The 120,966-nt window shown below is 39.3% G+C and overlaps 1 protein-coding gene across 1 annotated transcript; it reads left to right on the top strand.

Moving 5' to 3' along the window:
- The first annotated feature begins 19,890 nt into the window (after positions 1-19,890).
- Positions 19,891-111,619, top strand: LOC134538522 (ATP-binding cassette sub-family C member 4-like). The gene is made up of 25 exons (XM_063379917.1): positions 19,891-20,092; positions 47,203-47,294; positions 48,456-48,566; positions 49,145-49,279; positions 55,858-56,062; positions 59,054-59,279; positions 70,143-70,299; positions 71,774-71,912; positions 73,253-73,363; positions 73,846-74,058; positions 74,483-74,769; positions 77,850-78,033; positions 78,638-78,823; positions 79,883-80,076; positions 81,056-81,410; positions 84,757-84,907; positions 85,903-86,009; positions 88,879-89,002; positions 89,501-89,671; positions 100,210-100,337; positions 102,702-102,947; positions 104,136-104,296; positions 104,913-105,042; positions 108,987-109,097; positions 111,442-111,619. Exons 2-25 carry the CDS (start codon positions 47,221-47,223, stop codon positions 111,502-111,504), a joined length of 3,969 nt encoding a protein of 1,322 aa, XP_063235987.1. The 5' UTR covers positions 19,891-20,092; positions 47,203-47,220; the 3' UTR covers positions 111,505-111,619.
- The last annotated feature ends 9,347 nt before the right edge of the window (positions 111,620-120,966 follow it).

Genomic DNA, 120,966 nt, shown 5'->3' with positions numbered 1-120,966 from the left:
AGTTATGTTTGTTTTGTTTTTTTCGTTTTCCAACCCTTGTTTTTTGAACACCTTGCAGTTATGGTTGGTCGTCAAAATTATTTTAGACAAAAGAATTTATATTACTCCTACGAGTTACAATACGTTTAAACGGACGTGATATTTGTAATATTATTGTAGATTCAGCGATATTTATGTTTTTAAATATACTTCTCCTTTTCTACCCCTTCGGGTCGGATATTGCCCATTAACGAACTCGACTGAGATTTTCCACTATTAGATTTTATGTATCATTTTGGAAGTTATTTGCGATAAATTGTGTCAGTTTTCGTGACCTCAAGATTGTAATTATATATAAACTTTGGAGTTGACGATGGTTTTGGGGTCTATGGACCGTGGAACGAAAAAATATATAAATATTTTCCTGAAGTCGCACCATGGTAACGGCTACTATACATATTAATTATTTGAAATCTACCTAAACAAAAAAAACATCGAATTTAATTTTAGTACAAGCAACATCACAGAGCATTTTGACTGGGCTATATACGTTTCAATGTACTGTACTTGAGCAAAAGATTGTGCACCATAAATATACGACGTTAAAATGATTATTTACTTTTCGGTAGTTTCCTAGAGTAAGGCTCTTTTGAAATAAGAGGAATGATAAATTAAGTGATAAGTTATGAGTGAGAAATAAAAAAATATATATATATATATATCAATAATGTAGCAGAATTAACCTAAACAAACCACCCTTTCACTTTACTTAATATTCGCTTTATTTCCCAGAAGCCCCTAATCTGGAAATATACTTTTTTTTTTTTTTTGTAGTTATAGCGAACTCCAAATGCGCACAGTTCTCACACACTGAGATTTTCCCGTCGTGGAAGTGATTCCGGCGAGCGGTGAGTAACGGAACAGGAAGTTAGTGTGGCGAGAGATAGTGCGAGTCATGCAGGGAGCTAGCCAGCGCCTGGATGCGGTCACGGGATTACCAGCGTCACGTTGTCCTTGGAAAGGACTCTCCGGGACGGAGGCCTTCTTCCCGCCAGTGACTGCGGCCTGGGAGCGCCTGCAGGAGGGAAAGTGCGGCTCGTATTGCACCCGACAGCACAGGAAGCTTGTGTGTTTGCGACAACCACTCCGTAAGGGATATTGTGGAACTTTACACGAAATATGTGTGGCAGCGGAGTCCCTACCTACACCTACAAGTGTTGTGTATGTTTACTCTTTTGCTCGAGTCAAATGCAGTGAAATGTCTACATATCTCGCGATAACTCGTAAACCAGGCATTGCATCATTAAAAATGTACAAGCAAATATCTTCCAATTTTGATTATTTATTTTGAGGATTTGAAAATTTTACCTTTTCAAATAAAATATGTTTCTACTTACTACTCCTAGTGAACAGATTTTAATAAAATTTGGCAATTAAGAATTTCGAATGTGTTCTCAGAAAAATTAATGAAATTGGTTTAAAAACACCTTTTACTTAAAGCCCATATAACATTATCTAAAAATAAATACAAAAATGTTTATCACATAAAAACTTGGATACGATCAAAACGTGAGGTATTAAGTTCTTCTTGAAATAACTTAAATTAATGTTGTGAATTAAATCCCCAATAGACTGATTTTTAAGGAATTTTTAATTTAAGCATATACCTACTCTCTTTCCACAGGAAAGGAGAATAGTGATTACAGAACGCGAAGAAATTAATTTATTTTGAGAAAAAAAGTCACGACTTTTTAATTTATTTGAGTTAAAAGTCACAGTGACAAAAAAAGCATTAGATACGTGCACACTCAGCATCACAGCTCAAGGAAACGGAGGGAAGGCAACGCCCACGGCCTACAGTAAGGAATAATCCCAGCACTTGCTTGGAGTGATATTTGCAAACAAAATATTACATATATTAGGATGGCTACAAAGGGCTTCGAATCATGGACCTCTGGAATGTGCTTCCAGTGTGTTTTCAATGCACCTTTTTTTAAATCCCTCTTTACTGATTTGTTATTGACAGTTGGTTTTTTTTTTACAGTTTCATTGAATTTGGACTTTTTTGACCAATTTAGAAGAAACAAATTCACACCCATTCCGTACCCGAGGATCAAATCCAGAAACCCCCACCCGACTGCCCACTGCAACACTTATCCCTCCATAAGTCTGAAAAAAACTTACGTAGTCACAGTTCAAAATGCAAGCACGCGAGTTATGAGGCCGTAGCATCAAGTACACGACCAAGTGTAGAGGCGCAATGGTCAGACGCCGGACTCGCAATCGGGAGGATACGGGTCTCGATTCCCAGCATAGCCTTCGTGATATTGGTTCTCCGGGATTTCCCGCCATCAACCGCTGACAACAGGACGAAAGGCCCGAGTGGAAGAGACTTTCCTCGTGAGCTAACTCCATATTAGAGGTGACCTCTAAATAAACCGTCCGTCAACCGACCGTCCGCCTTACGTCAGTCCGTCGGCAAGCTGAGAAATTCACAACTATTCGCACATCCGTCAAAACCTAATCCATTTTGATGCTGCCAACATAATAGATGGCTCAAATAGTAGTGAAATATTATCTCGTATAGGTGGATTTGTTTGACGACCTTGAAAGTTAAACTCTTATAAATTATTAAACTTAATTTTCTTTCCATTCTTACGTATATATTATCGATATTCAATTTTACCATACGTAATTAATTACAATTAAAATCTCGGTCAGTTTTTGTATCAAACGTCAAACTTAAAACCGTGTTAAAACGTAATTTTAAAACATTTAATTAAAGCAGCTAAATAAATAAACAAAATGTTACCGGCAGCACCTTGCTAACATTTTGGAGGTCATAATTTCATCGTTCGACAGTTCTTGAAAAGTTTGTGATGGACGGATGGAATTTTTTGGCCATTCTGATTGGCTTGAGGTCACGTAATTGACGGATGGATGGGAAACGGACGGACGCGACGGATCATCTAGCGGATTCCAGCTCCACCCTCTGCCATCTTCCTGCCAGCGCTGAAGGCTGGCTCTATTCATGTGCACAACTTCTTAGGGGTAATGCCACACACGTTTATTTTAACCGCAAGTAGGGTCCACGGTAAACTCCTGGCTGAAATTTCCTTTATCACTGGGGTGTAATTATTCAAGCGTAGTTGAAGCTGGACAAGTCAGCTTGTCACGTTGCAGCGTCACCGTAGACCTGTATAGTTCAATCTTTTTGATTTCGCGACCCCTTTACAAGTTGAAAAATTCCGGCGACCCCCTTGTGTCACAGAAAGACAAAGAAATTATTTAATTAAAAGGCTACGTTAATGGTATTTTCTATTTTGGTACAATTATCTATTATTCGGATCTACACTCTGCAGGAAGCCGCGAGAGTTTTGAAAGTAAGTACGAGGTAAGTTGTTAAGGCTACGTGCGACTTAACTTGGACGCCAACTCGCGCGGGCCAAACTGCGTCGGCGACGGCCACGTTGCCACGCCGCATTGTCGTTGCGGCGTCAGGAAGCGACCCGCGCGCGCCACCCGCCGCCGCCCGCAATGTTATATGTTTCAACTCTCATCTCACCCAGTTAAGCGTAGTCACCGATGAGTACGGACGTCATTCTTTTGTTTTTCACTTGCTCAGGCATCCAGTGTTAACGAGTCAGCATTATTAGCTAGCTTCAATGTCGCATAACGTGTTGCTAAAGCAGGGAAACCACATACAATTGCCGAAAATCTTATTTTGCCAGCAGCTCTTCATATGGTTGAAATTATGGTCAGTAAGCAGGAGGCAAACAAGTTAAAAAACATACCGCTTTCTGATAATACTATTTCACGCAGAATAAACGACATGGCCAATGATATTCAAGAACAAGTAGTCGAAAAACTTTCAGCCGGCGACCCCCCGAGTAAGGCTTCGCGCCCCCCCTCGGGGTCGCGACCCACAGATTGAAAAACACTGCCGTAGACGATTCATCCATCACAGACATGGCCCACTGCCTATCAGTATCAACCCGGTGTTTGGTCTGATGAGTTTAACCCACACGTAACTCCGAATGAATTTAAAAAATAGTAATCAATAAAATTGTACATTTTTCTAGCTCTGTAAGTCCTATATAGGTTCTATAAGACAATAACATATATTTTCCTAAATAATTTATATATTTTTATATGGTGTCATTTTTACATCATTTACGCAATTACTCGATATTTTAATATTTAATATTCACAAAAGAAAACTTGTGTGTAAGCGATAACAGTCCTTTTATGCTACGTCTGGTATTTTAATTATATTAATCATATTTTAAAACATTTTAAATAAAAATTATTACTTATTAACTGTTTTCAATTCTAAATACTTTACAGTTTTTTGCTGCATGAAAACAAAGTTTGATTGACCTTCTCCAAAATGTAGCGTCCAGTGATGTTAGGCGTTGCAGTTGTTGTCTAGAGTAATTTTAGGCATTGCAGTTTGTGTTGAGTGATTTTAGGCGTTGCAAAAGTTGTCTTCAGTGATGTTAGGGGTTGTCGTTTTTGTCTTAAGTTACGTTAGGCGTTACAGTTTTTTCTTCAGTGATTTCTGGGGTTGCAGTTGTCTTGAGTTATGTAATGTGTTACAGTTGTCTTGAGTGATGTTAGGCGTTACAGTTGTCTTGAGTAATGTTAGGCGTTGCAGTTGTCTTCACTGATGTTAGGCGTTGCAGAAGTGGTCTTGGCCAAGTAAGTGACCGCCACCACGGTACAAGCTACAAGGGTAAACAAATCGCACGGTGTTCGCAGACTTCCTGTTTCCACAGCGACGCACGGCTCATTAATGTCTCGACCTTGCCGGCGGTTGTGCTCAAAACCAAAACCGGTTTCACTTATTCACCCCGGAGCCTTGTAATATGACGTTTAGTAAAAAAATATATATAATTTTGAGTGAACACATTTAAAGATTTCACAGGAAACTTTATGACGCAAAAACTTCTAAAATATACGAATAAAGACCAAATTCTGACATGCATTTCAGTAACGTTCCGCCCACAAATTTTGTCACAGTTATGTCAGACGTGATTGGATGTGCATTTATCTATTCGCTGCTCGTCCGTTGCGCTATTAGACAAAAAAAGCATAATACGTCACTTATCCGTATGCACAGACATATTCTAAGGTAAATGTGTTTTTTGTTTAGGAGATAGTGTATAGCATATGTCCTTTTCTTGAATGTGGTATATCAAACTTACAATAAAATTAACTCTGCCATTTGAGATGACAGTTAAAATGTTAACAAGAACATTGGGACCCCATAAGCTAACAAAGTGATAGAGCTTCTGAGTTAGTCATTCTGCCTACCTGACATGTTAACAGTTCTGCAGTATTATTTTATTACGGGTTTCTGTACCTTAAAATATTTAACAAGCAATTCGTTCATGTATTGACGTTCTCGAAAAACCGCGCATATGTTTTAGTTTGAATTTGCTAAATAGCTATTTTTGTGTACGGTGATAAATATTTAAGCTAGAACCTCACATAAGGTGAATTAAACGTATATTTTAATACGCAAAATTCGATAAAACGATAGAAATATGTGTAACACATCTTAACTTAATGCCGATCTGTGAGTATACAATCTGTATTTATTAATGTATTGTTTCAAATGTATTTTTATTGTTGTCTAGTGGAGTGGTGATTGAGATAGTTGCTTATTTTGGTTTCAATAATCAATACTGTTCGAGTGTTTAGAAAACATGAAACTCTCAATACAGTCACGAACCAACTATCCTTGGAAAAAAATTCTTTTAGAGTAAGATAATTTTCTGTAAACAATATTTTAATTTAGCAATCTAGTGCTAGTTTCAAGTGCTTCTACACATATATTTAAGCACACCGTAATATTCTTCCGAACAAAGATCGGTCATTTTGTTATTTACTGTTCGATACTCTACAACCTAAAATGAAAAACTATTTCATTTAAAATAGTTTTAAGTAACTTTCGAAATATTTCGCTCATCACAAACACTATTTAGAAGCGCTTGAACAAAGACAAAAATAAGCATATTTCAGGCTGCTATATTTGGAAAAGTTTGTGCTGAAAAAACACAAAACTTATTTTACTGACTTTGATTGAACCTGCCACAGACTTCCGGTGACTGCACCAGCCATCGTCATTCAAGACGCTGTGGTTCTTAGCATGAGTGAAGTTCCCTTGAAAAACACCAGCAGGATTCAACGGTACTTAGATCGTATGTTAAGACGACCGCCTTTGATTTGCCATGAAAAGAGGAAGTAATAGATTTGAATCCGTTAAGTTAAATAGCCGTAAGGGGAATTCAGACAGTGAGTTTCAAACTTTCTCTAAATTAATTTACTTTTAAACATTTTATCATCGAAACCATAGAATAAGTCAGTGTTTTAAGATATAAAAATAATGTGCATCTGTTTGTCTTTGGTCTGTATAAATGTATATTTACTTACAACTTGAGAACGAAATACAGATATTTATTCACAAAATGTTTAACTTTCTTTTTAGCTTAAACCTGCCCAAATAAGTAGGAACCATAAAGTACAAATTATTACCTTATATAGTATAATAGCTGCCAGGCTTGTTGGTTCTGTGTTTTGAAAGTTACTTAAAACTATTACAAAATGAAATATGTTTCGTTTCAGATTGTAAACTATGGCATAGTTAACAAATTGATTATTGATCTTGGCTCCGAAGAATATTACTGTGTCCATAAATATATTTATAGCTGCATTTAAAATCAAATTTATATTGTAAATTAAATATGAGCATTGTTTAAAAAAGTTATCTTGAATTATATAATTAAAAGGCACTGACTCCAAAAGTAATTTTTAGTAAGGAACGTTTGTTCTTGGTTGTATGACGATCTTCATGGGATGAACCAAAAGCTCTGAGTTCGATAATACAGACATAATGATTTAGAGTAATAAAACTGTAATCTTATCAAATGCCAAGAAACAAATACATAAAAGTTAAGTTGGAGTTAAATGGAATTGTTTGAGCATTTAAACGCCACCACGCTGCGATTGAGATCCATTTCAGCCACTGGAGTGATGCCAAGATGCGCGCGAAATACAAATTGGTGCACTACTGCTCGTGCCTGTAACTTTTCAGGGTTGCTTTACCGGGCATGTTTTCATCAACAAAAAAAAATAATAAAAAAACTTGTTTTGGTATTCCTTCCCACCCAGTAAATTTATCCTCCGTTGTTCGAGAACATTCTGTATGTAAATAGGGTAAAGATTCGGGCATGCTCATTATAAATAGTTTTGTGGAGGTTTACAGGTCACTACGAGTAATAAAATAGTTTTCCCGAATGTTCTATTCCGGGTGACTCACATAGTTTGTTAGGAAATATTGGATACACGTGGTAACCAATTAAAATCCAAGAAAATTCATTTTGAGCAAAAATAGAGAAATTCTTAAACCACGATTGAGTTTATATGAAGTTACACTTCTTTAAGCGCGTTATGAAAAAAGGATGAGAGTGCATTTTTTTAACGATTCACGCACACCATGCAACGAAATTTTCACAGTATAAAATAAGTCTGCAAACAAAAATCTACATACAAAAAAAATTTTGTATGCATTATTAAATCTTATACTTTAGTGATTGGTATTGCATATTGGTCCATAAATTTAAAAACATTTATTTATTGTGAATATCAGTGAACAAATTGTGTTTATTAAATTTTTTTAACTGTATTTATAAAAGTTAGGTTAAGTTAACATGTTTAGGCGCGTTATGAAAAAATAATGGCAAAGAATTTTTCACGATATGCGCTTATATTTCAACAAAAATTGGCAGAATGAAAAAAGGCTACATACAAATAAAAATTGCATATGTGCTTTTAATAATATAGCTATTTTAGTGATTTTAATTGAGTATTCTACCAAATCATTTAAAAAAATTAATTTATTGTGAATATTAGTGATAGAAATATTTTTCATTGACATTTTAATTTGTAATTTTAAGTTTATTTATATATGTGATGTAATATTCCGTATGTATAGTTCATTTTCATTATAAATTATTACGATATTATTTGAAAAATTATAACAATAATTAATAAATTATAATAACATCCAGTATATTTACTGATTTTCATTGTTAATTAAAATTTATCTGTATTATATTTTTCAATGAAATAATTTATATTATGCTCGCATTTAAATTAAAATTAAACAATGAGTAAATATTTAAATGTTTAATTTATACTTTACAAGCCAAATTTATAATATCATTCCAGTCCTTTTATGATTATATTTCTATCATTTATTTGCATGCTCTACTAGGAGAGGAAGAAAGCCAAAATGACTTACGTCACTCGGACTAGAACGAATGCAGGCATCACTGATAGTAATCACCGAGACTGTAACCAAAACAACTTTGATATTGAAATTACAAACAGCTAATTGGATCTTCATGACGTATTCACGTTAAAAGCTTGCTTCCGTGTCCCGACAGAGAGAGAGAGAGAGAGAGAGAGAGAGAGAGAGAGACTGATGTAAACAACTCCGCGTGGCTGCGCGCAACTAAACGAATCGTTACGAAACGGTACGTCATCCATTAGCGTCGGGAGAGAGAGCTCGTCCAAGCAGCTGCCTGGCTGGGTGCAAGAGGCGTGTGGGCTGTAAGGGCGAAACTAACTCGCGCGTCTGATACTTTCACGCCTCTACGTTCAGGGCGTTTAATTGTGGGCAGTTTTTTTTGCCAACAACGCGCCTGCCTCTGTGGGAAAGTCAGTATGGCGCTACTTTAAAGTGGCGTAATAATAAGCGTAGGTGGAATAATTTGCATGGGAAGTTCCATGCTTTAAGTGATTGTGATAGTTATTTTATACTATTGCCGTTCTAAAAATAAATACATACAAGAAAATTAATTACAAATATATAAAAATTATGTGCGTGAATATCCTGAAATTATGTGCAAATAAACTTCCCATATATTTCAATAACATTAAGCAGCTTAAGACATGAAGTTTTTCCAAGTAAAATGATCATGAGTTTCACAATGTAGGCAGGCGACCAACTTAGGAAAACTGAGTGGTATGCACATGAATAGCTAGAGACCGGAAAAAGTTGCCGATTAATTTCACAATGGTTTAAAATTCAAATTCATACATTTAAGCTGCTTTTGCTATTGGAACTGGGCCAGTGAAAAACACACAACCAAAAGAAGTATCGAATCACAGGAATACCAGTTGAGAAGACTCTCATAAGTCAGCAGCCAATGAACTGGCGTTATTTGCTCGAGTATGCTGAGTACTCTGTAGTCAATCCTGAAGATCATCGAAACAGCGAATTTTTCAATTATTTAAGGATAGATAGCTAATTTAGCAACTAACTTTTACACTCACTTTACAAAATAATTGATTGGAACTTGAAACAGGTTTTGGATGTAATCCCATTTTTTCACTTTGTATATGATAGTGTGTTGTTATTTAAATAGTTTTGTAAATCATTAAAAAGTATTTAACCTATAATTTAATCAAGAATAGTGTTTAGTATCTAATGTAACTAGTTTTTAGTTTACATAATAATTATTGTTTATAAAATATAGTTTTTTGTATTTTTATTAGCGTATAACTTTTTTTTCCCTTTGAAATCAGACTCCATACATTCAATAAAAAATAAGTTTTATAATAATGAATAAACCATTATTTTGTTCAGTAACTTGAATTTAAACTGTTAACTTAGTTTAGTATTTTTTAGACTGTTCACCAATATTATTAGCAGAGGCCTATGTCCAAAATAATGATTTAAATCAAAATAACCCATTGCAAGAACAATTTTAAAAAAAACTCATTACTTCTATATTTGAGCTCATCATATTATTAAAATTAGTTAATTGTATTTTCGTGTGGTTGAGTATAAGACAAGGCGGTCAGTATGGCCGTAGTTCCCGGGAGAAGGACCACCGGGAATAAGGAAGCCTCTCCCTGTGGATGCCCGCTTGCGCTTGCTAAATCGTGACTGTGAAACGAGATTAATAAACGTAAACATCAAAACTATGTTTAATGGAAAACCATATGAGTAGCATATAAAAGTATTTTCGGCGCCTTGTGCTGGTGCGTGGCGTAGGTGGCGGTGTCTGCTGCCTTGGAATCTACATAGTTGATGACGTCATGCCAACTATCTTGGAATACCTAGAGCTTAACCTTCAAAATTTGCATAAAAGACTCAAAGTTGGTCAATATTTGCCGAAAATTCGCCGAAATTCGCCAAAATTCCCAATTTTTAAGGGGAAAACCCCCACCAAAACATCTAAAAAGAATTAGAAAATTCAAAAATTCTTCATAGTGACTTAATTTCCCCGGCGTCTGGCCGCCCTAAGCCGCTAAGGTCATATCCGCCATCTTGTCGTCTGCTGGAAACCACCATTTTTAATTGTGAAGACATTGTTGCAATTTTCGTTACGGCCACAATCATGAATATCTGCAATTATTATCCAAAAAATTGGAAAAAATATTTAATTTAATAATAAAATTATTTTAATACAATTTTAGTAAAATTGTAATTTTAAAACGCACTTAAGGAGTCCTCGTTTGAAATCGGTGACTAAAAAAAAATTACGACGAAACCTTCCTCCACGGAAGCCACCGACAGACTGAACCACCACCACTAATATGAAGGTAAATAAATATATTGCCATATATAGTATGACGCCATGTTCACAATCTTTCTTTCGTTTGCTGAAGGCAGCCATCTTTAATTGCAGAGCTTGCTACCAGGAGCGCTAGTGTTACGCCGTCTGCCATAGTGCACTGCCACAATATTGGTTAAATTTTCACCCACTAGAGTGTATTAATATTTATTGCCAAGGCGCTCCCCATCTTGTCGATGGTTTTGGTCATCATATTGGAAATTCGTAATTACTTAGCTAGAAATTCAGGAAAAATTCCAAAAATTTATCCAAAAAAATCACTTATTAATTTACTGATTGAGTTGATCGATTCCTGTCCGTGGTTCAATCCTTGTTCGATACAAATAATATAATTTTAGATTAAAACACACTTTCTAATAACATACGGTGAAAAATCCTAAAAGCAGTTTAAATACCTCATCCACCAGCCCTTCCCCCCTCCCGGGGGGGGGGGGGGAGGATGGTTTCAACATATTTGCGCCCCTGGAGGTTAGCACCTTAACTTTTCCGCATGTAGATACAGGACGAATAAATAAAGTTGACAGAAAGAGTCAACAACAGAAAGTTGCGTTGTTCTCCTTACGTTGTTTACAATGCTTAAAAAATGTTATCCTTCCCAGCATTAAAATCACCCTTATTCAGACCTTAATTATGCCTAATTTATATTACTGCGATGTTTTGTTTCCAAAGCTGCTGTATAAGATTTGTTTTTAACTTTAAATTTCGAGACCATTTTAATCTGTTCTAACAGCAGTTTAAATGGTTGAAACTCACCCAAAGACGAAATATGCACACACTGATTCGTAATTCACTGCAGCCGGGATCCTTTCGCTATTTGTCGGCCAATATAAATTACCTACACAGCTACCATAGCCACGAAAAACAATCCACAAGCAACTCTATCTTAACAATCCCCGTACATTCCTCAAAATTTTTATCAGGATGTTTTGCAGCTACAAGTAGCAGGATCTGGAACGAACTGAATAAGGAAACAAGGTAATCTAAAAACCTATAAACCTTCAAACAAAGGTTGAAGAAACCTCTCTGGAACACCTAATCAGCATGAACACTTCACGGCTTACCTACTGTAAAAATGCATGTATAAATGTGTGGAATAATGGTTTCAAAGTAATACTATAGTGCATTGGCAACTAACGACTCTTAACCTTTGATATTTTAGCATGTGCTTACGCCAATTCTGAGTTACATTTTAATCGGTCTTCTGTTTATCTTTCATATTTGTAAATCAAGTTAATTTTCAAGTTGTTTTTGTGTTATAATTATTATTTTGTTATGCTTTAATATATTATATGAAATATGCAATGTTAATGTAGAGAAATGTAAATGTTTAATGTGGTTAAGAGTAAGAAAAGGCGTATAGCCTTAACCTCGTCACCAATACAGTCGTCAAATAGATAAATAAATAAATAAACGACCGGCCTGGACATCCCTGCGCCTCCCACAGTCTCCGTGAGCATCAGAACGGAGACTTGGATGCTTGGGAATGCGGAAAAACTAGTTGGTGGGAGCGCGTGGCGAGGAACAGTAGGTGTGGGAAGGAGGGATAACCTACACGCGCCTCGCTTGGGCACGTCTACTAGGAACGAGTACCTGCTGCAGGGGAACACCCGCGCGTCCCGCTCTATTGGTGGAGGGGGTCGCTGACGTCACACGAGATTCCCCGCGGTGCGCCCAGGTGCGGGCATTCTCCACGAAACAATGCGAAGACTCATTCGAGGGGCAGTGTACTTGTTAACGAAAAGATTTCGAGGCCAGCTGTGTGATGAAACACTGTAGCCTCGTCTGTACCCACTGTAGCATATATATATAAGCTTATATTTATATATATACTTACATATAGTTAGAACCTTGATTAATCGTGGAAAATGGGGGGAGGGAAGGGGAAGTCGGCATGTATAAGCGAAAATCACTGATAATCGAATTCAAATGTTTATAAAAAAGGTACAAAATTTCGTAATTTATACAAAACAAATATATAAGCATTACCGACTCTGACTATTATTTTTTAAAAACATGTATGAATTAAATTATTTTTAATAACCTAAATGATAATATTTCATTGAAAAATATAAATTATATTTACAATTTGAAGTGCATAGGTAAGTGTAGTTTTTAATTTTACTCCTTTTCGCGGGCTTTGTTTCATCCTCCCTCCCCCCCCCCCCCCAAAAAAAAAATATTCCTTTTTAATTTAATTCCCGTTTCACCAAATGTCCGGTTAATCAGGTCACGGCTAATCAAGTTTATACAGTGTGGTTGTGTGTATATATATATCCATCCCATATCGCTCTCTCTAATCTATACACTTATAGCTCATTATATGTCTCTATATATGTCTATTACTATATATAGCTTTATCTAACTCTTTATCTCATTCTATATACTCCGCTATATCTCCCTCTATCTCTTTCTATATCTCTTTTTTATTTAACTCAATTTTAGTTTAGTTCAGTTTTTTTAATTGGTCTAATTTCTCTCAGACAGGCCAACATGTCTATTAACGGTCCGCAAATAACAGCAAGGGCCTAAATGGTCCGGCTAAAGAAGGCCATGGCTTCTCTCGCAGACGGCCGCCAATCACAAGAAAGGAACAGCTGGCGCGGACATGCATTCATTCGCGGAAAACACCTGGCCCTACTCATTAGACTGCAATAAGGAATGCCTGCACCTGCGGTTTCTTTCTTGTGATAGGCGGCCGAAGGCAGGATAAACCATTGCCTTGTTTGGCCGGGCCACTCAGGTCGCGTTTGTTTCCGCACTGAAGTGGTCGCGATTCGTGTGCCTGAAGTAGACGTGTACCTGAGATAAACTCAACTGATCACTGAACACAGACGATGCTGCAGTGTTTTAACACACAGCTGGTCTCGAAATATTGTGAAATATATGCACCTATAACTAAGCGTGTCTCGGTAGCAAGTGGTTCGGGATCATCAGGAGCGTCTGTTGCGTGAATGCGTCATGTGATACCATCAAACTAACTGTTGGTGAACTACACTACTTAATCATAGTCTGCAATACACCGGTTCCATAACATTATTATGACAAGCTGGTTTTTAATGTGTAATTTTTTTTACGTGTGGAGATTGCTGACCATCTATACTCGCTGCAAAATCAGTGGCGGTTACGAAAAATATAAGAATTGAAGAAATATTTGTTTATTTGCTTATTTGAGGAGGTCATAAGCCAAGGGGTATGTGTGAAAATAAGACAGTTTGAGAAAACATAACTCCAAATTAAAATTTTATTTATAATTCTGATGAACTTTTATTGTCAATGAAGGCATAGTTGTATTTTTGCTATATTGAGATCTGTCCAATATATTTGTAGAAACCTGCGCTCGCAACAATGATCTCTCGTGAGCAGCAAGCTCAACTAGACGCCATCTTGACAGATCCTAGCAGGAGCTCTTAAGTGGTGAGGTGGACAGTAAGGCTTGGTTCACAATTACAAAACATAAGCGAGTGCAGAGCAGGCCATGCACCCGACTGAGCACACAACGTGTGCGTAATCGGTTCAAAATTGAAATCTTCCTGTTGATTTCAGCCAATGAAATTACAAGATGCAACCGACATATGTTGGCAGTGTTAATAAGTAACTATATAAACTACAAAATTATTATCGCGTGACATATGACCAGCAATATGTGAGCACAGTTTTGTAACTTATAAATAAATAAGGGTTATATAAATTTTTCAGGTACTCATTCTAACCACGACACATTATTTTTTTTTATTTACAATTTTTTGGTAGTTAATTATAAGTAATAGCATCAACTTTTTTTAAAAATCAGGAATTACAGATGAGCATTGTAATATCTCGACAATTACTTGCAACAATATGATTGATAAATATAAATAGTTTTATAATCCCACCAAAAACGGCTTCCTACTCTACTCTCACTAGTTGTTGCCCCATTGTCTGTAAGAGAAATAAAATGTATTCATTTCCCTCCTATGAGAGCTAGACCGTCCTATGCGTTTATGTGAATCAGTAGGTTGGAAAACATTGCTGTCGAGTCTTGTGTGCACGACCTACTGTTCACTGTTCACTGTTCAACTGTGCACCCAGCTTATCGCAGAACACGCTCGCGAGCTCAAGGCGACATGCAGTGCGCCGCGGGGAAGCGAGAGTGGAGGAAAATGCCAGCGCGTGTGATGACGTCAGTGGGAGGTGGCGAACAACCTGCCTCGCGTGTCGCAACCAAACTTCCCAGCAAGTGCTCCGATTGGTCAACCCGTTACCTAGACAGATTTTTTTAAAATTTTTTTTAATTGGTGGGTTTGTGTTCGGATGCAATGGTCACACAAACAAAATTGATGATCGTGACAGTTTTTCTTAAGTGATTTTATTATGTCCAGAATGACTCTTTGACTCCCTGCCTAATTCGTTGGGTCCATGTATTTATCGCGAAAAAGATGTCCAGACCAGCTTTTTTTTTATTAAACTTTGTAATAAGTACATGTCCAGTGTCAGCACGCCAATCACAGCCATCCAATCCAAACGCGTCCTGAATGGTCCGGCCAATAAGGGCAATGGCTTCTCTTGCAGACAACCATAAAACACAAGGAAAAGATCACTAGCACGTGCGTACATTATTGCGGTCTAATGAACGATCAGATTATTTGGCGAAATATTCATCTTTCTACTTATTCGAAATTACATAGCCTAATCTGTTAGCAGAAATTTAAATATATATAATTTGTTTTTAAATTTAAATATGTTCCGTCATGTGCTATTCTGAACACCAATCAAAGATATCACAACAAAGATTGAATAACGAACCTGCAAGACAGGTTGCATATCCGTAAGGGTTCATCTGAGGTGTATGACCGACTCAGCATGGTCGTAGTGTTGTATGCAACTTGTCGTACAACCACATGCTGTACTATTTTGTAATTGCTTTTGAACACCGGCAAGTGATCGTTCGGGGCATAGTTAGTGTTTCCTTCTGGCTACACAGGCGGTTCAACAGGGCCTCGTCTCTAAAGCAGAGCTGTTGAGGCTCTGGACTATTGTTGGCGGCTTCAGGCTCGCTTGACTGGCGATCGGGGGGGAAAAAACCGGGAAACTAGGGTCCCCCCCCTTCCTGGAAACTACCTGCTCCTCCACACACCTCTCACTTTTTTCCAAAGCCAAGGTCACTCGACCAGAGCATGCACCCTACTAGGTCCACGTTTACACGATAATACGCACTCGCCGAGTTTCCCATTCACGTACGGCAATTTAATGTGTCGCTGCCACCCTCAAAATAACCATCTATCTGGGAAAATTTGAGTGATGATTCTTTTTCTGAGGTTATATATCTTGACGTATTTAAGATATTTTCTGTGCAAATTTGTTTGAATGCACTACACTACGCTACCATGTACACGAAATAGGTTAGAGATTTAATGCTATGTGCGTACAAACAATATTTAAATTATACATTCCATGCCTTTATTGCATTAATTTTTAATCAGCATATGTCTAATAGTTGTGAAATTCGAATCTATGAATTATAACCAAACATGTATTTACCTCAAAATTTATAATGTAACATTTAAAAAATATGTTTTAATAGTTAATAATATTTCACGGAGTTAATTACATAAATTATTTTCTGTATTAAACATGCATGGTCTTTTTAAAGAATATCACAGCAGAACAAATGCATTTAAGATTAGAAAAACAATCCTTTTCAACAAAATAATTAATATAAATTAAGAAAAAACAGTAAAAAGTAATGTTTTAAGCCTCCTAAATATGCTTCAATAGGATTAATATTTACGTTGCATCCTTAAAATTTTAAACATTTATTGTTGATTTGTGTTTGTATGTATTTGTGTACGTATATATACATACTAGCGGCCCGTCCCGACTTCGCGCGGGTGGACATGATTTTTTTAAATATTTTTTTTTCCTTTTATTTATATTTTTTTGTTGTTTCATTTCTATATTTTTTTAACACAGTATCACATTATCTATGTATACTTACAAATCCGAATTTGTTCATCTTTTTTTATTAAAGTAACTTTTTTAATTTTAAGGGAGACATATTACTTAGTTTTTTTTATTTACATTTTTTCAACATTTTACATTGCCCCCAAGTATTGTTGGACAATGGATTAGCTGAAACTGTTAACAGTCTAGAAATCCTGATAGACACAATCTATCCCGACATCGAAAATCTCACAGAAAGAAATTTCAATTGGCTCTGTTCGAGGGCGATAGTGTCACCGAGAAACGACTCAGTAAATGAGATGAATAGAATTATTATGGAAAAAGTACCGGGTGATTTTAAATGTTACAAATCTATTAACACCGTGTGCAACATCGAATATACAGAGCACCACCCACAATAATTTTTAAATTCCCTTAATCCTGCCAGTTTGCCACCCCACGAACTAAAATTAAAAGGAGGTACTCCAATTATGCTATTGAGAAATTTAAGCCCTCCCAGTATGTGTAATGGCACAAGACTTTTGATAAAGGAATTACGAGACAATGTGATTGTAGCAACAATCATCACTGGACCCGCGGCCGTACAGCTCGCTCACATTCCGCGAATCCCGATGATTCCGACAGATTTGCCTATATCCTTTAAAAGGTTACAGTTTCCTGTGAAGATAACGTTTGCCCTTACGATAAATAAATCACAGGGACAAACATTTCGATTGTTGGCATCGACCTAAGAAAAGAGTGCTTCTCTCATGGGCAATTATATGTTGTCCTTTCTCGAGTAGGATCTCCTGAAAATCAATATGTTTTATCACCTACAAATACCACTGTCAACATTGTGTACAGTGAAGCTTTAAGGTAAAAGTTTTGTAAAATAAAAGTAAGAACCAATATAATTAAATAAGGCTTTAAAATAAAAATGTAAATTCAGAAATGTAAAAATTACAATGACTTAGACAAACTCTTTAAAAATAAATAGGCCTACACACACCTAAAACAACAAAAATAAATTAAAAAACCAACAAAAAATATTAATAAAAAAACTTAGGAAATTTAATTAGGTAGGATCAGATAAAAATGTAAAATGTTGTAAAAATGTAAATAAAAGAATACTAAGTAATATGTCTCCCTTAAGATTAAATAAGTTACTTTAATTAAAAAAAGATGAACAAATAATTCGGATTGTAAGTAAACATAGATAATGTGATAATGTGTTTTAAAAAATATAGAAATGAAACAAAAAAAAATTGGTTGTCTGTAAAGTCGGTTTACGGACGATAGTTTAACGTGATAACTTCATAACAAAACATTGATGAAATGATTGCATACTTTTATGAATAAAATTGAATCATTTTTATTGAATTATCACTATTTTGTATGGATACAAAGAAGGAGTGAAATGAAATCTACAATTTATTTGATAAATTTACTTTTATTTGAACTCATTAATTCAAATGTTTATTACTTTAAAGAAAAGAGATTATTTTAACTATAACTTTTATACATGTTTGCTATTTAATTTCTTTCAATCTGTGTTATTCTGTTAAGGATAGGATGATGATAGGAAAAGTAGGAAACGAATGGGAGTGTTTCAAGGATGATGTGAAGGAAAATGACTTACCCAACACCAAGATGCAGTCAAAAATAATATATTTGCGCCACGGACTCTGCAGCAATGCTAGGAGGAACGGGTTAGCAAAAAGCAATGAAAATGTTACATTGAAATGCATGAAAACAGAATTACGCCACGGACTCGGTCGCAATGCTAGGAGGTTCAGGTTAGCAAAGAGCAATATCAAACGACCATAACGGGACACAGCGAAACGGGACACTTTTTCGTGCGTGCAGCCGGCGTTCATCGATTTATTAGACGTTGTCACGTCAAAAAAATCATGTCCACCCGTGCGAAGCCGGGACGGGCCGCTAGTAGTGTAGATAATAAAGAGGAAAGAGCCTCGTGCCAAGTCAAACATAAACAAACTTAGATAACCATAGCGCGCGTCGCGAGCATGGCTGTGCCAGGCGACATTCCGACCTCCATGGCAAAACAATGAAAGCATTTTAAACAGAAGTATAAGTAACATGGTTATCAACTTTTAAAATGTAAAAGAGGTTATTGTGACATAACGATAATAGTTAGACATATAGTATCGCAAAGGTTTTTGTAGTTATTGCTATGCTCTTTAATATTGTAGGACATACTTTTGTTCTATCATCAATAATTTCCGCAGCGCATGCGATGTAAGATGTTTTGTGGCATTATTTTTACACCTTGGGTTACGTTACTAAAGGTTTAGTAAAGATTCCTTATCTTTTATAGCAATAAATAAATATAGCATATGTTACTCAGGATGAATGTAGCTTTGTAATGGTGGAAAAAAATTTGAAATCGGCACAGTAGTTTTTGAGTTTATTCCTTACAAACATACACACAAAAATACAAATCTTTCCTCTTTATAATATTAGTGAAGATTAAGGCAACTTTTCGATAATCATCTTCCAAAAGTTGCATTCAAATATTTAGGACGTACAAATAAGAAATTTAAAGTAGGATATAGAACTGATTTTTTTTAAACTTTAAATGCATATACAGTGCTGGATAATTCAAGAAAGGGTTATCATTTTTTTTTCAAAAACTATTTTTAATTTTGCTTAGACTTTAAATATTCTCACAATTGTGGTAATGTTGATAGTTGAGTAAAATAAACAAAGAGACAAACCCAAACTAAATCATGTACTATCCAGCAGCATTGCCAATAAAACTAAGAGCCCCTTCGGGTCCCGCCAACATCTTCATTTTTTTTTTTTTGCTCGGCATTGTCATGCCCACGTTATCACGTTACAAAGGAAACTGTTCCTCGCCGATCTGCGCTTAAATAATTCACAGATTAAACTGGAACAGTACATACAATTTTTTTTTTCAAAGTAATTTTTAAGTTACGAAGCTGCTTTCCGCGGCAAAGCAACTTGCCTCACAAAGCAGCACCAGTTGTGCTTGTTACCGAGGCGTCGCTCGCGAAGCGACGAGTGGCGAGTGTTCACCAACTGGACGCCACATGGCAGTTGTCGACAGAGAACAACAGCGGCGGAATGATATCGTCACTTAAAAAAATAAACACCAACCATATGACAATTTTTCTTTTATTTTCAGGAGAGCTTAAATAACTTTATGCGTCACGCTGGAACTGAACCAGAGCAGCGCATTCTGTAGGAAATTTCTGCTAATTCACTCTGCGAAGAAGACGCGGAACGCTTGACGTTTCCACGAAGGAACAAAAAAACTAAATTTAAATAAAAAGTCATTCGGGAAGTGTTGTTCGCTAAGCGACGATGTGTTTCGGAGGAGAAGTGTGACGCCCGCGCCCCGCCACGCGTGAATCAGCGGGCGGGGACCGTACGTGACGTGTTGGCGCGCGGCGGGGCGGGAGGCAGTCTGCCGGCTGGAGCGGAGCGCGCAACTGCTGCCGCGGAGGACGAAGCAGCCCGGACCTCGGCAACCAGCAGCGCAGCGGGCCCTCGCCCAGGTAAGGCGCGCCGAGTCATTCTCCTTTAGGCGCCTTACGGATAAACAACATCATTACAGTGAATGTTTACGATGCGCGCGAGTCATGCCGCAAAATTTTCACAGGAAGAAAAAAAAAAGGTCAATTAGAAAAAATATATATATATATATTTGTGCTTTTAAACCATATACTTAAGTGATTGATACTAAATAATGGTCCATAAAATAAAATAAAAAATATTTATTTATTGTGAATTTTAGTGATATAAATTTAATGTGTTTGTAAACATTTTTTAAGTGATTTTCAATTGTATTTATATCAGTGAGGGAATGTTCCCGTATGTATAATTTATTTAAATGATAAATTATACATAATGAAATCATTATTTAATGATACATTTATAAATTAGAATGAAGCTTCAGCACGTTTATTGATTCTCATTATTAATTAAAATTTAGCTCGAATATTTTACAAGTATAATTAATTTTGTCGCGTGTTTATATCAGTATGGAATACTTAGTATTTATTTATTTTATTTCATTGACTTTATACTTTACCAACTGTATTTATATTATCACCCCAGTCATTTAAATATTTTATTCCTATTTATTATTTGCATGCAAAAAAAAAGTAAGTTTTTTATTACGCCAATCAAGTATAAAATCTAACGCGCGTACATAAGTACACGCAACTATATTTTTTGTACTTTTACAAAAAGATTCCTTTGGAAACCAGGTGCCAAAAAAAATTTGTAATACTACAAGAAAGATAATGTAACTTTGTACAACACATGGCTATGGTTATTTTTGCTTATATGAAATATGTTTTTCAAGATAATACTTAGTATTTTGTTTCAAAAATTGGTGCTTAATTTTATGTTTTAATTAATGTTTCATTCAAGCATTTTTTTCAAACAAAGAATAGATAATCCAATATTACAATTCAATAATTTTATTTTATTTTGTTATATTATGCTTATTAATATGCGCAATTAATACTGGAAAGTTATTCAGAAAACGGTTTACATACAACTTTAACTATTGGAGGTACTGGAACAACACAAAACCCGGGTAAGAATCCGAATCCAGTATTACGGCGGACAAAATATTTGTAGTGATACAATTTTTTTTTTCATGCAAATCTACACACTTACATTAATCTGTAATTTTACATGAATATTGTGTTACATTTACAAAAAGAAGTATTTACCACGGAGTTATGCATAAGTTACCAGCCCTTCACAAACGCCCCAAATAATTCATTACTTTTTTTCTGTTTGGCGGTTTGATATTTCTTTCGACAGTTCCACTGACTTTGACAATTTAGACGCTATAAACGCACGCCCATGCCTCACCCGCTACTCGAAGCCAGACGTCACTTCGAAGGTCGGCTCTATCTGGTTGTAAAAGGTTTTACTTTCATCAACAAACGTTTATATCAAAGTTTTTGGCTAGCACAGGTTTACCTTGCAACCCATACTTAAAACTATTGCATTTTATTTATCTTGCCGGAAGGTCATTTACCCCGACAGTAGTTTTGCGTAGAAGTCGTTACGAAAAATTTTGTAGTGCCTAAAATTTAATCTCCCTAAAACGCTATAATTTTACTTCACTTTCCAGGTCCGTCTTTTTCATAACGTCGTTTTGCCGGACATTGGTTTGCCCAAAAGCTTTTTCTCTTCTAATTCTTGTAACTCATTTAACATCTAAGACTTTCGTTTAACCTAGTAGTAGTTATGCTTAGTAGTCGTTTAGCCTAAAAGTAAATTAGCTTAATATTGCAGCTTAAAAAATAAACATTCGTTTAGCCTAAAAGTCATTATGCATATTGTTATTGTGCCTGAAGTCATTTAGCTAAACAAGCGTGTAACTGAAGTGTCGCTTATTCTAACAGCATTCTGCGTAGTGTAATATAGACTAAAATCGTTTAGTCTAACACTTGTTTAGCTTAATAGTCGTTTATCCTAATAGTTTTAAATCATATTGTTACTGTTCCTAAAGTATTTCAGCCCAATAGTCATTATGCATAATGTTATTATACCTAACAGCTGTTTAGCTTAAACTAACAATCATTATGCACAATGTTATTGTGCCTAAGTCGTTTAGCCTAAAAATATTGTGCCTTAACTCTAGGTAAAATAATCATTGTTGATATGTCCAATCTATTGTTGATATGTACCATCATGATAAGTACATCAAATTTAGTTTAATTAAGATTTATTTCCTTTAACACCGACCTAAGATTGAATACTTGTTTTCTTCTCAGGAACGGTATTGGATGGCACCATCTAATTATATATATATATATATATATATATATATATATATATATATATATATATATATATATATTAATGCGAACAGTTTTATGGGCAGCCCACAAACCACCAGCTTTTTGACTTCCTGAGTACAACTGTGACAGGCTATGCGCGAAGTGCAATGATGCTTCATGTATGGATGGCAATGATATATCAAGATATCGGAAATATTGATGTCTCATGTCAAATTATCGATAGTTTTGTTTCGATATTTATAGACTATTTTATTTTTAGTATCGGTATTTTGTCCCTACAGTATCTAACTGGCATAAAATAACATTTTACACATTTATACGTTCATAATTTGAGGGGAAAAAATATATTATAACAAGTCACTTCTACATCCTTACAGTGTAAATACTGAATAGCAGGCAACATATTGATATGTAGAAATTCATTGAGTAAATATTATTTAAAACACTTTCATTTTACTATTAATATTTTGTAAATTTGGCAAATAAGGTTTTTTATATTAATACCTAAACTTGTGGGTTTTAGGTAATTTCTTTATAAAAGATCAGACATATCAAGAACTTAATGTTACATATTGTTACATAGCAAACACTTCTGCCTGACATTTTAAAAAAATTGCCTTTTTTTGTTTCAACGCATTTTAGCGGACGTTTCTCATCCGCCGATTCTATTTTTTTCTGTAAAATTCCTAGAGATAGCAGTACCATACATAAAAATGGATCCGCCTAAATACACAAAGAAGACACTGCAGTAGGCTCTTGTTTGCTGTGTGGCTTCAAGCGGAGTTAAAGAAAGGGTGTAGCTTGTTTCCTTTGCTTTATAAATTAATAAAAAAGTATTCCTAATGTTATTATAAACTAAATATAACATTAAATTAAATACACACTATACTTACTTGAAAATAAGCAGTATTTTTTACTCTCCTGTAAAGTTACTGGAATGTTAATCATGGGGTATTGTTAGTTAAGCGACGCAATGCTTAAATATTAATTGCATGATAATTAAAAAAAAAAGGGTAAAGTTTCGTCATTTTGATAACACGATGAATCGATATTACCAAACAAGTATTTAATTTTCACTGATACAATTCCAACGATGTATCGATGTGTGCTGCGAACAGCCTCGAAGCCGCGAGGTACCGGTCTGTCGGCAAACAAGCGAGCGCCTCGTCGTTGGGACACCCGGCGCTTTCCCCGACCCGCGTCCATCCCAGCCTCAGCCTTGAGCTAATCGCAATGTCAGCCGACTTGCACAAGCCGCGGAGCACGCTACAGCGGCGGCCGGACTTGCGCCACGCGCTAGGCACGAGGAAAACCTCGAGGGGCGGTGGCTCCGAGACTGCAGCTGTGGTGGATGTAGACATCGGGCGTACGGGCCGGTGGGGGGGGGGGGGGGGGGGGAGAGGACTTGAACGTGCACTTCTTACGGACGCGCGTTAGAAGTTATACTAGGCGTAATAAAAAACTAACTTTAATTATGCATGCAAATAATTTATATAAATAAAATAATAAAAGGACCAGAAGGATATTATAAATTTTGTTTTTAAAGTATGAATTCAATCAAAAAAATTCTAATAAATACCCAGTACTCAAAATTAATATAAACTCACGTATAAAATTAATTATTTCATTTATAAAAAAATTGAGATAAATTTTAATTAGCAATAAAATTCAATAAATATTTTGAATTTATATTCTTATTTATTAATTTTAATTATTTATTAAATCATATTGGAATAATTCATAATGAAAATAAGTTACACGTACAGGAACATATATATATATATATATATGTCTATATATATATATATACACATACACACACACACACACAAAATTACACTTCTTGAAATGGTTTATAAACACATATTAAAACACTAATATCCAGAATAAATAAATGTTTTGAAATATATGGACCAGTATTCGATATCAATCACTAAAGTGTATTATTTAAAGCACTTATGTAATTTTTATTTGTATGCAGCTTTTTTTCATCCTGTTAATATTTCGTTGCGTAGTACGCACATTATTCCAAAAAAAAAAAAACAATTGGTTGTCTGTAAAGTCGGTTTACGGACGATAGTTTAACGTGACAACGTCATAACAAAACATTGATGAAATGATTGATCCAGAAGAAAAGGAAATATCATATTCGGCCTGAGACTGAGCCGTAATAGGTTTTTGCAACCAAACCATTTAGGCATTAAAAATATTATATTCTTTGAGGAAGAATTTTTTTTTTAATTTTTCAATTTTTTTCATGATAAAATCTACCTCTGCATACTTTTATGAATAAAATTGAATCATTTTTGGTTGAATTATCACTATTTTGTATGGATACAAAGGAGTGAAATGAAATGTGCAATTGAATTAATAAATTTACTTTTATTTGCATTCATTAATTTAAATATATTTATTACTTTTGAAATTTTGCGTGCGCCATAAATTATTTTTACAAGTAAAAAAATAGTTTCGCGGCTGCCGGGTTTCGAACCGACAACCTATAGATTAAGAGTGAGGTAGGCTAACCACACGCCTACGAGGCCATACTAAAGCAATAATGTTTTATATATTTATATAAATATTTATAAAAACTTTGTTCACGGTAGGGGTATAATATTAACACGATTTTATAACAAATACGCATCCCAAATACACCAAACTTATTTATAATGTGTTAAAATATTTTTTAAAAACATTGTGCAAAAGATCCCGGGTGTAGGCTAATTTGAATTATTATGTGTAACTGTAAAACACCATTGTTGGTTCAAAACGTATTTGAATTTTCAACATTACTTTTAAATAACCGTACCGATTGTGCTGAAAATCGGTGGACGATCTTTAAATTACATAATATTAATAATTCAAACGACGAAAATATGATTGAAAAGTCAAATCGATGGTTGTTCCAATCGAGTGGAAGAGAGATGCCACGCATGCGTACAATGAGCATGAAGAGAGATGCCGCGCATGCGTACAATGAGCAAACAGAATACATCCGTAGTGGGACATCCGTAGTGGGACACTTTTTTGTGTGTGCAGCCGGCGTTCATCCATTTATTAGACGTTGTCGCGTCAAAAATTCACTCCCTTCATTTTTTCATAACGCGCCATAGGATGTATAACCTCAAAAATGAAATAAACAAAAATACTCACATTATTGTTGGCACTTAAACACTGTCATTTGTAGGTAATTGCAATAGTAGCCGTAGGCGACCCGGCTTCTCACTCGCCCAAAATAACATGCTGCCTTGAGAGGTTGCAATTTTTTTTTCAACTTCCCTATTTCCCCGCGTACGCCACTGGATGTAGACCCTGCAAGCTGCACGGATGAAAGTTTTTGAAAGCTGCTTTTCAAACGGCATCTGAGTCTTTGTTGAAGTTATGGAAACTCGTGTCACTTTCTGAATGCAGTAAGTGTTAACGTTCTCGTAACCAGTGCATTTAAACGTGTTCTCATTCATATCACTCCCTAACATTAAATAGATTAAACCAAATCTAATATTTTTTGGAACTCAATTAGTAAACAAGCCCTCAAAGCTGAATATGGCAGTTATGTGAGCGGCTCGAGAGCTAATGATGGCCTTATGCGTAAAAGACAAGATTGATCTATCGCCTCCTTAATCTATGGTCAGAACCCCAAAGTTTCTCTTCAGGGTTCTTGGACTTGGAGTCATTACAAGGAAACATTTTAATTTTAAAATGTATTTTTATCTCCAGTAAATATTTTAATAATATTTATTTGATAAAATGCTGCAAAATATGTTTTTAACCGAAAACCAATTTTTTTTAGTTTTATTAATCATAATGAATGAAAAAGTTTGTTCAGTATTCAAACAATCTCCTTAGCTGTGTATGTATGTATACATATATGTGTGTGTTTGTGTGTGTAAATTGATAAATTGCTGCATGTAAAGAAAACTTGTACCTTCCAAAATGAAAAAAAAAACTAAAGAAATAAGTGTAAGCATTGAGCATGCTTACATGATTGATTTTATTTGTTTAATTAATTTATCTCTTATATTTATTATTGACATAACGATCTCTGTTCTAAGACTGTGAGCTTCCGAGACGACTAACGGTATAACGATCTGTAGCAACGTGTGTTGAATGACCTGTCTTCATAAGCCTTTACTTTTTCCCCCGACACCTCCATATATCATACAAGTGCCTCGCACTAGGGCACAACCTCATATGGCTGCGTATGTGACTCATTATGTATTGCATAACATTTGTTACTAACTTATAAATTCTTTTAATTGTAATCATTTCAGATCAACCTTCAAAATTCAATCAAATCTTGATTCCCGAGCTATTTTATCAAGAAGTATTTATTTAATTTAAATCTTTAGTTACAATATGAGTAATAGTGTTTATGGTGCTTTTAATTTTTAATTAATATTAATAGCAATCGGTCACAATTGTTTTAATCTTACCAAATATTAAATCTAATTTTATTTATTTTCAAAGTGCCCATATATTTACCCCTTTCATCACTATAGGTCATAGTCCACATATATTATATGTATTATAATTCTAACGCCATCTCTACAGATTTGGCATGCAATCAAATATTTGACTTAGAGATTTGATATTCCACATTAATTAGAAAAACTTTAAGAAACGCTGTAGTAACAGAAACATAATATCCTTTTTGGCGCTTAATTTAACACGTTAACTTAAAAAAAATTAAGATTTTCTTGTGGAAAATCACTGGATGAATAAGGCCAAAAATTAGCCTATGAATTAAGGGCAGTATATGGGGAACAGGTTTGAGAGGCACTTATGTAAGTATAGCGATGCTTTATGTAAGAAAGCAAGCACGTGGAACCTGTATGTATCTGGAACGCTTGAAACATGCACAGGCACGACACCTGTAGATGAATAATAAGATAAATAATAAGATAATAATAAGCGTAAACCACTGATACAATAATTAATGAATTTATACATCAGGGCTTTCACTTCTTCTGAAATTGATGTGTCAATGTGGTTTATAAAATATTTGCAAAACTTTTGTTATTAAATTGCGGCTTATTTTCTAAACATGAGCAAGTTTTGCTCCAAATTTTTACTTTCTCTTCTCACCAAGAAAACGACACATAATCCCCCCTCCCTCCCCAGACACTACTAAACAGCCATGCAACAGGCCAACAGAATAAAATATATTTCTTGGCTAGCTCACCTCTTATTTCAGTGTAGAATTATTCTCTACGGATCGGGATATGATATGCGATGGTGTTTACATGCAACACACTAGTTCAAACAAGACACTTATTGACACACTGAACGAGCTACTGAGCATAAATTATGAGATTTAGTTCATGCTACCTGGATACTCCTGCGTTCTGTACCTCGCAATGTCGTCCACACGACCGTATTTGTCGACCAACTGTGAACACAATTATGATATGATAGGCCTCAAAAGCACTATCACATCCACTCAATAACAATTCATACATGAAAGTGGGGCTTAAAATTCTAAGTAGGCATTTACTCAAATGCATAAGTTACTATAAGTGATACCTTGTCTTTCTGTTAGCATAGACAGTTGAAATATTAGCGAGAACTGTAAAACAACGCTCAATTAAGTAATGGCTATTTACAACTGCCCTTTAGACACAGCTCACAAACATTCTCAAAAAAACTCGTTTTTAAATTATTGACCAACGTTTCAAATGATTAATTCCTTAGCTTGCGTGCTAGTGTAAACACCGCCGGGTACACGGTAACTATCTCCATCGGCACTGCCTTGTTTTGTGGTCACCTGCCAGCAATTGCCGGCCTCACTCCGGAACTTATTAGTTCAATAATCCATACAACTCACCGTCCTAGCTCGCCGCGGCTACGGAAAGCGAGAAAGTGCCTGACCTCCACGTGACGTCAGCACCAGGACGACTTGCCGTCCTCGTCGTAGCTCAAAGACACCAACCAGCCTCTCGCACCGGGACTCAAACCAACCCCGCGCGATGCCGCGATGACTCGTCACCTCGTAGTCATCGACGTCTCCCTCTCGGCCTGCTGACTATCCGAGCCAGTGCCGCTCGCTGTGGGCGGACTGTAGCATCCCATCGTCTGTCGTCGTGCTCAGGACTCCTTGGGTGGTCGTCGACTCGTCTGTTTGCAGTCACTCGTCTCTTGGGTTACTCGCACTCCCTAAGCGAGTGACGCTCACTTAAGTAGTATATAATAGGGCATCCGGAAACAGGCTTCAGGCTGTGGTGGTGGTGTCGGTGTCCGCCATCTTGGATTTGTGACGTCACGGCGGCAAAAATTCCTCAAAATTCCTCAAAATTGACTCAAAATGACTCAAAATTTCCCGTTTAAAGAAAAAATTTCCCGTTTTCGAGGGAAAAATTCCCGTTTCGAGGGAAAATTTCCCGTTTTATTCCTAAAAAATCCCACCGGCTAGAAATGTCCTGATAGAGGCTTAAGCATCCTTAACTCAAGCCTCAGTTAAGCCTCTATCAGGATGTGACCTTGACCTTGGACCTTGACCCCGACGGCCATCTTGAATCCACCATCTTGGATGACGTCATTTCGTTTTCTCGAACATTCCGCCATTTTGAATTATGACGTCATCGTTGCAATTTCCATTACGGCCGCCATCTTTAAATTTACTATCCGATTTTAATGAAAAAAATTTAAAAATTATAAAAAAATTAAATAAAAAAATTTTTAATAAAATATTTAAAAAACAAACATTTACGACACGGAGCTCGAAGTCCTCGGTTCAAACCTGACGAGTGCAAAAAAAAATAAAAATGGCGACCGATCCTTACCCCCGCGGTGGCTGCAGGCATACTGACTCCCTCCACTTTTTTTTTCAAAGAATATATATATATCGTCAGGTAGTATGACGTCATGTCCGCCATCTTGTCCTCGTCTGCTGGAAGCCATCATCAGTGTATCGTCGGCGAGAGTGCGCTGACGCCATGTTAGTTTAATTCTTATCCGCTAGAGTGCAGTAATCATTTATTATTGCTGTGACACCCGACATATTGTCATTTGGCCGCCATCTTGAAAATCCGTAATTATTTAGCTAGAAATTCGGGAAAAATTCCAAAATTCATTAAATAAATTTGTAATCTATATACTGATTGATTAGGTCGACTAAGGTCCTTGGTACGATATAGGACGATGCAAAAAAAAAGGAAATATAACATCAATTTAACATAATAGTAACAGGTTCGAGGAATTAAACACCACAAGTTCTTTTACAAACATAATATTTATTACATAATTTCTATTCTACTACAGGATCATTTGCGAAAGCCAGCAATCTTATAATCATTTAGTTCCGCAGCGGTGTGAAATGACTAATTCTTATCTCCAATCGGTTTATACTAGACAGAGTCCAGCCAGAACCTTTACAGACATAGTCCACCTCTTCTTGACAGAGTTTCTGGATACCGTTTTTAACAGTTTGCTTCACATCGTTAGAACTGTAAATTACTGCAGCCGATGTCTTGAATGCACACTTCTTCACTTTGTCATCGAACGGATATGGCTTTCCATATATACAGTCCAACCACAAGTTATATTTCAAAGGTCCGTTTGTTGCTACATCATCAGTAAGCTGATTGATTATCTTCTGTCTGATATCGTCAAGAAAATTACAAATGTCTTTCGACTCACCTAACGTATTTAAATAATAGTAGTCCTTCAATGTTCCACGAAATGCAGACTGCGCCAAGTAGAAACCATTATCGTTCACTTGTAATGCGCCGAACACAGTCTTAGGTTTATTTTCCTATTCAGACGTCATACCAATCGGTTGCTGCACATCGGTTTTCTTGCTTGTACGCTCACGAGCCTTCAACCTAAACCGAGGAGTCGAAATTTCTGCAGGTAGTTCAGCAGTAGGCACACGGACTTCACCTTTACAGTTTTTCGCATGTCGTCGCAAATTATCAATTCTAGTAAACCATTCATGACACTCATCACATCGAAACTTCATGCGAGATGGATTCTTCGTGCATTTGCTCCGCTCATGTCTTCGTGCATCATGAGCAAATGCGAACGACGTATCACAGTAGCTGCAAGGATACCGTGGTGATGAAGACGAACCTTTCAGACCCGATCCAGATACTGACGTTGCCGCAGTAGTACTATTTCCAGGCATTCTCTTATGCACATCGATGCATCGTTGTTGCGACGAAACCTTTACTTTCTGCCGCACAGCAGGACCTTTGCATGCCTTCATGTGCGTTTTCATATTATCTTTTCTGGCAAACTGCTTATGACATTTCTTACAAACAAACATTTTACGATATAGGTTCTTGACACATTCGCTCCTCTCGTGTCGCCGAGCATTGCTATTGTTTGAGAAAATCTTGTCGCAGTAACAGCACCGATGTTCGTTAGTTGTTGTCGATTCGGCATCCATTGAAGTCTCCATTGATGGCGAACCAGCGTTCGCCGAGTTTCCCTGTGCAGCCAGCACTAGCGGCATTAAAGTCTCTTCTGCTGGCGGTACCACGTCTGTTGAAGTCTCCTCCAGTGTTGACATCGACGTTGCCAACGGGATCTGCTCCACCATCGTCGACGCTGACGTCAAGGTTCCCGCAGTCGATGGTACAACCTCCATCGAGTTCGTCGTTAAAGTCGGTAAAGATGCCATCGAGTTCGCAAGAACAGGTAATTACGTGATTAATGCACCAGAAGAAACAAACTAGGTGATCCTTACACTGACGACGTCAGTAACAAACTGAGCGACCTGCTGTCTAGGACTCACTTATATACATGCACCGTATGGAATAATACGCTAGTCAAATCGAGAACCATTTACAATAATACTAGAGTCAAAACAACATTAAAAATAGAAGGACCATCAACGAAAAGGCAGCACATTTGGAAGCACCGACAACGAAAAGGCAGCACATTTGGAAGCACCGACAATGAAAAGGCAGCACATTTGGAAGCACCGCCAACGAAAAGGCAGCACATTTTGGATGCACCATCGAATAAGGAAGCACCGACAACGAAAATGCAGCACATTTGGAAGCACCGCCAACGAAAAGGCAACACATTTTGGATGCACCATCGAATAAGGAAGCACCGACAACGTAAAGGCAGCACATTTGGAAGCACCGACAACGTAAAGGCAGCACATTTGGAAGCACCGACAACGAAAAGGCAGCACATTTGGAAGCACCGACAACGTAAAGGCAGCACATTTGGAAGCACCGACAACGAAAAGGCAGCACATTTGGAAGCACCGACAACGAAAAGGCAGCACATTTGGAAGCACCGACAACGAAAAGGCAGCACATTTGGAAGCACCGACAACGTAAAGGCAACACATTTGGAAGCACCGACAACGAAAAGGCAGCACATTTGGAAGCACCGACAACGAAAAGGCAGCACATTTGGAAGCACCGACAACGAAAAGGCAGCACATTTGGAAGCACCGACAACGTAAAGGCAGCACATTTGGAAGCACCGACAACGTAAAGGCAGCACATTTGGAAGCACCGACAACGAAAAGGCAGCACATTTGGAAGCACCGACAACGAAAAGGCAGCACATTTGGAAGCACCGACAACGAAAAGGCAGCACATTTGGAAGCACCGACAACGTAAAGGCAACACATTTCGAAGCACCGACAACGAAAAGGCAGCACATTTGGAAGCACCGACAACGAAAAGGCAGCACATTTGGAAGCACCGACAACGAAAAGGCAGCACATTTGGAAGCACCGCCAACGAAAAGGCAGCACATTTTTGATGCATCATCGAATAAGGAAGCACATTTGGAAGCTCCATCAACTAAAAAAGGCAAAAAGGAAGCACAAGTTACGAGATCTAAGTCTTAGTAAGAAATCATAATACAAGAAATAAAAACATTACATTCTTATAATTTAAATTATTTATTTTATTGCTTTACATTATACAAATGCAAGTAAAACAAGTCATTATTGTATGTAGCCAGCATTCCTCAGTTCCTTGAGTATGAAGGATATTTCTTTGATGCACGAATAGTTTCCTGCACAAAGCGAACCATGTAGAAGTCTTAGCCGGTCAACCAATATGTTTGGATCTTTCCATGATGTGTAATCATTCTCTTCTACCACCATCTTCCTTGCACCTTTATAATAAATATTATGATCTCTGGTGTCTTCCGTTTTACCACCAACCTCAGGGTAACTTTCATGTTTGACACGGTGATCATCACAAGCTTGATCAGATTTATTTAATATATCACGTCGTTTCCATCGTTTCGGTCTCAGGACACCACCACATTCTTCGATCTTGGCAGCTTTAGGTGCTTCATCATAGTCTATGTCTTTGTCAACAGCCTCGGAGTCACTGTAACAATCACCGTAGAAGGAATCGTCTTCACCCAATTTACCGTAATAATTCGATGTTGATGATGTTGAAGTGTCTTCATCGTCTTCATGCTTCCTTTTTAGGAGTCCATCATTTTTACAAAGTAGGAAAGATCTACTTGAATTCGGCTGGAATATATTCTCACTTTTCACGTTAAGGATTCTTCCATTGTCTTCATTCTTCCGTAAATCATCAACCTTCTTCAATTTAAGTTCTTTGTCGAGATCGGAAGAGCCAAGAAAATTATTGTCGTAATGCAGATCACTCTTCCTTAGGCTAGTAGATTCATCGTTGTCCTCTAGCTTGTACACAAGCTTGGCGCTACAAGTTCTGCCATGTCTTTTTAGGCTCTCTCTCCGCGTAAACGACTTGCTACATCGAACACAACTTATCATATTGTGCAGGGGATTTTTAACACAGTCATTCTTCTCGTGTTGTCTTTTATTCTTTCTCAAGATAAACTCTTTACTGCAAAACTTACACCTATGTTCTTTCGATACAGCGTCAGATCCCAAATCGGAAAGCATATTAGTTACTGAGACTAATGCCAGATACCAATTGAGTGTTTTAAATTAGATTAAATACTTAAATAGAAATTTTTTAATATTTCATCAGCGAGAATTAATATATCTCATGAAAAAGTACTTTACGCATGTAGTTCTGCTTTTCAACAACAGATGTCGCCACATGTTGCTTGCAGGTAAATAATATTTAGTTCTTTTATGCGGGATGCGGGATGCTCACTAACGATCGCAAAAGAAGGATGGCTTCGCTAGACTCCAAGGAAAAGGAAGTTCGTCTTGCATGTTTGTGCTCCACAGATGTCTCATGGCGTAATATTAATTTGACTGAGTAATGATATTTGTTAATTCCACCTGATAAAAATATTGCAAGTTTTGATTTAGTAGCAGAAATTATCGAATTAAATGTAACTCCAAATAAAATGACATGTCTCATTAGACCAAAAAAAATCCACGCAGAGAGCGGTTTCTCAGAATAGTCAGAAACACTTGAAGAAACCACAGGAATGATTGCAAGAACACGGGAAAAACCATCAAAATATTGTCAAGAATAATCAGGAGCACACAGAGAAAACCACCATAATATTAACAATAATAATCGGAAGCACACGGAGAAAACCATCATAATATTGACCAGATTAATCGGAAGCACACAGAGAAAACCACCACATGTTTTCTTTGATATCATAAAATTACAAGAAAAAATTTTAAAAATAAAAATAAATTAATAAAAAAATTAAAAAAATAAAAAAATGCATAAACAGTTTCTGCTAGCTTGTAAACTTATCATTGTTGAGCAAAGATAGAGTTCTTGTACAAGCCAGAAATTTATGCATTTTTTATTTTTTTTAATTTTTTTATTAATTTATTTTTATTTTTAAATATTTTTTCTTGTAATTTTATGATATCAAAGAAAACATGTGGTGGTTTTCTCTGTGTGCTTCCGATTAATCTGGTCAATATTATGATGGTTTTCTCCGTGTGCTTCCGATTATTATTGTTAATATTATGGTGGTTTTCTCTGTGTGCTCCTGATTATTCTTGACAATATTTTGATGGTTTTTCCCGTGTTCTTGCAATCATTCCTGTGGTTTCTTCAAGTGTTTCTGACTATTCTGAGAAACCGCTCTCTGCATGGATTTTTTTTGGTCTAATGAGACATGTCATTTTATTTGGAGTTACATTTAATTCGATAATTTCTGCTACTAAATCAAACTTGCAATATTTTTATCAGGTGGAATTAACAAATATCATTACTCAGTCAAATTAATATTACGCCATGAGACATCTGTGGAGCACCAACATGCAAGACGAACTTCCTTTTCCTTGGAGTCTAGCGAAGCCATCCTTCTTTTGCGATCGTTAGTGAGCATCCCGCATCCCGCATAAAAGAACTAAATATTATTTACCTGCAAGCAACATGTGGCGACATCTGTTGTTGAAAAGCAGAACTACATGCGTAAAGTACTTTTTCATGAGATATATTAATTCTCGCTGATGAAATATTAAAAAATTTCTATTTAAGTATTTAATCTAATTTAAAACACTCAATTGGTATCTGGCATTAGTCTCAGTAACTAATATGCTTTCCGATTTGGGATCTGACGCTGTATCGAAAGAACATAGGTGTAAGTTTTGCAGTAAAGAGTTTATCTTGAGAAAGAATAAAAGACAACACGTGAAGAATGACTGTGTTAAAAATCCCCTGCGCAATATGATAAGTTGTGTTCGATGTAGCAAGTCGTTTACGCGGAGAGAGAGCCTAAAAAGACATGGCAGAACTTGTAGCGCCAAGCTTGTGTACAAGCTAGAGGACAACGATGAATCTACTAGCCTAAGGAAGAGTGATCTGCATTACGACAATAATTTTCTTGGCTCTTCCGATCTCGACAAAGAACTTAAATTGAAGAAGGTTGATGATTTACGGAAGAATGAAGACAATGGAAGAATCCTTAACGTGAAAAGTGAGAATATATTCCAGCCGAATTCAAGTAGATCTTTCCTACTTTGTAAAAATGATGGACTCCTAAAAAGGAAGCATGAAGACGATGAAGACACTTCAACATCATCAACATCGAATTATTACGGTAAATTGGGTGAAGACGATTCCTTCTACGGTGATTGTTACAGTGACTCTGAGGCTGTTGACAAAGACATAGACTATGATGAAGCACCTAAAGCTGCCAAGATCGAAGAATGTGGTGGTGTCCTGAGACCGAAACGATGGAAACGACGTGATATATTAAATAAATCTGATCAAGCTTGTGATGATCACCGTCTCAAACATGAAAGTTACCCTGAGGTTGGTGGTAAAACGGAAGACACCAGAGATCATAATATTTATTATAAAGGTGCAAGGAAGATGGTGGTAGAAGAGAATGATTACACATCATGGAAAGATCCAAACATATTGGTTGACCGGCTAAGACTTCTACATGGTTCGCTTTGTGCAGGAAACTATTCGTGCATCAAAGAAATATCCTTCATACTCAAGGAACTGAGGAATGCTGGCTACATACAATAATGACTTGTTTTACTTGCATTTGTATAATGTAAAGCAATAAAATAAATAATTTAAATTATAAGAATGTAATGTTTTTATTTCTTGTATTATGATTTCTTACTAAGACTTAGATCTCGTAACTTGTGCTTCCTTTTTGCCTTTTTTAGTTGATGGAGCTTCCAAATGTGCTTCCTTATTCGATGATGCATCCAAAATGTGCTGCCTTTTCGTTGGCGGTGCTTCCAAATGTGCTGCCTTTTCGTTGTCGGTGCTTCCAAATGTGCTGCCTTTTCGTTGTCGGTGCTTCCAAATGTGCTGCCTTTTCGTTGTCGGTGCTTCCAAATGTGTTGCCTTTACGTTGTCGGTGCTTCCAAATGTGCTGCCTTTTCGTTGTCGGTGCTTCCAAATGTGCTGCCTTTTCGTTGTCGGTGCTTCCAAATGTGCTGCCTTTACGTTGTCGGTGCTTCCAAATGTGCTGCCTTTACGTTGTCGATGCTTCCAAATGTGCTGCCTTTTCGTTGTCGGTGCTTCCAAATGTGCTGCCTTTTCGTTGTCGGTGCTTCCAAATGTGCTGCCTTTTCGTTGTCGGTGCTTCCAAATGTGCTGCCTTTACGTTGTCGGTGCTTCCAAATGTGCTGCCTTTTCGTTGTCGGTGCTTCCAAATGTGCTGCCTTTACGTTGTCGGTGCTTCCAAATGTGCTGCCTTTACGTTGTCGGTGCTTCCTTATTCGATGGTGCATCCAAAATGTGCTGCCTTTTCGTTGGCGGTGCTTCCAAATGTGCTGCCTTTTCGTTGTCGGTGCTTCCTTATTCGATGGTGCATCCAAAATGTGCTGCCTTTTCGTTGGCGGTGCTTCCAAATGTGCTGCCTTTTCGTTGTCGGTGCTTCCAAATGTGCTGCCTTTTCGTTGATGGTCCTTCTATTTTTAATGTTGTTTTGACTCTAGTATTATTGTAAATGGTTCTCGATTTGACTAGCGTATTATTCCATATGGTGCATGTATATAAGTGAGTCCTAGACAGCAGGTCGCTCAGTTTGTTACTGACGTCGTCGGTGTAAGGATCACCTAGTTTGTTTCTTCTGGTGCATTAATCACGTAATTACCTGTTCTTGCGAACTCGATGGCATCTTTACCGACTTTAACGACGAACTCGATGGAGGTTGTACCATCGACTGCGGGAACCTTGACGTCAGCGTCGACGATGGTGGAGCAGATCCCGTTGGCAACGTCGATGTCAACACTGGAGGAGACTTCAACAGACGTGGTACCGCCAGCAGAAGAGATTTTAATGCCGCTAGTGCTGGCTGCACAGGGAAACTCGGCGAACGCTGGTTCGCCATCAATGGAGACTTCAATGGATGCCGAATCGACAACAACTAACGAACATCGGTGCTGTTACTGCGACAAGATTTTCTCAAACAATAGCAATGCTCGGCGACACGAGAGGAGCGAATGTGTCAAGAACCTATATCGTAAAATGTTTGTTTGTAAGAAATGTCATAAGCAGTTTGCCAGAAAAGATAATATGAAAACGCACATGAAGGCATGCAAAGGTCCTGCTGTGCGGCAGAAAGTAAAGGTTTCGTCGCAACAACGATGCATCGATGTGCATAAGAGAATGCCTGGAAATAGTACTACTGCGGCAACGTCAGTATCTGGATCGGGTCTGAAAGGTTCGTCTTCATCACCACGGTATCCTTGCAGCTACTGTGATACGTCGTTCGCATTTGCTCATGATGCACGAAGACATGAGCGGAGCAAATGCACGAAGAATCCATCTCGCATGAAGTTTCGATGTGATGAGTGTCATGAATGGTTTACTAGAATTGATAATTTGCGACGACATGCGAAAAACTGTAAAGGTGAAGTCCGTGTGCCTACTGCTGAACTACCTGCAGAAATTTCGACTCCTCGGTTTAGGTTGAAGGCTCGTGAGCGTACAAGCAAGAAAACCGATGTGCAGCAACCGATTGGTATGACGTCTGAATAGGAAAATAAACCTAAGACTGTGTTCGGCGCATTACAAGTGAACGATAATGGTTTCTACTTGGCGCAGTCTGCATTTCGTGGAACATTGAAGGACTACTATTATTTAAATACGTTAGGTGAGTCGAAAGACATTTGTAATTTTCTTGACGATATCAGACAGAAGATAATCAATCAGCTTACTGATGATGTAGCAACAAACGGACCTTTGAAATATAACTTGTGGTTGGACTGTATATATGGAAAGCCATATCCGTTCGATGACAAAGTGAAGAAGTGTGCATTCAAGACATCGGCTGCAGTAATTTACAGTTCTAACGATGTGAAGCAAACTGTTAAAAACGGTATCCAGAAACTCTGTCAAGAAGAGGTGGACTATGTCTGTAAAGGTTCTGGCTGGACTCTGTCTAGTATAAACCGATTGGAGCTAAGAATTAGTCATTTCACACCGCTGCGGAACTAAATGATTATAAGATTGCTGGCTTTCGCAAATGATCCTGTAGTAGAATAGAAATTATGTAATAAATATTATGTTTGTAAAAGAACTTGTGGTGTTTAATTCCTCGAACCTGTTACTATTATGTTATATTGATGTTATATTTCCTTTTTTTTGCATCGTCCTATATCGTACCAAGGACCTTAGTCGACCTAATCAATCAGTATATAGATTACAAATTTATTTAATGAATTTTGGAATTTTTCCCGAATTTCTAGCTAAATAATTACGGATTTTCAAGATGGCGGCCAAATGACAATATGTCGGGTGTCACAGCAATAATAAATGATTACTGCACTCTAGCGGATAAGAATTAAACTAACATGGCGTCAGCGCACTCTCGCCGACGATACACTGATGATGGCTTCCAGCAGACGAGGACAAGATGGCGGACATGACGTCATACTACCTGACGATATATATATATGCTTTGAAAAAAAAAGTGGAGGGAGTCAGTATGCCTGCAGCCACCGCGGGGGGGAAGGATCGGTCGCCATTTTTATTTTTTTTTTGCACTCGTCAGGTTTGAACCGAGGACTTCGAGCTCCGTGTCGTAAATGTTTGTTTTTTAAATATTTTATTAAAAATTTTATTATTTAATTTTTTTATAATTTTTAAATTTTTTTCATTAAAATCGGATAGTAAATTTAAAGATGGCGGCCGTAATGGAAATTGCAACGCTGACGTCATAATTCAAAATGGCGGAATGTTCGAGAAAACGAAATGACGTCATCCAAGATGGTGGATTCAAGATGGCCGTCGGGGTCAAGGTCCAAGGTCAAGGTCACATCCTGATAGAGGCTTAACTGAGGCTTGAGTTAAGGATGCTTAAGCCTCTATCAGGACATTTCTAGCCGGTGGGATTTTTTAGGAATAAAACGGGAAATTTTCCCTCGAAACGGGAATTTTTCCCTCGAAAACGGGAATTTTTTCTTAAAACGGGAAATTTTGAGTCATTTTGAGTCAATTTTGAGGAATTTTGAGGAATTTTTGCCACCGTGACGTCACAAATCCAAGATGGCGGACACCGACACCACCACCACAGCCTGAAGCCTGTTTCCGGATGCCCTATTATATACTACTCACTTATCCGGGGACTCGAACCAACCACGTGTGTCTTCTTGTCCTCCTCCTCGAACGCTAGTTGACTCCTCTGCTCAGTTAGCTGAGCGAACCAGTCACGTATGTCTCGCCACCACCTTTCTATCACTCGGTAGTCACTCGTCTGCTCAAATCGACTCACCGAGTGAGTATTCACTCGTCAAAACTTTACTCGAACCCAAGACCCTCGGGCTTGGTGGTATCATGCCAACTCTTCGGCTGTGGTTCCTAGTGACAGGGCTGACCCTCGTGGTGACGTCGTTCATCGGTCGGAGGGGCGTCGTGGCTGAGACACAGCTTCACTGATTCCCCCTCTTTGTGGTGACCATGTTGGTCTGTGTTGACTCCGTCTCTCGTCATAGCTGAGGCATAGTCATCCCCCTCATCCTCTTCTGTTCTGGAAGAGGTAGGGAGGGTGCAGCCGGCCTGTAACGGATGTAAGGACCAGTACAATGGTTGGTGCTGGCTGGAAGTTTGGTCAACCGAAATTTCAGCAGCTTCCCCGCGTAGGAACACCCCGACGGAGGTACTCTTGACGACTTGAAGGATGTCCCCAGTGCCTGATTGGTGATGCCAGTATTCAGTCTAATAAAAAGATCTGGACTGTTAGAATGACAGTTGTTTCATAGTCTCTACCTGACGGTGCACATACTGGGAACCAGTGCTGTTAAGATAGCCCAATAACATGTCTCTGCAAAAACTAGGGTATACGGGTATATACCCTCCCGGGGGCAACGGTCTATAATAACCAGAATATCCTTTACTCTGCTCGCCGAAGCTGTGCAGGAAGCATAAGGAGCGGACGATACTTCCGTCATTGCGTAACAGTCCTTCACCTCGCTCAAGCTCCGCGGGTTGTCTAGCCAGCAGGCGAAGGCTGAGCTTCCCTCGCAGTTCGGAGCACAGTAGGTTGCGTCAAATCAGGTGCGCGACGTTACTCTTCTCTCATGTCGTGGTGCAAAACATAATGGGGTAGAAGAGAAAAAGTTCCTCACTTATGTCTGATCAAGCACATTCAAATCACACGCACTCTCTTTCTGCATATTAATATAAATTACAACAATTGTTGGAAATATTTTTTTTATGAAGGCGAGAACAAATTAATAAACCCTACTTTAGAAATAACAAAGATTAATTTATATTAAACAATATAAACAATTTTTATAATCCCTTATACTAAAGCCATGTTAATATTATTTTTAAAAATACTATTTCATGCCATTATTAAATTGTATTCCTACAGTTCAGAATTATTTATTAATACTTCATCCATGGTAAAGTTTTAAAATATTTGATAGTAAGTTAAATTAACTTGGTCCATAGAGTAATATCATTAATATCAAAAAAATTATGTTATTCGATGACTTTATATTTTTATATTTATGATTTAATGTGTATAATTTCAGGCCACTGATTTGTTTTGAAATCTTTTGTTTTAAGAAGAAACAACAAATTTAATTTATAAAACAAAATCACATTTCTAAAATTTTGAAGTTTGTTCCATTTTTAGAACATTTTGAGTACGCTTCCGACCATCATCTGAAACAGGTGTGATTGATAAGTCTTCTATAATTATAAGTAAAACTATCGTCGATAGTTCGCATTAAATAGAGAATTATTATTTAGATCAACGTCTTAAATATTAATATTGAATTTATATAATTACTGTGCAACTGGACGTCGAAGTGAAAAATTAATATCAGAGTGATGTGCTGAGTGATCCTTAGTTTAACATTATTTTCAATTGACCAATGGACTTGAATTGGTTTGAATTGTGATAGCCATCAGTGTTGTATTGTGAAGAACTATTATCGAAGTGAAATATTTTAAATATATAGTGGATAGATGTATCAAGAGCCGCTAAAGGAACTCCGTGGATTTAAGTTATATTGTGGAAGATATATAGTTTGGTGATTATATTACTAAGTCTATTAGTCACGTCGGGTCAGAAAACTACAACTACAACAATTACTGCGTTTCCTGAACCATTGTCTAGAATGAAATTATAAGCCATGTTCACATTTGTATGGTAAAAATATGAACACGGACTAATGAAGGTATTTGTAGGTTTAATATTCCATGAACTATAAACCAAAAGGTATGTAAAGGGGAATTCATGTATGAAAATGTACATGTATTTGTCAATTATTAGCATACTGACTGCATATACTTATAGCAAATGTGATAATTCTGATTATTACATTTGAATTCTTGTTTGATACATATTTTTATATTGCCACTATTTCACACAATATATTTATGTGCTGCTGGCTCAGTATACACCTAGGGGACATAATAGTTGATACGAGTTTCATTATTTTGTTTGCTCTTCGATCTGACCTAGCTAAGATATTTTTGACTTTACTGACTCTAGCAGAAAATTTATGTGTTGTGAATATTGTGCTATAATCAATATAATATATGTTATGATATAATTAAAACAGGTACAAAAGAAATTAGGATGCTGGTATTGATTTTGATGGTAAACTTAAATATCATTTGCAAAGAATAAAGTAAATTTTGTTTTGAACTGTACCAAGTAAGAGTTTAGTGTTTATTGTCACTTTTTATGTGCCCAGATGTTAAACATAATTTAGTGAGAATTAAAGAATTTCAAAGTGATTTAGTTTCGGAACTTTTTTTTAGTGTTAAAATGGACGTATTTAGCTGCTGATATTTATGTATGTTAGTTACCGTTCTTTTATGTATGATTAAATTACAGCGGTTGTTATAAAGCAAAATATTTTATTTCTTATATCAGTCCTGTTTTGTACACTTGTAACACTTCAATAGTATTACTATAAACTTAAAATTATTAGCCGACGTTGGTATTCGGAAGATCCATACAATGCTCATACAAAATGGCATGTGAATTATAAAAACGCCAAGAGCACTTATCAAGAGAGCAGTTGATTAACTTCTAGGACCATAAATAGAGTTAATGAAATGTTAATGTAAATTCTACGAAAGCAAGAAATTCTTAAGTATTTTTTTAATATACCTATATGATTTATCCAAAACTGTGATGACACATTCGTACTGAACTCTTCATATTTGTAGTATAATACTTGATAGAACGTGAGTAAAGGCAGTATCAAAAGTCACTTGTTTATCGAATTTCACTCTCATTTTGAATAAGTGTTTTGAATCAGTGAAGTGATATTAACTGAACATTATGTTGACAATCTGTTGCTGACTGTGGAATTCGCTGCTTAAGGCAGAATAATTCACTGCGAAATAAGAGGAAATCCCTTTAATTCAGTAATCTTTTACCATAAAATAATCTGTAGAACTTCACAGATCAACTGAAGCAGCGTTTACACATTTTCTATACAATATCAATGATTTTGGAATTAAAAAGCTATTTAAAATCAATAGTTCAGCCATGTTTTCAATGTTTTATTTTCTTTTCATGGGTGTTACTGTAACTCCTGGGTACAAAGACATTTGACTTTCTAAAAATTTTGTAAATGATAATTTTTTTTGTGATACCATTTGACTTTTATCATATTGTATTATTGGTCAAGTTATGTAATGAATTATTTGTTAAAGTTTTTCTGGAAGGTGTTATAACGTTGGTATGGTTTATTTATTGACTTTGCTCTGAAGTTGGCAGAACTTTCTTCTGGGTCAGTGAAGAACTACTTTCTTGTCATATATATTTTTTTAATTTATCGCATTTAATATTTAAGTGTTTATTGTACGTAGTTTAAAGTAGCGTTTATTTATACTTATATATATATTATTGTCAGCAGCATTATTATGAGTTTGTATTTACGCGCGGGTGTGTTGGAGTGCGGAACTACTTTCTTGCGCGCGACAGTTTGGGCGGGGTGCGGTTGAAGAGACTCGCTCGCCAGCTGCCGCACGTTGCGCCTCGGGCGGCCGCTGGCTTCTCCGCGGGTCTGCCGTGGCGGCGACGGTTTGCGGACAGTGTTTCACAAGCAACGTGAACTGGATGCGTGAAACGCGTGTAGCTGTCGGGCCCACGACTTGGAGGGTCGGAATGTTACGTGCGCGGCGAGAGGAGAGCGTGCAAGCCAGTGTTCACTTCGGCGTCTAGCAAAGTGGAGCGCGCTAACCAAGTGGCGTTCGCTTTGGAGGTATCTTCCAGACGGGCGACAAAGCATCTGCTTAGCAGCAACTTTGTGCTTATTTGAGTCGCAGCGCATGTGACGTGTAAACCAATTTTAATGTGTTTCACATTTTGGATTCACCTGGAAAATGTTTTTAGTTTCGTTTAAAAAAAACCGTGAACCTTTTTTGAACTTTTATTTCCTTCTCGGAATTAACAGCCAAGTTAAAGCGCTTTGCCCACTCGGACTATGAACACTTTAAGACTAAAAATAACCCCGGTGAATAATTGTTTATGGCTATTCAATATGTTTGTATGTTACGTTGACCTAAAGGTATGTTATGTGTCCGCTTATTTTGTTTCTAATGTTGATTTTAAAGTCTTAATAAATGGTAATTATTATTTATAATACTTTAAAATATTAACTTAATGGTACAAAATCGAGAGGTAAATAAACTTTCTTCGGAATACTGGTATTCTTTATATGCGCTAATTTGTTTTCTACATAATATTTTAGCTATTAAATTTTTAGTTAGCTTTTTTGAGAGTATTCTTTGTTGCTGAAATCGCTTCTCCTTTATTTTAGAAACCCTGCTTGCTGTTTTTGATTTATGCCTTTTGAGAATATTTTTGTGTACCCTGTTCTGGGATGAAACACGTCAAGCAAAGGTTTTTGTTCCGCAAAACAAACCGAAACTCGAGGAAGGTTGCGGGAAATTTTTAATTCTCGCCCTGGGAAAGGGAAGTAACTACATTATATAAGAGCTGTATATGTAAATGCATGACAACAACGGCTTTGCTTACTTCGTTTCGTTTCAAACGTTGCCACCAGATATTTGCTGAAAGTTATTTGCGAGTTTTAAAAAATCACGCAAGTGGTGATAATAATTTTTTTAAACTACTTGCGTGACTTTTTTCTGTTGTAACATAACAGTTAGTAAACATTTGGTGACAACATTTGGAATGAAACATAAAATGCAAAAGTGCATGGTTATGGATTTCTAATAATACCCTTTAAGGGGAATTGCGTGATTATAATTTTGAACTATTTATACAAATTTTTGGTATGTCAAGGCATAAATCATATCCCAGACATTCTATACCTTGTTGCAACCACATATTTACTAAAAGGATCTAGTCTGTAAGCGCCGCGAGGAAATAACTCATTGTTTCACGCGGGACAACTGTCACTATCATGATAATCACACTAGTTCACAAGTATGGATTTCAACAAGTAGTTATAGCTTAGTACTATGCAATGTTGACCCGGAAAATTCAGCACGGAAGCTTTATTGCAAGTGGTATTAAATTAATTGTAATTGCAAGACGGCAGGGCCTAATCCTCCTTGAGTGGTTTCGACGACAGGAATATGCAAAGCCCAGACGGAGCCTTGAAGCAAGCAGCGGATGCCGGGCGGGGGCTCATGAATCAGGACTTGCGAGGGGTTCGGATCCAGTCCGCGACCTTCACCGCCCGAGCGAGACGCCTGAGAGACCACGGCCGCCCAGGACCCGCTCGCTCCGGACAAAGTGAACGGTCGCGTCTTACGTAAGCCGTCCAGAGGTCGTTTCCCGGACGGGCGCTGTTCTCTCCGGGTCGTCATGCACGGCTGGTGTCGGGGCCTGGACTGGTCGCCGCCCGAGCAACGGGGAGCGCGGGCTCTCCAGGCAGGTCCTGACGTGCCTAGCTCTCCGCCGCGTTGCAGTGTTCCAGCCCGAGGGTGTTCGAGGCAGGGTCGTTACCACAACGCCGAAATACCATAACGCCGAATGTCAAAATTGACCACAACGCCGACAGCTAGAAAACTGCAGTGTACCACAACGCCGAAATAACAACTGAATGAATTTGTGTGTGTTTCTTAAATGTACCTTAACGCTGAAATACCACAATCAAACCTAACCTTACCTAACCTAACCTAACCTAACCTAGCGTAATATAACCTAACCTAACTTAACCTAGCCTATCCTAGCATAGCCTAACCTAACATAACCTAACCTAGTCTAACCTAACCTATTCTAACCTATTCTAGTCTAACCTAACCTAGGCTAACGTAACCTAGTCTAACGTAACCTAGTCTAACCTAACCTAACCTTTGTGGCAGTCCTGCAATGACATTTTTCGGCGTTAGTGTATTTCGGCGTTGTGGTACACAGCAGTTTTCTAGCTGTCGGCGTTGTGGTCAATTTGGCATTTCGGCGTTTTGGTATTTCGGCGTTTTGGTATTTCGGCGTTGTGGTATTTCGGCGTTGTGGTGCGTCCCCTTCGAGATAGGGTCGTGCTGGGGTCCGGAGCGAACCCCGGCGCCTACGACAGCACCTGCGAGGCTGGGTCATGCGGTATTTCCGTGTCGCGCGTCTGGCGTCCGACGGGGAAAACCTTGAGGCGGAGGACTTTCTCCGCGATCTCGTGGCCTCCGACCGTTCTTCCCCGAGGACTCCCTGAGGTCGCGTGCGCTGCGCAGGCCGCCAAGGCGAAGGCGGTTATTTTCCTCAACCTAGGGGTCCAGTTAGGCGAGAACCTAGGCGTGGCTCGGGCTTAAAGCCCATACACACCATCGTGCTGGAGTTTTAAACATGCGGGAGAGGTCACGCGCATCTTGTGCTACTGGCGTTTCAGCGACTGATGCCATGGCTGAAGCCTCTTTCATCGTTCTACCCAGAACTAGCGACTGTGACCCAGGTGAAACCTGCTAGACACAGGGAAAACCTTGGCCCGGTTCATACGAGCATTAATTATCATGCATTAAAGGAAGCAAGGTCGCTAATGGATTAGGGGGTAAATGGCCATACCGAGAGAAAGGTTTGTTTGCAGCTCTAAAATATTTGTTTGAATATGGTTAAATAAATGCATTTAGTTGATTCAAACAAATATATTATAGTATGAAAGATTTTTTTGACTCAACAAAATTTTAACATTTTGTTACGTGTAATAAATCAATTTTGTTATTCGCCGAATTTCGTTAGGCAAACAAAATATTTTGTTACAGTAAGTAAATATTTGTTTCGCAAAATATTAAAAAATATATATTTGTTTTATTTCAACAAACCTTTTTCTCTGTGCAGGTGAGCAGAGTTGGGCGTGGCAGAAAAAGCGACCATGCAGAGGTCGGGAACCTGGGCCATTAAATTTGTTGTGCAATCCTGGGTTGCCGTCCCAGGTGCGCATGCGACCACTGTCGTCCACCGCCCGAAGGCGAAGTCATAGGCCGTCGGACAAGTCCCGTAGGCGCTCGTCTGTCTGGCAGCGGGTTCCTGCGGGAAAACACAGGCCGTGTTCGCAGGGGAAGAAATGCTTTTGGGTCCACCAAACAATGTTTTGTCAGTACAGAAGCCAGCAAGTATTTTGTGGTCAAAGCAAATCCTTAGCGAAACCATTTGTTAGTGACACTAAATAAGCCACGAAATAGCGATTACAATTTTGTTTTGGTGTCAACATACCTTCCTGCTTGCGCCTTTATCTGTAATTACGTTACAATCGGTGTGCTTTAGTGAGTTGTCACAATTGACTATTACTATTTAGAAAAAGGAAACATATTTTAAAAAACCTTTAACATTATATATTTTAAGTAAACTGAACGTTGAACCATATACCATTCTTACATGCCAGTAAATTTATCTATAGTTGTTTATTACTTAAGTCGAATTTTATTTTAGGATGAAATATATGCACATATATTAAGAAAAAAGTGCTTTATGAGAGCAAAAAGGGGACATCATGTGTTTTTTTTTAATTTTGCATTATATAAGCCTTGTTAATAATAGTTATTATTGGGATGAACAGACTTATTCAAAATAGCTTATAATGACTGTCGGTGTGCCTGTTTCAGGAAGACTGAAACGACAACATGAAACCCGCCAAGAAAGAACTTAATCCTAATCCAATCCAAAACGCAAACATTTTTTCCAAACTTTTGCTTTGGTAAGTAGACGTATTTTTATGTCAGTAGATTAGTCAAACTTCACATAATTTTCACGTATCTGCATAACCAACCCAAAAGAGAGACTATAAAGCCATTTGAAAAAAATTCATTTTCATACAATTCTGAAAAATCACCATATGCATCAACTTACAAGCCTTTTATTAAAATTGCGATGCCTGTTAAATGTATTAGATATTTTTTTATTTCCAATTTGCTGCAAAATTAACCCAGGTTTGTACACATACTATTTAATTCTCTCGTGAGAGTAATAATATGGAAGTTTATGGAGGGATAATTTTTTGTTTTTGCTTGATGAAAAGGTTCAAGTGAAAGTTGTCCTTACTTGTGATTCCTGGAGTGTTAAGCTGAATGTAGACTGACTTCCCTGTGAGTTGCACTTTCAGATGAATGAAGCCAGTCCTCTGAACAGGCTAATTCTGACTGACTTCCCTGAGCAAGTTCTCTGACCCCGTGAGTTGCACTTGCAGGTGGATGAAGCCAGTCCTCTGGACAGGCTAATTCTGACTGACTTCCCTGAGCAAGTTCTCTGACCCCGTGAGTTGCACTTGCAGGTGGATGAAGCCAGTCCTCTGGACAGGCTAATTCTGACTGACTTCCCTGAGCAAGTTCTCTGACCCCGTGAGTTGCACTTGCAGGTGGATGAAGCCAGTCCTCTGGACAGGCTAATTCTGACTGACTTCCCTGAGCAAGTTCTCTGACCCCGTGAGTTGCACTTGCAGGTGGATGAAGCCAGTCCTCTGGACAGGCTAATTCTGACTGACTTCCCTGAGCAATTTCTCTGACCCCGTGAGTTGCACTTGCAGGTGGATGAAGCCAGTCCTCTGGACAGGCTAATTCTGACTGACTTCCCTGAGCAAGTTCTCTGACCCCGTGAGTTGCACTTGCAGGTGGATGAAGCCAGTCCTCTGGACAGGCTAATTCTGACTGACTTCCCTGAGCAAGTTCTCTGACCCCGTGAGTTGCACTTGCAGGTGGATGAAGCCAGTCCTCTGGACAGGCTAATTCTGACTGACTTCCCTGAGCAAGTTCTCTGACCCCGTGAGTTGCACTTGCAGGTGGATGAAGCCAGTCCTCTGGACAGGCTAATTCTGACTGACTTCCCTGAGCAAGTTCTCTGACCCCGTGAGTTGCACTTGCAGGTGGATGAAGCCAGTCCTCTGGACAGGACACTCGAGAGACTTGCAGCAAGCAGACTTGTTCGATGTGCTGGACTCGGACCGCTCGTCGCACCTCGGAGATCTCCTGGAGAGGTGAGTGCCTTGGCAGCGCAACCAAAAAATAACATTTTGCTTCGAGGGTTATAAACAACACAACTTCAGTTTTTGCTCACCCTTGAAGATGACTGTAACAATACAGGCCGGAACGTCAGGCCCGTATTCATTCCTACTAATATTACCTAAGTTAGAAGTAGTTAGAAACTGACCATGTAAATCTTCGATCTGGTTGAACCAGGAACCAGCCGCAGCACCTGCATTTATATACTACTGTAATTTATCAGGAAACCGATTATTGTGCTTGACGGGAATAAAAAAAATTAATTAAGAGAAAGTAATTTTCAACATATTTTTAGTGAAAAAATTAGTTATATATAAGTGCAGATGATTAACTTGGGTATCTTTAATAAAACTCTTTTTCAACGATATTTTTTGGTTTCGGTTTAGAGGTAAATAAATATTAATTTTAATAATTATTTTTGTAGAGACAAACTTCAAGCTTAAAATTAAAATACTATTAATATTATTTTCTGTTTAATAATGTTAAAGTTACACTGAGAAATTTTTTTATCAATACGTAATTTTTATTTTGAAACCGATTTTTTTTCTCACAGGCAATGGACCAAAGAATTGAATACTTCAAAGATGAAAGGAAAGGATCCAAGTTTGTTGAAAGCGATCGTTAGAACATTCGGCCCACAGTACATGTTCAGTGGGTTACTGAGTCTCATATTCAGCGTTGTGACCAAGTAAGTCGTCATTATATTTGCATGACTGGGAGGTAAGTTGTGGTTTATGCAATTCCTGAAGGAATTAGTTTATACACGTTAAAAGTTATTTATACATTTTTTAAACTCTCTGTAGCTTGAAACAGAATTTTTGTTATAAAGACTTTTCATGTGATCTATTTTATAAATATTCTTCCATTTACAAATAATTGCACACCTGATACGCCATAATAATATCAAGATTTATTAAAATATGATAATGAAAAAAATTTCTATTGTTTTTCATAGGCTCATGTTACGTATTGGCCATTCATTTCCAAATATAATTTTATCTCAACATCCGATCTTCAAAAAGATTAAGGGTGCTTCTGCTTTATTGTAATGCGTAATGCTTTCGTTACAGTCAATTATGCAAAAAAAATTAACTATTTGTTTAAGTGTATTACAAATCTTTAAGGTGGTTTTTTATCTGTTTCAATAATCGTAGCGTGTTTTTTGGATAGGCGTTTGGGAAAATTTCGCTAACTTTTCTCAGAACTACTGAAGTTTGCACTATTCAGTGAAACTGACCTCCAAACACTTTTATTGTGGTTCGATACCCAGTGGCTGTTTGTTCCTCGGGGCTACCGCGAGCAGAGAACGTGGTGGAAGTTTTCGGTGGCTTATGTATTTTCTCGGGGTGCTCCCACCTTTCTTTCTCTCTTCTCTCCCCCTCTCCCATTGCATTTAGTCAGTCGCCGATCCTTTGCACGGCATGTTATGTCATCCCTCGGAGAAGGCAGCTCGGAATTCCGCCCCTTGGTAGTGGATTCCAAGCTCCTGTTATTGTAGTAACTACCCGCCTTTTAGACGCAGGGAGTCGTGTATTATTCTTCAGGTGGCTTGAACGTCCCAGGAACGTGATGGCCTGCGAACTAACTGGCATCGAGGCCGGTGAGGCTTGTGGCGTGATCACCCGTGGTTCGGCTTGGATCACCAGCCATCGACACGGGTGCGCCTAGAGCAGACTAGTTCGAGGTGACTGTGGTGGCTCGCCGCTGCCTTCCGCCGTGTGGAGGTGTATTGTTTTATTCATATATATACTAGCTGCACCCCGCGGTTTCACCCGCGGTCTAACAGTTAGATTTAGATAGTAAAAACCGTCAAGTATTTGAACTGAACGACATAACCTGTTATACAATTAAATTATTTTTACGGCCTATAGTAATCAACACTTTGCCTCTCATACCTCGTATGCTCAGAACATATATGTGACTTACAATGATTTATACGAATTTTTTTTTCACCAACTGCTCAATTCTTCGTTGTTCTGCATGAAGCGACGTTTCTTGCTGTCTAATTACCTTCATAGCTTGAGCTTTTTGTGAGCTCTGCAAAAGATTCGACTTGCATTTGCGAGTAATGATAAAAATAAATTCAATTCACTAATTAAATTTACCTATAACCAACAAAAAAATCGACGAATAACAAAATCACCTTAATCAAAACACGTGCTGTCAGTTCACTAGACAACGCGAGCTCCACTGAGCGGACGGTTCTCACCAAGTAGAAGGATAGGAAGTTGCCAAACCTTACTATATGTATGATCGTGTGGCGGACATAGAGAAATGACACACACTCACTGTTTTTATGTCTATAACCAATGATTTTCTGTTATAAAAAATGAATTTACCCCTTTATCACTCCATTAGGGATGTAATTTTATAGTAATGTGTGGCCTATGTGTTAGTACTGGTTATGATCTAGCTGCATGCGAAATCTCATCCAAATCCGTTCGGTGTTTCGGGCGTCAAGGAGTAACAAACATACACACTCACTCGCAAACTTTCGCATTAATAAAATTAGTGTTATTTTGGTTTTATGTTAGATTCAATGGAAATCGCTAATCTTTCATTGCCAATTAGCCAACCATTGAATTAATACATATTTGGACAAACACACACACATATATATACATATACATAGTTTTATTTATGTCGACAAATCTGAAGCCAACATTAAACGATAAAAGATAACGCCCGTGCCTTACCCAGAACCCCTTGCAGCCAACAGGTAATGAGCACAAAGCCGCCGAGCAGGACCAGTTTCCCACTCTCCCGGTTGTAGAGCAACCGACGACTACCCAGCGCCCACATGTGTCGCGTGGGTCTCCACATCTGACTGACAGTAATACTTCCTTGGCCGGGGGACGAGTGTCTCATTTCTCGCCAGGAATGTGTAACATCTAACCTCGGTAACGAGAAAACTTATGTGTTCTCATGTTGCAACTACACTTATAATACGGAACTCGGGCACGAAAATTAACGTAGAATTCTTTGGAATAATGCCGAGCGTGATAAATATACGAAGATTGTGTTTTCAACTAAATTTCTGGACGCGAATCAGCCGCCGCTGAATTCTCTGCCCGAGCAGTTACGTCGACTATATAAACATTCCATTTGCGGACTGAAATTTTAAACTATACAATGAAACGGCTGCGATAAAAGCGGAAAAGCCTTTAAAAAAAATATAATAAACCCCAGCTTAGGACATGATTTTTTACAAGGAAATATTATTAAAATACCGCCCCATCTTGTTAAAACTCTTTAAACAGTTAATACTACAAAGTTTCTGCTTTGCTTTGTGAACTTTGGTACGCGCCATCCACCACATATGGCAGAACCTTGGTTACACATTTCCGTTTCAGGTGACTTCTGTTCCATTAGCGAAAGTACTTCCACCAAATGAAGTATACCAAAGGCTAAGATGTAACACATCAAAAACAAGGAAACGCAAGGCGAGACTACATGGTGCAGAAGTTATGCGACGGCGACACATCGCACCACCCGCTGCCTTCCCCGGCTTGTTTCGCAAATACCGTTAGCAGACCGTCGCAGTGCAAGCTGTCTGCCTCCATCGCCGACAGCGCGTAGGTCGGGCGTCGTCTACCCGACGTCGTCTACCCGTCTACCCAGGGACGTAACTAGAGTAGTTTCCACGCGGGGCAAGAACTCATCTTGGCGACCCCCTTTCTCTCTCTCTCTCTCTCTCTCTCTCTCTCTCAAACCAATCAATGCAAAATCCTTTCCCGACAAGACATCATATCGCCATCAACTATTTATTCCACTACACTATTCCAAATATAATTGCGGTTAACATTTCATTTTTTACGTGACAATGTCTAATAAATCTATGAACGCCGGCCGCACGCACGAAAAGGTGTCCCGTTACGCTATGTCCCGTTACGCTTATTGTTCCGTTACGCTGTGTCCCGTTACGCTCATTGTACGCTTGCGCCGCACCGACAGAAGTGAAAACTTAAAACTTTGTTTATAAATGTGTTTCTACGTCAAATGTACGTAAGAAAATGAATCTGATTACTAGTACCTATATTTTCAAGTATTTATTCTTTTATTATTAGCAAAAGTAGCATCTGCCAGCGAGTGCAGTAATAATATGTTATGTTACAATTAACTAAAAAATTATGGTGATTCATATAATTGATGATAGATATTTGATTACAGTTATTTATATGAAAACTTGTTCATAATTATATTTAAACTTTATAGCTAAACGCCAGTTTTTAAAATTAATTACAAGTCATCTACACGTGAACTGTTTCGTCGACTGTTTATAAAGTGAAGTGAAAAGTTAATGTGGTTTTCATTGCTTATTACAACAACAATTTCGGCAATAAAGGTTAATTATTCTTGCATTTTAAAAATCTGATTACTAGTATAATTTCAAGTATTTATTCTTTTATTATTAAAATAAAAATGATTCAATTTTATTCATAAAAGTATGCAATCATTTTACCAATGTTTTGTTATGACGTTGTCACGTTAAACTATCGTCCGTAAACCGACTTTACAGACAACCAAATTTTTTTATACTTTTCAAATTGGACAATACGGCAATACGGAAAAGATAGCAGTTGTTTTAATATTTGACGATATGCATGTATGTATTTTCCAATACAAATAATTCAGTTCATCTGCCCTTCAACTTTTTTTGTGCTCTAACACTACGGTATTCAAGTAAATACCTTTAGTAAAAATTACTCTGCCAGTTTAGCGCCCCCCTACCCCCCCCCCCCCCCCAAATTTGCGGCGCCCGGGGCACAAGCCCCGTCTGCCCACCCCCCTTCTCCCTGGTTAGGTCCCTGTACCCGACTACTCCAATTTTCGTTCTTTAAATTGTTGCCCCTAGAAATGAACAATTGGAGATATTTTGATTAACGAACGAATGTGTTAAAGTAAATAAATTTATTAACATAAAAGTCTAAGTCAAACAACAGAAATTGATCCCCGAATATTTCACATGCTCTCTTGTCAATATAACTTCCTTCCAATCCTCTCGAAGAGAAGCATACTCGTGTTGACTGCCAACTGGTAACAATAACGCAAAAGAGAAGATTAATAGTTACACTAAGCAAGCAAACAGCACTATCTCATTTATTGCTGATATAGCTGGTTAATAAGATTATTTGCTTATGATATTCACACGCAGCATCTACCACGAAAACTGAGGTAACTCTCCGAACCTCGACGTGACTCAATAAGTACGTAATTTTTCTACCTTTTGAAAATTATTATAAATTTTCAGCATCACTCATAACAAGAGAAAACCATTCTCGTCAAAACCTCTAGCTACCAAAAAATTTAGAAAATATTTTCAGCACAGTTATTTAGAACATTAAAAACATAATTCAACAGTAAGTAATAAATTCTGTAATGACCTTCTTTAAATGCTGACGGAAATATTGTACCGACGATAATACCCCACTATTACTGGGTTGTTCACTGAGCCGGCACTCGCCTGGGCTTAGATGCCAACTTGTCCTGCGGGGAACTGCACCGAGTCCAGCCACTGATGGTCTCAGCTGCCAGCGTCCTTCCTCCTTCCCTTCTCAACGGACGCGTGGACTTCAACGGCGAGACCTCAGGAAGACGACTCCAGTAGCGCATTGAAGCCTTGGTGTTGCACTCAACTCGTGACGCACGAACGAATGCGCTGATTCGCTTCCTTCAGCACACTACAAAAGTTTATTTTGCAAATATACCTTTAATTACAGTCACGCCCTCTTCAAACACATTAGTGACCTGGCGATGACATCGTCTTGACCTTTCGGGTCCTGAGCTTCCAACTCCTTGTTTTTAACTCGGCTGTGACATCACTGCTCGCACTTTTCTTGAATGGCTGAGGTTACAAATACATCAACCCACTGGTACTTGACTCGATCTTGCTTACCGCCCTGCATACTAGCTCACCCCAACTCGCTCATCACTTAACAAATTTCACATTATCCATTGAGTAATTTAACATACCCTCAGCTGATATATAGTACTAAAGGCACCAGGTTCCTCAGAACAAGTTTTCAGGTTTTACTCGCTCGGCGAGTACGTTGATGCTCTCACCCGACAATTTACTTTGTCTTGAAGACTGTATCTGACTGGTTTACCTCGTCTAGTGATGCTTGTTATGTACTTGGTATGTAAATAGCGCTTACCGCTTCTAAGGCTCAGTCCTTTCATCAGTTGGAAGTAGACTCGGACAGACGACATCCTCCTAGCGGCTGACAGTGGAGCGGCGTAGACTTACGTCAGGCGGTAGCTTCTTGGCGTCTTTTTTGTAGATGGCTAGTCGTCGACTGCTGGAGGGTGACTGCACTCCCCTTAGCAATCACGGTGTTTTTTTATCCTCGGCTCACCCAACGAACTTCGCCTTCGAGAACTGGCGAGAACAATCTTCCGAAGTCTAGTTAGAAAGATATCGGGTGTCACGTGGTTGCCGGTTTCCGGCCACGACGTGAAGCACTGCTAGGAAGCCTAACCACTCAGGGATGAACTGATAAATACACAATATTTCGTGTTCTGCTGGTAAGTTGGTTAACAGGCGACAAAACACAATCAAGTCCGAGAGGAAAAGAAGAGTGTTACAAGGCACAAAAAACCCACCTGTAACAAAATGCATCATGCAATGGGGAATTTTGATTTAATACAATTTGTTGGACATACGCTATTGCATGTTTTGCACTGTTTGTCAAGGAAAAATAATATAAATGCAAAATAATAAATAAATAATGAAAATATAAACTCACAGAAAACAAGCCTAAATCTCAGCTGATGTCAAACAGATAAACCCAACGATGAACCTAAACACGTATTATTTACAAATCAACGACGACAGCACAGACGAACACATTCAACCTTAAATATAAGACAACACAAGAATTACGTGGAAGGAAAAGTCATAAAAACAATAATACATATACGAATATAATGGTCTCACAACGACGAGGCATTTTCAACAATAACCAGTAAATGTAGACATACAACAAGACCTGGACAACGCAGCAAATGTACGAACACAAAACACGCTGAATGTGCGTGATGACGGGAACACACTCTAGTTCCCGAAACGTCGCGACCGTTTTGCCATAGGAAACCTTTTGTGTTCGTGTGTGCTGTCCCATGTTGTGTTGTCCATAACACCTGTTTAGGTTCATCGTTGGGATCATCCCTGTTTGACATCAGCTAATTTAGACTTGTTTTCTGTTGGTTTTTTTGTTTTCATTTTTTTATTTCTTATTTTGTATTTATGGGCTTCGCTGTTGCCAGGGTGGCGCGCCCCGTGCTGCTGGGCAAGGTCATCGAGTTCTTCGCCGCCGGCGGCTCCATGTCGCAGCAGGACGCGCTGCTGTGCGGCGGCGGCATGGTGCTGCTGGGCTTCGCCTCGCAGCTGCTGGAGCAGCACGCGCTCATGAGCGCCGGCTTCGTGGGCATGAGGGTGCGCATAGCCTGCTGCTCGCTCATGTTCAGGAAGGTGGGTCGGCGCCCCGGGAGTTGCCTCATGCATGCATTGTTTCTGATTCATTTTTTATTTTGTAATTGGGAGAGAAATATTCTTTTAAAATTACAAATATTTCTAAATTTTGCATTTACACGAAAACAACTCGGTATTATTTTTTGAATCGTTCCCTGAATAGCTTTCCAGTACTAGCTGCACACATTAATAAACATAATAAATCAAAATAAAGTTAAATTATTGAAAAATTCTATATCATTATCATGGCTTAAAAAATTCTTCAACGAACATCAATTAAAGTATAAAATTACTAGCTGAAGTACTCGGCGTTGCCCGGGCTAAACACATCATAATATAAGGAACGTCACTACCGAGCTTCAAATTTATATGACATACACTTTAAAAACTGGAAATTTTGATTTTAAAGTCCCATTGATTGCACAATCTCGGTGCATCAAAACTACGCATCAGCAAAACCGGGAAACCAATTATTTTCAGCTTCGTTTTACGTGAAGGCAGGTAACCCCTAGGCAAGACGTAACGGACGCACAAAACGCGTTACAAATTCAAGGAAACGCCATCTATGACGAAGTTTTAAACTAAACTGTTATTAGCACCTTAAGTTCGCTAGCAGCCGCGATATTCACTCGGATGGGTTTAGCTAAGGAGAAGGATATGACGTATATGACCGTGTGGCGGACATAGAGAAATGACACAAGCCCTATGACTTACCTTCTATGATGTGTTATTATAAAAGAGAATTTACCCCTTTTAAACTCCCTAAGCGATGGAATTTTTAAATTATATATAGTACTTACAAGTCCTTTTCAGAATTGTAACGGGAGAGGAAAATTATTGATGGTCCGCAAAATGAATATTGATTTAAAATAATAAAAATAATTCTAGTAAAAGAAAAAAACAACTTAAACACAGAGAGAGGAAAAAAAACTATAGTTTAGGTTTGCGATTTAAAGTGATAAAAAGTATTTAAATACTAATTGAACTCTTCTGAAGGTACTGATTGCTTCGTTGTTAATATCACACGGGTGTTTTTTACTTGTATGAGAAAATTAAGAATGATAAGGCATCTAGTGCGTGGCAACAATGTTAATACGCAATAGGAAATAAACTTCTAGTGCCTGCGGCATTGTCAACACACGCTTCTTACGTGTACTGCATGTTGTATCTAACCCCCTCCAACGCATTTGATTCTTAATTGGACTTTTAGTAAGGATCCCTAATGTTATTGATAATATAATATAGCCTATAGCCTTCCTCGATAAATGTACTATCCAACACTGAAAGAATTTTTCAAATCGGACCAGTGGTTCCTGAGATTAGCGCGTTCAAACAAACAAACATACTCTTCAGCTTTATAATATTAGTATAGATACTTCAGTTTTAGTAATAAGTACACAGAATTTCATAAATGAAAAAATAACCATAGTTATGTGCTGTACCAATTTATAATATTTTTCTTGTAGTATTATAAACTAATTCTTGGCAACTGACTTTCAAAGGAATATTTTGTATAAATTCAGGAAATTGTTTTCTGTTATGTGGAGTTTGCATGACACGCAACTCTGTTCACTTGTTGTGGAGTACAATTATACTTTGATTTTTACAGTTTTTCATTCATTGCCAAGAAAATTCAATTTTGTGTAGAGGCTACGTACGTGAAATAGTGTGCCCGAAGTTTCGATATGCCTTGTGGCAGCTCGTCTGCGGATGGCCCTACACAAATACAGTGCCAGTACACCAGCATTAATCGCCCTAGAACAGGGCTCGGTAGACTTTCGATTGAGATGAACCAAATATTAAGTGAATAGATTCTCCAAATTTTTTTAGTGAGCTACAACATGTATTTTCTATCCATTTACATCTAATTTTGAGACGATGAAAACGAGATAAAATAATATTTTATTCACAAATTCAACATAAAGCCTCCAAAATAAAGGATACTTAGAAAAAAACGTATAATTGTAAGTATATATGTATTGTTTAGTTATAAGTGAATCTCTACTGATGAAAACAAGAACACCTAAACTATTTTATTTAATTATTAAAGTTTAAAAAAGCACCTGGGCGAATGCGGTGGCAGGCGTTTCGATGGCAGGCGCGAGCGCAGGTTAACATGCGTTGTGATTGTGTCGTTTGATTTTGTTCGGCATTTTTTTTTGTGCTGTGGCAGCACAGTGAGTTGCAGAGCAGTAAAATACCGTGAAAAGGGCTGCATGTGGCCCTAGAAGATGCTGTGACAACACATACAAAACTACGGGCAAACCATTTTCCCCCACGAAGGTAGCCTCCACCCAGAAAAACATGAGTGAGTTTTTCAGTGCTTGCCAGAGCTCGGTAACGCGCAAATACGTTGCAAATACACTTAAAATACGAAACTCTGAAACGAAATTAAACCTATAATTCTTTAAAATAATGCCAAGCGTGTTAATTATACGCAAATTGTACTTTTAACTACTACATTTACTTTTACCAAATGGCGTATACCGACAGATAAGATGTTACACATCAAAACTTCGTGATAACAGATTATACTTAAGGGGAAATGTTGGTGAAATTAAGAGTAATTATTTTATTGTTTATATTAATTATAGTTTATTTTTTTACTGCAATAAACCATTTATGTTCATCCCCGTTGCCCATTCAAGAAACTTACACGTGTTTATACACTGAGAGAAAGGTTTGTTTGCCTGAACAATATGTTTCTTTGTATACGACGGAACAAACATATTAAGTTGATTTAAACAAATAATTTGTATTAGGAATGATTTTGTCAGTCAAATAAAATAGTTTCGTCAAATCAACGTTCGATTAGGACAACAAAATATTATGTTACAGAAAGTAAATTTGTTCCATCATATACAAACAATTATTTGTTTAAAAAAAAAAAACAAATATTCTCTGTGTGAAATCCACGGCAAATGCAGAAATGCAGTGAATTAAAACCGCACGTTGTGCTACAACCTAAGTTGTGCTTGTGGCGTGTTTCAGGTCATGAAACTGAGCAAGACCTCGTCACGACAGACGACCACAGGTCATCTGGTGAACCTCATGTCGAACGACGTCAATCGCTTCGACATGGCCATGCCGTTCCTCCACTTCATATGGATCGCGCCTTTGCAAGTCATCGTGGTGACGTACTTCCTGTGGCGCTCCCTCGGCGTCTCTGCGTTCGTGGGGATCGCCTTCATCTTCCTACAGACAGTTCCTGTGCAGAGTAGGTCCTGCTCGCGGTGTTTCCCTTCATCTTCATGCAGACAGTTCCTGTGCAGAGTAGGTCCTGATCGCGGTGTTTCCCTTCATCTTCATGCAGACAGTTCCTGTGCAGAGTAGGTCCTGCTCGCGGTGTTTCCCTTCATCTTCATGCAGACAGTTCCTGTGCAGAGTAGGTCCTGATCGCGGTGTTTCCCTTCATCTTCATGCAGACAGTTCCTGTGCAGAGTAGGTCCTGCTCGCGGTGTTTCCCTTCATCCTCCTGCAGACAGTTCCTGTGCAGAGTAGGTCCTGCTCGCGGTGTTTCCCTTCATCTTCATGCAGACAGTTCCTGTGCAGAGTAGGTCCTGCTCGCGGTGTTTCCCTTCATCTTCCTACAGACAGTTCCTGTGCAGAGTAGGTCCTGCTCGCGGTGTTTCCCTTCATCTTCATGCAGACAGTTCCTGTGCAGAGTAGGTCCTGATCGCGGTGTTTCACTTCATCTTCTGCAGACAGTTCCTGTGCAGAGTAGGTCCTGCTCGCGGTGTTTCCCTTCATCCTCCTGCAGACAGTTCCTGTGCAGAGTAGGTCCTGCTCGCGGTGTTTCCCTTCATCTTCCTACAGACAGTTCCTGTGCAGAGTAGGTCCTGCTCGCGGTGTTTCCCTTCATCTTCATGCAGACAGTTCCTGTGCAGAGTAGGTCCTGCTCGCGGTGTTTCCCTTCATCCTCCTGCAGACAGTTCCTGTGCAGAGTAGGTCCTGATCGCGGTGTTTCCCTTCATCCTCCTGCAGACAGTTCCTGTGCAGAGTAGGTCCTGCTCGCGGTGTTTCCCTTCTTCTTCCTGCAGACAGTTCCTGTGCAGAGTAGGTCCTGCTCGCGGTGTTTCCCTTCATCCTCCTGCAGACAGTTCCTGTGCAGAGTAGGTCCTGCTCGCGGTGTTTCCCTTCATCTTCATGCAGACAGTTCCTGTGCAGAGTAGGTCCTGCTCGCGGTGTTTCCCTTCATCTTCCTACAGACAGTTCCTGTGCAGAGTAGGTCCTGCTCGCGGTGTTTCCCTTCATCTTCATGCAGACAGTTCCTGTGCAGAGTAGGTCCTGATCGCGGTGTTTCCCTTCTTCTTCCTGCAGAAGTTCCTGTGCAGAGTAGGTCCTGCTCGCGGTGTTTCCCTTCATCCTCCTGCAGACAGTTCCTGTGCAGAGTAGGTCCTGCTCGCGGTGTTTCCCTTCATCCTCCTGCAGACAGTTCCTGTGCAGAGTAGGTCCTGATCGCGGTGTTTCCCTTCATCTTCATGCAGACAGTTCCTGTGCAGAGTAGGTCCTGCTCGCGGTGTTTCCCTTCATCCTCCTGCAGACAGTTCCTGTGCAGAGTAGGTCCTGCTCGCGGTGTTTCCTTTCATCCTCCTGCAGACAGTTCCTGTGCAGAGTAGGTCCTGATCGCGGTGTTTCCCTTCATCTTCATGCAGACAGTTCCTGTGCAGAGTAGGTCCTGCTCGCGGTGTTTCCCTTCATCCTCCTGCAGACAGTTCCTGTGCAGAGTAGGTCCTGCTCGCGGTGTTTCCCTTCATCTTCATGCAGACAGTTCCTGTGCAGAGTAGGTCCTGCTCGCGGTGTTTCCCTTCATCTTCCTACAGACAGTTCCTGTGCAGAGTAGGTCCTGCTCGCGGTGTTTCCCTTCATCTTCCTACAGACAGTTCCTGTGCAGAGTAGGTCCTGCTCGCGGTGTTTCCCTTCATCTTCATGCAGACAGTTCCTGTGCAGAGTAGGTCCTGCTCGCGGTGTTTCCCTTCATCTTCATGCAGACAGTTCCTGTGCAGAGTAGGTCCTGCTCGCGGTGTTTCCCTTCATCCTCCTGCAGACAGTTCCTGTGCAGAGTAGGTCCTGATCGCGGTGTTTCCCTTCATCCTCCTGCAGACAGTTCCTGTGCAGAGTAGGTCCTGCTCGCGGTGTTTCCCTTCTTCTTCCTGCAGACAGTTCCTGTGCAGAGTAGGTCCTGCTCGCGGTGTTTCCCTTCATCCTCCTGCAGACAGTTCCTGTGCAGAGTAGGTCCTGCTCGCGGTGTTTCCCTTCATCCTCCTGCAGACAGTTCCTGTGCAGAGTAGGTCCTGATCGCGGTGTTTCCCTTCATCTTCATACAGACAGTTCCTGTGCAGAGTAGGTCCTGCTCGCGGTGTTTCCCTTCATCCTCCTGCAGACAGTTCCTGTGCAGAGTAGGTCCTGCTCGCGGTGTTTCCCTTCATCCTCCTGCAGACAGTTCCTGTGCAGAGTAGGTCCTGATCGCGGTGTTTCCCTTCATCTTCATGCAGACAGTTCCTGTGCAGAGTAGGTCCTGCTCGCGGTGTTTCCCTTCATCCTCCTGCAGACAGTTCCTGTGCAGAGTAGGTCCTGATCGCGGTGTTTCGCTTCATCCTCCTGCAGACAGTTCCTGTGCAGAGTAGGTCCTGCTCGCGGTGTTTCCCTTCATCCTCCTGCAGACAGTTCCTGTGCAGAGTAGGTCCTGCTCGCGGTGTTTCCCTTCATCTTCATGCAGACAGTTCCTGTGCAGAGTAGGTCCTGCTCGCGGTGTTTCCCTTCATCTTCCTACAGACAGTTCCTGTGCAGAGTAGGTCCTGCTCGCGGTGTTTCCCTTCATCTTCATGCAGACAGTTCCTGTGCAGAGTAGGTCCTGATCGCGGTGTTTCCCTTCTTCTTCCTGCAGAAGTTCCTGTGCAGAGTAGGTCCTGCTCGCGGTGTTTCCCTTCATCCTCCTGCAGACAGTTCCTGTGCAGAGTAGGTCCTGCTCGCGGTGTTTCCCTTCATCCTCCTGCAGACAGTTCCTGTGCAGAGTAGGTCCTGATCGCGGTGTTTCCCTTCATCTTCATGCAGACAGTTCCTGTGCAGAGTAGGTCCTGCTCGCGGTGTTTCCCTTCATCCTCCTGCAGACAGTTCCTGTGCAGAGTAGGTCCTGCTCGCGGTGTTTCCTTTCATCCTCCTGCAGACAGTTCCTGTGCAGAGTAGGTCCTGATCGCGGTGTTTCCCTTCATCTTCATGCAGACAGTTCCTGTGCAGAGTAGGTCCTGCTCGCGGTGTTTCCCTTCATCCTCCTGCAGACAGTTCCTGTGCAGAGTAGGTCCTGCTCGCGGTGTTTCCCTTCATCTTCATGCAGACAGTTCCTGTGCAGAGTAGGTCCTGCTCGCGGTGTTTCCCTTCATCTTCCTACAGACAGTTCCTGTGCAGAGTAGGTCCTGCTCGCGGTGTTTCCCTTCATCTTCCTACAGACAGTTCCTGTGCAGAGTAGGTCCTGCTCGCGGTGTTTCCCTTCATCTTCATGCATACAGTTCCTGTGCAGAGTAGGTCCTGCTCGCGGTGTTTCCCTTCATCTTCATGCAGACAGTTCCTGTGCAGAGTAGGTCCTGCTCGCGGTGTTTCCCTTCATCCTCCTGCAGACAGTTCCTGTGCAGAGTAGGTCCTGATCGCGGTGTTTCCCTTCATCCTCCTGCAGACAGTTCCTGTGCAGAGTAGGTCCTGCTCGCGGTGTTTCCCTTCTTCTTCCTGCAGACAGTTCCTGTGCAGAGTAGGTCCTGCTCGCGGTGTTTCCCTTCATCCTCCTGCAGACAGTTCCTGTGCAGAGTAGGTCCTGCTCGCGGTGTTTCCCTTCATCCTCCTGCAGACAGTTCCTGTGCAGAGTAGGTCCTGATCGCGGTGTTTCCCTTCATCTTCATGCAGACAGTTCCTGTGCAGAGTAGGTCCTGCTCGCGGTGTTTCCCTTCATCCTCCTGCAGACAGTTCCTGTGCAGAGTAGGTCCTGCTCGCGGTGTTTCCCTTCATCCTCCTGCAGACAGTTCCTGTGCAGAGTAGGTCCTGATCGCGGTGTTTCCCTTCATCTTCATGCAGACAGTTCCTGTGCAGAGTAGGTCCTGCTCGCGGTGTTTCCCTTCATCCTCCTGCAGACAGTTCCTGTGCAGAGTAGGTCCTGATCGCGGTGTTTCGCTTCATCCTCCTGCAGACAGTTCCTGTGCAGAGTAGGTCCTGCTCGCGGTGTTTCCCTTCATCCTCCTGCAGACAGTTCCTGTGCAGAGTAGGTCCTGCTCGCGGTGTTTCCCTTCTTCTTCCTGCAGAAGTTCCTGTGCAGAGTAGGTCTTGCTCGCGGTGTTTCCCTTCATCTTCATGCAGACAGTTCCTGTGCAGAGTAGGTCCTGATCGCGGTGTTTCCCTTCTTCTTCCTGCAGAAGTTCCTGTGCAGAGTACGTCCTGCTCGCGGTGTTTCCCTTCATCTTCATGCAGACAGTTCCTGTGCAGAGTAGGTCCTGCTCGCGGTGTTTCCCTTCATCCTCCTGCAGACAGTTCCTGTGCAGAGTAGGTCCTGATCGCGGTGTTTCCCTTCATCTTCATGCAGACAGTTCCTGTGCAGAGTAGGTCCTGCTCGCGGTGTTTCCCTTCATCTTCATGCAGACAGTTCCTGTGCAGAGTAGGTCCTGCTCGCGGTGTTTCCCTTCATCTTCATGCAGACAGTTCCTGTGCAGAGTAGGTCCTGATCGCGGTGTTTCCCTTCATCTTCATGCAGACAGTTCCTGTGCAGAGTAGGTCCTGCTCGCGGTGTTTCCCTTCATCCTCCTGCAGACAGTTCCTGTGCAGAGTAGGTCCTGATCGCGGTGTTTCGCTTCATCCTCCTGCAGACAGTTCCTGTGCAGAGTAGGTCCTGCTCGCGGTGTTTCCCTTCATCCTCCTGCAGACAGTTCCTGTGCAGAGTAGGTCCTGATCGCGGTGTTTCCCTTCTTCTTCCTGCAGAAGTTCCTGTGCAGAGTAGGTCCTGCTCGCGGTGTTTCCCTTCATCTTCATGCAGACAGTTCCTGTGCAGAGTAGGTCCTGCTCGCGGTGTTTCCCTTCATCTTCATGCAGACAGTTCCTGTGCAGAGTAGGTCCTGATCGCGGTGTTTCCCTTCTTCTTCCTGCAGAAGTTCCTGTGCAGAGTAGGTCCTGCTCGCGGTGTTTCCCTTCATCCTCCTGCAGACAGTTCCTGTGCAGAGTAGGTCCTGATCGCGGTGTTTCCCTTCTTCTTCCTGCAGAAGTTCCTGTGCAGAGTAGGTCCTGCTCGCGGTGTTTCCCTTCATCTTCATGCAGACAGTTCCTGTGCAGAGTAGGTCCTGATCGCGGTGTTTCCCTTCATCTTCATGCAAACAGTTCCTGTGCAGAGTAGGTCCTGATCGCGGTGTTTCACTTCTTCTTCCTGCAGACAGTTCCTGTGCAGAGTAGGTCCTGCTCACGGTGTTTCCCTTCTTCTTCCTGCAGACAGTTCCAGTGCAGAGTAGGTCCTGCTCACGGTGTTTCCCTTCATCCTCCTGCAGACAGTTCCAGTGCAGAGTAGGTCCTGCTCACGGTGTTTCCCTTCATCCTCCTGCAGACAGTTCCAGTGCAGAGTAGGTCCTGCTCACGGTGTTTCTTTTATCTTCCTGCAGACAGTTCCTGTGCAGAGTAGGTCCTTTTCGCGGTGTTTCCCTTCATCCTCCTGCAGACAGTTCCTGTGCAGAGTAGGTCCTGCTCGCGGTGTTTCCCTTCATCTTCATGCAGACAGTTCCTGTGCAGAGTAGGTCCTGATCGCGGTGTTTCCCTTCTTCTTCCTGCAGAAGTTCCTGTGCAGAGTAGGTCCTGCTCGCGGTGTTTCCCTTCATCCTCCTGCAGACAGTTCCTGTGCAGAGTAGGTCCTGCTCGCGGTGTTTCCCTTCATCCTCCTGCAGACAGTTCCTGTGCAGAGTAGGTCCTGATCGCGGTGTTTCCCTTCATCTTCATGCAGACAGTTCCTGTGCAGAGTAGGTCCTGCTCGCGGTGTTTCCCTTCATCCTCCTGCAGACAGTTCCTGTGCAGAGTAGGTCCTGTTCGCGGTGTTTCCCTTCATCCTCCTGCAGACAGTTCCTGTGCAGAGTAGGTCCTGATCGCGGTGTTTCCCTTCATCTTCATGCAGACAGTTCCTGTGCAGAGTAGGTCCTGCTCGCGGTGTATCCCTTCATCCTCCTGCAGACAGTTCCTGTGCAGAGTAGGTCCTGATCGCGGTGTTTCGCTTCATCCTCCTGCAGACAGTTCCTGTGCAGAGTAGGTCCTGCTCGCGGTGTTTCCCTTCATCCTCCTGCAGACAGTTCCTGTGCAGAGTAGGTCCTGATCGCGGTGTTTCCCTTCTTCTTCCTGCAGAAGTTCCTGTGCAGAGTAGGTCCTGCTCGCGGTGTTTCCCTTCATCTTCATGCAGACAGTTCCTGTGCAGAGTAGGTCCTGCTCGCGGTGTTTCCCTTCATCTTCATGCAGACAGTTCCTGTGCAGAGTAGGTCCTGATCGCGGTGTTTCCGTTCTTCTTCCTGCAGAAGTTCCTGTGCAGAGTAGGTCCTGCTCGCGGTGTTTCCCTTCATCCTCCTGCAGACAGTTCCTGTGCAGAGTAGGTCCTGATCGCGGTGTTTCCCTTCTTCTTCCTGCAGAAGTTCCTGTGCAGAGTAGGTCCTGCTCGCGGTGTTTCCCTTCATCTTCATGCAGACAGTTCCTGTGCAGAGTAGGTCCTGATCGCGGTGTTTCCCTTCTTCTTCCTGCAGAAGTTCCTGTGCAGAGTAGGTCCTGCTCGCGGTGTTTCCCTTCATCCTCCTGCAGACAGTTCCTGTGCAGAGTAGGTCCTGCTCGCGGTGTTTCCCTTCATCTTCATGCAGACAGTTCCTGTGCAGAGTAGGTCCTGCTCGCGGTGTTTCCCTTCATCTTCATGCAGACAGTTCCTGTGCAGAGTAGGTCCTGATCGCGGTGTTTCCCTTCTTCTTCCTGCAGACAGTTCCTGTGCAGAGTAGGTCCTGCTCACGGTGTTTCCCTTCTTCTTCCTGCAGACAGTTCCAGTGCAGAGTAGGTCCTGCTCACGGTGTTTCCCTTCATCCTCCTGCAGACAGTTCCAGTTCAGAGTAGGTCCTGCTCACGGTGTTTCCCTTCATCCTCCTGCAGACAGTTCCAGTGCAGAGTAGGTCCTGCTCACGGTGTTTCTTTTATCTTCCTGCAGACAGTTCCTGTGCAGAGTAGGTCCTGCTCGCGGTGTTTCCCTTCATCCTCCTGCAGACAGTTCCTGTGCAGAGTAGGTCCTGCTCGCGGTGTTTCCCTTCATCTTCATGCAGACAGTTCCTGTGCAGAGTAGGTCCTGATCGCGGTGTTTCCCTTCTTCTTCCTGCAGAAGTTCCTGTGCAGAGTAGGTCCTGCTCGCGGTGTTTCCCTTCATCCTCCTGCAGACAGTTCCTGTGCAGAGTAGGTCCTGCTCGCGGTGTTTCCCTTCATCCTCCTGCAGACAGTTCCTGTGCAGAGTAGGTCCTGATCGCGGTGTTTCCCTTCATCTTCATGCAGACAGTTCCTGTGCAGAGTAGGTCCTGCTCGCGGTGTTTCCCTTCATCCTCCTGCAGACAGTTCCTGTGCAGAGTAGGTCCTGCTCGCGGTGTTTCCCTTCATCCTCCTGCAGACAGTTCCTGTGCAGAGTAGGTCCTGCTCGCGGTTTTTCCCTTCATCTTCATGCAGACAGTTCCTGTGCAGAGTAGGTCCTGCTCGCGGTGTTTCCCTTCATCCTCCTGCAGACAGTTCCTGTGCAGAGTAGGTCCTGATCGCGGTGTTTCGCTTCATCCTCCTGCAGACAGTTCCTGTGCAGAGTAGGTCCTGCTCGCGGTGTTTCCCTTCATCCTCCTGCAGACAGTTCCTGTGCAGAGTAGGTCCTGATCGCGGTGTTTCCCTTCTTCTTCCTGCAGAAGTTCCTGTGCAGAGTAGGTCCTGCTCGCGGTGTTTCCCTTCATCTTCATGCAGACAGTTCCTGTGCAGAGTAGGTCCTGCTCGCGGTGTTTCCCTTCATCTTCATGCAGACAGTTCCTGTGCAGAGTAGGTCCTGATCGCGGTGTTTCCCTTCTTCTTCCTGCAGAAGTTCCTGTGCAGAGTAGGTCCTGCTCGCGGTGTTTCCCTTCATCCTCCTGCAGACAGTTCCTGTGCAGAGTAGGTCCTGATCGCGGTGTTTCCCTTCTTCTTCCTGCAGAAGTTCCTGTGCAGAGTAGGTCCTGCTCGCGGTGTTTCCCTTCATCTTCATGCAGACAGTTCCTGTGCAGAGTAGGTCCTGATCGCGGTGTTTCCCTTCTTCTTCCTGCAGAAGTTCCTGTGCAGAGTAGGTCCTGCTCGCGGTGTTTCCCTTCATCCTCCTGCAGACAGTTCCTGTGCAGAGTAGGTCCTGCTCGCGGTGTTTCCCTTCTTCTTCCTGCAGAAGTTCCTGTGCAGAGTAGGTCCTGCTCGCGGTGTTTCCCTTCATCTTCATGCAGACAGTTCCTGTGCAGAGTAGGTCCTGCTCGCGGTGTTTCCCTTCATCTTCATGCAGACAGTTCCTGTGCAGAGTAGGTCCTGATCGCGGTGTTTCCCTTCTTCTTCCTGCAGAAGTTCCAGTGCAGAGTAGGTCCTGCTCACGGTGTTTCCCTTCATCCTCCTGCAGACAGTTCCAGTGCAGAGTAGGTCCTGCTCACGGTGTTTCCCTTCATCCTCCTGCAGACAGTTCCAGTGCAGAGTAGGTCCTGCTCACGGTGTTTCTTTCATCTTCCTGCAGACAGTTCCAGTGCAGAGTAGGTCCTGCTCGCGGTGTTTCCCTTCATCCTCCTGCAGACAGTTCCAGTGCAGAGTAGGTCCTGCTCGCGGTGTTTCCCTTCATCCTCCTGCAGACAGTTCCTGTGCAGAGTAGGTCCTGCTCGCGGTGTTTCCCTTCATCCTCCTGCAGACAGTTCCTGTGCATAGTAGGTCCTGCTCGCGGTGTTTCCCTTCATCCTCCTGCAGACAGTTCCTGTGCAGAGTAGGTCCTGCTCGCGGTGTTTCCCTTCATCCTCCTGCAGACAGTTCCTGTGCAGAGTAGGTCCTGCTCGCGGTGTTTCCCTTCATCCTCCTGCAGACAGTTCCTGTGCAGAGTAGGTCCTGCTCGCGGTGTTTCCCTTCATCCTCCTGCAGACAGTTCCTGTGCAGAGTAGGTCCTGCTCGCGGTGTTTCCCTTCATCCTCCTGCAGACAGTTCCTGTGCAGAGTAGGTCCTGCTCGCGGTGTTTCCCTTCATCCTCCTGCAGACAGTTCCTGTGCAGAGTAGGTCCTGCTCGCGGTGTTTCCCTTTATCTTCCTGCAGACAGTTCCTGTGCAGAGTAGGTCCTGCTCGCGGTGTTTCCCTTCATCCTCCTGTAGACAGTTCCTGTGCAGAGTAGGTCCTGCTCGCGGTGTTTCCCTTCATCTTCCTGCAGACAGTTCCTGTGCAGAGTAGGTCCTGCTCGCGGTGTTTCCCTTCATCCTCCTGCAGACAGTTCCTGTGCAGAGTAGGTCCTGCTCGCGGTGTTTCCCTTCATCCTCCTGCAGACAGTTCCTGTGCAGAGTAGGTCCTGCTCGCGATGTTTCCCTTCATCCTCCTGCAGACTGTTCCTGTGCAGAGTAGGTCCTGCTCGCGGTGTTTCTCTTTCATCTACTTCTTAAGTATTGTCCTTGGTTTGCAGAGAGTTGAGATAGACGTGTTTGCAATGTTGTGTTCTTGGAGGTTTTGTCAATGAGAGATAGTAAATACGTTTCACAGGTTCAATACAAAATCTGTTTTGAGAACTTGTGTAATGGATAAATTTAACTTTTTTTGATACAATTTTATTTTGCTGCTTTATAGGCAGCAAGGACAACTTTCATAAATTTAACATATTTGTTTATATTTTTTTCTGAAACAGGTTATAAAACGAATGTACACTCTAATGATTACTTAAATACGGACTGAAAACTCGAGAGCACTCATGTTACCGTTTGAAGTGCTAATTGTAACCTCTGTACATAATATTAACTTTTGCACAATAATTTGTCCATTTTCATGAAATCAACTTAATCACTGCAAAATAGTGTTCGCAATAAATACTGGGTTCTGATTTTTACCCACAAATTTATACTTTGTGATGTCCCAGTACTCCCAATAGGTAAAGTTATTTGTAAACCCTTCCCTGGATATCTTTTCTGTATAAGTGTGCGCGGTAAAATGAAATAAAGTATAATTGTTAATAATTCGATATCTCATATTAATAGTTTATAAATGCTTCAATGGAACATCAATTAAATTACGAAATTTAGCGCCAATTTTTGTATGAAATACTCAGTATTATTTCGAAAAACATATTTCATATTAGCAAAAATAAACATAGCAATGTGTTGTACAATGTTTTTATTGTTTTATTACAAACTGTTTCTTGGCTACTGGTTTCCCAATGATTTTTTTTGTACAACTACAGAAAATTATTTACACGCTGTTTCATCAAAAAAAAATTTTTGCAGAGAAATACGACAAGTCCTTATAAGTACAATGCCTTCGGAAACCTGTTTAATATTATGAAAAATAATATCTTAGCAAATTTAATATTGTATAGAGAATGACCGCATCTATTTTTTAGTTAATATAATTTAATATCCTGATTATTTGCCAAGTAGCCTGTCCTTGATATAGCGATCCCATGATTCCTTTTCGGGTATATTGATACAAGACTTATCGAGTTATTTTCCCAGTGTGTTCTTTAACGACGTCTGTCGCCTGGTGGTTTTCTCCGGGTGTTCTCGTTGCTTCCACCTACTGTTGATTCGTAACAGAGCTCAATCCAGTGACTAGACTCGGGGATTCGAACATCTGTCGGCCCAGTGAGAAGACATAATACTAGTTTTTTTCATAATGGTACATTTATAAAACAGGTATAATAAATTGGATTGTTGACAAAAAATATATTTTGTTAAGTACATATAATCAGTAAGGTTTCCATTTAACTTTTCTGACAAAATGGTAACTGAAATTTTGTCAGCAAGCAGAAGCGTACCACTTTCACCATGTGCTTGTCTTATTATGTGTATAAGTAATTCTCAACCCACCAAAAAAATATCTGATTTTGCAGGCGTTATCAGCAAGCTGATCGCTGACTTGAGAGAGAAGACTGCTGTGAAGACTGACGAACGCATCAGACTGATGAACGAAATAATAACAGGAGTGCAAGTGATCAAGATGTACGCTTGGGAGAAGCCATTCGCGGGACTGGTGTCCGTGGCTAGGAGGTGAGTCACCCTCATTGCTACACTCTTGATCTCTGAATACACAGCTCTGGAAATACTTCCGTTTCAAATTTAGTTAAAACGTTATTGCCCTTTTTTTGTTATAGCAACAATTGCTTAGTATTATCTTAATTTGATGTATGTAATAGCTAGCGTTAAACCTAAACAAACAATTTATTTCATCAAAATTATTGTTTAATAAAATCATTTAACTTAATTGTTTCGCTAAATACTTAAATCCTGCACTGGGAAAACGGCTTTTCGTTAAAAGCAAATATTTGTTTGTGTAAAGCGGAAAAAAATTCTTACTTTTCGTCAGAAGATTTTTTGTTTGCCTACCTGAATTTCAACCGGAATATATTTTTTTTTGTAATCATAAAATAATCTACAGTTTAGCTGTAAAAAAGAGTCGTATTGTTTGGACAGAAATTTTTTTATACAAAATTGTACGGGTTTAAATAAACTATGATGCGAATTTCACCATACACAAACAAGTATATTTATTTGGTCAAAAATATCCCAGTGTCACAAGAATTTTATATTCGACCAAATTACTGCTAAGCAGTGAATCACGAGGTCGTTGAAGGTCCTCACGGCCCGTGGTCGCTCTTGTGTCACAATCATGCGGCCAGGGTCACGACTTCGATCCCAACCCCCCGGTACTATCCACACTTACGAGCATTTAGTTTGCGTCCAATTGGTTCGCAGTTCCAGCAATCTTAAGAGTACCGCCCCCTTAACACGCTGTCCGCTACCACGTGAGTCAAGTTCCAACTCAATTCTTGTAGGTAATGTGAATACATTTTCTGGGGAATATTTATTGATGTGTAACATCCTAGCTCTCGGTATACGGCGTTTGCTAGGAGTAATTTCGTAAATGGAACGGAAGTCGCATGGGACGGAAATATGTAACCACGGTGCTGCCATCTGTGAAGGATGGCGTACACCAAAGTTCACAAAACCAAAGTTAAATTTATAGCTTTAACGGTTTGGTTAAATTTAACAAGATGGGCAGTATTTTAATAAAATTCCTTATCGAAAGCTAGTCCAAAGCCTGGGTTTAGTATTTTTTTTCAAGCCCTCTTCGCTTTTATCGGAGCCGTTTCAATATATAGTTTAAAAATTCTGTCTGCTAATTAAATGATTCTAATGTCAACGTAGCTACTCCGGCAGCGAATTCTAGCTGCTGATGCGAAATCTACGAACTACGTGCGATTCGCGACCAGAAACTTATTTGAAAACACAGTTTGCGTATATTTGTCACGCTCGGCACTATTTTAAAGAATTCTACGTTGCATTTCGTGTCGTAGATTCGTATTATAAGTGTTTTTTGCAACTCGAAGACACTGGTTTGCTCGTTACTGAGGTTAGATGTTACACATCTCTTGAGAGTACTGAAAGGCTCTCTCACAATTATTTTTTTTTAACGTAAGTTGGCTTGTTCTAATTCAGAATTCTTCTCTCGTTTCATTTCCAGAATTGAAATGCGATTGGTTGGAAAAGCTTCATATCTGCGGGCGGTCAACCTCGCGTTCATGGTGTTCACTGAGAGAACAGCCCTGTTCTGCACGATCTGGGTATACTACTTGTTTGGGAACATCATCACGTCCGATCAGGTGAGGGAGAGAGTACACTGCAGTACTTTTACAGAACATTCCTTTGGAAACCAGTTACCAAGAAATAGTTTGTAATACTACAAGAACTATATTGTAACTTTGTACAACACATGGCTATGGATTTTTTTAAATGTATGAAATACGTTTATACGTGTTAATACTGAGTAGTTCTTACGAAAATTGGATCATAATTTTAAATTTTATTGATGTTTCATTCAAGTATAATTCTTCTTAAACCATGTAAAATTTAATCTAATATTCATCAATTTGTTTTTTTGGAATCGTGCTCTTTATTTGTGCAGCTAGTAAGTACTGGAAATATTTTCAGGGGATTGAGGTACTGGGACAACACAGAGCATAAGTACACGTGTAAGAATATGAATGCAGTACTGCTGCGAACAAAATTTTAAAGTGTTACAGTTCTTTTCATGTAAATGTACAAATTTACAAATATTTGTAATTGTACATGATTATTTCTGTTCTACTTAAAAAAATTACGGTGTTCACTTTGTACTTGTTAATCAGACCTGTGTGCATCCGCTACATTTTAAACAGTGATTAAGATCCGGTGAGTGAGAAGTTTTCCAACAAACTGTTTACGTGCTCAGGAACAACCCCTTTTATTGGCGGAAACATCTCCGCATGTACAGAAGACTGAATGAAGGCCCGTCTACAACAGTCCGAACCTGAGGGCGGTCCTGTCGGTGTCCGTGTCCTTAAGGTCAATGACGTCACATATTTGCACGGCAAACCACCCTGCCTACTATTGCTATGTCCGATTTTACTTATTTTCTAAGCGTATTCACCAAAGCGCAGTAAATATAGAGCGCCAAAATAAGTGTTTTTTAATTTTTTTTCGTGCATTTATAATGCAATAATCAAAATTTTGTATTGGTGTTCTTGGCTTCCGATCACACCACGCATTCATTTCTGCTTAAGAGCACCTTTTTGAAACGGGAACCGGAAACAGAAAATATCACGAGTGTTCTTATTCTACGCTACCAAAGGACACGGATTAGGACAAGAAGTTCAAGTTTGTCAATGCATTTGGACTAGGGAGATTCGGACCACTGTCCACGCCACCCATTACGTCAGAGGGTCACGTGGACCTACCAGAGATCAGTTTCCGTGGGACACACTTTGGGACTTTGCTATTGTAGACGGGCCTTTAAACGCTCAAACAATTTGAAAATATTCTAATCTTACTTAAGGTATACAGTATCCACCACAGACTATCATTGCTCTTCAAATTATGACTAACGATGATACATAACATATACAGGACATTTGGAATTTTGGAACATTACAATGAACGCCTGCCACTGTTTTGTTTGTTGCAGATGTTTTCAATGGGCCAATTTTTCAACGTTTTGAACCTGACACTAGCCATTTTTTACCCAATGGCACTGTCATCAGGTGCTGAAGCGAAAGTATCCGTTGACAGAGTGCAAGTAAGTATTTATGATTTATTGTATTGATAATTTTAACACGCTTGTACAACTATGTATTTTCCGTCAAGTAGCCCAACCACATAATCCTATCCGCACAGATGAGAAATCTTCTTTTTTGGAGTTTAGTTTTATTAATGACACAATGACTTGAGTTAAATGGTTGACTCTTATTTTAGTTTCTGCAAAAACAGCTACAGTCAACTCCCTATTATCTCGCCAAGAGAATTGATTTCGAATCAGCTAAACGAAATTTCCCCTTTACTGTATGTCCTATTATAATTTTCTAAGATATATTTATTTAGAAAATATTCACAATAACATGATTGGTCTGTGTTCAAGCTTTAGATTATATTATCACGACATTGATAATTTTTTGTTGCTGAAAATTTATAAAAAGTATTACAGTGGTATAATTATTTATAAAAATGTGATGAAAGCAGTTTCTGCAAAATATTATTATTAACAAATTATCTTTATTTTAGGAATTCCTTCTGCAAGAAGAGAGGAGTGAGGGATTGCCTGTAATTCATAACATAAGCACGAACAAAGATAAGAAAAGGCCTATTGGAGTAACAATAACGAACGCTCAAGCAAAATGGGAAGTAACAAAAGATAGTGACACCCTTCACAACATATTTCTGAATGTGAAGCCTGGCAAACTTTGTGCTATCATCGGTCCTGTTGGATCTGGAAAGGTAATTGTTCGAGTGTAACAAGTTTGATGAATTAGGTATGTTTTCACATATATATTTCCTTATCGCTGTCTCAAGAAAGTGTACTGCAGTAAGATATAATTTAAAAAAAAATATAAATAGTTTCCGATTAGAAAAATGTATTTAAATAAATGCTTACTGTTTTTCCTTCTTTTATTTGGTTGGTTTGTCAGTTTTTGTTGTGTCAGTACTTTTTATGCATGTAACACAATTATTTTATTTTATAACTATATGGACTTTTTTATTTGCGTGCATTGCGTCTTAGAGTAACACACACATCCATTTATAGAGTCATTATAAAAAAATCTATAAAAAACTAGGTTTGAAAATTTGCAAACGAGGGCTGTGTTTGGTGTGTGACCTGAGGTCTAGCGATGTGGACAGTAACCGACGACATGTTCCCCAGAGCTCGCTCCTGCTCTCGATCCTGGGCGAGCTGCCCCTGCTCAGAGGGAGTGTCGCGGCAGACGACTCGCTCTCGTACGCCTCGCAGCAGCCCTGGCTGTTCGTAGGCTCCGTCAGGCAGAACATCCTGTTCGGGGAGGCCTTCGACAAGAGGAGGTACGAGCAGGTGGTGCGAGCGTGCGCGCTGCTCAGGGACTTGGAGCTGCTGCCTCACGGCGACAAGACCATCGTCGGCGAGCGAGGGGTGTCCCTGAGCGGCGGCCAGAGGGCGAGGATCAACTTGGCGAGGTGAGAGACGAGCCGGTCCAGTCCGTGTCGCCGCGAGCTCGCGAGGGGAGCAGCTCTATGCCTCTCTGGCTCGTGTGCTTCCAGGGCGGTGTACAGGAGTGCTGATCTGTACCTGCTGGATGACCCGCTGTCCGCCGTTGACACACACGTGGGCAAGCAGCTCTAGGCCTCTCTGGCTCGTGTGCTTCCAGGGCGGTGTACAGGAGCGCTGATCTGTACCTGCCGGACGACCCGCTGTCCGCCGTGGACACTCACGTGGGCAAGCAGCTGTAGGCCTCTCTGGCTCGTGTGCTTCCAGGGCGGTGTACAGGAGCGCTGATCTGTACCTGCTGGATGACCCGCTGTCCGCCGTGGACACTCACGTGGGCAAGCAGCTCTAGGCCTCTCTGGCTCGTGTGCTTCCAGGGCGGTGTACAGGAGCGCTGATCTGTACCTGCTGGATGACCCGCTGTCCGCCGTGGACACTCACGTGGGCAAGCAGCTCTAGGCCTCTCTGGCTCGTGTGCTTCCAGGGCGGTGTACAGGAGCGCTGATCTGTACCTGCTGGATGACCCGCTGTCCGCCGTGGACACTCACGTGGGCAAGCAGCTCTAGGCCTCTCTGGCTCGTGTGCTTCCAGGGCGGTGTACAGGAGTGCTGATCTGTACCTGCTGGATGACCCGCTGTCCGCCGTGGACACACACGTGGGCAAGCAGCTCTAGGCCTCTCTGGCTCGTGTGCTTGCAGGGCGGTGTACAGGAGTGCAGAGCTGTACCTGCTGGATGACCCGCTGTCCGCCGTGGACACACACGTGGGCAAGCAGCTCTAGGCCTCTCTGGCTCGTGTGCTTCCAGGGTGGTGTACAGGAGTGCTGATCTGTACCTGCTGGATGACCCGCTGTCCGCCGTGGACACACACGTGGGCAAGCAGCTCTAGGCCTCTCTGGCTCGTGTGCTTGCAGGGCGGTGTACAGGAGTGCAGAGCTGTACCTGCTGGATGACCCGCTGTCCGCCGTGGACACACACGTGGGCAAGCAGCTCTAGGCCTCTCTGGCTCGTGTGCTTCCAGGGTGGTGTACAGGAGTGCAGATCTGTACCTGCTGGATGACCCGCTGTCCGTCGTGGACACACACGTGGGCAAGCAGTTCTAGGCCTCTCTGGCTCGTGTGCTTCCAGGGCGGTGTACAGGAGCGCTGATCTGTACCTGCTGGATGACCCGCTGTCCGCCGTGGACACACACGTGGGCAAGCAGCTCTAGGCCTCTCTGGCTCGTGTGCTTCCAGGGCGGTGTACAGGAGCGCTGATCTGTACCTGCTGGACGACCCGCTGTCCGCCGTGGACACACACGTGGGCAAGCAGCTCTAGGCCTCTCTGGATCGTGTGCTTCCAGGGCGGTGTACAGGAGCGCTGATCTGTACCTGCTGGATGACCCGCTGTCCGCCGTGGACACACACGTGGGCAAGCAGCTCTAGGCCTCTCTGGCTCCTGTGCTTCCAGGGCGGTGTACAGGAGCGCTGATCTGTACCTGCTGGACGACCCGCTGTCTGCCGTGGACACACACGTGGGCAAGCAGCTCTAGGCCTCTCTGGCTCGTGTGCTTCCAGGGCGGTGTACAGGAGCGCTGATCTGTACCTACTGGATGACCCGCTGTCCGCCGTGGACACACACGTGGGCAAGCAGCTCTAGGCCTCTCTGGCTCGTGTGCTTCCAGGGCGGTGTACAGGAGCGCTGATCTGTACCTGCTGGATGACCCGCTGTCCGCCGTGGACACTCACGTGGGCAAGCAGCTCTAGGCCTCTCTGGCTCGTGTGCTTCCAGGGCGGTGTACAGGAGTGCTGATCTGTACCTGCTGGATGACCCGCTGTCCGCCGTGGACACACACGTGGGCAAGCAGCTCTAGGCCTCTCTGGCTCGTGTGCTTGCAGGGCGGTGTACAGGAGTGCAGAGCTGTACCTGCTGGATGACCCGCTGTCCGCCGTGGACACACACGTGGGCAAGCAGCTCTAGGCCTCTCTGGCTCGTGTGCTTCCAGGGTGGTGTACAGGAGTGCTGATCTGTACCTGCTGGATGACCCGCTGTCCGCCGTGGACACACACGTGGGCAAGCAGCTCTAGGCCTCTCTGGCTCGTGTGCTTGCAGGGCGGTGTACAGGAGTGCAGAGCTGTACCTGCTGGATGACCCGCTGTCCGCCGTGGACACACACGTGGGCAAGCAGCTCTAGGCCTCTCTGGCTCGTGTGCTTCCAGGGTGGTGTACAGGAGTGCAGATCTGTACCTGCTGGATGACCCGCTGTCCGTCGTGGACACACACGTGGGCAAGCAGTTCTAGGCCTCTCTGGCTCGTGTGCTTCCAGGGCGGTGTACAGGAGCGCTGATCTGTACCTGCTGGATGACCCGCTGTCCGCCGTGGACACACACGTGGGCAAGCAGCTCTAGGCCTCTCTGGCTCGTGTGCTTCCAGGGCGGTGTACAGGAGCGCTGATCTGTACCTGCTGGACGACCCGCTGTCCGCCGTGGACACACACGTGGGCAAGCAGCTCTAGGCCTCTCTGGATCGTGTGCTTCCAGGGCGGTGTACAGGAGCGCTGATCTGTACCTGCTGGATGACCCGCTGTCCGCCGTGGACACACACGTGGGCAAGCAGCTCTAGGCCTCTCTGGCTCCTGTGCTTCCAGGGCGGTGTACAGGAGCGCTGATCTGTACCTGCTGGACGACCCGCTGTCTGCCGTGGACACACACGTGGGCAAGCAGCTCTAGGCCTCTCTGGCTCGTGTGCTTCCAGGGCGGTGTACAGGAGCGCTGATCTGTACCTACTGGATGACCCGCTGTCCGCCGTGGACACACACGTGGGCAAGCAGCTCTAGGCCTCTCTGGCTCGTGTGCTTCCAGGGCGGTGTACAGGAGCGCTGATCTGTACCTGCTGGATGACCCGCTGTCCGCCGTGGACACACACGTGGGCAAGCAGCTCTAGGCCTCTCTGGCTCGTGTGCTTCCAGGGCGGTGTACAGGAGCGCTGATCTGTACCTACTGGATGACCCGCTGTCCGCCGTGGACACACACGTGGGCAAGCAACTCTAGGCCTCTCTGGCTCGTGTGCTTCCAGGGCGGTGTACAGGAGCGCTGATCTGTACCTGCTGGACGACCCGCTGTCCGCCGTGGACACACACGTGGGCAAGCACCTGTTCGACCAGTGCATCAGGACCTACCTGAGGGGCAAGACTGTCGTCCTGGTGACCCACCAGCTGCAGTACCTCAAGGACGCTGACATGATCGTCATCCTGAAAGATGTAAGTACATAACTAAACAATCACATTTCTTACAAGTATACAGTAATGCCCGTGTTTAGAAGATCGTATTGATCATGTTCAAAAGCCATCTCCCATAAATTGAATTTGTATGCTCAACTCATTTGGTTTTGAAAATTTTAAATTAGAGTCTTGTTTGAATACTTTTAAGAAACTTGTTACGTTGCTGTAACGTGTAAATGTATATCAATTTACAATCATTTATTCGTGTGTCACCTGCGATAGTACACGCAGATAATTAGATAGCTTACATAATAACTTTCTGTCTTTGGCAAGTTTATTTTTAAAAAAATGTAATACTATATTGACCAAACGAGTAGCAATTGTTGAACTTCTACAAACACTAGTAAATACTTGTGTGGTAGTTTTTCACTGCAATATTTGATACTTACAGGCATGCTATAAACTCTGAAAATTAGATTAATTCATATTGATATTTTATATGCTACATTATTTTATATTAAAAAGTGTAATGTGTGTTTTAATTTATTATTATACTCCTTGATTTTCATACTTTGAAATGTCTAGTTAGTATATAAACAATGTTATAATTGTTAACTGTAATGCCGTGTATTGTATTTTACAGGGTAAGGTAGAGACGCAAGGGACATACTATGAAATGCTAAACAGTGGACTTGACTTTGCCAAACTACTACCCGCGGAAAACGAGAATACTGGTGTAGGAGAAGATGACAACGATGCTCCATATGTGATTCTACCAAGTAAAGCATACTTCAGAAGACAGGCATCTTTGTCGGTCAAGTCTACAACGGTGAGTATAGTAGCAGTGTAGGTCATGTGATATCGTAGGTCTTGACTATATAGATTGTGCGAGGTATGAGAGTAGCATCCAAAATGGTGACAAGTGACGTGCAGACCTGATCCCATTACAGATCCAGATGACGCGCATGCGCTGATTGATAGCAGCAGCTTCTCCTCTATGAACACAATCAGATCGCAGAAAGGGCAGTTTCATATCCTCTATTTGTGCTCTTGGAACCTTACTCGGCTACTTGGCCTGTCCGTAAATTAGAGCATGTTGTTCAGCTGAAATTAACTTTCCTGTATCACTAAAAAACTATAATCAACAAAATAGTCCTCTTTCAGAATTCCCCGACGGTATAAGACAGAATTTAAGCTTCAAGTGGATACTTATAGATGGGCAGCAAGAGATATAGGGAGTTAACAGCATCTTATCCCATAAAGTGGCAAAATGTTGCTTGCGCAAGTTCACATAACTGACACGTATCTGGTAACTAACATTTCGGTTCCACCGACTATACTAAATGATCTTTGCCAAGTAGTTTTTCATTGAAATTTTTTCTTATCTTCTTTGGAGTTCTTTGGTGCTTGAATTTTTCCATTCCCGTTTTTTTCAGTGTAAACAATTTTGATTCAATAAAAAATTTGTTGATTAGATAAGGAGATTAGTGCAGATACATTTCAAACATAAAAACGTAAAATTTATTTACTTTATATTCGTGATAAAACGGACATAGCAGCATCGAAATAGTCTGGTCTGCAGATTTTGGTTTAATAACATGTCTCTGTGGAATTTAACTTTTGGATTCATACAATCTGCCCACAAAAAAAAAATAACTTTTCCAACTAACAATATCCATCCACAATTCTCATTTCCTGCCTGACTTCCGACCATGCTGACTCAAAACCAAACTCAAACTTGAAATAAACGAGATTTAGCTACAAGTAAAAGCATACCAATTTTATCTCTTTTCCCCTGTATAAGCAATATCATTTCCCATTACATCAGAATTTATAATTATAATGTTTGATGTTAAAAAAAATATAAGTTTTTGGTGATTGGTTTCAGAGCAGTTACCTCGCGGATGGGCTCATTGACCCTGAGGTGGAGGAGGAATCGCAGACAATTGGCTCCATCAAGTGGGACACATACCTGAGCTATGCCAGGGCAGGAGGAAACACGTGTTTTCTCTTGCTAGTGACTTTCGTAGTGCTCGCCACTCAGGTGGTCATCAGCGGTGTGGACTTCTGGGCCAGTGTCTGGTGAGTAACAGTAGACTAGCAGAGTGATATCATTGGTTCCATCAAGTGCCACACATACCTGAGCTATACCAGGGCTGGTTGAATCACATGTTTCCTCTTGCTGGTGACTTTCATGGTGCTCGACACTCAGGTGGTCATCAGTGGTGTGGACTTCTGGGCCATTGTCTGTTGAGAAACAGTTGTTACGTTTTCATGGTAGTTTCGTCAATCTCCTGAAAACTACTATTGATTGTTTACATAGATCCTCTGACTGTATCCTTTGTTTAATTACGATATATTATGTATCGTAATCGTTGGATTACATATATGCTATGACAGCAATAATAAAATAGATTTTCACAAAATATATACTATAAAATAATTTTAAGGCGAAAGTAATAACGCAAATAAGACACCACAACACATAGTAAACATAATTTAATATGTCGTTCACATACCTTACATCTCCCCATTTAAATCCTCATTGTCAATTTCAAGGACCTGGCCTGGTACTTTGTTATAAATGTTATAGTTGGCTTTCATGTGATCACGAATCGAGTTTTTAAAAATATGGAGTCTGCATTATAAAAATTTATAATTTCAAAGGATTTGCTTAATTTATACTTTTAAAATGTTCTTTCGAACAAAAGTAAAACCATATTTGAATAATATCACCAAAAATAAGCTTTAGCTATTAATTATACTAGAATAAAACTGAAAAATTATATATAAAAAGCATTTTATTTGAAATATTGCACATTCCATATTCCATTAGTTATTTAAACACGTCAAATAATACTGAAATTATAATTAAAATTAAAATGGATAGAACCAATGGTTTCTGCAACGAGTATCGTTATTGGATATATTTCTAGCTCAACATTAAGAAAAAATCGAGCGGCAGTGACTTTACAATGCAACTCCAACATAATTCAGAATGTAAATTTAAGGTATTCAATAGTGGGGAAACATTGATATGTATATATATTTTTTTTTACAGGACAACAATGGAAGAGGAAAGGCAAACATTCCAGTACGAAACCGACACCAATGAGACTGGTTTAGTCGTGGACTTTGTATCTTCGTACTTCTCGATCAGCACGGTTGAATCGTTGCAGATATACGGCGTCTTGACCGCCACGTGTCTGGTCATCGTGCTGATGCGGCTGATGCTGCTGTTTCACTTGTGCGTGCGGTCGTCAGTCAGGTTGCACGACACCATGTTCGAGAATGTTCTCCGCGCGAAGATGAGGTTCTTCGACACCAATCCTTCTGGGAGGATCCTCAACAGGTTCTCCAAGGACATAGGAGCGCTTGACGAGTTGCTGCCGACTGCGCTCTCGGACGTCATAGAGGTACTACAAATATGAGTAATATTAATGGATATTAAATCTGTCAGTTCATTAACATATTTTTTTTGTTAAAAATCGTTAGAATATACAGGAAGATAGTATATTATAACAATTTACGTAACTATAAACATAAAAATAAATCTTATTATTTAGATGTGTAACATGTTAGCTCTCGGTATACTGCATTTTGTAGAAGTAATTACGTGAATGGAACGGAAGTTGCATTGAACGGAAATGTGTAAACACGATGCTGCCATCTGTGCCGGATTGCGCGAACCAAATTCCACGTAGACAAAAGTAAATTTTAAATTATTTACGGTTTAAAGAATTTCAACAACATGGGCAGTATTTTAATAAAACTCCTCGTCTGAAATCCAGTCCAAAGTTGTGGTTTAATATTTTTATCAAGTTTATTTCACTTTCATCGAAATAATTTCATTATATATTTAATTTCGGTCTGATAATCATGTCATTCAATAGTTTACGTAGCTGATCCGGCAACGAAATATAGCGGTGGGTGCAGAAACTACGTGTGATTCCCATCCATAAATGTAGTTGAAAACATAATTTGCGTGTATATTTATCACGCTCGGCATTATTTTTAAAGAATTCTTTTGTTCCCGAGTTTCGTTATATAAGTATATTTGCAACATGAGAACACATTGATACCGGTGTTAGATGTTACATATCACTGGCGAGTGCTGAACGACGTACATGTTACCTATTATATAGCGATCTCCTTATTATATCGTTCTTTAAAAAATCAAGTAAACTATACAATTAAAACAATTTTATCACTAAATTCGTAAACTCAAAAGAATAACTCAACAATCATAGGTATTGTAATTGAAATTGTCACAATCAAACCATACATAAATTATCATACAGTATTTGCAAATATTAAAATAAATATTTTGCGGACAACTATGAAGATTTTCATCGGTTTGAGCTAAGTTCTCATGTTTCATATTCACCACTAAAAAATTCTTACTAACATAATGTACGAAGTGCGAAAGTTCACACATTAAAACAAATTAATTTCCTAAACTTAAGTTGGAATACTCGGTCCTCTCAATTAAGAGAAGAACAATAAAATCAATAATCAATGGAAAATTTGCATTGAAATGCATTAAAATTATAAATATTTAACTGAATATTATATTATTTGCTGTAAAAAATCACAACCATTTCAAATCTCAATATTATTCCTTTTAATTTACTAAACACACTTTTAATTTACTAAACCACAAACTGGATACAGTAATTAACTTCATTAAACAACAAATTATAAATTAAATATTGCGTAAATTGGAGGCAGGCAAAGCGTCCACGCATGAGCTAAACGTGATATCCTTGCCAAAAACCATTTAGTTGCAGTCATTGTCAGAAATCATTTAGTCGAAGATATTTCTTGAATATACATCGTAAGATCTGTACAACTAAGCTGACTAAAGAAAACGTGAACAGATCTACAACACCTAGGAAGTGAAATGTCAATAAAATATTAGAAGACTATAATGGTTGCGAAGATTGTGGAAATTCTAATGTTTACAATACTATCCCAGAACTCGCAAATTATTTAAAAATGAAATTATCGAAAAAAGAAACTTCTTCATGTGAAATGGAAAGATATTAATACCAAATTCTTGTTGTCTTCAAGAAATTGTGAACAAAAGAGAACCATCTAAAGCTCACAAGATCGAAGACTGTAGCGAAACACCTGAAGCTGACAAGATCGAAGACTGTGATGAAGTACCTGAAGCTCACAAGATCAAAGATTTTGATTTATAACTGAGACTGAAACGATGGAAACGACGTGTTAAAATAAAGTTTTCTGATCAAGCTAGTGATGATCACTGGAACGATGACGATAGTGACCTTGAGGAAGGCGTTGAAAAGAAAGACTCTAGAAATCTTTAAAATATTAATAATAAACATGCAGGTAAGATGACAGTGGTAGAACATATGGATTAAAAGTCATGGGAAGATCTTAACATATTAGTTAACAGGTTAAGAATGCTGCTGGCTTCGCTTAATGGAGGAAACTATTCGCACCTCAACGAAATAGCCACCATACTTAAAGAACTGAGAGAAGCCAGCTACATACAGTAATGGCTTGTTTTACCTCCATGCGTATAAAATTGATAAATTAATTATATTTTTGATTTAAAAAGTTATTATTTTATTTATAGAAATATGATTTCTAACAAGTATCAGTTCTCGTAATACAACTTAAAACATTAAATAACGTAAAAATCGGCATTAAATACTTTTAATCAGGGCATTGGAGCACCTAAAGCATTAAATAATTGGTGCAATTGGAGCACTTAGAGCTTTTAGAGTAATTGGAACATTGGAGCACTTAAAGACTATGTACAATAAAATTGGCAGTAATTGAACTTCATTCTTATGCTAACGCTCTCTGGTAACAAACATCAGAAACAAATATGTCAGTATCCAAGATGGCGGCCCCCATCATAAAAGAGAAATCCAAGATGGTGGATGTGACAGCCCAGATGGTGGCCTCCAGCAGACAACAAGATGGAAGCTGTGTCGTCAGAATCTAAAAAGAGTGGTTTTAGAAATTATATCCAAGATGGTGGATGGGACATTAGGATTAAATATGGTGACCGTAATGGAAATTGTAACGTTCGGAGATTGGGGCGCTCGACGACAAGATGGCGGCTGTAATGATAATTTCAACGTTTTGTTAGAGTTGGACGCTCGATTTCAAGATGGCCGAATTAAAGACGGAGACTAAAGTCAAGGTAATGGTTAAATTTCAAGGTCGAAGTTCTTGTTCATCCAACATGGCCACCGTGATGTTAGGGTGATCGGTCATTGAACTCATCCTCAATCCTTGCACCGGCACCAGCGGCAGTACCAGCCAATACATACTACTGATATTCAGTTACATATTTTTATCATATGTATATATATTCTGAGCTACAGGTTGTAATCGTAGATATTTCTAGACCCTTAAAATATCATTTATTCACCTTTCAAGATGCATTGCATCTTATTAAAACAAGATAACTCTTGAAAAATGATTTGTTTAATTAAAACCAAAATTGCATGTAGTAACATAATTTAGATTAATCTGAAATCGTCTTATTCCATGGTAAAGATGGGTAAGTTATTTCAGCTTATGAATTTTACTAGCTCGCAGAGGCAATCCTTTTATTAGAAGACTTAACCATTAAAATAATAACCTCTTCATAAAAGTACAATTATTTCATTATAGTCACTGTTTTAATCTATTTACTAACATTAGAGAAATTTGCTTGTAATTTAAGTGCTTTTGGTTCTGCTTCACAATGCCATAAAAATGTGATGTACTGTATTGCAGATATTTCTCTTGATGATGGGTATACTAATCATGATCCTCGTAGTCAACTACATAATGATTGTGCCAATGATTGTTACCGTCTCACTGTTCGTGGGAATGAGAGCCATATACATATCAACAGCAAGAAGTGTCAAACGGCTGGAAGGAATCAGTGAGTATGATGAAATAGTTTACTGTGGTGTTCATAATCACTTAACTGACACAAAAAAAAATCAGTTTCATGACTACAACGGAATTTTTTTTAAATATAATACCTACCAAATATTTTGCTGTGATGGCACTAAACTATATATTTCAGTGATGTTAAAACGATAAAAAATAATACATAGCCGCGGTCATCCCTTCAGTTTCAAATTTAAAAATAGTGGCTAAAATGTTTGTGTTGAAAAGTTTTTCGTTGTCTATAATTTCAGCTATTTGTACCTAACTTATATTTTAGCGTTATCATATTATTGAGCTGTAGAACACTAAAATATTACTTGTATTATAAAAGAAAAATTATTCAAACATTGGTTTTATTTTTAAAGGAAACATAATTAATCTGAAAAAATAAACAGTGTAGTTTTATTTAAGGACATCATAATTATTAGTAAAATGCTTATGAAGTTTATATTGCTATCAGTGTTAATTAAAAATATATTTACACTATAATTTTTTTTAGTAAAACTGATGATTACAAATACTTGCGCAACGTTTTACACTCATAATATTACACTTAGTGAATATTTGTGTCAGAACTACAAATGAAAGGGAGGTTTCTGTCATACATTAAGAAATATCCCTTCCATAATAATAATTATGACAATACAATGAAAAAAAATCAAAATCACGTGAGAGACGGAGTCTTAATAACTGAACGCATCAACATGTAAACTGGTGTTTGTTGGTAAGAGAAATTAAAAATATAATACTCGGGTCCCCTTTACGTAAATCGGTTATTGCTCTTGTTAACAATTCATTTTTTAAAAAAATGATTTTTTTGTCTCAAATTATGTGTGTGTCAGTTGGAATGTCTTGAAAGTAACTACTAAATGTAAACAAAAAACGTTTAGGTATTAACAGGGGAAAAATGTAACTAAATATTTATTTTCTTTTAATTGGAATAAAACTCTTGTTAATATATATTTTTTAAATATTTCCTTTCAGCTCGAAGTCCAGTCTTTTCGCATCTTTCGTCTTCGATTAACGGCTTGTCGACTATACGAGCCAGCCAAGCGCAGGGAGCGACCTGCAGCGAGTTTGACGAATACCAGGTAAGTCACGTGATTACATTAACTGTAGCTTTAAATCAAATGGTAAAGTAAGTTTAACTTCTCGTGTTAGACTTAAAAACAAGTGTTGGTATAAAGAAATTATTTTAATAACATCGGTTTTATATATTATCGCGACACAACTTTATATGCCTACACGTTGTTCAATAAATCTATCTTGTTATATACTATGATGGTTGATTTGTGTATTTCAAACATAATAATGTACCAAACTAAAGTGTGTGTTCCTAAGAAAATGATAAAAATCAATTTACACAAATAGCTGTGAGGACTATCACACTAAATTTCAATGTACTCGGAATGGACGCCTAATATTTAAAAAAACATGAATTTTTATGTCAAATAATTCAGATGCGTCATTACTAACTACCTATTTTTAGTGTTATTTTGTGATCAACATATTTTCCATTCAATGGTTCACGAAGGAATTTTTAAAAAGAAATCTGTTGTAAATTTTAAGTTGTAAATAAATACAACTTATGTCAGAAATACTAATGATTCCAAGAGTTTCACGATTCTGTCAGTACCAAAAATACAATCGCAAATCGATTATTCTTCAATTGTTAATATCAAAATATGGTAACTTAATCTGAAACTTTTATGCTAAAATAAATATAATTGCGTGCTCTGGCTTAGATCAATCCTTGAAGAACAGAACTTCTGAGTCAAAATAATCCTAAATTCATGTGAACAAGTAAATTTAACAGTGTGTGATTCAACATGTTAGGTAAGCTAGTTTCGTCAGGTTTAATAGTTATTTGAATCAGTTGTCAACTGTTAGTATAAAATTATTTAAATTAAAAGTTAACTCAATTGTGTACAAGAAGTAGATCAAGCATAAGCAACTGTACACATTTGGCAAGAAGCCACATATCTAAGAATGTTAACATGCTAGACGTTACAAGTTTTAACATGTTTTGTACCGTAATTTCCAAATTAATTGCCCTTAGCGTAGACCACTGTTATGAACAGCAGTTGATTTGAGGGCTTCGCCCAAATTAATATTTTTTTTATAAATTTAAAGAATGTTAAATGTTATTAAATGTGATTTACTAAAAGCTCTTATTTGACATTCGTGAATACATTATACAAGTTTATTTAAAGCAGCTTAATTAAATTAAATTTAAAATAGCAGACATATATTTACTGAAAATAAAATTCTGGTTTTTAAATTGATTATGTAAACCGTTGCTTCCACAGTTAACCCAATCGTAATAATCTTGATTGCTTTTGCTAGCTACAAACTTCTGCCTCACCAACACGTTTCAGTACACTTTAATTAATTAGTAATTACCCTTTCTGACCACGGAAATTCCAATATTCTTTTATAACACCACATTGGAAAAGCTATCAGTTTTTTATGTTACTCTAAAAAGTACATGTTCACTATATAACGAAGTCCAAAAAATTTCTAAAATGGTTTGTGAACTTTATATTTATATAAGACTTGCCTCCTTGAAACTATGTCACAATGTATGGTGCGACAAAATATGCAAAACAAAATTTTAAATATCTGTTTTAGCAAGTATTAGAGATGATTTCATTTTATTATCTATCAACAATATAATCGGAAGAATGCAACCCTAGACGATGACTTAATGTAATGAGACATTTTCATTTAAAATTTCGTTGAATTTCTATGCAGAAAGTGTTGTTTTATTTTTATGATTAAATTTGTTAAGTTCTTCAGTCCTCGAAGTTTTCATTGCCCATTTAGAATTATGTTCTGTTAAATCAATATAAGGATCAAAACCATAACAGCCAAAATATCACACGACATAAGCAGCATTAGTGATTGTTGTGTTCCCTTATTATGCATAAAATAAATCGCAAAAAAGTAAAGCATCAAATCTCAAGGCATTGAACATCTCGGATGTCCCAAGAAGGTAGCTTACATTTTGTTCCGTAGACTGTTTCCTCCAGGGTCATTTTAAAAAATCATGCAAACGTTATTTCTAAGACAAAAAGGAAACGGAATTTTTAAGGGATTGTTGTTTTCTCTGTTTACTGCACAGAGCCGTCAGCTTGAGGCGATTACAGTGCCATCTCATGTTGGGCAGCCCTACTAGCGGTCGTGTCCGTAATGGAAAATACGTACGCCTTGGCGACTTCTATAAGTATTGTTACGAGTGGGAAAACCGGTTCATAAAGGAAAGCCCAATTAAATAAATGCAGTTTTATTTATTACTAATATTACACTCTTAATTAAACTACAGCACTCAAAAAGTCTGTTTACAAATCAATCAATATTTGGTCCAGTCCACAGCTCACTCTCCCCACTGGAGCTGAGCTGGACAGTGGCTCTCCCTACTCCTCGCCTCTTACCACGCACCTCTGTCCAACACACTGCCTCGCGCTACTCAGTCGTCCGTCGCACACAGCACAGTCCCAATATACCCGTCGCTCGTCGTCCGCGTTCACCCTCACACTGCACTCGCCATCTTCACTGCACTCGGAGGCTATGAAAGCTCGCCGCCTTTATAGCCATTGGACATCCATCTGGAATGACCTCGCACTCTTTTTACGTGTCGCGTCATCGAGTCTACCCGATGCCCGAAATACCCAGAACAGTGGCGTCCCAGTAAAGCCACTCCACGCATTTAAATAAAAATTATAAGATTAACAAAAAAAATACAAATTCGATGTTGTGCCTATGAAGAGAGTTACGATTTTTGTTTTTCCTATATATATATATATATATATATATATATATATGATCCCACCAACAAAAGTAAACAGCTTGAGAGCAAACGGCAGTCAAATGAAAGTCTACCAAAGCTCCTAATACTGACTACTGAACTGTGTTAAAGATTTCGACTAGATAACCCCAGGCGGTGTTTGGTCTCCACAGGACAGACACACGTCCGCCTGGTACCTGTTCGTCGCGTGTAACACCGCCTTCGGCTTGTGGCTGGACAACGCCAGCAACTTGTTCATCGCCGCCATCACCTTCACGTTCCTGCTGTCGCCCGCGGGTGAGTCGACAGTCACACAACTGGACAACAACCTGGTTCCGGAGGCCAGGTTTGGTTCAGGCCATTTCTAACAGTCAGATTTCGCTTTGAATCACATTAGATTGTTATAAATTCCAGTTCCTTCAATGGCACTGCGAACTGTACTGTTTGGAAGGCTGTGGAAGACCTTTTTTTATGTGTAAAGCTTTGTATATAAGTTTATATATATAATATTTGGTTTTACTAAAATCAATGCTTCTTTATTGTCCCACAAACCGATTTAAGTACATGTAATGTCACCAACCTAACCTAAATAACCGTTCACAATAATTTACAGTTTTTTTTTCATTATGCTACCCTAAAAAACCATTTAAACTTTAAACTACAGGCAAACTACTTGAAAACCCTAAATGCATTTCACAGAACTGTGCTCAGAGATACCATGTGTTACATTTGGCCAGAAGAGCCTGACTTGTGCAATGGCTGCGTGGAGGTGGTGAGCAGGGCGGTTGCTCGCAGGCACGTTCGGCGCGGCGGTGGGTCTGGCGCTGTCGCAGGCCCTCATGCTCACGGGCATGGTGCAGTACGGGGTGCGGCAGTCCACCCAGCTGGTGAGCCAGTTCACCTCCGTGGAGCGGGTGCTCGAGTACACGCGGCTGGAGCAGGAGCCCGCGCTTGAGTCGCCGCCCGGTCAGTGCTGCCACCTGCATGCTTGTACACACACTGCACCTGGGACTTCTTCACGATATTCTTTTTAAGAACAAATTTCAGAAAATCAGCCAGATCAGTATTTTCAGATTAAATAAAACACAGCGTGTCCATAAAATAATGTCCCAGTTATAAATTTTAATAGTATCAAGGGTAAGTGCTGTAGAGTGTTGGTTCAACGTCACAAAGAGTAATTCAAAAAGTTTTAGGTTACCGCATGTGCGAGTACTGCTTTGTTTTTTTTTTTTCTCTCGCTTGCAGCGCCACCTACGCAAAAATGGTGCCTTCTGAGCAGAAGAATTTTGGTGTTATGCAGTTTTCTAAGAGTGAATCTGTAATTTCAGACCTTCCCATTGGAATCTCTTTGTATGAGAATGGTTGGCAGCCGAAGTCTGTGACCATTGGATTGGTCGTAATGGTCGAGACGACAGAGCTCTCTTCCGCTGGCCTCCACGTTCACCTGACACGACGCTATGCAATTTTTATCCTTTGGGGCTTAGTAAGAGTTCATGTCTACGTTCCTCCGCTACCTAATGGCTTGTCAGAGTTGAGACACAGAATATAATAGGCTATTGTTTCCATCACTCCGTACTTAGTAACCAAAGTGTGGGAAGAATTGGACGTTAGGTTGGATGTGTTTCCTATAACTGAAGGTGCACACATTAAACATTTGTAGGAAAGAATAGGTTTAAGTTTACCTTCAATTTAATGTTTGATTTGTTCTAAATAGTCTAAATTAAACTGTTATAATATACCATTGAATTTGGGACATTATTTTAAGGATATTCTAAAAATTTAAGATCCTGCAGGTTTTGAAAGATATAAATAAACCTACTGAGTTACATTTCAATTTAACCGCCACACAATTTAATTATTGACAATTATTTTGTGATTATACATATTCTTAAAATATTATTAGGAATCAAACAAAATCATTAATTAAATAGCATCAGATATTTATAATAAAATTTAAGTTGTATATCTAGAACTTAACTAAGGTTTGAAAAATAATTAGTACTAAACCAAAATCAAAATATTAAATTAGTAACGTAATGTGACAGACTTAGAAGGTTTATGTTACGTGTATAGACAGATAATGAAACGAACGACAATATGGAAAAATTTTGATGATGTTGATGGTCATAACATAAGAGGGTTTTACACTGTTTTATTTGGGAGTACATTATTGTATACACCTGCACAATCACACGTGTTTGTTTATAAAGGCAGGATATGAACTCCACAGGCAAACTTAAAGAGGTTGCGCAGGAATGTTTGCCAAGTATTTGGATGAACAGAATACATAGTCTCCACTGTATCATTACCAGAGACAAGATTTTGTTTTTAAAACAGAAAATTTGGGTGTCGTTATTTTTATTTTTTATAAATATTGTTTTATAATAATTACTCCGAAATAATAGAAATATTTATATCTTTTATTTTTATGATCAAATAATTTGTAATAAGTTGATCTGAAACAATTACGAGTACATGCAAAAAAAACAATAAATTAAATCGGCGAGCATTTGTGGTTTACAACTGATTCAATAACTGATGCACAATAATACAAATTAAATTAATTTTTCTGATGTATACACTTTCGTAAAAGCTTTCATCCGGAAATAACGACAATCCTTGAATTTCAAACATTAAAAGATTACTTTTTTATTATTTTAATTAAGGTCAGTTCAAATGCTGCTTGTTTCCATTATATATCTGGAATTTTAGGACTATATTGTGTATTAACTTGCATTTCGATGTTATGTAAGGATATTCTTTCCAGTGTATTTCGATTTAATTGCTATTCCCCATATAATCTTGTCCCTCATCATTACTGATTATGTTGCTGTGCGTTAGACGTGTAATGCCTCTGAAATGTGTCAGAATGAATTTGTACATTAATTAAATACTAAAAATTGTATGCCTCAAACGAGATTAACAATCAAAAATGGTGTCATGTTCTGTTGCATTAGTAGTAGTATATAATAGGGGCTCCGAGCGCAGGCGCCAGGCGGTGGTGGTGGTGTCGGTGTCCGCCATATTGGATTGTGACGTCACGGCGGCCATCTTGGATGGTCGTGACCTTGACCTTTGACCTTGACCTTCAATTTGATCCTCAAAAATCGCCAAAATCCGCCAAAATTGGGCAAAATTTGCCCAAAATTCCTCAAAAATCGCCAACATTTCCATTTCTGTGGAAAAAAGTTCCGTCAAAAAATCTCAAAAAATTCCGCAAATTAAAAATTTCTCTTTTCGAGGGAAAAATTTCCCGTTTCGAGGGAAAAATTCCCGTTTTTAGTCCTTAAAAATCCCAGCGGCTGAAAATTCCTAATACTGGCTTAAGCATCCTTAACTCAAGCCTCAGTTAAGCCATTTCTAGGAATAAGGATACCATGACCGCCATCTTGGATTATGTCGTCACCGTTGCAATTTTCGTTACGGTCGCCATCTTTAACTTTTTTATTTATTATCCGATTTTAATAAAAAAATTAAAATTTATTAAAAAAAAATTCAAATAATAAAAATTTAATAAAAATATTTAAAAAGCATACTTTTTCGACACGGAGCTCGGAGTCCTCGGTTCGAACCCGACGAATGCAAAAAAATAAAAATGACGACCGATCATTCCCTCGTGGTGGGTGCTGGCAGACTGACTCCCACCACTTTTTATCATCATCTAGTATGACGACATGGCCGCCATCTTGTCTTCGATGCTGGAAGCCATCATCATTGTATCGTCGGCTAGAGTGCGCCGACGACATGTTAGTTTAATTCGTATCCGCTAGAGTGCAGTAATCATTCATTACTGTGACACCCGCCAACTTGTCATTTGGACGCCATCTTGAAAATCCGTAATTATTTAGCTAGAAATTCGGGAAAAGTTCCAAAATTCATTAAATAAATCTCTCGTTAATTTACATATTGATTCGATCGATTCCCGTCCTCGGTTCGATACCCGATCGTTGCAATAATGTTTAATCTTATGTAAAAAATAATAATTTAAATAAACCATGTTCAACATTCGTAAAGAGACTCTAAATCCTCTACGACCACCATCCTATCAGACATCAAGACCACCATATTGGAAATGTGTAATTTTAATGCTAGAGATCCGGGAAAAAGTTCAGAAATCATTAAATAAATTTCCGATCAATATACTGATTAATTAGATCGACTAAGGTACTTGGTACGATCTAGGATGATGCAAAAAAAATAAATATAACATCAATTTAACATAATAGTAACAGGTTCGAGGAATTAAACACCACAAGTTCTTTTACAAACATAATATTTATTACACAATTTCTATCCTACTACAGAATCACTTGCGAAAGCCAGCAATCTTATAAACATTTAGCCCTGCATAGACGTGCAACGACTACTTCTTAGCTCCAATAGCTCCAAATGCTCCAAATGGCTCCAACCGCTCCAAATGCTTGACAGCTCCAAATGATTGACAGCTCCAAATGTCTCCAAATGCTTAACACAGCTCCAAATGCTCCAAACGGCCTCCAAATGCTTGACAGCTCCAAATGTCTCCAGCAGCTCCAAATGCCCCAAATGGCTCCAACAGCTCCAAATTCTCCAAATGGCTCCAAATGCTTGAGAGCTCCAAATGTCTCCAAATGCTTGACAGCTCCAAATGTCTCCAGCAGCTCCAAATGCTCCAAATGGCTCAAACAGCTCCAACAGCCTCCAAATGCTTAACACAGCTCCAAATGACTCCAAATGGCTCCAACAGCTCCAAATGGCCTCCAAATGCCTGACAGCTCCTAATGTCTCCAGCAGCTCCAAATGCTCCAAATGGCTCCAACAGCTCCATCTTCAATTGGTTCCAACTGATTCCAATTACTTTTCTTATCGAACTTGGCATGATTACTAACATGTCTTTATTAGTATACATTTTGACTGGCAGTGGTAACGTATTTTGCACCTTTAAGTTATAAGTTTTATTTAGAAATCAGATTTAGATCAATGGTAGATACCATTTGGAAAGAAAATATATTAATTTATCTTCAAGTTTATACACATACATTTAATTTAAGCCATTATTGTATGTAGCCAGCTTCCCTCAGTTCTTCGAGTATGAAGGATATTTCTTTAATGTTCGAATAGTTTCCTGCACAAAGCGATCCATGTAGTTGTCGTAGCCTGTCAACCGATATGTTAGGATCTTCCCATGAGGTATAATCAATCTCTTCTGCTGCGTTCATCATCATCCTTGCATGTTTATAATAAATAGTATTATCTCTGGTGTCTATCGTTTTAACACCAACCACAAGGTCACTTTCGTCATCGTGCCAGCGATTATCACAAGCTTGATCAGGATAATTTATTTTATTACGACGTTTCCATCGTTTTGGTCTCAAACCACCATCACAGTCTTCACTCTTGCATGCTTTTGGTGCTTTAGCACAGTACTCAATCATGTCAGCCTTAGATGTGTCAGCACAGTCTTCGTTCATGCCAGCTTCTGATGTGTCACCACAGTCTTCAATCATGTCAGCACCACAAACTTGATCAGGATAATTTATTTTATTACGTCGGTTCCATCGTTTTGGTCTCAGATCGCCATTACAGTCTTCGATCTTGCCTGCTTTAGGTGCTTCAGTACAGTACTCAATCATGTCAGCCTCAGATATGTCACCACAATCTACAATCATGCCAGCTTCAGATGATTCATCAAAGTCTTCGACGTTGTAAGCTTCAGGTGGTTCTCCATCTTTCACATTTTCATGGAGACGTCTAGATATTGGAGTTAATATATTTTCATTTCTAATGTGGTTACAACTTCCTTCGTTTGTTTTAAATTTTAAATTATTATCTTGCTCTAGATCAGTAATTTTAGCATTAGCTTTTTCGCCTTCGTTCCTCTTCCGCGATGTTGTAGCCCAGTCTTCGTTATCTTTATTCATCTTAATTGTACAGGTATTGTAATTTCTATCCAAGTAATATCTTCTACCAAAGGATTTCTGACACTGACTAGACATCTGATGGTTTTCTCCGAGTGCTTCTGGTTACAGATAAGAAATTGATCTCTGCATGAAGGATTTTTTTACTTAATGAGGCATGTCATTTTTTTTTCAAGGTTACATGTAATAAGTGAATTTCTGCTACTTAATCAACACTTGTAATATTTTTATCAGGTGGAAATTAAAAAAAAAATATCATTACTCAGTCAAATAATCTCTGAGAAATCTAAGAAGCACTAACAGGAAGGACGAACTTCATTCTCCTTGGAGTCTAGCGAAGCCATCCTTCTTTTGCGATCGTTAGTGAGCATCCCGCATCCCGCATAAAAGAACTAAATATTATTTACCTGCAAGTAACATGTGGCGACATCTGTTGTTGAAAAGCAGAACTACTTGCAACAAGTACCTTTGAATGAGATAAATTTATTCTCGCTGATGAAATAATAAAAAATTATATTTAAGTAATATATCTAATTTAAAACTCTTAGTTTGCATCTGGCAATAGTCTCAGTAACTAATATGAATCCTGAAACGGGATTTGTTGCTGTATCAAAACGTCATCACTGTAGATACTGTAGCAAGGTGTTTACCTTGAGAAAGAATGCTAAACGACATGAGAGAAGCGAGTGCAATTTGGGTCCTTGTGAAAAACCATTCCATTGCAGTCAGTGTCAGAAATAGTGATGGGCAGAACGGATCTTTTGACCGAATCGGTTCTTTTGGATCAGTGCCGTGAAATGATTCGTTCAGAACGATTCGTTCATCTCGGTCAATTCGTTCTTTTCTGTGTATGGGATCTGGCTCTTTTATCAGGTGTCGTAACTCGTTCATCCTTTAGAGTATTACGTACGTGTTTTTGTATTTGAATTTGAACATTGCTTTCCGTAACCAGTGAATCACAGTTGCGTATATGAAACAAGATTATTTATATTTTATTACTTTTTAAGTTACAAATATTAATATATAGGCTATTTACACTCTAGTGACAGTAAAGTGTTTACATGTAGACCAACACATTTAGAGAAAAAAGACAAAAATTTAATACTACTACTGCGATTCAGTATGAAGAGAAACAAATAAAGTACATTAATTACCCAAAAATGGTAAATGTGAACATTTGTAGTTACTTTCCCTGTTATTTTTAAATTCATACGTTTTTTTTTTTTAGTTTTTTATTTCCAAATTTGTGTATGTGAATGTGAAAAAGCAATTTTAAACCACTACTTAACAGTTGACATTTTCAGGTATAGATACTTTTCATGTTACCCTATTTTATTTGATCAGTTATCGTTTGCTCTTGTGAACATGCACACGCTGTGATTACTAATTCTTCAGACTCCTGACGTCATGAATCATTTCACAAACGAATCAGACCGGGCGCGTGGCCGGTTCTCTCATCTCGTTCTCTCGTTCTCTCGTTCTCTCCGCGTTTTCGTTCTTCCGAATCTTTCAAGGTACCGGCTCTCAAAGAGCCGGTTCTTTACATCGCGAACGAATCGCAAGATTTCGTTCTCTCAAAGATTCGTTCTTTTTGAACGAATCGTTAACGAACGACCCATCACTAGTCAGAAATCCTTTGGTAGAAGATATTACTTGGATAGACATTACAAGACCTGTACAATTAAGATGAATAAAGATAACAAGACTGGGCTACAACATCGCGGAAGAGGAACGAAGGCGAAAAAGCTAATGCTAAAATTACTGATCTAGAGCAAGATAATAATTTAAAATTTAAAACAAACGAAGGAAGTTGTAACCACATTAGAAATGAAAATATATTTACTCCAATATCTAGACGTCTCCATGAAAATGTGAAAGATGGAGAACCACCTGAAGCTTACAACGTCGAAGACTTTGATGAATCATCTGAAGCTGGCATGATTGAAGATTGTGGTGACATATCTGAGGCTGACATGATTGAGTACTGTACTGAAGCACCTAAAGCAGGCAAGATCGAAGACTGTAATGGCGATCTGAGACCAAAACGATGGAACCGACGTAATAAAATAAATTATCCTGATCAAGTTTGTGATGCTGACATGATTGAAGACTGTGGTGACACGTCAGAAGCTGGCATGAACGAAGACTGTGCTGACACATCTAAGGCTGACATGATTGAGTACTGTGCTGAAGCACCAAAAGCATGCAAGAGTGAAGACTGTGATGGTGGTTTGAGACCAAAACGATGGAAACGTCGTAATAAAATAAATTATCCTGATCAAGCTTGTGATAATCGCTGGCACGATGACGAAAGTGACCTTGTGGTTGGTGTTAAAACGATAGACACCAGAGATAATACTATTTATTATAAACATGCAAGGATGATGATGAACGCAGCAGAAGAGATTGATTATACCTCATGGGAAGATCCTAACATATCGGTTGACAGGCTACGACAACTACATGGATCGCTTTGTGCAGGAAACTATTCGAACATTAAAGAAATATCCTTCATACTCGAAGAACTCAAGAAAGCTGGCTACATACAATAATGGCTTAAATTAAATGTATGTGTATAAACTTGAAGATAAATTAATATATTTTCTTTCCAAATGGTATCTACCATTGATCTAAATCTGATTTCTAAATAAAACTTATAACTTAAAGGTGCAAAATACGTTACCACTGCCAGTCAAAATGTATACTAATAAAGACATGTTAGTAATCATGCCAAGTTCGATAAGAAAAGTAATTGGAATCAGTTGGAACCAATTGAAGATGGAGCTGTTGGAGCCATTTGGAGCATTTGGAGCTGCTGGAGACATTAGGAGCTGTCAGGCATTTGGAGGCCATTTGGAGCTGTTGGAGCCATTTGGAGTCATTTGGAGCTGTGTTAAGCATTTGGAGGCTGTTGGAGCTGTTTGAGCCATTTGGAGCATTTGGAGCTGCTGGAGACATTTGGAGCTGTCAAGCATTTGGAGACATTTGGAATTCTCAAGCATTTGGAGCCATTTGGAGCATTTGGAGCTGTTGGAGCCATTTGGAGCATTTGGAGCTGCTGGAGACATTTGGAGCTGTCAAGCATTTGGAGGCCGTTTGGAGCATTTTGAGTCATTTGGAGCTGTGTTAAGCATTTGGAGGCTGTTGTAGCTGTTGGAGCCATTTGGAGGGCGTTTGGAGCTGTTGGAGACATTTGGAGGCCGTTTGGAGCATTTGGAGCCATTTGGAGCTGTGTTAAGCATTTGGAGGCTGTTGGAGATGTTGGAGCCATTTGGAGGCCGTTTGGAGCTGTTGGAGCCATTTGGAGCTGTTAAGCATTTGGAGCCATTTGGAGCTGTGTTAAACATTTGGAGGCTGTTGGAGATGTTGGAGGCATTTGGAGGCCGTTTGGAGCATTTGGAGCCTTTTGGAGTCATTTGGAGCATTTGGAGCCTTTTGAAGCATTTGGAGCTGTCAAGCATTTGGAGCATTTGGAGCTGCTGGAGACATTTGGAGCTGTCAAGCATTTGGAGACCGTTTGGAGCATTTGGAGCCATTTGGATCTGTGTTAAGCATTTGGAGACATTTGGAGCTGTCAAGCATTTGGAGGTCGTTTGGAGCATTTGGAGCCATTTGGAGCTGTGTTAAGCATTTGGAGACATTTGGAGCTGTCAATCATTTGGAGCTTTCAAGCATTTGGAGCGGTTGGAGCCATTTGGAGCATTTGGAGCTATTGGAGCTAAGAAGTAGTCGTTGCACGTCTATGCAGGGCTAAATGTTTATAAGATTGCTTACTTTCGCAAGTGATTCTGTAGTAGGATAGAAATTGTGTAATAAATATTATGTTTGTAAAAGAACTTGTGGTGTTTAATTCCTCGAACCTGTTACTATTATGTTAAATTGATGTTATATTTATTTTTTTTGCATCATCCTAGATCGTACCAAGGACCTTAGTCGATCTAATTAATCAGTATATTGATCGGAAATTTATTTAATGATTTCTGAACTTTTTCCCGGATCTCTAGCATTAAAATTACACATTTCCAATATGGTGGTCTTGATGTCTGATAGGATGGTGGTCGTAGAGGATTTAGAGTCTATTTACGAATGTTCAACATGGTTTATTTAAATTATTTTTTTACATATGATTAAACATTATTGCAACGATCGGGTATCGAACCGAGGACGGGAATCGATCGAATCAATATGTAAATTAATGAGAGATTTATTTAATGAATTTTGGAACTTTTCCCGAATTTCTAGCTAAATAATTACGGATTTTCAAGATGGCGGCCAAATGACAAGATGGCGGGTGTCACAGTAATAAATGATTACTGCACTCTAGCGGATACGAATAAAATTATCCAGATGGAAATGTACTCTATAATACAAGTACACACAATATGGCATACTCCAGCAGGTGGTAGCTCCTGGTAGCATGTACTGAACATAAAATGTCGGATCTATGATGGTCGACAAGGACAAAGTCAAATTTCAGGGACAAAGTCAAATTTCAAGGTCAAGGTCAAATTTCAAGGTCATGGTCAAATTTCAAGGTCAAATTTCAAGATCATGGTCAAATTTCATGGTCAAGGTCAAAGTTCAAGGTCAAGGTCAAATTTCAAGGTCAAGGTCAAATTTCAAGGTCAAGGTGAATGTTCAATGTCAACAGTTGAGGACAAAAGTATGGTGACCAGATAATTATACTACATGGTATCGGCACACTCTAGCAGACGAAAACAAGATGGTGGTCTCCAGCGGATGAAGACAAGATGGCGGACATGATGTCATACCAGTTGATGATATATATGCTTTGAAAAAAAGTGGTAGGAGTCAGTCTGCCTGCATCCACCATTGAGGAAGGAGCCTGTCATCATTTTTAGTTTTTTTGCACTCACCGGGTTCGAACCGAGGACGGTGATCGATATAATCAATCAGAAATCGAATAAGTTAATTTGTTGATGAATTTTGGAATTTTTTTCATTAAAATCGGATAATAATTAAAGATTTTCAAGATGGCGTCCAAATTTCAAGATGGCGACCATAACGAAAATTGCAACATTAATAGGATCCAATATGGCGGAAAACACATCGCCAGAATGTTCGAGAACACACAATTACATCATCCAAAATGGCGGATCCAAAATGGCCGCCGTGATCTACTTGTCCCGTTACACCGTGTCCCGTTACGCTCGTCCAAGATGGCGGATCCAAAATGGCCGCCGGGGTCAAGGTCAATGTCAAAGGTCAAGGTCACATCCTGATAGAGGCTTAACTGAGGCTTGAGTTAAGGATGCTTAAGCCTCTATCAGGACATTTCTAGCCGCTGGGATTTTTAAGGACTAAAACGGGAAATTTTCCACGAAACGGGAATTTTTCCCTCGAAAACGGGAAATTTTTTCTTAAAACGGGAAATTTTGAGTCATTTTGAGTCAATTTTGAGGAATTTTGAGGAATTTTTGCCGCCGTGACGTCACCAATCCAAGATGGCGGACCGACAATCTCAATCCACCGCCTGGCGCCTGCGCTCGGAGCCCCTATTATATACTACTATTAGTGTTCAATACCAGTTCTGTTACTCTACTGTACTGAACTGTTTATTTAACCCATCTGTTTAATTCTGTATAGATAAGAAGCCTCCAACTAGTTGGCCAGAGGAGGGCTGTATAAGCTTCCTGCGCTTGTCGCTGAGATATAGCGAGTCAGACCGCCCGGTTCTCAAAGACCTGGACTTCACCATCCTTCCTACACAAAAGGTAAATAAAAGACACCGCTTGGCAAACATTTCATTTTATTTATAACGAATTATAACTTTTGGTGATTGAAACATTCCGCATTCGGCCAAACGCTACATGCCAGTGTGTCGGTGCCATGAATGTCATCTGGGTCAAATTCATTACATGACTAATACCAAAAATTTAGCTTACCTAGGAAATATTTTTTCCAGAGTATAATAAAAAGCACTACTTTATTTTCTAAAAAAAAATTGTTTTTCACTTAAACCATAGTGTTTTGCGAAAGATTTTCAAATATAATGGCCAAATTTCCTGACATGAGTGAGGTATTCCTTATAAAAAAGGTATAAAAACAGTTTCAAAAAGGGTACAATGGAATTGACTATATTGTAAATTAAAATTTTTAACTTAACACCCACATAGTTATGCAGTTGTTTTGAAGCTATTTACAGATACTACAATCCTATACTAGCATAATAATGGCAAATTTATTAATAAAATAAAATAACACATTTATTTGAAAATTTTGACGAATCACTAAGATGATGATTTCTGCACACCCTACAATTTCAAACATACACTCATTCATTAATTAAATATAGTTTTTAGTATATATTACCAACTAAAGTTCTTCAAAAAATACATATTTTGAAGTTTGTGAAACATGCTTATTTGCAAATACAGATAGTGACTGCACTGGAGCTAGTTGTCCTATTGTTACAGGAGGGTATAGAGACTACTTGAGTTAGTAATCCCATTATTGCTCGTGTTGCAGGTGGGGATATAGACTGCACTAGAGATAGTAATCCTATTATTGCTCGTATTACAGGTGGGGATACAGACTGCACTAGAGTTAGTAATCTTATTATTGCTCGTGTTGCAGGTGAGGATAGAGACTGCAATAGAGTTAGGAATCTTATTATTGCTCGTGTTGCAGGTGGGGATAGAGACTGCAGTAGAGTTAGTAATCTTATTATTGCTCTTGTTGCAGGAGGAGATAGAGACTGCACAAGAGTTAGTAATCTTATTATTGCTCGTGTTGCAGGTGGGGATAGAGACTGCACTAGTTAGTAATCTTATTATTGCTCGTGTTACAGGTGGGGATAAAGACTCCACTAGATAGTGACTGTAATAGAGTTAGTAATCTTATTATTGATCGTGTTGCAGGAGGGGATAGAGACTGCACTAGTTAGTAATCTTATTATTGATCGTTTAGCAGGTGGGGATAGAGACTCCACTAGATAGAGACTGTACTAGAGTTAGTAATCTTATTATTTCTCGTGTTGCAGGAGGAGATAGAGACTGCACAAGAGTTAGTAATCCCATTATTGCTCGTGTTGCAGGTGGGGATATAGACTGCACTTGAGATAGTAATCCTATTATTGCTCGTATTACAGGTGGGGATACAGACTGCACTAGAGTTAGTAATCTTATTATTGCTCGTGTTGCAGGTGGGGATAGAGACTGCAGTAGAGTTAGTAATCTTATTATTGCTCGTGTTGCAGGTGGGGATAGAGACTGCAGTAGAGTTAGTAATCTTATTATTGCTCTTGTTGCAGGAGGAGATAGAGACTGCACAAGAGTTAGTAATCTTATTATTGCTCGTGTTGCAGGTGGGGATAGAGACTGCACTAGTTAGTAATCTTATCATTGCTCGTGTTACAGGTGGGGATAAAGACTCCACTAGATAGTGACTGTAATAGAGTTAGTAATCTTATTATTGATCGTGTTGCAGGAGGGGATAGAGACTGCACTAGTTAGTAATCTTATTATTGATCGTTTAGCAGGTGGGGATAGAGACTCCACTAGATAGAGACTGTACTAGAGTTAGTAATCTTATTATTTCTCGTGTTGCAGGAGGAGATAGAGACTGCACAAGAGTTAGTAATCTTATTATTGCTCGTGTTGCAGGTGGGGATAGAGACTGCACTAGTTAGTAATCTTATTATTGCTCGTGTTACAGGTGGGGATAAAGACTCCACTAGATAGTGACTGTAATAGAGTTAGTAATCTTATTATTGATCGTGTTGCAGGAGGGGATAGAGACTGCACTAGTTAGTAATCTTATTATTGATCGTTTAGCAGGTGGGGATAGAGACTCCACTAGATAGAGACTGTACTAGAGTTAGTAATCTTATTATTTCTCGTGTTGCAGGAGGAGATAGAGACTGCACAAGAGTTAGTAATCTTATTATTGCTCGTGTTGCAGGAAGGGATAGAGACTGCACTAGTTAGTAATCTTATTATTGATCGTTTAGCAGGTGGGGATAGAGACTCCACTAGATAGAGACTGTACTAGAGTTAGTAATCTTATTATTTCTCGTGTTGCAGGAGGAGATAGAGACTGCACTAGAGTCAGTAATCTTATTATTGCTCGTGTTGCAGGTGGGAATAGTTGGCCGCACGGGAGCCGGCAAGTCGTCTCTCATCTCGGCCCTGTACCGCCTCGCCGACCTGGAGGGCACCATCACCATCGACGACGTGGACATACAGTCTATCGGTCTGCACGACCTGAGGCGACGCATCTCCATCATCCCTCAGGAGCCGGTGCTGTTCTCAGCGTCTCTGCGGGACAACCTGGACCCCTTCCAAGAGTTCGGCGACCACCAGCTGTACAGTGCGCTGGAGGAGGTACGTGCTACACACTTCAGGGACTCACTTTTGGACATGTGTCAACAACAGTGCTTACATTTATACACTACCAAATTGAGGTACTTTTGTGTTATGTTAAATATAACTTATATTATCAAAAAATTTAATGATTTATCGTTCGTTGAAACTAAATTAATTTCTATATTTTAAGAGATCAACACTGTGAGATATAGCAGGGTGCCTGAACTATATTTATTGTGAAGAGTATCTTAACTACTAAAGCAAACTCTTATATCGGTATTGCCATCATTGTTGCATAAAACTTTCCCATGTTGCACTAGGCATTCCCTTGATAATACTGTTTAAACAGATGAAACCTTGATAATTAATTATTGACGATAAATTATTGATGATAAAAATATCGGAATGGCTTTTTGTGACAGTTTCAAATTTTCCATCAACTCGTGGAGTTGTTTTCAACCAATTCAGTTACCATGTAAAGGGAAAGATGATATTGGGAGCTATAGTCTTTAAAACTGCAGAAATATTGGCATCTATTCTTTACGTCTTATTAGGTACAAGTACCTCTACAGTTAACATTGTATTTAAGTTTTAATGTCCTCAGAAAATCACAATTATTTTGAGGGTAGAGATATATCTACATAACATTTTTTTTGTTAATATCTATGGTGTACTGAATTACAGGCCAGAATCTTGCTCAATTCAAAGGGACATATGCATTAATTTATCTCATATTGTTACATTCCAGGTTGGCCCAGCAAAACAATCCTTAAAATATTATTAACATAGGGCAGGAGTTTTGCTATAGGCCTATGGCAATCTTAAGTAATCAGCTTCATTAATTATTTCCCGGGCCCTATTGAAAAGATAAAAGAGCATTAAAATGAAATTAAAAGTCATTTTTCGTTGGTAACTTTCTTATATTTGTTAATAAAAACCAAGTTAAAAGTTATTTTTGACAAGCGACTGGGGATTAAAAATAACCCTTGCTCACCTTTCGAGTTGTTATACAAAATGTATTTAATAGTACTTCTATATTATAATAAAACGTTATTTAAATTATTTATAGACTTTTAAAGTATAAATGATAATTTTTCAAGGTAAGAACTGTTAATACAAAAATAAAGTTTAAGCTCACTTGTGGAACACAATTATTAAAAATGTTTGCTGATCAGTACTAACAATACGTATGTTTATTCGGTTTAGGTTGAGCTGAAGGATTCAGTTGGTTCTCTGGACTTCCAAATAAGCGAAGGAGGAGCTAACTTCAGTGTCGGCCAGAGGCAGCTCGTGTGCTTGGCTCGCGCCATTCTCAGGAACAACAAGATACTGGTTCTGGATGAAGCTACTGCGAATGTGGATCCACAGTGCGTATATATTTGATATCATAGTTAATTGCTTCCATGTATTGTGGTTGGGTTTGCAATATTATATGCCCACACTTTAAAACATCCTTACTCTTCAGTTACTATATTCTTATATTTTCGTTTCTAACATGTAGAAATTACACATATTCTGCTGTAATACATTAAAAAATTAGATTTTAACAAGCACTTTTCACCATCATCTGAAAATAGTTATACAATCTCATATATTTACAGGGAACACAATTACATTTATTATTTTTTCTTGTAAAATTATTTACTTAAAACAGTTTCTATCAATGTTTTCTAACAAATTTTAATGATGGATTCTGGTGTATAGATAGATATTTACATAATCAATGGCATATTATTCTTTATCACTGTGTTTTTACTGTAGCTGATTATGAGTTAGAATTGAAAATCCCGCCTTTCAATTTTATGTTGACCCATTTAAGTTTTATTTCACTTAACAATTACCTTTAATATTTTATCAACACTTGTATGTTCTGCCGCAGGACTGACACGCTAATTTAGGGAATGATAAGACGTTGGTCCAGGGACACCACATGTTCTACTTCTCAGATGACTTTACATTGATGACTCGAGTGTTCTGCCGCAGGACTGACGCACTCATCCAGAGGACGATAAGGCACAGGTTCAGGGACTGCACGGTGCTCACCATCGCCCATAGACTCAACACCATCATGGACTCTGATGCTGTGCTCGTGATGGATGCAGGCATGATCATGGTGAGTCACTCTTCCCTTGCTGATTTTTTAACTATAGTTTTAGTTGGATTTTTGCAGTGAATGCTTTTTAGTAAGTGTGTGTTGAGTAATGGGCTAATAGGTACACTTTTAGAAATCGCCTCAAATAAACGTAATCCTTGTAGCTCTAGATAACTGGATTTTTGAACAAGCTACGCTGATATCCGACTTCATAGTTCTATGTTCGATTGTAAACACGATAAACAAGAATCAGGAAGGGAGAAGAAAGTTTGTGCTACATACTTATGCAGATTATAAAGTTTTTTTTTTAATTTTTCAAGTTGATTATTAAGTCTTGGTGTAAAATGCCATTTTTCCCTTTGCTTGTATTTAAGAGCTAGTTTTTTTTTTTTTTATTTGAACTTGATAAGTCCCTTTCATTTGTTGTTCTTTCACAAAAATTATAGTGGATTAAATAATAGCTTACGTTTTTGTAATTATAATTACTTGCGTATTGTTTTGCATCGATTATATACGTTGTTTATATTTGTGATAGAGCTATGAATGAAATGGAGGAATCGAGTTAAAATATTTAAAATAGTCCTTGAATGAAAGTAATGCCGAAAGAAAAAAAATGGACACGGCATGTGAGACCGAGTCTTAAAGTATTGTGAAAGGAGGTTAATTTAGCACCGACCAATTTATTACAATATACTTAAATTTACCAATGTTTCCTGGATAATTTTTAACCAGTGTTCTTTTTTAATTTAAAGTGAACTTTTGAAATTTACTGCTACTTTTCTGGTGTTTAGTTTACAATTTGTTGTTTTTACTGGGTGTCATGCAGTGTTGGAGCCACGTTATATCCTGACGTGGGCGTAAGGTCTCTTGTATCTATGAATCGGCTCTTGGGCTGAAGGAAGCATCCATTTTCTCTCTTCCAGAAAAAATCTCAAACACATTTACTTTTTACAAACAGATTATTATTTTAATTTACTATTGAGGAGTGAAATTTTTCAATGTTCATCTGTTGAGCTCACAAAGCACTGAATAATCATGTAAGTATATTTGAATACAGAATCACATACACAATCGGCCTTATCATAGAAACAAGATGTTAACATATTCAGTAGCTGTGAGCTATGAATTATGTGGTTGCGTAAGCTTCATGAGTTTACCTACAAGTGTATGGAATAGTAATAGTCTCTGACTTATTTAGTGCCTGTTTATTTGATATATACAGAATAAGTTGGAAAATTAAATAGCGTTAATTAATTTAAATACTTAAATATATTAACTATGCATTTCATTGACAATAAAAGTTCAGATCGTTAATTTTATCATTATTTTCTTTTATATTTTTTTTCCTGAACGTTACATGCTGGTAAAGACAGTTAATTTGAAAGTATTTACCATCATAATGATAGTACATATACATTTTGAACTGGTATAAATTTTGCCATCTTTTGCCAGTTATATACCCAATAAATATTTATAAAACTTTTATATGTAAGTTCATTACAAAATAATTTAAGATGTAACTACGTTTTGGCTTCTGTATTGAGACCAAATTTCTTGAAATGATAGTGTGTATGTAGTTTCGGCATAATGTGTTGCAGCCATCTTTAATAGTTATTAACAAGCCTAGTTCAGTTGTTAAAACCCTTGAAGATAGCTGCAAACAAGGCATGCCGAAACGTTGGACTCACCATCATTTCCACGAACGTGATAAGTCGTATATAACAGGGGATTCCTGCTTCTGGTTCACGGTTGTAAGTGCTGTGGTGCTGACCTCCATCTTGGATTGTGGCATAACGGCGGCCAACTTAGTGTCAAATTTTCCCCACATTTTCTCAAAAATGACTCCGAAATCCTCAAAAGGCCTTAAATAATCCATATTTCGGGGTAAAAAATTTATTATGGAGGAAATTTCCCCATATTTTCCTTAAAAAATCCAGAGGGGCCAATTTTCCTATTTGAGGGGCAATATTACTCTGAGAGGGGTAATTTCTTCAAACTTTGGGGCATTTTCCTCAGATGCTCCATCAGTGACATTGACTGTTAACTTGAATCAACTTAAAACTCTTTAAATTTTGACCAAAAACTTCCGGGAAACCTTCTAAATATTATATTTATTTCCAGTATTTAATTACTTTATCTATCGTGGTCCTCATTTCAATCCCTACGCGGGTATGCATCTAATTTTTGTCAATAAATTTGAAAAAAAAAATTATTTGACTAAATTTTTGATAAAAATAATTTTAATAAAAATTCATGGAGCTTGGAGTCCTCGAACCCGATAAGGTCATTCGATTAAAAATAACGGCAAGTCCTTCCTCATTGATGTGCTTAATCAGACTAACCCCCACCACTAATGCCAAGGAATATATAATATCAACCAGTATGATGTTATGGTAGCCATATTGTATGCCGCTATCTTGTTTTCGTCTGCTAGAGTTCGCTGTCGCCTTATTGGTTTATTTTTACCCTCTATAGTTCAGTTGTGTCAATTACCAGATCATCGTAAGATCAGCTATATTGTCGGCCATCTTGGTTGCCATATTGAAAATCTTAGTTATTAAACAAAAAATTTTGAATAAAGTTCTGTGAAGCATTAAAAAAATTACCTATTAATATTTTCATTGATTCGATCGATTCCTGTACATGGTTTGATGCTTGTTCGATGCAAAAAGAATAATTTTAGCTTTAAAATACTTATTTAATCAAATATGTTGAAAAGTCCTCAAAACTGCTTAAATTCCCCATTACCAGTCACCAATAAGCCACTGATGTCATGTTGGCTACCATCTTGAAAATCTGTAATAATTATTAACCTAAAAATTTGGGGAAAATTCAATTAATTCTTTTTCAAATATGCCTATTAAATTCTAGTGACTGATTATATCGCTTGTGGGCTTTCCTAACCAAAGCAAAAATTGCATGAAGGCTCAAAATTATTGATTTAATTCAATAACCACCACAATATAACATATTACCATTACAGTCTATGTCCAAAAAATGAAACAACACATTTTTACTAATAAAGTTTTTTTAATGTAAATTTTCACTACTATAAGTACACACATACAAGAAAATAATTTAAAAAAAATTTCCAATGAGCATCTGCTTATTTTTAGTTGTAATTTAGCCAGATTTTTTCAATATCGTCCTTTACAGACTCTTCTACGTCGTGCGATAGAAACAGGTATTGAATTCTCGTTTACAAGTGTTATCTTTAAATAGTTCAGGTTTACCATAAATACATCCCAGCCACAAATTATACTTCACAGTTCTATCATATTCCAATACTTCTTCAAGTTGATTAACTATATCCTCGAGGAAGGACCTGTCACCAATTTTAATCGAGTGACCTCGTCGGGATTTGAGCCGAGGACTCCAAGCTTCACAATGTAAGGTTCCCTTTTTATTCAAATTTTATTAAAATTGTAATAAAATAATTTGTTGAGTTTTTGAATTTGTTTTTTCAGGGGTCGAACGTAGTACCGCGATCGATTGAGTAATTAAATATAGGAAATAAATATTTTTATATGTAGTTTTTAAATATTCCTTGAATTTCTTGGTAAAAATTTAACTTTTCTCAAGTTGATGGTCAAGATGAAAATCATGGTTCTGATGGAGCACCTGAGAAAAATTGCCCCCTCTATATTTTTTGAGGGAAAAAATGGGAAGCTTGTCCTCGGAAAGGGAATTAATTATTCTCTCGACATAGGGAAATGTTCAGTATTTTGAGTCATTCTTGAGGAATTTTGATGAAATTTGACACCAAGTTTCCAGCCGTGACGTCACAATCCAAGATGGCGGTCGACACCACAGCGCCTCAACTGTGAACCAGTAGCCGGAGCCCCTATTATATACTACTGTGGTCTCAACCCAGAAGCCAAAACGTCGTTAGTGGTAGTCTACGCTTTAGCTGTATAGAAGTGTTCTGTTGGGACGTGATGTTATACGCAGTTGGCTCTCCACAGGAATACGGCCACCCATACACGTTGCTGCAAAACAAGTGCGGCTACTTTTACAAGATGGTGGCGGAGACCGGCTCGGCCACAGCGCTGCAGCTGCATCAGACAGCAGCGCAGGTAATTGTCGACTGCATTTAATAGTACCTGTATTCGGATTAATCATAGTGGCTTAGAAACATTCTACATTAGAATATTTATACTTATTTAACTTAGTTATTCTTTAAGCATCATAAGTATTTTTATCTGTAACTATGATAAACTATCTTTTTCGCGTGTTACGTATTGAGTTTGTGCATGTGGGGCGACCTAAGGTTAATTCATAGCAGTTCGTATGGTATTATGAATAGGTTTGATTTCGTCTTTGTTGTATATCCCACTAAAGACTTGTTATTCCTTTTCCGGCTATGTTTTGCATAAGTGCGCATCATAACACAGTCTTCCAGTGTTCTATCCGCTCGCCAAGTAGGCAGCCGAGGTTCTTCCATCGTTCCTCCTAGCATATTTGCTCTTTGGCCGACGGAAGCAAGGGAATGGCATGAGGCGAGGAGGGGAGAATGGAAGGTTCTGAGCTTGGGTTCTGCACGTTCAAGACGTCTCCCGTGTGAAGGTCGGGCCCGCTGATCCAGGGAACATGACACTAGGGACATGAAGCTACGCGGTGACCGAGAGTTTATGTAGCTTTGCTAGCAGTACCAGAGGAAGTTCTGTTTTCTTCACACAGACTTTGGTAGTCGTAGTCGCTTCCATAGCACATGCGCATCGGTCGTGGTCCGTCATCGTGTGTTTCAAGACTTCAGTCATAGCAGAGCAGTTTTTACATATGTTGTCATGGGTGAGACCTAACATTAATACCGATTTGCAGCCCATCCTGACGGAGGAGAGCATCGTTCCAGTCCTACATTCTGCAGAGTCGTAGTTGTAGATATATTTGTTCTGAACAGCGAGTTGGCGTCTATCCTGATCCAGCAAAGAACAGCACCATGGGTAGAGACCCGGAAAATTCGTGGGTTCAATGACCTCCAGGATAGACTCCAATATCTTCTAAACATTCGGGCAAATGCCAACTGTTCATTGGCTGCTGACTTGTGAGTCGTCTCGACTGGGTGGCCTGTGATTCGACACTTCTATGAGTGAGGGTCTCTAATTGGCCCCCAGTCCTCCAGATTAACAGTGAACCAATGACAGAAGCAGCACTAAGGTATAATTATTTGAATTTTAGCATAACACGAAATGAACCCGCGAATTTTCCGGGTCTCTAACCATGGGTCCTGTAACACCAGTGCTTCGTCCACCCTTTCCCTGAGTTACAGCAAGTATATTTATCCTCGTAAACCGTGTGTACATTTGAGGCTGATACCTATTCGCATGATGAACGAAAATATTATAAAAACTAAGGGACACGATCGTGGGTGATTCGAGCCTCTGACTGGGGTTCTGTGAATAGTAGGTTTCTGGAAATTATTTGAAATATGAGAACTTATCTTTTTCCTCCTCACTTCTGCGATGCACGTATTTGCATGCACCCAGCATCCAATATTTATATTATAATAACTGTATTAACTTTTAAATGGGTCATCCTGCATGTAAGTAATAACCGTTCAAAGAGTTTACAGAGTATATAAGTAAATAATCTGACATTTTATTGCAATTTGTGTGTTGACTAACTTTATCCCTAGCCTATGATTGAATACATAAAAAGCTCGCACAATTGTTTTGGAGTATTGAAATACAGAACACAAGTTTTAAAACATATTTTGTTTTAAATCCGTTAATTGCTATTGTATCTATCTCAAACCCATAACCGCACCAATATGTATATGAGAAAAGCGTTCATTGTAACAAATGCTAACAGATTTTAAATCGGGTAAATATAGTTACAAACGTAATATTGGGATAAGTAAAACACACTATTTAGAATTAAAGAGTTTTAAGAAATTTTTTTTATTTCTCCTAATTTTTACGCGTGAGTATGACAGTAATAACTACGCAAACTTACAGCTGAGAGAAAGGTTTGCTTTTATGTAGCGAAATAAATACAGACAGTTGATTACAACAAATAATTTGCAGTGGGAAAGATTTAGCTGACCAAACTAATTCATTTCGTCAAGTAAACTCTATATTGTGTTAGGTGCACAAAATAAATTAAACAAACAATTATACATATTTGTTTGTATCGAACAAACGTTTTTCTTTGCGTACTGTTATTTTTGTTTAAATTTCAAAGCAATGGAGCAAATTTAACAATATTCTTTATTTCCATACCAATAAACAAAATAAGTTTTATAATTATGTTAAATATAATTACTTATACACACTTACAAAAATATTTTAGACAAATTTCATTTGTTCTTAACTAAAGAAGGTGCCAAAATACATGGTTTTTAAACTCATAAATTATTGGAGACATTATCAAAAAAAGCTATAATAAACGTATGTTAATTAAAAATTTTTTATGTTACAGGCGTATAGATCCGCACAATGTGAAGTGTCTGAACCAGAAGTCGAAGAGGTAACAAGATTGTAGAAAAAGTCTCATGTTCTATACTGCCTGTGATATACTGTGATAATTTATTACTTTTTTAATTGTTTCGTAAACTGTTTTTTTTACCAAGAAGGTAGAATAAAAACATTTGAAAGTCTTATCTTTTTTATTAATAAATTTAAAATAACAATAATCCTTTGGACAAAAGAAGATACCAAAATATACACTACAATGATTTTGTATAATTGAATCTATTTTTACGCGTACCATCCCTTATATTTATGATTTTTTTGGCAAGCAGTGAGTAAACCACGGAGTTTTATGTTAGCAAATATAATTTCATGTTTTCAAATCAGTGGACCACATGTCTCACCGCGGCAAACGAGGTGGCGATACAGTTATGCAAGTCAGCATCTGAAAATCATTTTTGTATCAAATAATTACGAACACAAAAGTTTCGGCTTTCGGGTATAAGTATAGAGTATGTCGGAAATATATATATATTTTTTAACATTTCTCGTGATGTGTACCCACACGATGGGTTTCTGATTGAGGCACGCATCTCCCCTTGTTATTGTTCGTAAATCTATTCGTAACTGTTACGGTGAGTACAGCCGTAACGTTTATTTCCCATCCCTGTGGTGTGCTTACTCCGAAACACGGTATGGTTTGTGCGAACAGTAGCAATTGCTCGCTTAGTGAAAGTGCCAGTCTTCCCGTACCAGCAGTACAAGCATCGCGACTGACTAGCATAGAAACCTGAGAGAGTTGGCAGACGAGCTGCTGAAAGCACGTCAAGGAGACTGCTGGTGACGACGAGCACGGAGCGAGAACTTGCTGCGACAGGAACGTGGGTCTCGCTGAGCGAATTGAAAACTCGCTGCTTCGTGTCAGGTGGTGAGCGAGTAAGAGACTCGCTGATTCAATGCGGTTGCGGGTCAAGTGGGTGACTCTATACTGTACGTCGGTAGCAAAGCGAGCACTACTGAGACGTCGGTAGCAGAGCGAGTATTTCTAATAGACGATAGTAGAGCGAGTACTACTGAGACGTCGGTAGCAGAGCGAGTATTTCTAATAGACGATAGTAGAGCGAGTACTACTGAGACGTCGGTAGCAGAGCGAGTATTTCTAATAGACGATAGTAGAGCGAGTACTACTGAGATGTCGGTAGCAGAGAGAGCACTACTGAGACGTAGGTAGCAGAGCGAGAATTTCTATTAGACGATCGTAGAGCGAATACTACTGAGACGTCGGTAGCAGAGCGAGTATTTCTGATAGACGATAGTAGAGCGAGTACTACTGAGACGTCGGTAGCAGAGCGAGTATTTCTAATAGACGATAGTAGAGCGAGTACTACTGAGACGTCGGTAGCAGAGCGAGCACTACTGAGATGTCGGTAGCAGAGCGAGTACTACTGAGATGTCGGTAGTAGAGCGATTACTTCGGAAAGACGTTTGCTGAGCGAGTACTACTGAGACGTCGGTAGCTGAGCGAGTGTGAGATTGTCTGCTTTACGGTAGCTGCGGAGGGAGTGACATATTCGCTGCTTACTGGAAGAAACGAGGCGAGAATCGGCAGCAGACGAGACTGCTAGTTCAAGACTACGTTCAATAGTAGCTCATCTTAGTGGAAACGTATTTGGAAAACTCATAACTTTACCTAGGGTTTTAAATTTCAGAGATTTGTTTAAAAATACCAGAATATGGGTATTAATTAATGAGTGTACTTTAAAAAGTTTCCGAAGCTAAAATTTTTTTGGCGTGATTGTTGTCAAGAGAGTTTCATACACACGGGGCACAGTGTTCCGAACAAGAATTTGTTCAATATTTTAACGAGATTAAAATTTATGTTAAAATCACATCACCATAAATTTTATTAAAGATGTTCCAGTTTTTTGTCCTTAAATATTAGTATACTAAGTGTAGGATTACAGCGAGGCTGCTGTGAATAAATGAGCAGTCTTCTTAACGGTCTAGTCTTCAAAATATGATAATATTATTTATTTAATTTTTTGTTTTATATAAATAAACATTGTATTTTTTTAAGGTGCCTTAACTTAATTGCATCCCTGTCTATTTTTCAAGCTTGCTGGTAGTAATTTTAACTTAACAAAGACTAAAATAATCTACTGCTTTGGAATTTATTTTTCTGTCTGTAAACATAGAAAGAACAATTGGTAGTATCACAAGAGTTTGTTTGAATAAAATAATTTTCACAACTTAAAGATATCTTTGGCTCGCCTGCGTGTTTGTATGTTGTTCAAACATATATATGTAAAATAAGTTAATTTCTTAGATCACAATGTTATTTGTCACAGATCCTTCTTATTTGTTTATATGTGAAGAAATGCGTACTTCAGAACTCAAAGTTTTCCGCAACAAAAGCAATTAGAGCATGTAGTTCTCACGTGATTTTTCTCGGAACATGCAGAGCACGTAGTGTTATTAAACCCTCAAAGATGCGCGCTGACTCAATACCAGACGCCAGTTGTTCGGTGACTTGCGTGTAGATGTGATGAGACATTTGACGCGCTAGGAAACATCGCCCTAAGCACTGAGCTTCCAGCTTTGAACACGCAGCTGCGTACGTTGAAGAGTTAGGTGTCTCCCCTCACGTCAATGCGATCCACAAGTATGAAACGTGGCGGACGTTGCCGAAACCCTTTGGGTACTCTCTGAGTACTCACTTTTCACACACCCATTCATTCCGTCAATGCTCCATTCTCACGCCACCCTCTTCGTCTCTACTGTCTCCGATGTTGGCGCCATCACGGTGTGAGCAGTTCAGTCGGCCTTTAACGTAGCTTTATCGTTCAACACTGCGTATTAGTCGGAAACTGTCAAATACGTAAAACAGTCTATAGAAGGTGACATAAATAACTGAAATGGAGCGAAGCCAGTAATTTCGGACACAAAAATAGCTCCCTAATCTATATTATTTATTTATTTATGGCCTAATTTTAAGTGGCCTTACACTTAACCATATACATCTTTACTAACTAGGTACTTATACCAAAAATTGTCACAAATACATTTAAATAAAACATGAATTTATATATAAATACGAATATGAAAATAATAAAAAATTAGCATATACGATACACATGAGCTACCTGAAGTATAAATATTATTGGCATAGTATAAAAAGGCTTTTTTTATCTATCTAATGCTAAAATTATAAAGATTTAGATATATTTAATAACCTAAATATTTATGTAAAAAACTTACTAAGACGCAAACTATATATATATATATATATATATATATATATATATATATATATATATATACACCAATACATTTTCTTATAATAAATCATACATATAGACGTACATTCACACATATTCAATCACACATACAGTACACTCCCGATTATCGCGGATAGTGAAAATTGCAGATAATTCGCAAAAGAGCCGAAAATGGGAAACAAAAAAGGAAACAATTTTAACTTAAAAATCTAAACTTTTATGTACAGTTAAAGTTACAATTAACAGAAAAAAATTTAAATGATGCTAAAATTTAATATTTTACTGAATAATAAACATACAATACATTTCAGTAATGTAAACATAAAAGTGCTCAACCATACGACTAGAAACAAAGCGCGACAGAGACATAAATAGCAACGCATGCCAACCTACTGCGTGAGTTCCGAGAAGGCCTGTGGCGTTTTACTGTATACTGCACACAATACACTCGTCAGTAGAGTTCAAATTTGCTCACTTGTAATAAATATAGATTTACATATGTGCTGTATATTTTCGTAGCATGCGCTGTTCAAGACAAAATGTCTGTGCATTGGATTAAAAGAAGGGAAAAAAATATTGTAAATCGCTATTTACATTATTTAAAACACAAAAAATATAGTTTTTAAAATTTTGTGTGTTTGTTTGTTCGAGGATCAATCGAAAACTACTTGACGGTTTTGATGAACCTTTTTTTATTTGAAAGGTCTTTGGATAACTTAAAAAACTAGACTTTATGTAATTACCTAAATCTACCCCGATGTGGATGAAAAAGGGGTAAATATGTTTTAAGATGATTAATTAAATCTTTGGAACTAAACAAGTTAAAGAAAAAAGATATTCGGTAAAACCTATAAAAAATATGAAATTTGTAAAATCAACCCTTAAGGGGGGAAAAAGGGGTAGGTATATTTTAAATATTAATATTTTTGTTTCCGAATTTCACTAAGCTAAAAATTAATGGGTACCAACAATAACCATACAAATACAATCAACCAATTTTTATTATTTGGCGAAATTAAGCCCTAAAGGGTGAAATAGGGGTAGTTTTTTTTTAAAGATTAATAATTTTATCTCCGAATTTAATCAAGCGTAATAAATTATATTGGGTACCAATACGAAACATACGAAAACTAGAAACCACAATTTTTATATTTTGCGCAATTCAACCACTAAGGGTGAAGAATAGGTAAGCATGTTATTAAAAATTATAATTATATCTCTTTAAATTATTAAGGATGGTAAATGTGTTTGGGTACAAATAAAAATATTACAAAAACCACCAAACAGAAATTTTATATTTTTTTCAAATTCATCCCCTAAGGGGTTAAATACGGGTAAGCATGTTTTAAAGAATAACAATTATATCTCCGAGTCTATTTAAAAGTAATAAATTTTGTTGTTACCAATAATTAATATACGAAAACTATCAATAACATTTTTATATTATTCGAAATCCTAACCCTATGTGGTGAAAATCTAGTTAAGGATTTATTTCCAAATTTAATAAAGTAACTAGTAAGTGTTTATTTCCAAATTTCATAAAGGTATTTAAATATATTGCGTAGCCTACCCGTAATAAACATATCAAAAATACCAAACACCAGTTTTATATTTTGCGAAATCGAATCCCTAAGGGGTGAAAACGGATAGTTTCTGAACTAAATTAAGCATAAATAATATTGGGTACCAATAATAAACTTACAAAAATTACCAACCAAAAGTTTACCAGTTTGCGAAATTAATACTCTAAGGTTGGTCAAAGGGGCTTGTGTGGTTTTAAAACAAATAACTAAAAAGTAGTATAGGAAAGTATTTCCGAGGACACGGGTTCTGGGTGTGGTGCCGGTGCCGGTGTCCGCCATCTTGGATTGTGACGTCACGGCGGCAAAAATTCCTCAAAATTCCTCAAAAATGACTCAAAATGACTCAAAAATTCCCGTTTTAAGAAAAAATTTCCCGTTTTCGAGGGAAAAATTCACGTTTCGAGGGAAAATTTCCCGTTTTATTCCTCAAAAATCCCAACGGCTAGAAATGTCCTGATAGAGGCTTAAGCATCCTTAACTCAAGCCTCAGTTAAGCCTCTATCAGGATGTGACCTTGACCTTTGACCTTGACCTTGACCTCGGCGGCCATTTTGGATCCGACATTTTGGATGACGTCATTGTGTTCTAGAAAATTCCGGTGATGTGTTTTCCGCCATATTGGATGATGACGTCATCGTTGCATTTTCCGTTACGGCCGCCATCTTTAACTTTTTTATTTATTATCCGATTTTAAAGAAATTTTTTTTAAAAAATATAAAAAAATTCAAATAATAAAATTTTAATAAAATACTTATAAAAAATATACTTTTACGACACGGAGGTCAGAGTCCTCGGTTCGAACCCGGTGAGGGCAAAAAATTAAAAATGGCGACCGATCCTTCCCCCGCGGTGGCTGCAGGCATACTGACTCCCACCACTTTTTTTCAAAGCATATATATCGTCAGGTAGTATGACGTCATGTCCGCCATCTTGTCCTCGTATGCTGAAAGCCATCATCAGTGCATCGTCGGCGAGAGTGCGCTGACGCCATGTTAGTTTAATTCTTATCCGCTAGAGTGCAGTAATCATTTATTATTGCTGTGACACCCGACATCTTGTCATTTGGCCGCCATCTTGAAAATCCGTAATTATTTAGCTAGAAATTCGGGAAAAATTCCAAAATTCATTAAATCAATCAATCATTAATTTACCTATCGAATAGTTACTTGGTTCGATCTAGGATGATGCAAAAAATTAAATATAACATCAATTTAACATAATAGTAACAGGTTCGAGGAATTAAACACAGCAAGTTCTTTTACAAACATAATATTTATTACATAATTTCTATTCTACTACAGGATCACTTGCGAAAGCCATCAATCTTTTAAATATTTAGCCCTGCAGCGGTGTGAAATGACTAATTCTTAGCTCCAATCGGTTTATACTAGACAGAGTCCAGCCAGAACCTTTACAGACATAGTCCTCCTCTTCTTGACAGAGTTTCTGGATACCGTTTTTAACAGTTTGCTTCACATCGTTAGAACTGTAAATTACTGCAGCCGATGTCTTGAATGCACACTTCTTCACTTTGTCATCTAACGGACATGGCTTTCCATATAGACAGTCCAACCACAAGTTATATTTTAATGGACCTTTTGTTGCTACGTCATCAGTAAGCTGATTGATTATGTCCTGTCTGATATCATGAAGAAAAGTACAAATGTCCTTCGACTCACCGAACGTATTTAGATAATAGTAGTCCTTCAATGTTCCACGAAATGCAGACTGCGCCAAGTAGAAGCCATTATCATTCACTTGTAATGCTCCGAACACAGTCTTAGGTTTATTTTCCTGTTCACACGTCATACCAATCGGTTGCTGCACATCGGTTTTCTTGCTTGTACGCTCACGAGCCTTCAACCTAAACCGAGGAGTCGAAATTTCTGCAGGTAGTTCAGCAGTAGGCACACGGACTTCACCTTTACAGTTTTTCACATGTCGTCGCAAATTATCAATTCGAGTAAACCATTCATGACACTCATCACAGCGAAACTTCATGCGAGAAGGATTCTTCGTGCATTTGCTCCGCTCATGTCTTCGTGCATCATGGGAAAATGCGAACGTCGTATCACAGTAGCTGCAAGGATACCGTGGTGATGAAGACGAGCCTGTCAGACCTGATCCAGATACAGGCGTTGCAACAGTAGTACCATTTCCAGGCATACTCTTATGCGCATCGATGCAGCGTTGTTGCGACGAAACCTTTACTTTCTGCCGCACAGCAGGACCTTTGCATGCCTTCATGTGCGTTTTCATATTATCTTTTCTTGTAAATTGCTTGCGACACTTAATACAGCCAAACATTTTACGATATAGGTTCTTGGCACATTCGCTCCTCTCGTGTCGTCGAGCATTGCTGACGTTTGAGAAAATCTTGTCACAGTAACGACATCGATGTTCGTTAGTTGTTGACGATTCGCCATCCATTGAAGTCTCCATCGAGGGTGAAACAGCGTTCGTCGAGGTTTCCTGTACAGTCAGCACTACTGGCATTAAAGTCTCTTCTTTTGGTGGTATCACATCTGTTGAAATCTCCTCCAGTGTTGACGTCGTCGTTGCCAACGGGATCTGCTCCTTCTCCATCGTAGCTGTCGTCAAGGTTCCCGTAGTCGACGGTACAACATCCATCGAGTTCGGCGTTAAAGACGGTAAAGATGCCATCGAGGTCTCAAGAACAGCTAATTGACACGACTTATGCACCAGAAGAAACAAACTAGGTGATCCTTACACCGCCGTCGTCAGAAACAAACTGAGCGTCCTGCTGTCTAGGACTCGCTTATATACATGCACCGGATGGAATAATACGCTAGTCAAATCAAGAACAATTTATTATAATACTAGAGTCAAAACAACATTTAAAAAATAGAAGCACCATCAAAAAAAAAAGGAAGCACACTTGGAAGCACCGACAACGAAAAGGCAGCACATTTGGAAGCACCGACAACGAAAAAGGCAGCACCATCATCGAAAAGACCGCACATTTGTCATTGGCTCCAATATTCATTGGCTCCAATATTCATTGGTTCCATCAGTCTATTGATTCTATCAGTCTAGTGACTCCAACAGTCATTGACACCAACGGCCTTTTTCTTCATCAGCTCCAATGATATTTGGCTAGAATGCTACGAGTCTAAGAGACCATGAGGCTACAATTCTACGAGTGTACAAGACTCCTCCAACTACCTTCAAGTGTATAAAGCTCCAAATGCTCCAACAGCTCCAACACGCAATGTACGCGCAATACATGCAATTTACACGCAATAAATGTAATGATTACACAGTACACACACAGGAAACGGAACGTACACACAGTACACACAGGAAACGGAACGTACACACAGTACACACAGGAAACGGAACGTACACACAGTACACACAGGGAACGGAACGTACACACAGTACACACAGGAAACGGAACGTACACACAGTACACACAGGAAACGGAACGAACACGTAATATTCACGCAATTGACACACAGTACACGCAGAGTACACGCAATTTACACAAAGTACACCCAATGTACGCAATGTACGCAATATATATGTAATGTACACACAATGACTACGCCTCGTTCGCGCAGGACAAGCATTTAATGAAAACGAAGCACGTTTGGACGGAAATTCTATAAAACGAAAGCTCATTTAACGAAAAGGAGGCGCATTCTCTCGTTCATTCAACTTGGTAGGATACGATCTTCAATGATAAGTTAGGATATAATCTCTCCAACAGTCTATGAATCCAACAGTTTATATTTCCATTAGCCATCGACTCCAACAGTCATTGACTCCAACAGTCATTGGCTCCAACAGTCATTGCCTCCAACAGTCATCGTCTCCAACGGCCTTTTGGTTCATCAGCTCCAATGATATTTGGTTAGAATGCTACGACTCTAAGAGACCATGAGACTACAATTCTACGAGTGTACAAGACTCCTCCAACTACCTTCAAGCGTACAAAGCTCCAACTACTTCGGCAGCATTATGTTATAATAGTACAAGGCTACTTGACTACGAAGCTACAAGTCTACATGGCTCCAATTGCGGCATCTGTCTTCGTCTGAATTTTCTCTTTGACTCCAACTCCGCCCGTCAGCATCTCTTCGATCTGCACCTCGATTATGTTATAATAGTACAAGGCTACTTGACTATGAAGCTACAAGTCTACATGGCTCCAATTACGGCATCTGTCTTCGGCTGAATTTTCTCTTTGGCTCCAACTGCTACAGCAGCATTATGTTATAATAGTACAAGGCTACTTGACTACGAAGCTACACATCTACAAGGCTCCAATTATCACATCTGTCTTCGTCAGCATTTTCTCTTTTTTGCTCCCACTGCTCCAACAGCATTATGTTATATGATTCCATGGATACTTTGTTACGTAGCTACAGGACTACGAGGTTCCAATGCATCATGTTTACGAAGCTTCCAGAACACAGGGTTACGAGACTGCGAGGCTACAGGACTACGAAGCTTCCAGGACACGAGGCTACATGGCTACGAGACTACATGACTCTAACTGATTACAATAGCACCACTCAGTGGTGAGAGTTAGGTTATCTCATGCAAAAGTACTTTATGCATGTAGTTCTGCTTTTCAACAACAGATGTCGCCACATGTTGCTTGCAGGTAAATAATATTTAGTTCTTTTATGCGGGATGCGGGATGCT

This window comes from Bacillus rossius, chromosome 1 (assembly GCF_032445375.1).
Source record: "Bacillus rossius redtenbacheri isolate Brsri chromosome 1, Brsri_v3, whole genome shotgun sequence".
NCBI lineage: Eukaryota > Metazoa > Arthropoda > Insecta > Phasmatodea > Bacillidae > Bacillus > Bacillus rossius.
Note: the sequence above shows the minus strand (reverse complement) of the source record. Positions and strands in the feature narration are given on the sequence as shown.

Excerpts from the sequence above, each read along its gene's own strand:
- LOC134538522 (XM_063379917.1), top strand. The coding sequence starts at position 47,221 with ATGAAACCCGCCAAGAAAGAACTTAATCCTAATCCAATCCAAAACGCA. Across the intron at positions 48,567-49,144 it reads CTCGGAGATCTCCTGGAGAG|GCAATGGACCAAAGAATTGA; the intron begins GTGAGTGCCTTG and ends TTTTTCTCACAG. Across the intron at positions 73,364-73,845 it reads TATCCGTTGACAGAGTGCAA|GAATTCCTTCTGCAAGAAGA; the intron begins GTAAGTATTTAT and ends TCTTTATTTTAG.